The sequence below is a fragment of the Polyodon spathula genome, chromosome 8, assembly GCF_017654505.1.
Source record: "Polyodon spathula isolate WHYD16114869_AA chromosome 8, ASM1765450v1, whole genome shotgun sequence".
NCBI lineage: Eukaryota > Metazoa > Chordata > Actinopteri > Acipenseriformes > Polyodontidae > Polyodon > Polyodon spathula.
The window spans coordinates 31,893,535-32,037,713 of record NC_054541.1 but is presented as its reverse complement, the minus strand read 5'-3'; the positions used below and the strand labels follow the sequence as shown (position 1 = coordinate 32,037,713).

Sequence of the window (144,179 nt, the reverse complement as noted above, 5' to 3'; positions counted from 1 at the left end):
ACAGGGCCTCATGAACTGCCTGGTTACCACAGCAACTTAACACTCCCAGTAGTCACTAATGAGGGCGTTGCCGTGGTAACCATGGCCTGTGAGGCACCAGTGGAACTTTGCAGCGCAGCAGTGTCGTTGGAGTTTATGCTTTTTTTTTCAGCAATGGTTTGTTTTTTAAAGTGATGTTATGCGAGTAGGCTTCACGTAATACGTCACAAAGCACGAAACTAGAACGATAACAAAGCTGGGGTTCCTGCATTGAACTGGGAATTGAAACTAAATTAATGTCCTTACCCGTTATGATTTTTTGTGTTGGCTGCTGAACGTGACTAGTAGCAGTGAATTGCTAAACCAAGAACACACATGAAGAACAGATGATTGGCAGATCTACTGCGGAGGCGGGCGTTGAGGGAGCAGGGGCTGCAATAGCTTGTGCAAGGAGACGAGAGAGTAACAGAATTGTGTGATTAATACCTTTACGAAAATAGCTTTCAGAATCTTGTTGATGTATCAGTCTTTAAAGAAAAGTGGAGGGTGGGTGTCAAAAAGACGGCCGGAGTGGGTGGCGTCAGACCAGAGCCAGGAAATAAACAACAAGAGAGATGGAGTTTGGTGGAGCTGAGCGAATGGTCTCGCTCAGCATTTAATAAGGAAACAGACAGTCAGGAAATAAAAAAGTTGCAACAAACAAAAACACCGGTACATGGCACTTTCGCCAAAATAAATAGACAAACAAAACGGACTACACAGACAAACAAGGTGAGCTTTTATTTTTCTTACAATTATCACAATTACCTCCGTCTCCAATCCCGTTCTCCACTCACCGAGCACACAACCTATAACAGAAAATACACACAGGGGCGGACACTTTGCCCCAGTGGGGTACCTGCTTGTAGTTGTTTGCAGGTGGAGGAAAAGACAAACAAAGCTTTGCAATATGTTAAGGGCAAGGCGATTGCTACAGGCCTGAATGTTGATGCAACTTTGAACGGTTCAGATATTACATGGTTCAGGTAATATATATATATATATATATATATATATATATATATATATATATATATATATATATATATATAGATATATAGATATATAGATATAGATATAGATATATATATATATAATCAGACCCAAGGATCCACTGTTAGTTTTTTTTCAATAAATGGTACTTTCTTGACATTAAGTCGTATGTGAGTTGAAAGATGTGTCACTAAATTACTGCATTTACTTTTTGGCGCAAGATATCCCTTTAAATCAGGGGTAGGTAAACTTGGTTCTTCCAATCCATCCCACTGCAGGACTATCCTGCACTGGGACAGATTGGAAGAGCCATGCTTGCAAATAATGTCTTTCTCGCCGCTGTTAGGCAGTAGCACAAATCTGTTACGAATACCTCCTCTTACTACCCCGGATAACAAAGGGCAAATGAAAAAAAAAAAAACAGCACTCTCACCTGATACTGCTGCATGTCTTGGGAGAAAGGGTCTGCGTGATTTAAAGGCAGACTCATTTGTACTGTATCATGATGAAAATGGGCAGTAATATTTTTACGTTAAAATGTAATGAATAAATAAACAATTAATGAATTACAAGAAGTGTAACGAATCAAATACAGAAAAACTACACTTTCAATGGCATTGAATCATTATAGTGCTGGTAAAACTATCATTTTAACAATTAAAAAAATTAGACCTATTTATTTTTTTTAAATGCAGTGGTGCTATAGCTGCCTATATACAATAGATACTGATTTTCAGTGTATATAAGAATTATAGAGTGCTCTGTCATGATTTCACCTTTTGGGAAAATATCTTTTCTATTTCTCTAGACAGGAAGCAGTCCACACAAATGTATAGTATAGTTTATGTATATACATGTATATGTATAGGATTTTTTCGGTTGAAAGGTACTCTGAACAAAGTGTGACTTGGGTTTCTCCAATCTTTTTTTTTTTTTTTTTTTTTTCACTACATGCCTTTTTGTTTTTCAAAAGGCATGCTTATTTTTTGGACTGCTTATTTTTTACTATACAGTTGTTATCCCTTTTTTGGAACAAGCTGTTCCTACAATAAGAAGACTTTGAGAACTGGGCACTTTGCCATTACCCTGTATAATAATACCACGCTTCCAGTAGATCCAACATACACTTGGTCCCCTCCATGCTTTGATAGCACTATGTAACACAATTTTTGTTCCTGGGTAGTAAGTGTTATTTCCTAATTGCTTATGCCTCAAAAGTATAGAAAATGGTTATTATTCCCCACAAACTTTGCTTTTGTGACCAGGACAGTGATATTTCAAAATATCACTATTTCCAATGGGAAAATGGGCAAATGTGTGTCTTTTCGTTCACATAAAGTCAGAAAAAAACAACATATGAATCCAAATTAACATGTATTTATACGAAAGTAATACAAAAATGACTGCAAAAGATTTAGAAGTGAGTAGTTTTTCGAGATTTACGATTATACTGTAAATATTACTGTCCTGGTCACAAAAGCAAAGTTTGTGGGGAATAATAGCCATTTTCTATACTTTTGAGGCATAAGCAATTAGGAAATAACACTTACTACCCAGGAACAAAAAAAAATTAAAAATTTGTTACACGGTGTAGTTGGTTCTGTGGAGAACTGGAATAAGATATACTTCAGAAGAAGGACAATTCTCTCTTGCTTTATTCAAGAAATCCACTGTTATATTAACATTTGACAGCAATGATCCATTGAATATCAAAAGTTACTCTGACAAACAAACACTGACGTAGAAACAGAATATTAGCTTTGTTGTTTATTAAAGAATTACTCTGACTAGTTTTCATATACACTTATATTTCTAACCCTAACACCAATCCTTGTATTTTAAAATATATATGCCTCTAAGAAATTACTTACTGTACCTAATTAACAAAACATTTAACAATGAGACAGAAACAGAGAAACAGAATACCTGAAAGGCATGTAAAGTGCAAGGTCAGCTGGTACGGTTGGGGCTGCTCACAGAACATTCCAGTCCAGCCCTGGTAGCACAGGCAAATGAACCTCTGTTTACTGGTTGAGATGTCTACATTGCTGAGGTGTCCGATTGTAGAAAGTTTGGGGCCTTTCTTATGTGGTGGGAAAATTACATCTAATGCAATTTATGTATTAACCTTTGAGCTGTCTGTACATGGGTTTGCTTAGCCTGTGTGACTTAAAAAGAGATTATATTAATGTAATAAGGAGTTTGTTTAAAAGGAGTTTAAAGTTTGTTCAAAATAAGTCTAGACATATCTCTCTCTCTCTCACACTTTTTGCCTGCATCCTGTTATTTCTAAGCTAGGACAGGAATATCCAAATTTAGTCATGTTTTTCTTCTCTTTCTGTAACCGCAAGAAGTCTACGTGACAATGGTATCAGAACTGCTTGCTAGAACCATGATAAGTAACAATATAGTAGTTGTATTTGATTATGCTTATGTGATATTTGTATGTGTTTATGCTTTTATTATATTTGTATTTGATTATGCTTTTATTTGATATTTGTATTTGTTTATGCTCCAGTTTGTTTATGCTGTTATGACTTCTTCTCGTCTGCTGAAAAGCAGGTGGCTCATACGCCAGTTGGAAAGATACTGATTATGGGCTGAAACCATTGGCAACCTCAAACCGCATCCGTGACATTTCAAAGAAATGTCACTGTTTTAATAGAATAAGATGCTAGCAGGTGCTTTCCGTGACTCTTCATAAGAAATATCACTAACCCTCTTTTGTTTCAGGGGGGGTTTGTAATTAGAATAAGCTGTTATGATTGGTCTCATCTTAATCTTCCAAATTGTTGCTATCTGCTAATATTAAATTAAGCTTCTGTGATTGGCTTGCAATAACTATAGGTTACAAGGTATATATTATGCATACAAGCTCTGCGGAGCTCAGAACTTTGCTCGGTTTCCTGACACCTGTGTGTGTTGAGATTGTTCTCAGGTTTGCAAACTTTAACTATTAAACTTAATTGCTCAAATTTGTAGTCTTGCTGAATCTCTGCCCTGCAGGAAGCTGAGAAATAAAACTTCCGTCACACTTACCAGAGTGGTTTCTTATTTTAAAATGCCTGGTGTTTTAAGTGTAGGTAGGCACCAGAGTCCAGGCTTTTCTGGATAAATTTGCCAATATTCTTAAAGCGGCCTTGGCTGCCAATGTCACTTTTATAATGTAGAGCCCCAGGGGTCCATCAGTATGCTTCTTTACCACTAGACAGTTACTCTGTAATGGAAAGAAAAGTTTCTTAGTATGTGTTGTTTCAATATCTCTATATAATCCTGTTCAGTCAGAGACAAAATAATATACATCAAGATAATTGCAGTCATGTTAATTGTAGGCATTGCATGCAGGTCTTTCTCAATTGCTGTCTTCACAATAATGGCCAAGTTTGGTAAATTCTCCACTAAATATATATGGGTGTTGTTTTTCTGCAATCACTTATAAACAGGAGACACGTAAACATGAATTTTAAGTAGCTTGACAAATACAGTATATACAAATCTATGCAATATATTCAAATAACAGATGCTATGATCACCAAAATATGAAGATTCACAGCCTTAAAAGTAAAACTATATACTATACCTTAGATCGTCCATATTCTGAAGACACACAAAGCTGCACTCTCGCCAGTAGTATGGACTAAGTCTATCTAAAGTAAAACAGTAAATATCTTTTAGGTTCATGAACTATTAATTAGTATTTAGTATTAAGTATTAAAATACATTTTACATATGATTTAATGAGATGTGATTCAGGATCACTTTATTTATTAATCTGCAGGTCCAGGTCAAGGTAAGGGTATTCTACACTGACCATTCCTGTGACACAAAGTGTTGTCAGAGATATTGCTTAGCCTTAGACTAAATAGGAGAATATGGGAAGGATAAGGGTTGTCTCTTTTAGCAATAGTCTAAGAGGAGTTTACTGAAAATCAACAGCTATTTTGTTAATCAAAACAGACTTTAAATAATTTAAACAATATTTAATTCAGTCAGGTGTTTAATCTTTGTTTATGGTGCCCAATGTATCTTGATGAACTGCCTTATTAATATTGTAAAGCTTGAACCACTTTGATCTGTAATTCCCTTAACTCCAAGACTTCCTTTTGACAATGGTGATAAAATAGGCTAACCTGTGTACTGTAGCTTTCGATTGTATTTGCAAGATGAACATGTACCTTGGATTTCTAAACTAAAATGCCATGAAGCCTATAACTTTTTAGAAAAAAAAACCCAGCATTTTAATTCAGACATGACAGATATAAGATTTTGAAAGTCATACTTACCTCAGATAAAACCTGAAATGTATAGGCATAAAATTGTTTTGAGCAAACGAAGACTGGCAGCATGAAGTAATTCCTTGCAACAGACACAATTCTCATGGCTTCTTTGTTACTTTAATGGACAACTTTACAGTGTTGGAAGTTGATTTCAGTTCATAATCCAGGAATATAGAAGGGTTGAGGGCAGTGCTTCCTTTCCAGTTCCGAAGCAAGTGGTCAATGCGTACATGCTCAATATTTGGACATTCACCTGTATAGTTGTGTGGGTGCTGTTTGTATTCATAGTTGTGACAATCTGGGAAGAGATAGAAACCTCAAAGCCCATTATTCCTCTGACTCTCTGCTAATAAAATCGTTTCATTCGTAAAATTGTGAATTTTCAAACTCTTTAGCTTCTTTCTCAAATTTTCTATTTGGCCAATGTGTTTTTTGTTTTTTTTTTAAATGTAGTCGTCGCCAATTTTTTTTTTTTTACCCCGGTTTTCTCTCCAATTTAGAATTCCCAATTATTATCTGTATCCTCGGCTCACTGTTCGCAACCCCCCACCCCTGCTGACTCGGGAAACGGCGGCTGGAGCACGCGTCCTCCGAAACGTAGTCCTGTCAATCCGTCAGGCTTCACACTGCGGATCCACAGTGATGCCACCAGACCTATTGTGTTGGAGGACAACACAGATCTGGCGGCTCCACTGTAGAATCACAGGTCTCTGATGCACGGTGAGTCGTGGATTCCCCTGCTGACCTAAGCCCTCCCTACCTGGGTAGCGCTCGGCCAGTTGTGCGCCACCCACTAGGAACTCCCGGTCACGGTCAGCTGTGACATAGTCTGGATTCAAACTTGCAATCTCCAAGTTATGGGGCACATCCTGCACTCCGCGCAGAGCACCTTTACTGCATGCACCACTCGGGAGCCTTCCCTGAAGATATCTTTTGATCCCCAATTCCTAAACCACTGAGGTCTCCAGTCGATAACCCCCAAGCCTTTGAAGTCCTTAAATTGTATGAATTTGTCAATGTCAGTCCTGGTCTTGTTCAGGTGCTGAGGGCGAAGTGAGTGTGATAAAATATTGTAACATTGGGTCCACTCAGGGTTTCATTTGAGTTTGCCAAAAACACTAAGGTCCAGATCAACTTTAAAACAGAGTCTGCATGACTTAGTGGGAGTATTGCAGACCACAATGCATTTTGTGTTGTAGCAATGGTGCCCTAGCTTGTTTAAATTGTTGGCAAGAGACATCCCAAATCAAAAACATAAATGCCAGCCAGCCCATCACAATTGTATTTCTAACAGCACTCATGACATATATGTTCACAAGCACCATGTAGTCTTCCTTCAAAACAAAACAAAGAAATCAAATGTTTATTGAAATAATAATAAAAACAGCAATTGCAAGCATCTCATTTTGGAATCTACTGTACATTGCCTTGCTTTTTTTCAAATCCAGCAGCAGAATGACTGGGGGAACGCACTGTCCCACATTATGCTGCATTGCTAAGATGATGTCAAGCTTTTTTTAAGGAAAGTATTTCCCCAAAAATCGGCTGTTTAATTAAGGTTTAAGAATACTTTCTGCTCCATGTTTTGTACTTCTAATATAAACAGATTACTTTATTAAACTACATGGAGTGCTATGCTTACTTCATTCTTGTGGATAGAAAAGAATACACAAGCCCCAGCAGTACTCTGTCAACATTAATAGTGCATCTTCTATATACACAACTGTATCAGTATGATTTAAATGAAAACATAGGCAAAATATGTAACACTATAGAAAGACGTGCTGATAATCCATTCTTCTTTGCATCACTAATCCCATTCATTGTTGGGTAATTGTTGTCTTTTTTCCCCATTTTAACAGAGGCGCATTAATGTTGGTTGGTTCATCTCAGTGAGAGTTCAACCCCCTTGAGGTTAGTTACAAAAAAAGTCATATTCATGCCAAGTGTAATAACTGTTCAATTGTGGTTATGTAGCTGAGACTAGGAAATTTACCATCAGAAAATCCAAACATTTGTGCAACATAAACTTTTGCTTTTACCTACGGATATTGAAACATAAAAATTAGCAATGAAACTGTTCTTTGTTGCTAAGAACCGTTTATAGTACTATGTACAGCAAACAAGATAAAATAAAATTAAAAGATTAGTTAGGGTATAGCCAGTGCCGCCCACAGAAATTTTCGGACCCAGGACAAGTTTTTAAGTCAGCCCCCCACATTCATTTTTCCTCTCCGCTGTAAAAGAAAATTGTCTGGTCCAGGCCCCTCGGAATGCCCGGGCCCAGGATAAAATTCCTTGTTGGTCATAGTTGGGGTTAGGGTTAGGGATAGGGTTAGGGATAGGGTTAGGGTTAGGGATAGGGCAAAAGATGTAAAGATAGCTTATATCCCAAAGTATGTTATTGGTTGCTATACACTGCTCTGCAAAAAGTATATTTATAGTAGCCTTGAAACACTGCTTTTATAGCTCACTCAAAACCCTGACTTCAATATCTTGATATCACAGAATAGACAATCGCCTGCTCTATAAATATGCAAAATATTTCAATCATTACTTAACATTTAACTAAAACAAAAACAGTGGAATGCACTGCACAATAAAACTGGTATGCTTGTTAATAGTTTAGTTTGTCAGAAATAAAACTGTACACCATATTTTACACATCTGTGTTTGATTGAAATAAATGGTTTGGTTGGGAAAAATTAGTAGTACACTTAGATACACTGAAAGACTAGATTTGTATAGGATTAGGAGACTAGATTCTCACAACCTAGACTCGTATCTTGTAAAGCGCTTTGTGATGGTGGTCCACTATGAAAGGCGCTATATAATAAATAGAAAGATTATTATTATTCATATGGATTCAATTAATATAGCCTTTAATGTAATTAGGATAAATGTGGTCTTTGGCAATAGAAAAGCTTACCATTATAAATGCACTATTCCAGCATAATCTGGTAATATATTAAAAAGACAATCAAGACTGTTGGTTTAGATTTAAGAGCACACAAATGCTGTTAGCCACATTAATATCAAAGCTAGAATTTTTCTGGGGGAAAAAAAAACATATTTCTTTACATGACTGAGAAAAGAACCATAATGCAAACAAATTGTTATATTTAAAAAAGGAGGCACCAGTTTAATTTGTCTGAAGTGAGAACCAGAGATTGAAGACAAAGGTATGTTTTCAATCAGTTTTAATTACTTTTTTTCCCACTTATGCTAGAATATATGTGTGCTGTTTTTTAACAGGCACCAGGGAAACATGTTTTATTATTATTATTAGTATTATTATTATTATTATTATTATTATTATTATTATTATTGTTTCTATTTCTTTATTTTCCAAATGTGGATTTTAAATAATGCTTTTGAGATCTGCTCTATTTTGAGCTGTTCATAACATTTTTTTTTTTTTATAAAGGCAACAGTACAATTACCAGTAATTACTGAAAAGATCATGAACAATGTAAAAGTAGCTTTCTGCAAAGCATTGCACATTCAAGAGAAGCTGATCATTTGAACAATTAAATGGTAAAACTATTCAAGCTTGGGGTATTCTGTGTGGTAAGCCACAGACCTTTGACGTTGCATTTTTACAGATTAAATTGGTAAATTGCTTCAAAATGTTAAAATTATGTGGTTTTAAAAGGAAAGAAAATATAAAATATCCCACAAAGCCCCTTCTCTTGGCCTTATTTGAAATGAAAATCTGACATGAGAATCTTTAAAGCAGCAATCATTTCTACACTGCAGTCTATTTTTGGTTGCACCACTTTTTACACAGAAAGGTATTTATTACTAAAAAAGAAAGATTGTGTTTTATCTGTGTATTGTGTAACGTATGAAGCTCACGTATACATAAAAGAATGACATAAAACCAAGACTGGGGCAACAGAGTCCTTTAGTTATACTAGATTTAGTTAGATTTATGAGGACATCACATGACTTTTGTTATCCTACTTCTGCAATGTTTAGCAATTTATGCTAACCCCATTACTTCATTGTTTTTACATCCCAGTCTGTATGCACTGCTTGACTGTCTTTTGTGGCTTCTTTGTACTAAAGCACAATGAATATGAATATGTGTGTTGGTGGGTTTATTATACTAAGAACAAATGCGTACTATTCCCTGAATTGGCAATCTGACAGGAGTCATTGTGGCTCCATGTTTGACGATTTTGTTCAGATTAACGAATGAAAAAACATACTTTTTATATGTTTTGTTTAGTTTGTTCATGTGAAATAATAATTAATAAATTGTATATGAATCCTTAATGCACTATTCTTGGTCCAGATGGCAGCCTTTCAAACCCACAGCATCTGTAATACTGTTTATACACGACCAATTAAGTTTTCAAGTATCACTATATGGTACACAAAATGAAGTCCAGACTACTAACAGATACGGGCTGCATGGGGGAGTAAATTAGTTGTATTTGTAACAAAATAATGCATACATGTTAATAACAGTTGCCTCAATATAAAATATGGTTATCGCTATAGTTAGTTTAAAAAAGGCACATCAAATCTGATGAATTGCCTTCATCTTAAAACATATCCAGGAGCAGTAGCTTTAGATACTAGATTGCCTGCGGGTGCTTCACATTTTTCTATTGATTATTATAGAGTGAGTGATTATGATTGTTACAAAGATATTATTGTAGGAAAGGATACCAGTGGAGGTGGAAATTCTAGGAATCTACAAGACATGTTAAAAGGATAAACTATTAGCAGAACAATCTAACTTTGGAAAATGCTGGTACACAGAATGAACTAGCATACTGTTGGAGACACTCAGTCCTGTTGTTATGCTGTGATACTAAAAATAAAAAATAAACTGAATAAATTTATTTTGAATACCTTTCTGGGTAAACTGTTGAATTGGTATGGGCTAGTGCATGCCGGGTAGTTGCTGCAGTAAGATAAACTAATTTTGTGAATAATTAATGCAATTTAAAAAGTAATTACCAGAACAGAAAGTCTGTCACTAAGTGTAGAAATGGATAAGGTTGTATTTAACACAACTAGATCACAAATCTTGTTAGGATAGCTAATCTTTTTTTATTATTCTCTTCTTTTTTTTTTTTGAGAAACACATTTTTCAGTGAGGTTAAATCCAAATTTTTATCATTAAAAGTGGAATTTACCAGAAGTGGGGCTCGAACCCACGCGGACATACGTCCATTGGATCTTAAGTCCAACGCCTTCACCACTCGGCCATCCTGGTCCTGTTCACTGGAAACGAAACGAATGCTGCTGATCCATGCGGTACAGAATGCAGCTCGGTGCACCGCAAAAAAAAAAAAAAAAATAATAATTTCAGCGGACCTGTCTTGAATGAAGGCACATGATATCCGTTGGGGTTTCCTTGCGCAGGTTCGAATCCTGTCGACTACGAGAACGTTTTACTTGTCTTCACATTAAAGGTCTGGTCAGCTTAAATGCCTCAATTATTACTTGCTGTGAGATAGAGAGAGAGGGGTGTTGTAATGGCATGATATAAACTCTACCAGTCTTTTTTCTCAGAAACATGTTCTATATTGGACTGTAGTTTATCCTCAGTGTATACCTTGAAGGGCACTGAACCAGCAGTCTCGTATCTGATTTGATTGCTTCACTGAATGACCCAGTAAAGCATTTGTTACTTTACTGCCGCGTGTTTTGGGTTTTCTGAACTGTGTCTTCTCTTGCTTGCTGTGGAGCAGATGAGGATATTCAGTGCTTGTGTTTGAGTAAAGGCTTGAGCCAAACGTAGGATATTCTAAAGCACATTGTTATATTCAGTCTGTGTAACTGTAATGATGCCGCTGTGTGTGTGTAAACTGAAACAACAGATGCAGATGGGATGAATTCCCCATTGACATGAATGAGTGGATTCAGACTAGTGGGTTTTTGTAAGGGCTGAGACTTCACTTCTCACACTGTGAGTCTCTGAATTCATTACCCATTCAATACATTTAGTTGTGTAACCTGCTCTGTCACTCCACTGGGTAGTTATTCATATAATAAAAAGCATTTCATTCAAAGAGCTTTAGTTTTCTAACGCCTCTCGGGTTTTTCTACTGGAATGGAACGCATTTTAAAGGCTGAGTTATAGGGGTGCACTGGGTCCGTCTTGCAGGTAAACACTGGCTCCGTTCACGATGCTTTTTAGCCGCCTGCACAGCGGACGGGTCTGCGCCTGACGGCACCGGTCTGATCAAGCCGGTCTGCATGTTTGCTCAGTCGACTGTGCTGGGAAACCCCACAAAGCTGAGCGAGTGCCGTCTGCGCAGACGACCGTTCACGTCAGGCGCAGACCCGTCTGCTATGCAGGCTGCGAAAGGCACCGTGAACGCAGCCGGTATTTCCCACCGTACACATTTAAATCACCCCAGTAATGTTCTGCGCAGGACTTGATATCACAATAGCGGAAAGCAGCGATTGGAGCAGAAACTAAAATCCAAGGTGTTTTGTTTTTGTTTTGCTTTTCCGGAGTGTGAAGTGAAACTGAATCAATTGCATGAAACGCTGCAATTTATTGTAGTGTTTCGCTTGAGCTGAAAGTTCATTTTTGGTGTAAACATTGTACTGCAAATGTGTAAATGTGTGAATACGTATAGTTCAAATGAATAGCAGTGCTTAATATTTGTATATTTATAATAATAATCAATATGCTTTATTGTGGCAGAGCAAGGAAACTGATGTCGCTATCAAATTTTCTGGCACCAATCGCATAGCATGCTCTTACTCTCCCAGTCAAACTGGGTTTGAATCAACTGTGTAGAAATGGATAAGGTTGTATTTAACACAACTAGATCACAAATCTTGTTAGGATAGCTAATCTTTTTTTATTATTCTCTTCTTTTTTTTTTTTTGAGAAACACATTTTTCAGTGAGGTTAAATCCAGTTCTGTAAATATGCATCACTGATTTGCATAAAAATATCTTGGCAAGAACACATAATTAGTACAATTTTCAATGATTTGTATCTCGACAAACAGTCCATTGTTTATAATGAACCCATAATTATACAAAAACTCTGAAGCTACTGGTGGCATAATCCTGCCGTTGCTTTATAAAAATGTGGGCAAGAGCCGAGCTTTAGGGAATTTGCTAACAAATTAAGCTTACAAATTAGTGAAAATTGTGTTTTAATCGCGCAATAACCAGTCTGCCGCTAAACTGTGTTTTTTTTTACATTTGAATACAGCAGTACTTACATGACAAAACATGTTGGTAAAGCCCATTACCATAGAAGCAAGATTGGAGCTCTGCTCCTTTCATTTCTCATTTTAAACTGAATACATATAATACATTTTCATTTGGTGTGAAAATCACCTAATTGTTTGCTAAACAACAAAACATAAACTCTAACTGTAATAGCAGCACAATAAACCCGACAGACTAACACATTAACCCTATCTGCTGCTATGAATTCCCCTTTTCCACCTGCACACCCTGAGCCGTGAGGGCTCAGGGCTAGGGTCGGTTTTCCACTACCAAGATACCCGACCCGTATCGTGAAACTCCAGCCTCGCAATGTATCTGAATCTGGCTCGGGATCGAAGCTGACTGTGGCGGGATCATTGCATTTCGTCAAGACGCTCAAGCATCATTCCAAGAAAAAGTGACAACCCCAGGACCACAACCCTTAAATGTTTTCCTAACTCCAGATGTTTACACTGTGGGACACATAGCAACACACATTTGACTAAAATACAAAATAAAATAACTCTATAATGTACATATAGTGAAGCAAAAATATAACTTTCTGTGAATTAACCATGCATAAAGCACCATGTAATCAACGTTATCTGCCACCGTACAAATTGTCTGCCAAAAAAAAAAAGGTTCTGCGCTGTCGTGGAACTTTTCAGGAAAGCAGCTTGCGAAAAGAGCCAACTGCACCAGGTGTTCAGAGATATAAAGCTTTATTAGGAGCGCAAACGAGAACAGCTCAACACATCAGTGTTAGGAAGCCCGAGCAGTGTTCTGCCATACAGAGTTAGCATACAGTTAAAGTACCTTTACAGAGAGACAGGGTAGTTTGAGGATCAACCAATAAGCTGGAGCCAGCTCAGTTGGGGCAACAACAATAGCAGGGGACAAGTATTTATGAGGTAACACAATAAAGATCAACAGATAAGCTGGAGCCAGCTCAGTCGGGGTAATTAACAGTAAGCTGGAGCCAGCTCAGTTGTCACACCATCACAGTTTGGTTTTCAGTGACATGTACCTGCAGTTCAATATATTTCATAAACTCAAATTGTTTTAAAACATATAACTCGGTGAATAATGGTAGTACAGTGTAGCAGCAAACAGGTACAGGAATGGTTCTATGCAAATATTCCCCTACATTCAGCTCCTTTATTAATATAATTACAACTCAGATAATTGCAATTGCAAAGGGATTCTTCCACATCTTCGTTATTGCATTCACCTTCCCTTAAGCAAGGGCTTATTAAAAGCGAAATCAGTAGCTCTAGTGCACAGTTTCTTTAGGCAGAGTATACAAACATACATAGCTATTAAATAGGGTACACATCCGTTTCGCAGTGTGAAACATCCATAAATACTTTATTTGTCCTGTTTCCCCGACACCAACAAAGGGTGTTTTTGGAGAAAAAGGCAGTTCGTGGGACAGTGTGACTTAATATTTTGTTTCACAGTGGCCCACCAACCAATTTCTTACACCACTGTACAGGTATACTCAGAGTAGCATTCGAATAACAGTCAGCATGGTTGATAGTACAGCCGGAGGTGCTGCGATCAGTTCCTCATAAACATTCATGGCTGCTCTCCCTGTTCATGGATACATCTTGGCTCTTGTTGTGGAGATCCACCATATTGTTTATACAGCTCTGTTGGGTCATTTCCATGCTGGAGACCGTAACTATAGTCATTGCAGGAGCAAGGGTGTTTGTTGACACTTCTACTGGGTACAAGGGGAATGGTTCCCCTGCTGAGTGTGTCATTAGAGAACAAACATAGCAAGGTTCGGTGATATTCAAAGTGTTCCTGGTAGTGTGGCGCAACAGAGACCACCAGGCATTACTGTATGGTCTACATTGTGTTCAGCACTCCACTGGTGCAGTGTGTTCCTTTTTGCTTTAGTACTGGGAGACTCAAGGAGCAGCAGGGTGAGGAGACACACGCTCAAGAGCATGGTGACTGGTCCCAGGAGAAACTTGAGTGGAGACATCTTGGTCTGGATCGTGCGGCACCTTCCTGCAGTGACTGACGTGGAGTCATGTGGACCACTCAGCTACTTTTATTGCGGTGGGAGTTGTTAGCAATACTTGGAATGGTCCAGTCCAGCGCTGTTGGTGCCAGTACTTCCTCCGAAGGTCCTTGATCACCACCCAATCACCGGGGTGGACGTTGTGTCCAGGTCCTTCTGTTTGGCCGGGCAGGGCAACTCTTATCCTAGAAAAGAGATTCTTAAGCACATCGTTAAGAGCGACACAGTATGCCATGAGCTCATCATCACAGCCTTGGAGCGTTAACTGGTGTCTGGTGTGGGGCAACTGATTAGGCATACACATAATGCGACCAGTCAAAACCTCATGGGGACTCAAACCATGTGCAGCATGAGGGCGTCCCCTCATGTACATCAGAGCCAAAGGTAGTACCGTTCTCCAGGCCAGCCCAGTTTCAGCACACAATTTTGTTAATTTGCTTTTCAAATACTTTTTCTCTTGCTATGGGGTTAGTTCAATGAAATCCATCATTATATGGTCAAATGGCTGATTAGGTTTGGGCTGGGCGGACATGGGAACACCTGTACCCCTTCCCATGTTGTTCTGCATACATATAACACACTTGGAGCAATATTGTTCAGCAAAAGCAGTAAAACCAAAACAAAACCAAAACTGATAAACAAATCTACTACCCCTCCTTTGGACACATGGTCAAGACCGTGTGCCCACTTACACATAAAGGGATTGCAAGATTGGGGTAGTATGGGCTTGCTGTTAGGGCCTAACCACAGACCAGAAGAGGATCGGCTGCCAAGTTGTTTCCATTTATGTTTCTCCTTGTCATTGGTGGAGGCCTGTAAATCAAAGAATATCTTGGAGAGAAAAGGGTTGGTCAGTAACAACAGTAGTAAACAATGAGGCAGCAAGGGTAGTCCCCTGTGTAGCTGCAGCTTTTAGCTGCTGCGTCTGCATGTGCATTACCTAGGGAAACAACATCAGTGGAGTTAGTGTGCGCTGCGCATTTAACTACTGTGACCGTGGTCAGGTTGTTCCAGGCAGGGGCTGCTAGAAAGGGCCTGTTTTAGTGCCATAAAAGCATGCAGACTAGCTTTAGTCCATGTAATGGCATCAGTCATTTTAAGTTGGTTGGTAAGTATCAAGTCATTTAAAGGTTGTGCCTTAGAGGCATAGTTTAATATCCAGTTTCTACAGTAACCAGTCATACCAAGAAAGGTCATCATTTGTTTCTTAGTCACCGGTTGTGGTAAGTCTAATATAGCTTGCACTCTTTCAGACCCCAGTGATTTTCCTGCAGCTGATAGTTTGTGACCCAAATAAGTCACTTCCTGTTTGCACAGCTGTAGCTTGTGCTTACTGGCTTTATGCCCATTAAGTGCAAGAAAACACAACAAAGCCTTAGTATCGATTTTGCTCTCCTCAAAGGATTCAGAGCACAGTAATAAATCATCGACATACTGCACCAGCTTACTTCCAGCGGGGTGTATGAATCCTGCTAAATTTGCCTGCATTGCAGCACTGAATACGGCCGGACTTTCAGTGTACCCTTGTGGACAGACTGTCCATGTCCCTTGTTTTCCTTCAAAGGTGAACGCAAACCATTCCTGTGAATCCTTCTCAATGGGTATACTAAAGAATGCGTTCGCCAGATCAATTACAGTGAACCATTTTGCTAATGGGGGAACGGCAGAGAGACAGGTTATTGGATTAGGGACAATTGGGGTCCGCTGCTGTACGGCATTGTTAATTTCACGGAGGTCCTGTACAAATCGCCACTCTCCATTTGCCTTTTGGACTGGGAGAATGGGAGAATTGCACCGAGCTCCTGTGGCCGGAACGATGGCTCCTTTTAGTACCAGTTCTTCTAACAGTGGTTTTATGCCGTCAATAGCATCCCGTCCCAAGGGGTATTGTTTCCGTTTGGGTCAGTGCGTGCTTTTGGGTGTCACCACCAGAGGTTCGCAATTCTTAATGCGACCAAAATCATTTTTATTGGTCACAGTTGCTGGGGTATGTCTTTCAACCAGGCTGGCTCAGGGTCATGTAACAACATGACGTCCTGTAGTCCAGGCGTGTTTGAAAGCTCCACAGCCACTCAATGGCACGCCCAGGCCCCTCTTTGTAACATCCGGTATGCTTGACCGGACGGAGAGTACTCGCCGGAGATCAGGTTTAATGCCATTTCGTCAAACACAACCACCAGAAATCAAAACAACCAACAAATTTGAGTCACTTCAGAATTTTGATGAGCAGAACCAACAACAAGAGAACGAAAGGAACAACATCCAGGACCCCATTGACAGTGGTGATCAGACAGCAAAAAGAAGGGAGGTCATGATTGTTGGGGACTCCATATTGAGAAACACAGCAAGTTCAATTCGCAGTTTGGACCCCCTTACTACAACAGTGTGCTGCCTTCCGGGAGCCTCGGTCAAGCACATCACTGAGAACGTGGACAGGCTCCTAGAACGAACAGGAGACGACCCGGTAGTAGTCGTCCACATCGGTACAAACAACATTGGAAGAGACAGACCAAAATCCCTGCAAAACAAATTCAGAGAGCTAGGAAGGAAATTAAAAGAGAAAACCAAAACTGTGGTATTTTCTGGTATACTACCGGCACCTTACAAAGGACCATATGGATAGCTGGAAATAATTAATCAAAATGCATGGCTGAAGATGTGGTGCACACGGGAAGGCTTCACCTATCTTGATCATTGGACCACATTCTACAACGAGGACTATCTGTATAGACGGGACGGACTGCACTTAAATAACAAGGGAACTAGTCTACTTGGAGAAAAGATCCTCGAGCAGGTTCAGAAGCATTTAAACTAGAAAGGAAGGGGGGAGAAATCAACAAAAAAACAGAAGGAAGACCGCATCAAAACAAGAACAACAACTCAGGTAAGACAACCATTAAATGTATTTATCTAAATGCTAGAAGTATCAGAAACAAAATTCTAGAACTTGAAGCTACTGCACTAACAAGTAACTATGATGTGATAGGTGTTACAGAAACTTGGTTGCCTGAGAGTGATGGGGACGAATATAATATTTGTGGGTATACACTGTATAGGAAAGACAGGCAGGACAGAAGAGGAGGAGGGGTAGCGCTATACATAAGAAACAGTCTTGAAGTCCAGGTGTTAAACCTGGACAAAGAAAATAAAGCCGAATCAATATGGGTCAGAATAACGGACAAAAATTCAAAGGGCATAATAATAGGAGCATGCTATAGACCGCCAGATTCAGACGGTGAGCAAAATAATCTGTTATACAATGACATTAGAAATGCGTGTAGCAAAGGAGAAGCCATACTAATGGGGGATTTCAACTTCCCCCATATAAAATGGGAAAACCCGGTGGGTAGCACGAAGGATGAAATTGAAATGGTGGAAATGACAAATGACTGCTTCCTAATACAATTTGTCAAGGCACCGACTAGAGGGGAGGCATGCCTTGATTTAGTCTTTTCAAATAACGAAGACAGAATAACTAAAACAGAGGTCAGAGAACCACTGGCAAACTCAGACCACAACATGGTCTCATTTGAAGTGTTTTTTAAAACCCCAAAAGTAATGACTAAAGCTAAGGTTTACAATTTTAGAAAAGCAAACTATGAAGGTATGAAACAGAGACTAACAGAAGTAGACTGGAGTAAAATAGAGAAAACACCCACAGAAGAAGGATGGTTGTTCTTCAAAAATGTAGTACTAGAGGCGCAAAACAATTACATCCCTAAAGTAGACAAATCTAAATGTAAAACTAAATTGCCAAAATGGTTTAATAGATCAATTAAAAAAAATATTCAGCGAAAAAAGGCACTTTATAGAGCATTAAAAAAGGACCAAAAAGAAAGTATGCAGAAAGAGTACACGGAACTGCAAACGCAAGTCAAAAAGGAAGTTAGAAAGGCCAAGAGAGAAATAGAAATGAACATTGCTAAGGGAGCTAAAACCAATTCCAAAATGTTTTTCCAATATTACAACAGCAAGCGAACATTCAAAGAGGAGATTAAATGTTTAAGAGATACAAATGGCAAAATCGTAGATGAAGAAAAAAAAATAGCAAATATATTAAATGATTACTTTTCACAAGTTTTTACAAAGGAAGATACTGACAACATGCCCCACATGTCATCCAGTTCCTATCCAGTTTTAAATAACTTTAGCATAACTGAGGCAGAAGTGTTAAAGGGACTAGGAGCTCTTAAAATAAACAAATCCCCTGGGCCGGATGAGATCCTCCCAGTAGTACTCAAAGAAATGAAAGAAGTAATTTACAAACCGCTAACCAAGATCATGCAGCAGTCTCTTGACACAGGGGTGGTACCGACAGACTGGAAAATTGCAAACGTAATACCGATCCACAAAAAAGGAAACAAAACTGAACCAGGTAACTACAGACCAGTAAGCCTGACTTCTATTATATGCAAACTTATGGAAACTATAATAAGATCCAAAATGGAAAATTACCTATATGGTAACAGGGTCCTGGGAGACAGTCAACATGGTTTTAGGAAAGGGAGATCGTGTCTAACTAACTTGCTTGATTTTTTTGAGGATGCAACATCGATAATGGATAATTGCAAAGCATATGACATGGTTTATTTAGATTTCCAGAAAGCTTTTGACAAAGTCCTGCACAAAAGATTAATTCTCAAACTGAACGCAGTTGGGATTCAAGGAAACACATGTACATGGATTAGGGAGTGGTTAACATGTAGAAAACAGAAAGTACTGATTAGAGGAAAAACCTCAGAATGGAGTGTGGTAACCAGTGGTGTACCACAGGGATCAGTATTAGGTCCTCTGCTATTCCTAATCTACATTAATGATTTAGATTCTGGTATAGTAAGCAAACTTGTTAAATTTGCAGATGACACAAAAGTAGGAGGAGTGGCAAACACTGTTGTAGCAGCAAAGGTCATTCAAAATGATCTAGACAAGATTCAGAACTGGGCAGACACATGGCAAATGACATTTAATAGAGAAAAGTGTAAGGTACTGCACGCAGGAAATAAAAATGTACATTATACATATCATATGGGAGATACTGAAATTGGAGAAGGAATCTATGAAAAAGACATAGGAGTTTTTGTTGACTCAGAAATGTCTTCATCTAGACAATGTGGGGAAGCTATAAAAAAGGCTAACAAGATGCTCGGATACATTGTGAAAAGTGTTGAATTTAAATCAAGGGAAGTAATGTTAAAACTGTACAATGCACTAGTAAGACCTCATCTTGAATATTGTGTGCAGTTCTGGTCACCTCGCTATAAAAAAGATATTGCTGCTCTAGAAAGAGTGAAAAGAAGAGCAACCAGAATTATTCCGGGCTTAAAAGGCATGTCATATGCAGACAGGCTAAAAGAATTGAATCTGTTCAGTCTTGAACAAAGAAGATTATGTGGCGACCTAATTCAAGCATTCAAAATTCTAAAAGGTATTGACAGTGTCGACCCAAGGGACTTTTTCAGCCTGAAAAAAGAAACAAGGACCAGGGGTCACAAATGGAGATTAGACAAAGGGGCATTCAGAACAGAAAATAGGAGGCACTTTTTTACACAGAGAATTGTGAAGGTCTGGAATCAACTCCCCAGTAATGTTGTTGAAGCTGACACCCTGGGATCCTTCAAGAAGCTGCTTGATGAGATTCTGGGATCAATAAGCTACTAACAACCAAACGAGCAAGATGGGCCGAATGGCCTCCTCTCGTTTGTAAACTTTCTTATGTTCTTATGTTCTTATGACAGTCTTTAGTACCTCTGAGTACTGGTCCTGGTCATCTCTCATACCACTGTGATCACTGTAGCACTTTAGCAGTCGGGCATAATAGTCATCCCAACTTTCTTCAAGACCATGTTTGCAATTGTGGATTTTATTCCAGTCTGATTGGAGCGGCCACTTGGTAGTGATCCTGTTACATAGGTCCTGGAACTGTCGCTGGAAGTCTCCATCTGTTGCAAAGTTGATGTTGGTGTTAAATCCTTCGCTAACACTGTGCCAGTCCAGTTGCATTTTTCTACGCAACACCTGTCCGATTTCACCGGCGCCAGGATGGTACATCTGTATTAGTCCCTGCACTTGCTCTTTTGCAACGTCCACAAACTGTCCAGAGTTTTTACGGTTGTCCGGCAAGTCGTACTGTACCATCTTTCTTGTTACAGTCTTCTCACTGTTGGGTTTGGATCAGTTGCTTCTCTTGCGCTGTCTTCGCTTGCGGTGGAGTAGTCAGTTTCCACCACTGTTTCGGGGGGGGGGGAGGAGTGGCGGTGCAGTTGGTACAGTTACCGGAGGTGCGGTCACCCCGGAGTATGGACAGGGAGCGAGTCTCTCTCTGAGCTGTTTCGACTTCCTCTGATCCATCAACAACATAACTTTAGCCTCCCTGTCTGTCTTTCTCTTTTCTTGTTTCTCTTTGTCCCAGTCTATTCTACCCTTTCTCTTTATCTTTTCTTTTTCCTAACATAAGAACATAAGAAAGTTTACAAACGAGAGGAGGCCATTCGGCCCATCTTGCTTGTTTGGTTGCTAGTAGCTTATTGATCCCAGAATCTCATCAAGCAGCTTCTTGAAGGATCCCAGGGTGTCAGCTTCAACAGCATTACTGGGGAGTTGATTCCAGAGCCTCACAATTTTCTGTGTAAAAAAGTGCCTCCTATTTTCTGTTCTGAATGCCCCTTTGTCTAATCTCCATTTGTTACCCCTGGTCCTTGTTTCTTTTTTCAGGTCGAAAAAGTCCCTTGGATCGACATTGTCAATACCTTTTAGAATTTTGAATGCTTGAATTAGGTCGCCGCATAGTCTTCTTTGTTCAAGACTGAACAGATTCAATTCTTTTACCCTGTCTGGATATGACATGCCTTTTAAGCCCGGAATAATTCTGGTGGCTCTTCTTTGCACTCTTTCTAGAGCAGCAATATCTTTTTTATAGCGAGGTGACCAGAACTGCACACATTATTCAAGATGAGGTCTTACTAGTGCATTTTACAGTTTTAACATTACTTCTCTTGATTTAAATTCAACACTTTTCACAATGTATCCGAGCATCTTCTTAGCCTTTTTTATAGCTTTATAGATTTCTTCTCCAATTTCAGTATCTCCCATATGATATTTATAATGTACATTTTTATTTCCTGCGTGCAGTACCTTACACTTTTCTCTATTAAATGTCATTTGCCATGTGTCTGCCCAGTTCTGAATCTTGTCTAGATCATTTTGAATGACCTTTGCTGCTGCAACAGTGTTTGCCACTCCTCCTATTTTTGTGTTGTCTGCAAATTTAACAAGTTTGCTTACTATACCAGAATCTAAATCATTAATGGAGATTAGGAATAGCAGAGGACCTAATATTGATCCCTGTGGTACACCACTGGTTACCACACTCCATTCTGAGGTTTTTCCTCTAATCAGTACTTTCTGTTTTCTACATGTTAACCACTCCCTAATCCATGTACATGGGTTTCCTTGAATCCCAACTGCGTTCAGTTTGAGAATTAATCTTTCGTGCAGGACTTTGTCAAAAGCTTTCTGGAAATCTAAATAAACCATGTCATATGCTTTGCAACTAACCTTCTAACTGGCTGCATACACTGGCTAATTTGGTTACACTTAAACTTCCTTCTAGTGAAAACCCGCCCTTGTCAAACCATAAATCTATTTGTTGTAATACAACAGGACCCCATCTGTCACATATTCGTTTCTGTGGTTCTGTAAGATTATATACCTGACATTTGTTTAACTTTTTACTATGTCCCTGCCCCATCCTGTTTTGCTAACGTATTGAAGCAGAGAGAGAGAGAAGAGACAACAAATCAACAGACAATTAAACACAAATGAGCTCTTTTTGAACAAGTCAACCCTAAACAGAAACTGGCTCCCATTCTCAAACTGTAAACAGATTCTGTCTCTATCTCAGAGTCTAATTGCTGCCAAACGCTCTGCTAATTCGTATCATAAACACAGTTTACGCATTCCCGCACACACATAGGCCTACTCAAAAATTCACACACAGTTAAACATACCAAGACAAAAACACAAAAGTACGTACTTCAACGTAAAGGCAGTTCGATGCTGGTAACATAACTCGGTACTTTATAGTACTGAGTTTTTTGTTTCATTATTATTTGTTTTCCATTCAAAATATGTTATCTCCCTGCTCAGCTCAGGCATGAACTAAACAATCATTAATAAACAAATTCTTAAAACTTCTTTTTTTTTTTTTTTTTTTTTTTTTACTATATTTTTTTTTTTCTTTTTCTCGGATGTCCTGTGGTCCCAGACCACAACTAGGTTCCAAACCTTCGGACATCCTGTGGTCCCAGACCACAACTAGGTTCCAAACCTAGTATGGAGCACTCTGTCTTTTTGGTCCCAGACCAAGATTAACCTATTGAGTCCCAGACTCAGTATCGTCTGACTCACCTCTCAGTTGCTCTCTGGATCCTTTATCCACCTCGGTGGAGCCCTCAGCCAGACTCAGAGCGGACCCTGCCCGTTCCCAGAACGCGGTGTCCTGATTGCAGTATTTAAGTTGGAACCCCGTCGACGTTTGACTCTTTGTCCCAGGACTATTTCCACCGGTCGGAGTTTAGGATCCCGCTGACTATGCCAAAATGTCGTGGAACTTTTCAGGTCTGCAACATTAAGGAGCCAACTGCACCAGGTGTTCAGAGATATAAAGCTTTATTAGTTTGCGCAAACGAGAACAGCTCAACACATCAGTGTTAGGAAGCCCGAGCAGTGTTCTGCCATACAGAGTTAGCATACAGTAATTATACCTTTACAGAGAGACAGGGTAGTTTCCCTTTCAACCAATAAGCTGGAGTCAGCTCAGTTGGGGCAACAACAGGGGGGGGACAAGTATTTACGAGGTAACACAATAAAGATCAACAGATAAGCTGGAGCCAGCTCAGTCGGGGTAATTAACAGTAAGCTGGAGCCAGCTCAGTTGTCACACCATCCACAGTTTGGTTTTCAGTGACATGTACCTGCAGTTCAATACATTTCATAAACTCAAATTGTTTTAAAACATATAACTCGGTGAATAATGGTAGTACAGGGTAGCAATAAACAGGTACAGGAATGGTTCTATGCAAATATTCCTCTACAGTTCCTACTTGTGGATCATGTTAATTAGCAGTTTTTAAACTATAAATAGCCTGGCTAAATGGCAGTCAGGAGTTCAGTTCGAAGCAACAAATAACCACACCAAGTGCAAGGAGAGCTGGTCTAGAGAGTCGAAATCGTTATCGGCACTATTAATCGATGCATCAAAAGAAAACAAAACAAAAAAAATACTTTTCAAAAAAAAAAAAAAAAAAAAAACATCCATGATATATAATATATATATATATATATATATAAAATTAATGCTTGGTTCTATTTTTTCAGTCTGTGACATTTAATTGAATCGACTTCATTACGTTCATTAGGTGTGACTTCTCTCAGCTCGGCTCACCTTTCTCTAGTGTAGAAGCAACTCCTGCTGCCAGGCAATGTGAGGGTAGAGAAGGGGTATATAACAGGACTAATCAATATATACCAAGGGATCCTAATGAGTACCAGGAAATGGTCTCTCTTCACTGACCCAATGGGTTGGAATTAAACCCCTGAGTGTGGCTGTGGCTCCTCATTGGTCTAGTTTACTGTAATTGAGAAAAGAAGACTTTGGTACCAAAGTTCCTAAACTATTCTATACACATTTTTCGATTTGATTTGAAATACACTTCAATAATGCTAGGTATAGAAGGTCTTTATTTCTATAACAAAAATGCGATATAGAATACAGTATCACTGAGAAAAAATGGTCAAAAATGGCTTATTTTGCTCCAGTTAAAGTCCATTATTCTAGCATGTACAGTGTCATTAGTGTAATATTTACATTTCGTGCAAATAGATTATAGAAATCCACCATCGAATTACTGTTTAATGATAGACTATGATTAGAATCCTCTCACCTAGACTTTGTAGTAATGGTTTCTTGCAATCACCACTAATGGATTAGATCCTAAAAATGCTGTTTTAATTGATGTTGTACATTTCTGATTGGAGTGAGGCAGGAGGACTTTTTAAGGAAGCTCACAGACAGACAGAATGACAGGTAAGAGATAAAAAAAAATAAAAAAATACAATCTCAAAATTGGAGCAACAGAACCCATAACCTCTTACTGTAGAATGAATAAAACCATAAAAAGTAAAAGGAATGTTAAACAATTCAAATGTAATTTGAAGATATCTCCCCATTAAACTTAAATGACAAACTAGGGCTTTTGAACTTACAATTCTGTGGTTAACATGCACAGCTTAAGAATCCCTCTTTACTGTAAAGATCAGTGGCAGCTCCTCAAAGGAGGTAGACAAGGCACTGCCTACTTTATTTTTTTTTTTTTAATAAATAAGCTTATTTATTTATTGATAATATGCAACAATAAATATATAAATTGTACACGGCAGCCATCCAATCCAAATTCTCCATTCAGTCACTGCTGTATGGTCAGAGGAGGAAGACACGCTCATGTCTCCTCTGTTGTTATGATTAGCACTAGACCGTCCTGCCTTGGAAACCTCACACGATCCTCCTTAACCCTGCAAGTGCCGACCTGGGTATTGGCTGCCTCTTCAGTACCCTCCCACATTGACTTAATTTACATGTGTCTTACGCCAGACGTTTCTGTCTCCTGAAATAAACATAGACTTGGTACCTTTTTGCATTTCAATGTGAAGCCTTTCATTTTCCTGTGAACGCCGACTTTTCCCCTAACATTATGCAAATGAATGATGGGGGGGTTGATATTTAAATTAGCCATGCTTAAGGTCCTGTTCGATTCTAGTGTAGTTTAGCAGGAAAAATATTGTTTCCATGTGTAGAGAAGGTTACACGAGAGACTCTCCTGAGGAAATTCATGTGACATCTTGTCTGAAGTAAATGGTTAATAAAGCTTTTATTTGCAGATGGATCATGCCTGCTTTTTTAACACTTAGTTTTAGTGTGGTTGCCAACACTGCTTTTCATCTGTGGGGGCAATAATGCTGGAACAATTTTTAAAGTGGTGGTGTGGAAAAATATTAAGCAAAACTGTAACTCCTGTATATGATGGAAACAGGTGCATCGCACTTCAATCCAGGGGGTGTTGCCACACCCCCAGCACCCCCAGTTCCAGTGCCCCCGTGTGGGTGGTTATATTTTTATTACTAAAACGTGTTTTGCTTATTTAATTAGTTAAAAACAATCTGTTAGCAGCAATATATAAAGAATTTGGTCAGACCAAATATTTCAGATCACCAATGTTCTAGCTCATGTATGTCTCATCCGGTTTTTGAAAACGATTTGAGATATACAATTTTAGTGATCTGAGCTAGATAGCTGCCTGGATTGCTCCCAAGGCTGTCTGGATTGGAAACAGTGGATGCTATGCTATCAAAAATTGCACAACAGCAATATAAAGAGTGCCCTGCTATTAGAGACGCATCGCTATGTTTATTTTTGTAACCTGATGGTGTACTTTTATTTTGTATCCCATTTTTTCTTTCATTAGCTTATTTCATATCTTTTTATTCCAAATATAGCATCCTCATTTTTGCTGTACTTGTATGACTGCTTCTGCTAAATAAAGTATTGGAATATTGAGCAGTATCTTTGGTTCCCAAGAAATAAGGCATGAAAATTCCACAGCACATTTTCTTGTTATGCATTGCATGGTTTAGCTATCTTAATGGTTAAAAACATACCAATGTAAAACAACTGTTGGAAAGAAAATAAAGCAAAACAATATAATAAAGTATATACATTTATTTATCTATTTTAAATTTACGAGGCATGATATCCTCCTCTGCCATTTTAACAGAAGCTATGACAGTGAGCTATTGGAAATACTAGACTTGCATTTTGCATTTGTGTCCTATCTTTTGCCGTTATATTCTGTGCTAATTTAGATTTGTTTTCGGAGGTCACCGATGGCCTTAGGAAGCTCTCCACGGCTGAACTAAAGGTCGCACTGAAACCCTGCCACACTTCTCACTATACAAATAGTGTGTATGTGCGCTAGTGACATATACAATGACAGTAGGGAGCAAATAGTTGAGTTTGTTTTTTTTGCAAAAAATTGAAAATTCTGCGTGAGAGAGCAAATTCAGTGATATTTTCCCTAATTGTAGAATCCTGGAGGGACTAACAGGCTAAAGCCACTGTGGGTGAATTGAAAAACAACAGGGGCAGAACACACCTTTTTTTTTTTTTTTTTTTTTTGAAGGCCAGACACACCAGGGTGGGTGGGCCGAGGCACCGGTGTGCTCTACTCTACAGCGAGGCAGGTAAACACGCAGCCTCGGTTGAGGAACTACATGGCTGACTGGCTTACAGCAAAGCCTAGCCCCGGTGGAGGAACTGTGTTCTCCCCAAGAGTGTAAGCTTGAAGACACACACATGCACTCCTTTAAATAAATACCTCACAGGCAGTCAGACACATACGACAAACAGTAAAAAAGACAGCCCGCAACGCAAGCAAGACAGGCTGCTGAAGAAAGGAGAAGAGGCTTTATTTTAGAGCCACTGTTCCATGAAAGGGGCAAGCCAGCTTTCAGCACGAATGCAGGGGAACTGTAGTCGACTCGGAAAAGTGCTTTCAGAATACGCTCAGTTATAAACACGGAGGTCTTACCTTACCATCTTGGGAGACAAAAATAGAACATGGCTTCCATGGGCTGACTGTTTAATCCCTCGGTAGGCAGGACTGAAGACATCAGCCCAGGAAGAGACCTATCTGCAGCTCTGATATAAAGAGCTCACTGAATACCTACCAATAGGCATGCATATCCCCATAAGTATGTTTTGGTGGTCATCTTCGAATTGAAAGGGAATTGCAATATATGAGTGTTCCTTTGCTTTCCTATATTAGTGAAATATAATGTCTGGTAAGGAATTAAGTTTAGACTTGGGTTATCTGCAACATCAATCTGATAAGTAAAATACTTTAAACAAAAAATGTACTTACCTGCTGTCATCTTTGGACTGTGGTAACTTATGTATTCCCCCTGTGACTTTTATTGGGCTTTAGATAAGGCACTTGAATGAGTCAATTAACGTTTTCATGAGAAACTTGTGTTGGGCATTCATTTCACAAGTTTGTCCTTGATTCTCACAGGTAAATGAGATTTGCAATTTTTTGGTGCACTTTCATAAGTTTTTCTTGCACGTGCATGGCCACTTCACATGGAAAAAAAAAAAAAACTACACATGTAAATTGGCCCATTGATGACCTTGAATGCTAGTACTGATGAGAATGAAAGGAACAAAGTGCGGATTAGAAGGACATAGCGAATGACAATAGATTGATTATTTTCAATTTTAATAAATACTTTTTAATTATAACAAGAGTACTGTTTCTGTCTGTTTCTTTGAATTGTACTGTTTATTACTCTGGAATTAAAATCTGGTTAAATTGCTTCCTTTTTGTTAAGTAGATATGTTTCACATGTACAGAATGGTGTATAATTACTTTGCTGATCATGTAAGTTTAGCAGATTAAGTTGATAGGATGTGCTTGATTTGTGTCTCTTTCTCCCGCATTAACAACTTTGTTTAGAAAATATTTTATGCAGAGTATGTTCAAGTGACATGATCTTGAAATCTAAATACTATATTAATGTTGTATACAGTACATTTTTAAACATACACAAGCAGCATGTAACTGTTAAGTTTATTAGAATAAACTATAATGGGCTATTGTTTTCTTTTATCTGCTGGCTAGTGGAGAAAATGCGTTTAACAGCTAAATTGTGGTAAAACATTAAGAAGATATGAAAAGTGTTATCAGTCAAAATACAAGGGCTTAAGCCCCAAGCCCTCTGCCCCTTTCCTGCCTCCTCATTTTCTTGGTCACCAGCCACCACTGGTAATGATATTTGGTTTATGTGCACTCAGCCTCTACAGCATGGAGATTGTCAGTTAACTTGAAGTTCTGAAACATATTGATTACAAATTCACCGAATGGCAAAATACACAGTCTTGTATTAGTTGTGGGGTCAGGAATTAACAGTAAAAAAGGTAAAGTATTCAGAAGAGTACCCAGCTTGGGAACAAAGCCAAAGCCTGTCTGAAATAATGGGAACCATAATAGGTTAATTAGCTGTGTCTTATAAACAAAGTGACTTTGCATTTAAAGAAGTGGCATCTGCCTGTTTATTTATTTTTGTATGTGTGCTTACACACTTTGCATGCGAGCCTGCAGATAAGCATGTGCCAGTTTTTTTCAGCACAGATGTAGTCCCTTTGGAATCAAGAGATACATGGAGCCCTCTGTTGGTTGAAAAGGGCACTGCGTGTCAATTTAATTTTTATTCAGTATTGTTGGTTAAACAGGTAAGATCCTGTATCCACACCAGAAGCTATAATAAGAACTATTTCAACATTCACCATGGTGTTAAAAAACTGGAACATGCTATTTTCTCGTGTTATGCACATGAAATATATGATCAATTAATCAATCTTTATTTCATATAGCACCTTTCCATCACAACGCATTTTACAAGATAGTGAGGAACAATGCATAACACATTAAATATAGGGCTAGGATGTGAATTCTAAACACTCTGGATGCGTGTGTCATACAGAATCATACGAATAAGATGTAACGAAAAACCTGAAATAACAATTTAGACAACAGTGAGCATTGAAAGCAAGAGAAAACATGTGGGTCTTGAGGCTTGATTTGAAGCGAGCGACTGCGGGAGCTGCACGCACTAAAACTGAGAAGGAGTTCCAGAGAGTCAGGGCCATGAAGCTAAAGGAGCGCTCTCCGAGTGTGGTGCACTTTTGCTTGGGTATTGATGTCTTGGATGCAAGCTGAGAGCCAGACCATGGCAGAGGGACATCCAGGGTCTAGTTATAGGTAGAGCTGGGTGTCATCTGCATAGGAGTTAAACATGAGGCTATGTTGGCACATAAGATGATCCAAGGGAAGCATGTAGATGTTGAAGAGAAGTGGTCCAAGAACAGACCCTTGAGGGACACTGCAGGTGACCGGGTTTGCGTCAGCACTGCTTTCATCATAGAAAACAGACTGCATGCGTCCAGATAGGTAAGAGGACAGCCAGGAGAGACAGGTTCCAGAGATCCCAGCATACTTCTGAAGGAGGTCAAGAAGAATGCTATGATCATTAAATGCAGCATTTAGGTCAAGGAGGACAAGGACAGAGGGAGCAGCCGTATTAGCATTAAGCAGAAGATCATTTACAATCCGGAGCAGAGCAGTTTCTGTACTGTGATGGGGCCAAAAGCCAGACTGCAGAGATCAGCTGGCTGGCTACAGCAAGAGTTTTGGAGAGAAACGGAAGATTGGATAGGGGATGGAAGAGATAAGACAGCCAGGTCAAGGGAGGGTTTTTTTAGCACTGGTGTTTTGGGCAGTCTTGAGGGCAGCAGGAACCAGACCTGAAACCAGGGACAGGTTGAGAGTGTGCATAATGGAAGGAGCAAGGTCAGAAGCACAGAGATGGATGAGATTTGTTAGCCAGGGGTCCAAGGGGCACGTGGCAGTCGTTGATTTCAACAGTAGGCTGGAGACATCAGTAACGAAGAGAGGAGAGAAGGAAGAGAGGGCAGGAGGGACAATCGGAGGGGAGTCAAGGTGGTCAAGTATTATACTGGGTTTGTGACAGAACAGCATTAAATAATTGCCGTTGATTTTGTTCCAAAAGAAAGAGGATAAATCATGGCAGGTAAGAGAGAAGGATGAATAGGAGATGGATTTATTGATGGATGGATGCAGGATTTGATCAACGGTTTTGAAGAGACTATTTGGTTTACTGTGCCCCATGGACATGATTTCAGAGAAATACTTCACCCTTGCAGAAGCGAGCGTACACCTGTAGCTACTGAGGTGATCGGTCCAAATCTCTCTGTGAACTGGTAGTCCAGACGACCTCCATTTGCACTTTCCTTGCGGCAGGCAGACTTAAGCAGTCGAAGTTCGAGGGTATACCATGGACAGTTGATATGTTTCTTCACTGTTCTGGTTGTAAGCGTGGCAACTGTGTCGATGATCTGAGTAAGGGTGGTGTTGTAGAGCAACACTGCATCATTGACTGAAGACAGAAGAGTATCAGTCAGAGGGGAAGAAGAGACACATTCCGACAGTATTATAGGATTTAGCAGATTTTTGGGACGGAAGGAGATAACAGTATCAGTAGTAGCTGAAGGTGTGGGAAGATTAATATTGGCAGTGATTAAGAAATGGTCAGAGAGATATGAGACTGAGGGATTGGAGATATCAAGACCCCTGGTGATGAGCAGATCCAGGGTGTGTCCACGGGTGCGAGTGGGAACGCTGGCAGATTGAGAGAGACCAAGACAGTCCAGGAGCTTGACAAAGTTGGTCACTAGAGGGAAAGAAGGCAAACCGACATGGGTGTTAAAATCACCTAGGAGTAGAATTTTGTCAGCTGAAGTGCAGACTAGGGAGAAGAATTGAGAGAACTAAGCAATACAAGCAGAGTTATTTGGTGGATGATAGATAACAGCAAGGGTGAGGGACATGGGAGAGGGGAGCTTGATAGCGAGACGCTCAAACGAAAAGAAGGCTGGGAAAGAGAGAGTTGAGGCAGCAAGCACAGAGTTAGCAATAACAGCATTGCCCCCACCTCTACCAGTGTGACGTGGATTGTCAAAGAGCGAGTAGCCATTTGGGTGGATAGATGTAGCGAGTGCTTATCATTTACAGAGTGCCAGCTTTCTGCTAGACAGAGAAGATCAAGATTAGTGTCAGTTATGTTTGTTGAGAAGCAGAGATTTGTTAGTCAGAGAACAGCAATTTAGGAAGGAAAATTTACAGTTTGTAGTAGGCAGTAAAGGGGGAGAGGGAGTTAGTAACGGTATCTGAAGCAGTGTTCATTCTAGGAGAGAAGAAAGAGTGAGCACGCTTTGTCCAGGGGGACGGATGTTTGGTGTCAGGGTAGGAATGAGGCCTCTAGTAGCCATTGGGAGAGATTTGGAAAAGGTCCTCACTCTACCTGTCCTCTCTCTGAATACATAAACTCTATACTGACCAGAGAACACGATATTCAATATACACATGTATTTTCACACATCTTATTCACAACAGAATAAAAACATATACAGAAATGAGAATAACTTGTGTCTTAATTTGTAACATGTAAACATCTGATTACATGTTATGCATACCAGAAACAATTTTGCTTCCATATAGTTCTCTTAAAAACAGCAACGATAAATAATACTGTAGAGAACTTACAAGACCCTACTTCAAATGTCTAATCTGAGGAAGTTTTCATAATTTAAGTGTTCTTACCTGGTGGTGACTTCTATAACTTAAGGCAAATAAACAAACCAAGTGCCTTCATCAGCATCATTAATTGCAACATTCAATATTAAACCGCTTATTGTGTATTTAACAGCAGTGACATATACAATTGTGCTCTACATGACAGATTTGTCCAAGTCCCTACTGGATCTCAGACACCCCTGATCTTCTTTACATAATCTTAGTCCCTAACACTGTGTTGGAGCATTGGGTGAGTTCTGGTCCATATCTGTGAAAAGTTTTATAAACGCCATGTTATTCTGTCGTAAAAAATAAATAAGTTAATACAAATCTGGTAATAATTAATATACATTTTTAATCACCACTGGGTATGTCATTTTCAGTAACTGAGTTCAGCATAAAGTGATTATTAAAAAGACCAGTTGTGTATTTAAAAACATTTCCTCAGTATCCTGAAGATAGTCATGAAACTAAAAATAATATTTTATTTTTAATGGTACAATTACTTGAAATTGTTGGGTTTTTTTGTTCTTTATCAGTGGCGCTGCTATTTGAGAAAGTTTACATTCGTGATAGTGTCTCCACCCAAGATAGGATTCAGTTAGACTAGCTTACAGTACAGGCCTGATTTTTATGGCAAATCTATTTCCAAAGTTATTCTAAATTTGCTTCTAAATTCTGAACAGATCTAGACAACCTGACATAACAATTGATATTTCTCCTTTCGTCTTCGTCTTAAGTATGCTCAACCTAAATTGAATGAATGAGAACTTAATTAAACTCAGCAGTAAGGATTGATGTGAGCTTGGGAATGCAAATGCCCTGTAGCACTTTTACCCAGTAAAACTTCCTCCTATGGCCATTGGGGGAGGACAATGTCAAGCCAAGGCAGTAACTGAAGCCTTTCATTACCATCATGCCCTTTGGGGGTGTAAACAGTAAATGAAGTCAATAGTGTCCCAGTAGCCTAAAAGTTAGCACTGAGGTTTCCAGCTCCCCAACAGCCATTTAATTAATATTCAATAACTAATATTCCCAAATTTAAAAAAACGATTTCAATCAAGATTTGCTTTGTTTCTTGCAATCGCCTTTAGGTGCAGACTATAACTAAGTAATGTACCCTAACTCATGTTGTGTATTATATGTGTGCATGTATTAAAAAACAACATTGTTATTAAAGCCTTTCTATGGGACAAAATAGGGACACTTTCCAAAGAGAGTAATGTATGTGATTTTGAATCAATATTTCTTGCGTGTCAAATAGGATAAAACAATAAAAATCTTGAAACTTGAACTCATAGGCTTAAAATCAAAGCTTTAAAAATACGTCTTACACTTACCTCTCAAAAACACAATGAATCTCATTAGAAACAAAGTGTAAATAACATATTTAAAGCTAATGCCCAACTTAAAATTGACTTGTGAGAAAGCTATTTTTCTACCCGAGGGGAAACTGCATCAACCTTGGATTTAATGTGTACTGTGATTCCCCCTTCTGGGTCATTACATTTCCTTCATGAATTCACTACTGCAAATTGTAAGTTATTTCAGAAACTGTTTTTTTTTTTTTTTTTTTTTTTTGCACAAACGAACTCTACATAACATAATACAATAATAAAAAAAAAAAACACTTTTCTGTTCCATGTATCATATATATGTCAAACGTTTACAGTTACAATATATTTTAAGATGCAACATCTACACGTCCAAAAACCTGTGTTCTTAATAACTACATTGTCATCGCTCCTGGTCATCAGATTAGTCGATTGTTCAAACCTCAAGATTTTGTTAAGGCACGGCTAGGTCAGTATGCAGCTAACAGCATCACAATAAGGCACAAAACCCATAAGCATGACACCTTGAAGCATATGTCATATGGAAGCGATTGTGAATCGAGGTGTGAACAACATAGAAGCTGAAATATTATCCCTCGTCCTTAATGACAGGAAATGGTACTTTTTCATTTACAAATTAACCCATCTGTCAGTATGTTGTACCGGAAAAAGAAATAAAGTAGCTATCTTTATGTTTACACATGCTTTACTGTACACCACAGTATAGAGAAAAGAAAATGGAAGTTTTGTGTACATGCATGGACAAGCTGTGTAATTAAGCTACATGTGATACAGCTGTCACCCTAGTATACTATTAAAAAGATAGTTCGATAAGTTATTCAGTTTGACAGATTGTAAACCCTCATGTTAGATTTTGCAGAGTAAAGCAACACCGAGTGGGAAGTGACATCATGTAGCCAGATTCACAAATCAAGTTATATTAACCATTATGACCCTGTTTATAAGAAGGCTAATGTGCCTGCAAGTTCAACTCCTCTGATACACGGGTCTGTGGTCACTTCTACACAGCTGTGAAGTGTGTTTAAAGTCAGTCATGACAGTGTTCAATTTCATTAGTAACACCTGGCTTGAATTCTTGATACAGTATTTTAACTGAGTATGGCGGCACTAAACACAACTCTTCTTTCTAAATGAATTGTCCTAAAACAAACTAGTCCATGGTTGCAACTTGTACAGCTTGTTGTTTCAGCACAGTATTATATACTTTGTAATGATTCAGTTCAGTTTTTGTGCCTGTGTAAACTTTGGTCTCTATTTTGTGCAGAATTAACTATGTTGCAGAATTAGTATTGCTTTGACAGACTGCAATATAGGTACAAAGTCAAACCCAAGTTTGTACATAATCCTGCCGCTTGCATATAATCAGTACAGTTGTACTCTGGTATCTGTTATAGAATTCGGGCAGTGTAATCTGGTTACGTCACCTACGTTAATATTAAGAAAGAAACCATTCTTGCAGCAGATGGATCTCTGATAGATTCTGCAGAGGTGTTTTGATTCATTTCACTTATCATCCAAATATGAATAGAACCCAGGTCTTCAAAGGTGAATTAATGTGAATTAATGTGTAAGTTGTATTTAGGCACAGGGTTACCACAATCACTTCACGTGCAGATAAAATATGTATTAGTATTTGGGCACAGTGAGTGCACAAAGTAGTTCACGTTCAGACTGTGCCGAGATTCAATTGAATGATTGATTAGCAATCAAATCTTGGTACGGCTTCATAAAAGAGTCAGTGTTTCGTGAATACAGGGTTGTTGTGTTCAGGGAGAAAGAATGGGAGAGAATTGGGAGAGAACGAAACTAAAAATAATAACAATTGCTATTGGTGCTTGAGGACCAGCACAACACTTGTTGAGGGGTTAGTTCAGTGGTTTTTGTGTCTGTTTATTTTGGCCAACGTGTCGTTTTGTTTGTTCTATGTTTTATTTTGTGTTTAAATCTTTTATTTATAATAAACCGGTGCAACAGCTCCCTCACTGACCAGTTATGTCTGTCTATTTCCTGGCCTGACATCACCACGAGCCAACCTGTTCACAAATGTACAAAAAATAATTGATAAGAATATGATTATTATATAGCTATAGTACACTGTCCCAAAGAAAACTAAAAAGATGGTCAATACTATACGATGTTATTCTATTTGAATGGTGAAGGCTCACAAGTTGACCTCGTACTTGTATATGTCTTTCGTTAAATTGCCAGAAAAATGTTCAAAATCTCTGAAAGACTGTTCTACAGAGACACAAGCAAGAATGAGTGTATATGGCCATATAAGATAAATAGCCACAACTGAACATATTAAGCAGCAAATTACTATAGAAAGCCCTCAATAACATATAAATATATGTTTAACAATATTGTTAAATTTCTTCTCAGGCCATACAATGTGACAGCATTAAATAATCTAGTCTAAAGAGCTGGTGTTGGAATCATATTCCTTAAACCTGAATTGCTAGTGTTTCAAAGAATGTTTGAGGTTTTCTTTTTTTTTTTTTTTTTTTTTATTATATAGCAATAATCAAAAAATTCCATAGATATAAAATGACCAAATGGGGCCTTAGACAAACACTGCTGTTGTCTAAAGCAAAAAATAAAAAAAAACATATTGGCAGACATGGAAGTGCTATTTTCAAAATAAAGCTGGAATAGGGTTATTACCTGTGTTTATTATCGGACTCACAAAGGTGTTAGCCCTAATACTGTATCACCAGATGCCCTTAACAGGTTCTTTAATACTCCCATTATACATTAGTTATGTTGAAATAAAAAAGGGATTATTATCCAAGTCACATTTTTGTTCTTTTGGAAATAAAATTGAGCATTATCTGAGTCATTTTTTTGACACCACCTACTTTAGATCATTCAGTGGTTGTCATGGATACACCTTGTTAAGAATTTCCCTAACTTCAGCTTCATGTTTCTCCCTGAGGTCTCCAGGACTGTAAATTTCACAATCAAGCTGGCTTTTCTGGTTCTCCTGCCTGATGTTACGAAATCTACGAGGGAGTGGCATGCAATTTAGGCCTACACATATCGGATAAACTCGTAATTAATCTCTTGTCTAAGGCATTGTGCTGTTACAGGAATGTATTGAGTTGTACTCTGTGATGTTATGTCAGATAATGTTTTTGTTCCCTAACAAAAACAAACTTATTTATCTAAAATTGATTAGTTAATGACAATGTTTATGGCTGTCCAATAGTACAGGGTGCAACACTGACACATCATAAAGCAAGGAGGGCAGGGTCTAAAAACGTATTTAAAAAAATTGTTTACATTTATTTTATTAAGCTAAAACAATTATATTTGTGTCTCCAAAAAAAAAAAATAATATAATATATATATATATATATATATATATATATATATATATATATATATATATATATATATATGTAAGGACCAAATTGCATTTAGAAGCCCTACTTACGTTTTTTTTTTTTTTTTTTTTACTACTGTGTAAACCTGTTCTTTGTTTTGCTGGAAAGCTGACATAAGCTAATTACTTTACAAACATACTATATACAGTACAATAACTCTATTCACAGCATGCAAGTTCCTGCATTGCACTTACATCATCCAAGTGTGGTGATAAACTTTTTTTTTTTTAATCATGATATTTGACTGGCCATGATTGGAAACAATGACAGTGTTCAGATAACTTTGGCTCTGTCCACATTAGCGTTTTATAACCGATTTAAAAGTACTTTGCTCGATTTTAATCCACCGTTCATAACCGAGTTGGAAACCTATTCAGGAGGTAGTCTCGAACTCGGCTGTCGGCATAACTGGGTTAAATAAACTGGTTTAACTGTAATCTGGACATGCACCGTGTTCCTCGCTGGTTAAACAGGATCCTTCGATACCCCCTAGTGCTTTGCGGTAGTACATAATTCCTGGTTATACGAGACGCCGTAGCGTAGAATGGGGACTTTTAAATTAATCGGTGCTCTGCATCGCTGAGTCAGTGTGATATCACTCGGTGCGGGGAATGTAAGTAGAGTCTGATGAATCATCTCAGCTGATAATAACAATAGAAACGTTGCTGCTGCGGCATGCAAGGCTGTGGATGACCTGTGGGAGCTGAAAGCTTATTGGGACGATGGTTTATTTATCTTTAAACGACTAATTAGGAGCTAGCTTGTTGTTACGTTAAAATGTAGAAAGCAGCTGGCCTGCAACTGTAAATGTTTATAAATATATTAATGGGTACACTTTTAAGTACAGTTCGACCACTTTTCGCAACTTGGTAACATTTGTTTGAAATATAAACGGCCAAATAATACAAGATAAAAAAAATAAATAAAAAAATCTGTTCTCCCTGTCGAATTCTTGTACGTCACCAGTTCAGTCGGCTACTCTGGATAAATTTGCAAATGTGATATTGTATATGTTTATTAACGCTATTATATATTTATTAAAAACACACAACTCCATACCGATTTTCAAAAGATGTGGCGCCTTTGAATCGACAATTACACTGATAATAGTATCTCCGTACAAGACGAACTTCCACAATGGGAGCAGCCATTTCGGTTTTGCTGCAGTTCACCGACTCTGAACCCCGGTTCAGCTTCAGCAGTGACGCACCGGTGATATTTAACAAAAGTTAGGTATATACTGTGCGTCCATATACGGACGGGAATAAGAAGACAAGACCGAATTAAAATACAGGATAGGATTTATTCTTGTCATAATAATATCCCATTGGTACAGTCAGATATGCTAATATACTGTAGTACATCCAACTTAAAATGTGTCCAACACACTTTTTTAAATTATCTTAGATCACAACACATATTAGTGAGTTGAATGTTTTTTATTTCGACTTTTATTTAAATGAAAGAACGCCTTATCCGCCCGAGATTTTCCCTTTGTGCAAATACCCATCTCATTTATTTACTATGACGTTGGCATTTTCGCCGATACGAATTATTAATGTGGACAGGATCAAATAGTTGGATGTACCCTTTCTCACAAGATTTTGGGTTTTGCCTAATTTACTAAATTGACGGTTGTTAAGTTACACCCCTGCATCTGAAGTACATAAATATTATATATTAGTTAAAAAAATTAAAAAAAAACATATGAAGTTTTACCATATTTTTTATAGTTAAGCAGGAGTGAAAGACACTGCCAAGCGAATCCTTAATTGAAACTCCTTAAAAATGCAAGTAGTGTATTTTATCATATCTTTATCATACTTTCCCTACGCCCGCGGTCTCCAGTAATATCTTAGTTTGCATTACTGACTTCGCAATATCCCCACCCAGTACTACCCTCTGCAAACTGTATTTGTGTAAAAAAAAAAAAAAAAAAAAATCCACAAGGCAAAACAGGGCCAGACCATTCTGTAATACAAGGAATCATTTTAGATTATATATAGGTTAAACGTTTAGGCTGTTTATCCAATGCATGTTACAAACGTGGCGTATTTATAATACTGACTTATATACATAGTCGACCGGTCTAAGTGGAGTGAGTGTTAAATTTGGCTTGTTATGTTTTTCGGCATACCTCTGATCACTAGTGGTTGATTCTTCCTGCTGCCATGTTGGATTGTGATCCCGATGCTGCTGGGAGTTCCGATTAAAGTTTAGATTTTTCTGTCTTCTTGAGATCTGAGTTCCTGAGACACGCCAGGGTGTAGAGGGGCTACCGATATTTTATTACCGAACTACAAAAACAGCAGATCATAAACTCTCCACCTTCCCCTGGGCTCTAAACAACACCAGCATCAATGAGCAGACCTGGAGCCAAGGCCACGCTGACGAATGACTGAACATATTTGATACAGTTCATTAATGTTATAAATTGTTTATTATTATTTAAAAAAATAAAATAAAAAAATGAACAACCAGCATCCTCCACCGCCGCGGCGGGTTGCCAATAACACTTCGCTGCTCCTAACTCCACAAGAGAACGACTGTCTCCAGAATTACCTCGGCAGGAAATGCATCGTAAGTTTTAATCTGTGTATTACATTTACTGTTATCCAACTTGCTCAAAAATTGTGCAGGGGGATGTCATTTTAAAATATGCTGTTGCGTTTCAATTACTGTGTAGTACTTTTGGCCTAAGCTATGGGATGTATGTCTGTGTACACAGTTTAGCTAGCCAACACAACTGTGACAGCCGGCTATACTCGTAAATGTTGTTAGCCTTAAAGTGCTTGCTTGTGTAGCAGCTTGGGAGGAGAACGAGTGTTCGGTGCTCGCTTCCCGGGACTGGCAATCAATTAAGTCGGTATTAAAACAGAGACGCGAGGCCTGGCTTTACAATCGGCGTCTCACCAGCCAACTTTCTTCCTCTTCCCCACCATTTGCAATGCTGTTTACTTAATTCCCAATGAACTGTGAATCAGGAAAGTCTGATACCTGCCATAACATTAAAACCTGTTTGATTCGTTGTAGATGTATTATTCCAAAGTCAAAGCTGTATACGTGTAATAACATTACATTGATTACACTGGACGATGTGTGTATTTATTATTATTATATTATTATTATTATTTATTATTATTATATATTTATTATTATTAATTAGATTATTTAACACAAAGTATAATTATTGACTACACTAATTGATAGTTATTTACATAACAATTCACTAACTGCATCGACATGAATTTTCTTGGTGCAAGATTTCTAAAGACGTAATTGTTGTTTTCGACTTTCCTCGCAACACCCTTTTTACCTGTGTTGCACTGAGTCTGCGCCATTGAGAATTGACTGACTTCCTGTTCTGGATATAGAAAATGACTGCTCTGCAAAAAAATAAAATAAATACTTCATACTTGACTGTGATCTGACAAACACAAGTTTTTTTTTTTTTTTATATAACTAGCGCTAGAAAGTAAAGTAAATGAATGTGGTAACCTGCCACAAATACTGATACGGTATTACAGAATACATGTTATCAGTAGTACTGTTTTGTTTACTTGAAGATTTAAACCTAAGTAGAGTGATGTGCAAGACTCAATGGGAGCAAAGTCATTTTTGAGGGTACAACAAACTGTCATCAAGTTTAAACTGGGGGATGTAGTAAACGGACAGCTGCAGGAATTTTATTTTGGAAAGGAAATCTGGTAGTAGTACTACTATATTAATGTGCTGTAAAACTGCAGTAAAGTTTGCAGAAGAGCCAAAATATAATTTTCATGGACATCAAAGTTGTTGTATCTGGTCTACAAGTTTAAGCAACGTGAAATAATACATTGCACTACAATAATAAATTAATAACCAGGGCTCAGCCTATGAACACGCAGTTCATTGATCATTTGCAGCTGGATCCTGGGTTGATTTGATTTCACACAGCTGCAAACATCAAACTGTGACAGCTATGAAACATTAACAAGAAATGGACTTGCAAAAGATCTTAGTGAGATGTTCCCTGTTGGAACCACACACAAGGACTGAATGCAATCAAATGAACATACCACACCTCTGGAAAGTTTGTTTCCAAGTGTATTTTTTTATGTACAGTATGGGCCTATATGACTGTTTGTTTTATACAGCACCACTATCATTTTAACATTTTCTTGGTACTAATGGCTCTGATTTTGTGTTTTTATTATTCATAACTTCAAGCCTAAAATTGGAGGTACATCTTAAATCAAAGACAACTATTGAGACAAACAAGGTCCCTTTTATTCATTTATTAAGTGCTGTATGTAGCAAAAATAAAGCAGAACTGGGTTGCTTTGAGGTAGCTAATCAACCCAAACTACTTGCAAAAAAGGAAGTTGAATCTAATAATGTTTCCTCTGCGGTATTTAGTGTTCAATGCGGTTTGCTGAGATCTGTTTTGTCGTTTGAAATCTCAGTAGGTGTTATACATACCCCTTTCACACAAAAACGTTTAAAATAAATAAATAAATAAAAAATCTTAAAAATACCAGTTCACAAAGCACGAAATTGTGCAATCTATGCCGGCATAATACTGTCATAACGCTTTCACACAGCCAAAGGGATCATGGGAGTACAACCTTCATACCTGCCAATCAATAGATCGTTTTCATGGCAATGGAAACCAAACAAAGTCACAAAACAAAATGGCACCATCGTTTGTCGAAGAAGTAAATTTGGCTGCATTTTGTTTGCATTTAGTTTAGTTGTATTATACAATGTAAAGTGTCAGATTGCAGTAGCGTCATTTTATTGCAAAGATATATATATATATATTTAAGAGAGTCCCGCTCTTAAGGCAAAAGTGAGTGGAAAAAATATTCCCACATGGGAAGAGAAACATTTGAGCCCCTCGCTGAACAACTGCATCCGGTATACAATCACGTGGGATGTTGATTTTCAATCCACGCCCACTATAATGATTCAGTACCGGCATAGCGTTTCACACAGGCAGTTAAGATGGGTCATTGCTGTCTCTGAACCACCTCGCGAATATCAATAAGTCAAGCCAGATTCAGCTAAGAGTTTAACATCTTTCTTTTTTTTTTTTTTTTTTTTTTTTTTTTTTTTTTTTTTTTTACAGCTTGTCGTGTAAATGTTTGTTTTGAAGATTTTATTTAAATCAATTACAAAAGATACAGCACTGAAAAACAAATAGGCCTTATAAGCAAAACAATAAGCAAACAGTAAGTGACAGATTATAGTCAAATGCAAGTGATGTACTGTTTTTGAAGTGCTATAGGTATGAACTTGAATGAGTGCATGCACGGTTTAAAATATAATATAAAATCGTATTCTAGCCAAATGCAAACTGAAACATCTATTGGCTGCTAGGCGGGTATAGTACAAGTTTGGTGCAAAATCAAGGTAGCTGTCATGTTCATCCAGTATAGTGTGACAGACAGACGGACAGACACAATAAGCTATAAGGCTCCCCATGCTTTGAACAAGGATGGTAAAAAAAAAAAAAACAGGTGGGGGGAAGCAGAAAGAAGCAGTACCTTCCTCTGTTGTGGTACCTTTTGAAATGTCTATTGGCATATTCCAAAATACACGTAGTGAGCTAAAACATTTTCAACATAAGGTTATCAATGATAATATTGTTAGTGCGAGTAAGAGGTAAGAAAATAGATTTTAAGATCTTGATTAGCCCTTCTTTAACCAAACATTCCACTGGAAACTGGGAACAGAAGAAAAAATGTATGTATATTTTTATATATTACCCCAAATTACTATCTACATTAATGTGCACTGCGTGAACATACCGTCATGGACAGCACTAAGTGTGTTCTGTAAAGCAAATACTTTCTGTTTTCTTATGTCTTTCAATTTAGCAAGACTAACCCTTTGTAATTCATTGCTCAATCAATTATTTTGACTGAATTGTAATGCTCAGTGTTGTAAGATGGGATTCAGTCAGGCTATTTATTCATTTTAACATGTTCTCATTATGATCAAATTTCCTGATGCTGTTATTCAGTTTATTGTACAGTGGTTTAAAAAACCAGAGAAGGCTTCATGTTGTAACTGAGCCAGAAAGGAAGCATTGGTTGTCACTGCTGCTTGCTTTCTTTCTCAGCCGTTTTAGTTCTGGTTAAAGATGGATCCCAGCCAATTCACACAGCACCAGTAGAGTCAACAGTAGAAGTGTACTTGCTTTACCAGTCAGCAGTCTTAGCAGGAAGGGCCTTGGTTTTTTTTTTGGTTTTTTTTTTCTGGGTTCTACATGCAGTAACCCGTAAACAGTTTTGTCATCATTTTAACATGGGACTAGAACAAATAAATATGTACTGCTAAGTGGGTGTACTTGTTTTAAACTCCTTCACTATGGATATAATTTGCCATTTTTCATTGAGCTCTATAATCAATAGCTTCAGTCATTAATAGGTATAAAAGGGTTAACAATAAATAATACAATCTGAAGAAATCTGTCTACAGCCCATTATCTGTTTTTTCAAGGAGTGAGTAATTAGTGGGTATTCACATAGGAGCCATTGCAAATGACGCAGGCAAACATGGAAATGATCGCCCTCTGTTAACCTGTCTAACCAGCCTGGCCATTTTATTATTCTCATTTGCATTTTAAACAATACCATACCATTGAAGTAACAATATAAAATATGCTATGCAAGCTGACACAACCTATTTTTCTGATCTCTGGTATGACCACTTTGAACAAGCCAGGGTCAGTTTGCAGTTATTAATATGGAGCGTCAATCAGTCCAAACTGTTCCTGGGTACAGATAATTTTGTTCTAACCAGGGCTTCTCAAACTCGGTTCTGGGGACCCCCTGTGTCTGCTGGTTTTCATTCCAACTGAGCTCTCAATTGCTTCCCATTAATAAAACTGATTATTAGTTTAATTAGAACTTTTTACTTGTTTTCAGCTCTTAAACGGTTGTAGTTCAAGTTACTTACAAGTTACAACTTGGAATCTGCAACTGTTTAAACAAACAAGTAAATTAAGCAAATTATCAGCTCTATTAAGTGTATAGTTATGTAATTGACAGTTCGGTTGGAATGAAAACCAGCAGCCACAGGGGGTCCCCAGGACTGTTTGAGAAGCCCTGCTCTAGTCACTTCCATGTGAATACTCCCTTAATCTGACATGTTCCCCAAGCTCTCATAGAGAGCAAACTGTTAGTTATGGGGCTGGCGACGGCATGCAGATCATTAATCTGTGTTAAACCACTTAAACTGCAGATGTGAAAAATGAATCTACATGCCAGGTACCAGATTTTTGAAATCATTTAAATTGCTATTTTACTCATGAAATTGCTATAAAATGCAACTTGAAAACAATAACACAAACATAGACTGCGTATGTCCCGAGACTGAAGTGGTTAATCATCAAAACACTTTTTTGTTTGCGAGTGTTGTTTGGATAATTAATAATAAACAGCCAAGGAACTTAAACAAAAACCAGCAGTCGCTAGGAATGGTATTACTGCAGCATTATCTTAGCAGCCAGAGTAGATTTAGTCTGCCGAGCCAAGTTAGCTCACAAATTCGGATTCCAGACTTCTAAAGTATTGTAACTTGAAAAGTATGCTTTTTTTTCTAGTTTTACCAGCTATTTAGCTGACTATATTTAGACCTCTTCCCAGATGTGCTTTCTGAAGAAGCAATGTTGTTCCAGTGTGTACATGGAAAATCTTTGTATTTGGGCATGTAGTTTGCCGTGTTCCCACAAAATGTTGGCCTTTTTTTCCATAACCCCCCCCCCAGTATTTGATGTTTTCTTCAAAAAATGGTACTACAATTGTCTTATTTAAAATCTAAATTAAATGCAAATATACCAAGGGCCAAGGCAATTGTAACTAACCATCTGGTCCTGGCTTTGGTCTGTATTTGCTGACCGCAGTGTTTTTTTGGGGCTTGCAGTTTTAAACACTCAAGGAGTGAGCAAAGTGCTTTCCATCTTTGCATAATTGTCTTCATCTTCCTCATTAAGTCAATGGAAACAACTAGTTTGTCTAAGAATGCAGTCATCAAACCATGTGTAGGAACAGTTTGTCAATGAAAACGTAAGTACACAAAGAAAAGTAACTTTGAAGGATTGAGTTCTTACCTGGAAAAGTTTCATAATATTCCTAAGTCTCATGTGTGCATTATTCCAACTCAGGTCTTGGGAAATAAATCTTGAGACTTTGTACTGTACATAAGGTGAGTAGAGTAACATGTTTCTTATTTTGTCTTTGCTCATGAAGTAATGACATTTATTGTATTACGTGGGATTTGGAATTGTTTCATCTTCACGAAGTACAGAACTTTTACTGTATTTAAGGTTGAGGGGATGATGCATCGTTTGAACATTGTCAGTAGTCAAGCCTGTGCATCGTTTCTGTGTAAAAGCGTAGGGACTTTTTTTTTTTGGGAATCTGAGTCATTTCTTGGATTTCAGCGCAGTGTTTCCCTCGCTCGCCTCAGGTCTGACTCCTTGAATTTGCATTTGATTCAGCACAACTTCACCCGCCCCCCTCCCCGCAGGAGTTTTTAATGATGGGATTGCATCTGTATGGAGTACCAATTTTACCAAAACTATTCATCAATTCGTCCATCTATTCATAAATTAATTTGTCAATTCATCCATTAATTTATAAATTAAATTCAGCAATTGTTCTGAATTGATCAATGCATCCATACGAAAGGCTTGATGGGCTTCTGGGGGAATCGATTGCTCTACGATTGACCTGCAAATTAATGATTTGGAAGGTGAATTGGCAACTGTCAATCTCGCACTGTGCTAAAAAGGCGTAACCATTTCTGTCCAATTGGAGTGGGTACTAAAATTGCAACCAATGAGAGTCCATCTCAAGCAAAACTGCTTCAGCCAGTAAAAGGTGTTTCAATCACCTCAGTCACTAGCAAAAAACCCAAAGCCCTGAATCACAGTGATAACATCTATGGAAAGATCTTAATGCATTTCATTATTATTATTATTATTATTATTATTATTATTATTATTATTATTGTATTTTTTTCTGTAATTTATTCATACATACAGCAGAAGTCTTTATCTAAGGTGACTTACGGTTTTACTATGCAGTAAGTGACAAATACAGTAAATAAAGCAAATGTGGTAGGATTACAATAAATTAGTAAAAAAGCAGTTTTCTAATAAGAAGTTTGCAGAATGCATCAGTCCAGTAGGGTAACAGTATATAGCTAGTGATGCAGTGCTGGGTCCAGGCTGCTGTAAATCAGTATGTAGAGTCAGATCAGAGGGGTAGATCGGTGGGGTCACAGGTATGTTTTTGTGCTCCGTGTATTTACTGTCTGACATACCATTCCGGCCTTTAAATAGCAACCCCGAAAACAACAATACCGATTCTACAAAGCTGTTAATTGCCAAGACTTCAATGTAGCTACCAGTATTCATTGGTCACCAATAAATAAGAGATACAAAGGTCTAAATAAATGTCTTGGGAGAAAACCCTAATAAAACAATTTTAATCAAATATTAAATATTAGTTGCAATAAGCAGATAAAACTACCCCCAATATCATTCGTGAGTCGAGTGTTTTGCACTAGTCTACGAAAGCCCATCAGATGTATTCCCTAATGAATTATAATCAATATTGTGAATATAATACTGTACATTACTGAAAAAAGTATATATTTGTATATCTATTTACCCTAATTTTTTGTCTGTGGTTTAAAGGCAGTAGTTGCAGCTTTTCTGTTTGTGGATTGTGTTTTTTTTTTCTTTTTAATTTTTCATCTGCGGTTCAAGGCTTCAGTATTCACCATTGAAGCAAAACGTTTTTTTTGTTTTTTTTGCTGGTGGTTGAGAGGATTGTAACAGCTTTTTTAGTAAACTGTAAGGTTATTGGCTGAGCAGTTTTCCTTGAGACTAGATTGTCATTGGTTGCAATTTTAGTACATGCTGCAGTTGGCTAGAAATGGTTATGCATTTTGGCACAATGTGAGATTGACACAAATTGATGAATTAATCGATAAATTGCCAAATTAATTAAATTGACAGATTCATTAATTAATAGTTTTTGCACAAATGGCACTCCATACGTTGGCACAGGAGTCTTCAGGACGAGCAACGGAGCAAGTTAACAAATATCAACCGTGATACAACGCCTACAACAACGTTTGTCAATTATTTTCTAAAATAGAAGACGACAAGAACTCATTTGCATGACCATGTAATGAGATGGGACCCTAAACACTCCAAACAAAATCTGGCAGTGATGAAAATTAAACATGTATCGCCAATTGCTGCTTTTTTGAAAAAAAAAAAAAAAAAGATCTGAATAGTGACAGAGCAAGATTGCAGGTATGGTTGTGAATGTAGTGACACAAGATGCATTGTAAGGCTTGTAAATATTGTTGAGGGAGCAGCGTTTTGAAAACTGGTTATAAATCTTGCACCAGGCTACCAAATGCCTTGCTAAAAGACGGTGTCCAAGTAAAATATAAGCCATGGAGAATTTACAGAATTGCTGTGGACAGTGTTTATTTTGTAAATTAGATATGTTGTTCTCTGGATTGGTTGTTAAACCAACTGGTTATAAACCACTTTTTCTTTTTTGAAATTAATGGGTTTTGCTTTGACCCTCAATTGGCACAAATCAACATGGCTAAGGTAAGAAAACTATTACATTTATTTATTTTTGTGTTAGTATATGCACAGAGTGATGCAATTTAATCAGTGTAATAGTTTGTAAACCTTTACTAGCAATGTTGCACATTAATCCACAGCTTCCTCTGCATTATGCATCATCTTTTTTGGAAAAAAGATATATTGATGGTGAAAAATTAGGCATTGCGGCAGCCTTATGTATTTTACAATGGAGAAGCAGAAGACTATGACCTCCCTTTAATTCGAGTCCATGCCTCAAGAGGTAAAAGGCATGAAGTGAAGTTACTTCAGTGGTGCTTCTTAACCCATCTTCAATCGTTAGCAATAAATAAATGCCGTATGTCATGGTTTTTCATGACATATCCCGTATTTATACTATTGGGAGATTTTAAGAGTACTCCAATCACTTTTGATTAAGCTTTTCTTAACTGCAGTTACAGCAGAGTACTTTTTAGTTCCCTTATGAAATGTATGTGGTTTTTTGTTTTTTTTTGTCTGTTTGTTCAGTGTTGTGTCTGATTTTTATTTTTATTTCTTTATAAATCACTGTATCAAGCTGTAAATTGCTTCTGCATCATTATCTTCCGTTGCCATATCTTTTTTGTATTTAACAAAAATCTGAAAACAAGGGAGTTGTTTCCACATTCCTGGTTGCAACACATCATCAGGGATGCAAGGGGGTGGATTTGATGATATCAATCAAAGGGGCTGAACTCAAACTGCTGGTGCAGTACTGTACCACCAGAGAAAATGTGGAGCCCAGTGTTATTTTCTGGCACTGCTTGTATATACAGAATTCACACTACAAAGTTTAAACAAATGTTTTAAATTTGTAACCTAAAACTTTTTTTTTTGGGGGGGGGGGGGGCATCCTACAATAAAATGTACCCTGCCACATATCACTTTCTTCAGGAGAATGTCCTTAATGAATGAATTGACTTGAAGCGGTGATGTGGTTTATTCTTTTAATTTTATTGCCATTGACAGAAAAGCATGTTTTTCCCTTTTTAATTATTATTTTGAATGCACTTAACTGTTATTTTTCAAATGCACAACACTACTTTTGTTAAAGCCATAGTTACAAGTATATGAGAATTGTGCTGTGGGACATTAACAAGATAATTCACCTGACAAAAATTACACGCCCTGCTAAATCCAGGATACTAATCTTAAGTAAACAAACCTACATTTGAATTGTAAAGTGTGATTCATCAATAAATAGCCATAGAACTTCTTATAACATATGCAGTCAAACAATGTTATTAATATATATATATATTTTTTAGTAAAACTAGTATTACTAAATACTATAAGTACAACGCATGCTCCCTGTTTTTTTTGTGCAATTGACTATGGAAAATACTTCGGCTCTACCGACTACTTGGCTCTCTGTGCTGTGATGAAATTGCTAGATATGAATGATTTTTCCTTCTGCTCATTCTGTAGAAATTACTAATTTTGATTTCATCATTGAGGAATGCTGCAGTGGGTTTTTGAGTGTAATAATAAATACAGTAGCTCTCCCTTTACAGCATCTGAAATGCTCCAGGGGTATGGGACGTATTTTGGATACAGATGTTGTCTTCTGGTGTTAGTTCCCAGGCTGCACTGATAGGGAAAATGTGCAGTACCTTGACTGGTGCTGTGGACACTACTGCATTTTCTGTGAATCTCACCTCACATTTTGTTGATTTTTAAAACTCTTTGATTGTTTTGTTTTTCTCTGGCTTTAGATTTGTGGAAAATGGTCTGTGAATTGCTTTGCCGTGCTAATGTATCACACATGTGTTGTATACCTTTCATGGTAATTTTATTGTTACCAAGAGTTGCTTGCTGTAAACATGATTAGTCTTAAGTCCTGCACCAAATGTCAACTGCATCACAGTTTTAAACCGGGCTTTGTGTATGATTGTGAAATAATCATTATCTGATTTAAAGGAAAACAAATTTTTATATATACCTCCCTGTTTTTTTCTTCTTTCTTTCAGACTTTGTCTTCTGCTGTAGTTCAAGTATATACAGCTGACCGTAACTCAGTGTGGTCAAAGAAATGCTGTGGTGTTGCTTGCCTTGTGAAGGACAATCCACAAAGGTCTTATTTTATCAGAGTATATGATATTAAGGTAAGGACACATTCATCAATGCCATTGTACTGCAGTAGTTCCATTCAGGAAATGTTAATGCATTAGAGAGTACTCTGCCAACCCTTTTAATTGTGAAAAACAAATTTCTTGTTTAGATATCCTTGTTATATTTCACATTCCAAAATACTGTTTTCAGTTTGGGTTAGAACAGTCATTTATTAGGACACTTCATCGTCAAAGCATGCTTTGTTACAAGAGGACAAGGTATTTTTTAAGCACTTGTCTGCAGTATAGCAGTGTCTAAAGGCATTGGTGGGATAGTGTGGGGAATCCTGTCTGTATCTGCTCTACTATAAGAGGAAGGTCTTCATTACTCCCAACATTGAAACTACCCAGTTAGTGGGCTAAAACATACCTGGGCAATGTTACTGCTTTTGGGTTGTTCCTGCTGTTGTGTATTTCAGTGTTTTGTTGATTAGTTTGTCTTACAGATTTAACCCCTGTACAGCCAACTATATACTTCCCCATATTTCCTAATCATTTAGCAGACACATTTACATAGTTATTGTAAGACAGATCTATGTATACAGTCAGCACTCGGATCTCTGTTACTCCAATACACATCAGTTGCGTTTTACCGCCCTTGTGTTAAGAATAAAATCAATCCCTATTATGTGTGTGTGTGTGCGTGTAACAAATTAATCCCGTCACACGCGATTTCCGACTCCGCCATCAGTTTTCTGATGCAAAGCCCATCTCTTAAATGTTACAATTTGTCTGAGTGTCCGTCACAGCCCGTATTTGTTTTTTTTTTGTTTTTTTGCTTTTAATTCTCTCTAATCCCAAATCAGTCTGTTTGTTGTGCAGTTACACAGCGCTTCCTCCAGTTTCACCTGACGAAAATGCAGCCAAAACGAAGTGAACAAGACAAGCTAGGGTAATGTAAGAGTTAATCATTAAACAGTTCTAGATACTGTGATGTATTTATTTATTTTTTTTTTAGCTGATCTTTTGTTGCTTTTGTTTATTTTCATTTGCAAGTGAACTGTGACATTAGGGCCTTATCTATGGAGGGAGATCACTATCAAAAATATTCGTATTCGTAAAAAGAATTTGTACTTGTAATTACAGATACAAATCAAAAATACCAGTACAACTAAAAAAAAAATACAAGTATTACTCAAGAAAAGCTACAGGTACAAATCACAAAGTTATGACTACGGCTCAAAATTACGAGTTGGATAGAGCATGAAATCACTGTCAAAAATACAGAGGTCACAGGACAGGCTGTTGGTTTGGGGAACAATCGCTGAGTATTTAACAGCGCATGTGTCCAGCACCTTGCTTTGCTGATAGAAGGGAAGGAGTGGCTGCATGTTGGCAAATATTTCAAAGCGGGAATATGGCACAGTCGCCCAACAGATGGACAGTCTCAGGCTCAGTAAAGATCTTCTATATACACAAGATAGTTAACTCGCTGTTTTTTCCATCCCCGCCGATGAGGTGCATCATGGGAATCCAAAGAGTTCCGGTGACGAGCTCTTTATTGCCGAAGTGAAATTGCTGGCTTTCATGAATATTCATGAGCAGACAAGCCAGGGGCATGGTTTGGCTGTCAAGGGGTTTGGTAGCCAGTGATCGAGATTATATGTCCTTGATATCAGGTAGATTGCAGTAATGTTTGATTTGAATGGGAAGAAATATTATTTAAAAAAAAAAAAAAAAACACACATTTAATTTTATGTTGATATCCATAGATCAAATATAAAGTTTACGAGAATAATAAGTAAAAGTGACGTTTTGTGTGACTTTAACAAAGGGGATTTTCAGCAAGATCAAGGAGAGGTAGGTCCACATGCTGTGTAATTATTTTTACATTATATGTAATAGCAGAAATGTAATTATGAACAATGTATAGGAGCAGTGTGATTATGATAATAGGTGAACTGTATTTATTTTGTTTTATTCGTATATTTTATATACTGTATAAGAGAATCAGCAATTTAAAACCCATGCTTTTTTTTTTTTTTTTTTTATAATTTAGTCATCTCCAGTTTTGTTTACCCCGGTTTTCTCCCTAATTTAGTGTGCCCAATTATTATTTGTATCCTTGGCTTGGGGAAACCCATGCTTTACAATAGCAACTGTAGTTTTGTTGAACTACTTGTTGAATTTAATCTAAACCGACCATGACATACATGGCCTTGGGGCATCCATGGATGCAGATAATGCCTTCTGTCTGTCTGTACCTTTCTGGCGATGCAGTAACGAGCTGGTGATCCACCGTGCTCCATCCCAGACTCTTGACAGTAATAACTACTATTGCTCTATAATTAAGGGAAATAATGTTTTTCTGTGTACTTTTACTGAGTATTCAAAAATGTTCAGTCATGATTAACTATCGTCCAACTGAGAACTGAGCTAAATTCTTCTTAAAGTGAAACGGTTGTTATTAATTTACATAGACGTACAATGTATATATATATATATTTTTAATAAGACACTATTTTAAATAATTCAGGCATAAACAATGGATCATAAATATCAGCCTAATTTAATAGTAGGCCTAAGCCTAATAGTTGTAGTGATTGAAATAATATTAATGATGATAACAATCAATTAAAAATATACCTAATTAACCTAAATAGACTTATATTAACCCACTATCAAAAAAGTTGAATTGAGTTGCCGCGAATCTTGTTCACTGTCGATCGCTGCTTATCCCATCCCTGACAACCAAGCCAAAGATCAAACCACACCCCCGTCTTGTCTGCTCATGAACATTCATGAGAGCCGGCAATTTCTGATAACACTTCGGCAATAAAGAGCTCTTGTCAGGTCAAATGAATACATCGATCGTAGAAATAATAACAAGTATCTGTTAAGGAGGTGAATCTTGCTAAAAAATGCAATCGTTTTCAAAAGAGAAAGCTTTGAATAGGAAGTGAAGCAGACTTTACATTTTAGAGATATCTTTGGTTTTGCTAAATTGTATTACTTTTACATTTTACACAGTTCCGTGCATGTGATATTTTCAGAATCATGTTGTTCTGAATTAAAATACTTCTGTTGGAAATATAGTACTGTACCAACAAAACCAACTTGAGTACATCTAAATGGAAGCGTACTTATTTTAAAGCACAGTCCTTCCAGATATGTATTTTTGATATTGTATCTTTTTTTCCCTGAAAAAATGGACAAGGGTTGGAACGGGCCAAAATGAAATAATCAGACTTATAGGGTCGGATATGTGAGTGCTGACTGTATATAGATGTATAAAACACATTTCATTATTAGGTTGTATGTGCACAATACAGATTTAGAAGTAAAAACATATATAATTAGTCATTCGTAGTGTCTCCTCCTACCTGCATTACATTATATCAATGTTTGATGTGTCCTTTGAAATAGAAAATGCAAATAGGTTTTTGTGGGGTATGTGAGAGTGAGACAGCTGCAACACCAATCAAAACCGCTATCTTCAAAACACAAGTCTTGTCTGGCAGGTTTGCAAAGGTCTTGACTACCTCTCTATGAAGTTTGGTGCATTTTAATGATGGAATGCTGTAGTTACATAGCTACAGTAAAGGATGCATAATGTATAATTAAACCTGGCTGATGGCGGCTACCCAAAAATGACTAGGGAAATTGAACATAGGTGATGTTTACATTATTATATTAATGTGTCATTTGGCTAAAGGTAATACTTTTTTGCAGGATGGGAAGATACTGTGGGAGCAGGAACTCTACAACAACTTCTCATATAATCATTCCAGATCGTACTTTCATACATTTGCTGGTGACGTAAGTCTCAGTTTCCTCTCACCGACATTTCTGTTTTGTGGTTTTTATTTTATTTAATTTTTTTAAAATGTATTTACTGTATTGGCGTAAACCATTTATATATTTTAAATTCTGTTGGTATCTCGAACAATGATAGATATAGTCATCTGGTTTCACAGAATCTGATTGTAACTGGTCTACCTAATCAGATTCTGTGCCAAGAAATTGGTTAATGTCAGAGGTAATGACAAATCTTATTCTGCTAGAATACTAATAAATAATACATTGAGGTCTGGTGATGATCCAGTATGGTTGTTGTTGTTGGTGCTCAGCCTCTGGTAATCCATCGACTGCTTACAGCTGCACACTGGGTTTGTCCGTAGTTTGTGTACACTGTAAGAATAATCTCTGTGACTGCACTCAGGGTTCTTGAATATGATTTACCACCCTATGCATCATTGGAAAATTAATTAATGTATGAGTTCTTAATGAAGAAACTGTGTGCATTTCTAACAGATGTGTGCCCTATTTTTGCAGCTGTTGTTTATTCCTGCTTTTTTGAAAGCAAGACCTTGCTTCTTGCATAAGTTCATAAGGCTTGGAATTCATGGCATGTCATTCTTTAGGAAAGGAATTTAATGTGAGAATCACACATGAGTGTACAGGGACACACAGACATTCCTAACTCATGATGTCATGTTTGCTTGACTGGCATGGAAATATGATATTGTAACAGACACTGTGTATATTTTAAACTCCTTGTAGATGTTTTAATAAACACTTATCTAACATGCCTTTTGCAATCCACAATAGTCATGAATGAGTAAGCCCTGATGTGTAACAAACTGAGAAATGTCTTTTTTCACCATCGCTTTCATTAATGCAATATTCTGTTAGCTACAGGGCTACTCTTTAACTATTTTAGTTATTTAAACATTTTCCCCAAATAATTCTGTAATGTAAAGTGAAAGGTTGCTGTGCATCTATATGCTCAAAACTTGAACTTTTTTGGAACTGATTTTTATTTTTTATTTTCTGTAACTGAATTAAAAGACCACTAAGTATTTCACAGACCAGCTAATCCAAACATGTGCCAATCTAGTGTTGCATATGTTTAATTTTGTTACATTGACTGTAACTGTAGAGGCTCCACATTGTGAGTCTGATGCCAGATTAGTAAAGGAAAAGCTAATGTTTAAATTTCCGTTAACGAAACGCAACACACAGATGAGTGTTTCTTTACAATGTCAAAGAAAGGTCAGTTTGAGCAGTATACAGTACATATTGGTTGTTCTACCATGGTTTTATGTGTGGCTTGTTTTGGGTCTACATAGACGTGTCCGACTGGACTCAATTTTGCTAGTGAAGAAGAAGCAAAACGATTCAGAGCAGCAGTAGGAGAATTACTTGGGAGGCGGCAAAGGAGAACTGGTGAATATCCCTTTTTACAACTTTTATATTAGCTTTGTAGTTCTGTGTGTGATCTTGAACATCATTTAATGTTTTAATATTTAAAAGTTACAATAGTTATTTATTTATTTATTTATTATTATTTTAAATCATGCTTTTTTTGTTTTTTTGCCCCTCACCTCTCCCAAACACTGTTGAGAATGTAAAACAGAATTCAAAGTTTTTATCCTTCAGACAAGACTTAAAACCAAGGTCATATTATAAATGACTCTGCAGCAGCAGTTGTGATGCGTAGTTCACCCCCTAGTCTTGCTTAAGTTGCTTTGAATGAAACTATCTGCTAAGTAACTAATTAATAATGTTAACTATGAAAAATTGTATGTAAACATAGACTTTTCATTATTGGGGGGAAGTAGAAGTCCACTGTCCAATGTTTACTTTTGCCTAGATCAATTCTGAAATATGTTGTTAACCACATTGGTTCTAGAATCATTTACAGATGTGAAACATGCATACTGTTTTACTGTAGAAGCAAGTGCTTGGAAAGGGAAGTTGATTGATTTGGCTTGCACTGCTCCCTCTATTGTGCTCTGTGTGCGTATTCAGCCTACATTTGGGAACCCTTCAATAACCATTCTCTCTGAAATTTAAGAAAAGAGGACAATGTTAAGAATGGCGTGTTAATTAGAAATCCTTATATTCTGGACAGTTGATATGTAGTGCAGGACTCAGTGCTCTGGTTTCTTTTTTTAAATACAAAGCTGTTTTCTTTTTCACACTGGCCTGGATTACATCAAAACGATGGCACTACCGTAACTCTCACTAAGAGATAGATTCAAACAAAAAATACAGCGCCTTTATGTTGCTATTCAAACTTCAGACGTTTGAAAAAGGGGTAAACGATGTTTAAGTGAATTTTGCCACATGGAACAGGAAAGTTACACATTTTTACAGAACGCCCCTTTAAGTAAGTGGCATAAACTCTTTTTTTTTTTAAGTGTAATTTAGACCCCTGTTTTGTTTTTAAACCAGTTAACATTGCAACTACTGTCCTGTTTCCTTTTAGAACAGTTTTAGAATTGTATATTGTGGAATTTTGAAGTTCCTTCTAAGTTAAATTTGTTTCACTAGTTTGTACTACTGACATGCAGTTCTAAATTTTAATTATTTTAACTTTTTTGTTTTTACAGAAAAAAGACGTGACCCTCCAAATGGTAGGTTATTGATTTGCATTAAATCTACGTAAAAGTGAAATAGAAAAAAAATAAATGAAAAATCAAGGAATGGTTTAGTATCTGTATTGCTGGCTAAAGCAGACTTTAGGGACTTTTTTGAGGGTAAGATACAAAACACTATTTAGCAGTCTTAGAAATAATGTTTTACTGTAGAACTTTTTGGTTGATTTGCTCTTACAGACTCTGACTTTTACAGTAGCACTTTACATTAGAGCTTTGTGCCACATGTTAATACAGTGTTTGTCTTGGAGGGTTAGCTACAGAGGTGGTTGCTTTAAATAGTGGGTCAGAACATTTTGACTTGCACATTGAACAATTGCATAGTACACCCAGTGCTGTGTACTTATTATATGCAAGTGCAGGTGCAGAAATACTATCCCTTTATGGTCCTGTGAACTTCTCAAAACTTTTGTTAGAAAATAATTTCAGTGTGTGTCCCTCCCAGATTTTGTTTTCTGTTATGTAGTCATGACTATTCTGATGCTAGTTTGAAATTGCAATCTTACATTAAAACAGCTTCTAAGTTGGCAGGGGAATCCACGGTTCACCGCGCACCAGCGACCCCTCTGGCTGATAGGGTGCCCGCGTGTCTGCAGTAGAGCCATTCAGATCTGTGTTGTCCTCTGGCACTATAGGTCTGGTGGCTTCGCTGTGGATCTGCAGTGTGAAAAATGACGGGATTGGAAGGAACTCGTTTTGGAGGATGCATGTTTCAGCCTCCGTTTCCCGAGTCACTGGGGAGGTTGCGGGATAAAAACAATAATTAGGCATTCCAAATTGGGGAGAAAATCGGGGTAAAACCATTGGTGAGGACAATTTAAAAAAGAAAAGCTTCTAGTTCATAAGTTTTACATTCTCACTTTCAAACCAGTCTTTATTCAGGCTGACACTGATAAACTACTGCAGACCTTTACATCTCATTTCACCTTGTCCCTTCATGAATTCAAGAGAATATTAACGACAGAACTACTGTAACAGCTGTTTGGCAACCTTGAACCTTTTACATCCATCCTATGGATGTGTTTCTTGATTCTGATGATTTAAACTTTGCCTGCTTTACTAAATTGTTATTGCCTGGCCCTGGAGAAGGGGATGCGTGCAACTGGGATATTCAGGATCTGGCCACTGCATTACTTCAGTATTCCAAATATGTGGGATAACTGGATAATCCTGTTTATCTGCCAATGTAATTTAATATTTCAGAAAAATCCAGAATTCTGCACTACTTGGGTATGTGCAGTGACAGAATTACAGGTGTTTTCACAAAGCAAGACGTGTTTAGCAGGAGTAAAGTGCCCTTTAATTCATTTTAATTTCTAAACAATACAATCTCATAGTGATTTTCACCTTTTATTCCTTCCTTCTAATAAACTGGCAACTGCTTCCCACAACCATAATAATACCTGTACTAGATCCAAATACAAAACAAGGCAAACTTTAATCCAACACTATTATTATTATTCATACCAGTCTTTGTTTGTTTGTTTATTTATTTATTTATCTCTTTATTTTTTAAACTGAGCTATAACCTAACAGTGAACAAAATTACTTAATAGCTGCTATAAAATACATTTCAATTTCTGGAGTTACAATACTCATTGTTAAACTATAAACTTCATATCTGTGTTGAGTGTTGACAAATTTGACAAATTGAAACAAAGCGAGAACTATCTATCCTCCTTTTATTTTAGTTTATTCATGGTTATCTGTGTAAACATGCTATTTAAAAATATTTATTTGCATTGCATATTTTATGTAAATTATTTAATTAAAGAATATGCGCAGCATGCACAGTTACTGCCTGAGAGACTTGGCCTTACCAGAGTGAGACGAGAATAACTTCCAATAAAACTCATATATATATGTATATATGTATATATATATATGTATATTTTGTATGTTATTGATAGATAGATGTTATTTATTTATTTATAGATAGATAGATAGATAGATAGATAGATATATGCGGGAAGGCAGTGTTTTAAGATAAGAATGTATGCAATAGTTAGTGTGCCGGCAACAGCCAAGTAAGATCAGTTTATACCCGTGGCCAAATTACTTTGAGGACCACTGATGTAGATGTGTGTTGTTTTTTTAATTCATGTTGTAATCTCTGCGTGAGCGAGACACTGATAGTAGGGAGGTCAATCGTAATTTTAGATTTTAATAAAATAAACAATGAACTGGCTTTTGTAAACCGTTTTCATTTAACTTATACATATCTAAAATGAAAAGTCTCCATAAAATGTTTTTAAATGTTTTTAAAAAGGCTTTTTAATGCACCAGAATTAGGTTCTTGTTTGGCAGGCCATCATCTTGGTTTTTTTTTAGCACCTGTCAGCCCAAAGCTTTCATAATAGATTTATTATTTATGTTTATTAAATCAGTTACACATTAAAAAAAAAAAAAACTTTACTCCTAAGTGATTGGCAGTTTAAAATGGGAGGATCTAAGTTTCATGCAAAGAAGCAGTCCTCCTAAAAACCGGTTCCCTCCCTGTGAATAAAAACCGCCAGGCGCCAGTGAAAACATCTGCGCGTCACTTAATCCAACCCCTCTATCTCCAACGCCACAAAAGGTTGGTTAATAATTCAAAAACGTATGTTTACATGACACCTAGACCTACCAATCATGTAATTTTTGTGTTGTTTGTAGGCGGTTATGGTGTTTAAAAAGCGCCCCAGATATTTAAATTGAGTTTTTTTTAATGTTCTGATTGGGGGATTTCTTCCGGACAAAGGTGATTAAAAGGTCAAAGGATACTGTGTACTTTTAAAAAAGTTTTCAGTACTATAGTGTTCCTTTTGTGGCCAGTCCAAAATAGAGCGTACCCCCGGTGCCGCAGAATATGACACAATCTAAATGGCTCAATACGCTCGTCTTAAAAAAATCACCTGTTATATAATTAAATCGTTTTAAAAATGTGTCTTTTCGGTCACATAAAGTCAGAAAAAAACAACATATGAATCCAAATTAACATGTATTTATACGAAAGTAATACAAAAATGACTACAAAATATTTAGAAGTGAGTAGTTTTCGAGATTTACGATTATACTGTAGGTTCATATGTTGTTTTCTTCTGACTTTATGTGAACGAAAAGACACACATTTGCCCGTTTTCCCATTGGAAATAGTGATATTTTGAAATATCACTGTCCTGGTCACAAAAGCAAAGTTTGTGGGGAATAATAGCCATTTTCTATACTTTTGAGGCATAAGCAATTAGGAAATAACACTTACTACCCAGGAACAAAAAAAATATATATATTTATTTGTTACACGGTGTAATCTTACAACAATTTCAAAATGGCTGTTTTCGTGACGCACACTCCTATAGGAGCCAGTCGCCCACTCTGTGTTAGTCGGCCCTACTGACAGTCTGACAACCACTACCTTTGACCTTATTTCTGATTGGTCCATTGCAACACTAACAGCGCACAGCAAAATACAAATAAAATAAATGTATTTCTATATTTGCAACGCTTCATTCGCGCCGCTCACTTCGCTTGCGATGTGCATTACTCCGTTTACATGAATAGTTTTAATTATTTTTGATTCGCAGTCACGTCCGGCATGCATAGCTCTTTAACATGCAAGCCCATGTCCATTGACTACTTTGATTTGGCATTGTATGTTGCAGAGCTGCGCTTACACGCCAACGTTTAAGAATGTGTTTGTTAACATTTATGTATTTAGCTAAATCTGGACTTTTTTTTGTTAAATCTAGGAAAAAATATGCGACTTTGTTAAATCCGGGGGAAAATGCCTGTTAAAACATCTGTGTTTTTTTATTTTTACACTTGTCGCCACTGTTCACTGCAGTTGCACTGACACACTCGCCACTTCAAACATAATTTCGCCGGTTCTACAAGTACTAAAGTAATCGTCTACAGCTCATTTGAAAGGTAAGAGCTTGGCCTAATTAACTGTCATTTATGTATTTATTTAAAATGACCTATCCTTTAATCCTTTCACTGCTAGGGCTTTTGGAACACTCAGTGCTAGAGGTTTTTCCTGAATTTGGGACTGAATCATTTCAAAGTCAAATTTCTCACATGTTTTTAAAGGAAACACAGGACAACTGTATATTGTTTTTTTTCAGCACAAACTGCACATTTGTGGGCACATCTGGTTAACTGATTGAGATACCACAGGTTAAATATAAAATGAAATGAAAAAATGTCTATGTAACTTTAAACCCCTGGAAGTTATTTCTTAACATGGTAATAAGACAAATTGTAAATGTCTCACATTGCCAATATGTTCACTATATATGAAGAAAACATTTTCTAACAGTTACGTTTCTGTCACGGCTCCTTAAACATTATTATTAAAAATAAATATAAAATAATAGAGCACTGCTAGGTCAAACGATCTTTGCGTTTTTCATAGTCTGAACTTTGGGGCATCTAAAAACTACATTTTCTAAAACTAGATAAATATAAAATTCAAACTATATGGCATTATTTTGCTTGGAATAAAATTACAGCATGTGACTGCCTTACTTATAAACTGTATCAAAGGAAGCTGGAACACTATATATTTTGAAACTATAGGTTGTGAGGGTTACAATGGTACTAGACTCCTAAACCTGAGGTGAACTTTAACCCCTCTTGCAATGCATAGTGGATTACCACCTCACATTATAAGGCTTATTCTATTTGAAAATTGGCAAGATAACTGTCAAATTTTGTGCTTGCTTTAAAAAGTGTTACAAAAACTAGAACATGTTATACTTGTTCAAAGCTTTTCTTGCTCTAAAAAGACAAATATTGATGTTAACCATACAAAACACAATATGCAAAAATCACAAAACTTCTTATTTACTCCCATTGCTGTGCAACAAAAGCTAGATACATGAACTGCAAATGTATATTCCCACATTCTGCAGGTTGTAAGGTTTGCAGGGATACCAAACATTTACTTTTACATGAGGTTTCTGGCTGCAGTAAACCTCAAACAAGACATATAATTCCGCCGATGTTGGCATGTGGCACGTCCCCACATTTAGCGTGGCAAAACTCCCTGTGGGCAGCAAGGTAACCAGGGACAACCGTATATTTTCTTAATCCCCACAAATTATAGAATTCAGGGATGGGTAAAACTACTTAAAAAGTGGTAAAAATGTGGTTTATATTTAATTCCAAAATTGCGCCCCAAAGGATGCATACATGAACTGCAATGTAGATTTCCACGTTCTGCAGGTTCTAAGGTTTTACCAAAACCCATTGACACCCCCAGGATGGCAATATAAGCCGCTTGTGGTGTAAGTGATGGGGAGATTAACTGTGGGACAAGCCAGCTGGAAATCCGGAAAGTGAGTCTGAGGAACAGCGGCTTGAATAACATCCGGTACTGCATGGAAATATCCTTCCAGGGGTGTCAGTAGGTTTTGGGGGAGTGTGACAGACAAGAACCCGGTATACTAAATATACTTGTTTGGTATCCCTGCAAACCTTAGAACCTGCACAATTGTGGAACTAAATATAAACTTGTGTCGTTTTTAACACTTTAAGTAGTTTTGCCTTCCAATACTCAACCTTTGAATGATGCAGTTCAAAGCACTCATGGCAAAGACCTGGGTGTGAGGGGCACTTCAGGTAAAAGTAGCGGCTGTCTTTACGAATGCCTTTCTTTGTGTGCATCCTGCATCTTTTTTGGGCCTGTTCTTTTCTGGCATTTTCAGTTCTGGGACACTTGTTTCTTTCCATTTGTGGGCACGGGCATGTGGTCGCAGACTCTCGTTGCTGCTGTAGGAACTGAGCAGCATACCTGTTGGTCATGATGACCATATGCTCCAACAGGTCATCTGTGAGGAAAAGCAGGAAATACTGCAGAGGGGTGAAGCTAGCAGTAGCCACCTTTGGACCTGGAGTACCAATAAAGCCTGGTATGTCCAGCTGTACATTATTGGGGCTCTTCAATGGAAGAGGGGGAATCCTCTTCCTCAGTGACATCACTGGGGGTGTCACTGAGGTAAAAGTCACTGCCAGAGTCACTGTCACTTTCACCATTTTGTGTGAAATTTAATTTACAGTAGTTACTGCAATATATAGCAATCAATGAAATAAACTTCACAACATAGCAACAAATATATAATAATAATAATAATATAATAATAATAATAATAATAATAGATGAAAAATTAGCTAGTTCCCAGACAGCAAATGAATTCTAGACAAAACAAAAAAGAGAAATCTGATAGGCCAGTTATTATTGAAGGAATGTTTGAAACACCATTCACATACTTGAAAGCCATAAATATTTGCAAACCTTTTATTGTGCTTTTTTTACATATGAAAAAAAAACTGCAAACATTTTTTGCACGAATACCAATTTCCACTAACAGTACATGCTTTGTATATTGCAACAGGTCGCCAGCATTTCTGGACTGAAATAGGTTTTATAGGAGTAAGTCACCAAGTATTTATGGACTTAAAGTATTTTGAAAGACACTAAACCCTGCCACACAACCTGCAGGGCAAAGCCTTTGATAAGCATCGCGTTTGGTCCAATATATGGCACCCTGCAGCAATCACTAGTGATCGATTTAGTCCTGAAAATAACATACAGTTTGCCAAAAGTCAGCTTTTCGGGTCTGCTAAATGTTGTAGCCATCACGATTTCCTCAGATCAAAGTACAGTCCTATATAGATACAGGCTTTGGATGCTGACTTGACTTCCTGGATTCCAGACTGAATAACAAAGATAACTCCTATAGGCTAATTTAGACATCAGTCATCCACTGTTTAAATGACGTAACTGATCAACCATTCACATATTTGTAGAGGTTAAACCCTCTCACTCACTTGATCGGTTACTCGCAGCCTAGCACTGGAGGGGGTTTAATTATTTACTTGTCCTTGTTGTGAGATAGATGTGTCGGCCGGGAAGAGTGCAGTCAGGGTTGCCAACTGGCTCTAGAATTTACGGACACTTTAAGCCTGATCAGGTCTTTTGACTCGCCTCTAACTACAAATGAATTGACTTTACTCAGCATGTAATGTGAGTGTAAATTGTGCTAAATGAATGTAACTGTTTTGCTAACTTTTACTAAAAGCACACACCTGTCTGGGGGCGGGAATTACTTCCTGTGAGGATCGTTTCCCGCAGTCAGACCTATACAGCTTGCTGATTTGCTGTATTTGTCTGACTGGGTTTGGACTGTGCGAAGCAGAAATAAGTATTACATTAATAGAAACTTAACCCCAAGGTTAAACGAGAAAGTGCGGGTGAGTACATAAATCTCTAGTGATGTAATTGCACTATTTTGATACATATTGTTTACCATGTAACATTTCAAGCAATAAGAGTTTAATACATGTTGTGATGCTCTCAGGATAGAATTCCCACCGCAATTAAACAACTGAACACATTTATTGAAGCCGCTTACACAATTCACACCCACTTCACTTGTTGATTTAACATCAATTCATTTGTGGTTTAGTGGCGAGTTAAAAAACCTGACCTGACTTAGTGTCTGTAAATTCTGGAGCCAGTTGGCAACCTTGAGTGCAGTGTTGCCCGTCACGGTAGAGAATTAAACCTGTTTGAAGTATTTGGGTTGGTTAGCATTGGCTTTTAATGGTTATGTAAAATACAGTAGAGCTTGTAATTATTTGTTAGGATGAATGCTCCATATCGACTGGAACTGGCTACCTCCCCTGTCTGACCATTGGATGATTTGAGAAGTTGTGATTGCACTGACCTCAGAATAAATTTCTGAATGAAAGGGGACTGGTTGATTGGATATACATTTAACTTGACTTGTGATCAGTGGCTTTGCACTGCAGCCAGTCATCAGGCTTTTGGTGTCTCACTGAAATAGACTAGTCTTTAGCCAGTTTTCTTACAATCGACTCCCAAGGAGAGAATATTCTGCACTACATGTTATGGATCACCATTCGAGGAGCTGTTGGACTATAACACCAGTGGGTGATTAGGACCCCTTCATTGCCTTGTGCGTCCAAAAGATGAACTCTGCATGCCTCTCCCATCCATTTCTAAACTGCAAATAACTGGTAAATAAAGCGCCTGTGTTATGATGGGCAGAAAATTCTGTTCAGTGTAAACAGGGCTGTTCTTGGAGATAATATGAACTGCATTAGTCCTGCAGGTAGGTGTGAAGTCTTTTTGTGACAAATAGTTGACCTGGAGGCTGCGCAAAAAAATAGTTCAAGCCTCTAAAACGATTGAGTCATGCTTCATGTAACATGTTATCATGTCTTTGTAGCATGTTGCAGTAAAATTACTTTGTAAAGACGTCAAACAATTTGAAGTTTTGATTGATCTCATTCAGGTTGATTTTGGTGCTAGGGAAATGGATTCTAATACAGTAGATCATATACATTCATAAAACTAGTATTTGTTTTTAGGCACACAAATATTATCTCTGTTGTGCTGTTGCCATATCCTCACTCTGTCCTTTTTTAATTTAAATGACCACATTTGTAAGAATTTCTATTGCTGATGTTTTTATGTTTTCTATGTTTTTAGGACCTGTTCTGTTAATGGCAACAGTTGACATCAAAAATCCAGAAATCAACAATATGCGATTTAATAATTCTCAAGTTAATAACATCGTGCCTGTCCACATTAAGGACAAGAAAAAGGTCAAAGGTAAAAGAAAGAAATTGACAAAGGCGGATATTGGCACTCCCAGTAATTTCCAGTAAGACTACTTTTTTTTTTTCTTCTAACAAATGAATGTGTTAAATTATCAAATTTCATAGATTAAGTTTTTGTTTTAATCTTGAATAAATGTTGTTTTTCAGACACATTGGTCACGTTGGCTGGGATCCAAATACAGGCTTTGATGTAAGTTTACCTTTAGTGTTAGATTATCTAAAGCTTTACATCTTTAGTAAACTCATCACTTAGTGTTGCTCATGTTGTTTGTGTTTATTACCTGGAAGATATTTGTAGTGAATTGATAGTAAACCAAGCAACACAAAGCATTCTGATTACATAATAAAGAATGGACATTACACCAAATCAGTGCTTACATTATAGTATAAAAAAAAGCTGTTTGATTTTTATACAACAAAAAAACAGAATAACATGACTGTCATTAAATCTCTTTAATTTGCCACAACAATGAGTTTGTCATAAACATCAGATTTTTATATCAGTTCTCTACAGATATGTTTTGTAGCAGCTATATTTTTTTTAAATGTAGTCCAATTGCCCCATTCCAGGGTTCCAGTGCAGTTCAGCATTTCCAAATAGCATCAAAGAGTAGCAATACCATAAATTCAATTTAGTATTGGGGTTAAAACAAAAAAAAAAATTGATATACAAGCTTTTTTTTTTTTTTTTTTTGTCAGTATTTTAAATGTTTGTGACTATTATTCTAAGATGGCTATTCTATAATGTGCACAATGCTTTATCTCCCCCCAAGTAAAGTGGGTGTTTTTGGCCATTGTCTAGTTAACGAAACTGCCAGTTGTTGTTGTTGTTGTTGTTGTTATTATTATTATTATTATTATTATTATTATTATTATTATTATTATTATTATTATCATCATCCTAAGCTTTCATATTTTTTGTGGTAACAGACAGTTGACCTTACCTTTTGAATATCAGTTACCCTAGCTTGCATACGAAGGCTGTTGAAATAGTTAAGCTGTTGGGGTAGTGAAGCAATGATGCTTGCTGATTCATGAGCTCTTCCTAATTAATTGCAGCTGAACAATTTAGACCCAGAATTGAAAAACCTATTTGATATGTGTGGAATATCAGAGGCACAGCTGAAAGACAAAGAAACTTCAAAAGTTATTTATGAATTCATTGAGAAGAAGGGAGGCGTGGAAGCTGTGAAGAATGAGCTGCGCAGACAAGGTGATTTTTATATATTCATCTTTCTGTTTTTGTGTTTTACTTCTGCCATCCATACCCATTTAAAACTCAGTTGTGCTGAATGTAGAAATACTAAAATAAACTCAATGTACAATGAGAAAAGTTTCAGAAAGAAGGCATTGGAAGACTTTGTCATTGAATTTCTTAAGTATCATTTAGGAAGCTATTTCTTATTTTTCTATTGGCTCCCCAAGAGAAAGTAAACGAACACTTGAATAAATCTGAGTTGACTTGAGATACTGTGAATGTGTATTTCACTATGATGTTTTATGCAGTACATAAGTGACTCATTGTCACATTCACTGGGGAACAACACCCACGAGCCGCCCATAAATGCTGAGCCAGCATGACTGTCTCATAAGCGGCTTCGGACAACCCTAGACCAGCTTTTGGGATGGTAGGCAGCAGTGTTGTATTGTCTGTCTTAAATGCCAGTTATATGATAAAAGGGTCGTAAACAGCCAAATACAGCACACAAAAAAAAAGCTTCCTGGATAGAGCCACTAGTGCCTAGCTAAATTGAAGTTAGGAACAAAACAAGAAATGCTTTAAAAAATGATAACATCACCATTGACAATGCAATAAGCACCTAAGAATATAACATACAAATGTCTGCAAATCAACAACAACAAAAAAAAAAATTATTAACCTAAGTTATTTGAAGAACTGGACTTGTGTGTACAAGTGTAGTGCTTGGGTGCTGTATTGTACATGTTTTGCATGACGTATGTTTCAAATATTCATTGGGTAAGATGTAATGATCTATTAATCTGTTCTGTAGGTCCACCACGGTGGTGTGGTAGGTATTAATACAACCATTCAGCATGAATTTAACTTTTGAATTTATAAACATGCATGACAACCTTTATTTTTTCTATGCAACAAAACATCAGAACAGTACAGTGTACCCACAGAATTACCAGGATTGTAGTTACGTTGTAGAAAAGTAAAATGTTCCCTGGAAAGTACAAATTGTAGTCCTGCAATGCAACTAAGGATATAGCTGTTTGAGTTTTAACATACGAGCTAGGCAGGTATGAACTCTAACTGACCATCAGAGCCACTTTAGTTAGTCTTAGAGGTATGAAAAGAAGGTTAATAATATCCTGACCTGTGTGGCAAGACATTTGTGTGTTCATTATAAAACAATTGTTTTCACATGCATGAACTTCATGGTCTTTATTGCTGTGAATTACTGCCTGCAGTGTTTTGCTTTATATTAGTTTGACAGCGAAGTAGGAGTGGGGTGGATAATGTAGCTTTGAGATCAAATGTCTGTATTTTGTAGAGTACGTGTGGTTTCTGAGCCATAGGAAGGAAGATTTTAAACATATTTTATGTTCGTTGGCAAAGTCAGCTGCAGGTCACTGATATACATACAGTGTCCTAGGTAAATAACTAACTTCTGTATCTTTGTTTGACTTTTTTACCCCCCCCCCCCCCCCCCATATCCCCCCCACCTCCCCCTTCTAGAGGAAGCCATCCCCCTCCTCGGTAGGAGGGGGCCCACCAGGTGTGTCAAGTCAGCCAGGGGTGGGGAGCACCCCGGTCCCCCACCCCCCTCCAGAGCACCCACAGCAGCTCCCCCACCCCCACCTCCTTCCAGGGGTGTGTAGGGGCACCACCACCTCCTCCACATCCCCCAAACAGAGGTGGAGGAGGTCCACCCCCCCCCCCCGGTGCATTCTTCTTTGGCTCCTTCAGGACCCCACCCCCCCCACCTCCACCTCCTTCTGCCCCTGGAGGTGGGAAGACGGGACGTCCCGACCCGAGTCCTCCCGGCGGCCCCCCCCCCACCCCCTCCGCCACCTCCTGGACCTCCTCCACCCGGACCTCCTCCACCCTCTGGACCTACCTTGGATGGTGACCAGTCTCCAGTAGGAACCAAGTCGGCCTTCCTGGACCAGATCAGGGAAGGGGCCCAGTTGAAAAAGGTGGAACAGAGCAACAGGCCAGTGTCCAGCAGCACAGGAAGAGACGCACTGTTAGACCAAATACGGCAGGGTAAACAGCTAAAGACTGTAAGTATGTCAGTACTACTTGCTAGTTTCCCTTTCTGTTATGATGTATTACGCTTACGCTCCATTAATTTGTCAACATTCAGACTGAACCCACCCCTGGCATCTGTAGTAAACAGCTGTTGGTTAGAAAGCTGAGTAGTAAACTTCAGGTCTTCCATTTGTTCTAACTGCAGTGCTATAATAGTGCAGGTGACTTTGAGACTGGGTAAAGTAGGTGAGTCAGACAAAAAATGAAAATGCTACTCAACAGGTTTGAAATTGCACACTTGAATTTGCCAAAATACATGTTAATCGCAGTGCTGAAAAAACAGTACGTGACTGGAGACGAAACAAAGATAAACTTAAAAAGGCCAAAGAAAAACAAGCTGATGTAGAGGAGGAAGGTGTTTATGGCCTGATGTAGAAAATATTTTGTTTCAGTGGAGTACTTTGAATGAGTTTAATTAACATAATAACATACTGTAACTTGTTCTACATGGCAGTGCAACGCAGTAGTATACTTGTAAAGTGTGTGGTGGTTATGGTTCTGATTAACAAAACAAAATTAATGTATTTGTACAGCTGGAAATTTAATGCAATTGTACTGCACTGTGTGCAACACTAAAATGTTTTGTTTACTGGTTGTTAAGTGATGCACTGTTTAGTTGCATTTTTATGCAAGTTAAAATTTGAGTGCGTATTTCGGATTTAAGGTAAGCAGCTCATCTGGACCACTGATTTCTATCATTAGGAATGCCATTTAGAGTATCACAGATTCAATAATTGCCTCATGATTTTGCTTCATTAAAGTCAGTTTATCCTGCTGAACCTGGAATACGTACTGAATGGTAGTGTCTCTGCCTCTCCCTCTCCCTGCAAGTTCCTTTTGAGGAATACTGTACTGGGAAGGATGATTAAGAACTGAAATGTACTTTTGCTCATACTAGAGTGTTAAGTGGTATTGGTTTATAACATTAACACAGTCTTTTATGGAACTGTCTTTTAAAGATTGGCCTTTTGTGTCTTTTAAGGTACCCGATGGCCCAGAGTCGGCTCCATCAGCACCAGGTCCTACTGCAGGAATCGTAGGGGCCCTAATGGAGGTAATGCAGAAGAGGAGTAAAGCCATTCATTCTTCAGGTAGGTGTTTTGCATAACTATGTATAACATTACTCAGTGGCATTCACTTTGCACGAGAGCCAGAAAAGGAATAGACTCAAAGTAGAATATAATGCGAGAACTGAAATTGTTTCCAGTGTGTGGAGCAACTTGATATGAATCGCCAGTTATCATATGGGGAAAAAATACAAATATCCGACCTGGAAAATATACACATAACTATTCCAAATAATATAACTATTCTTAAACAAGGGCAACGTCATATTGAGCATATGTCTGTCATTACACTGGTTTGGATTTGTAGCCTTGTGACCTACAGAGGATAGTGCTAATTTCTAAGTCATCCATAATTTAAACTAAAGTATTGGATTCATCCCTCAAGTTGGGCAAATAGTCAAAGTGTTTATGTTTTGATTTTTTAGATGAAGATGAAGACGAAGATGATGAAGAGGATTTTGAAGATGATGATGAATGGGATGACTAGTTTATTTCCTAGCTAAACAAAATGAAGACACTCAATTGTTCCTGTCTTTCTAAACCCTGTTAACATGGTAATGTAAATGTTCTGTCAGTTTGCTGTATATCACTTTTTTATTCCTCTATGCAATATCTCATTTAGCCTGTAAAAGTTTGTCATATGTAAAGTTACTCCCTATTAACGTGTGCAATTTTAAATCAGGACAAATAGACTTGACTTGCAGATTTAATTTTTTTTTTGTTTTTGATCAGTGAAGTAAGGCAGTTCAAAGGCTTTCAGAAAAACTGTAAAATTTCACGTTAATAGGGAGTAACTTTACATACGATATATGATTAAATGAGATTGCACAGATGAATAATAAAAAAATAATGTTGTAATTGTTAGTTAACGCAAGATAATGACACTATTTTCATACCCTACTTTTCTGTACCCTTAAATCATTTTCTTATTAAAATCTAGTATAGCACTACATAAAAATAAATAAAAAAATGCAGCTCTTAGAATATTTTGCCCCTTCATTTGCAATGCAGCGCTACATGAATGCTGATGCTGTTATATTTTTGCACGACTTTAAAATAGTTCAATACAGGAATACAGTTACACACAATGCTGTGTTCAGCAATATGCTTTAATGGTCTGTTTAATTCAGTACAGGAATGCACAGCATCCTATAAACGTCTATAGTACCGGTTTGTCTCTTATACCGTGGCAAATACTTTTCTGTTGGAGTGAGGTCGTTTTTGTTTCCAACAATCACCCTGTATATCTGATTATGTTTGTTTTTTTTATGTTTTTTTTTTGTACTGTACCAGTCATCAGAATAAAATTATGTGAGAAGCAGGTCAATATTCATTTTTAAAATTAATCCTATCTTTTTGTTGTTTAAAAACATACAAATTTACTACTGCATAATGGTTCATTTTTAAAAGATGCAGTAAAAACAGTGTTAATCGTTTTACACTTGTTTGAGTTAGATCTGCAGAACTGTGTATTGAACCATTATGTTGTAATGAGTGCAGTTTTAAACAGTATTGTTGTACATTGATGAATTTTACAATCTTTATTTTTCTTGGGTTTGTGATGCATTAGGATACCATAATATCAAACCTTCCAAATAGGTTGGAAAAGGAATGGACTAATACTAAATTGTACACTTAAATAAATGTGAATATTTACGGAAATTTGTTGTCTCCTTTGTGCTTTACAGAACATAGTGTACCATTTTTGTGTGTATGATCAGTGTAAATTAAAAGGTAAGTAAAACCAGTAAGCTAACATTTGTTAGTTCCATCCCATGCTCCACCAAAAAAGATTTTTAGGTACAATGTCATCACGTAGTAGATAAATATGACCTTCATCCATCAGAGACATGTTTCTCCATGTACAGCATCCCCAGATTCTTGATACCCACAATAACATGGTGAAGAATCTTTTAATCAGTTTTGTTCGATTTGACAAGTGTTCTCTAGATATAAATTCAAATTTGAAGTGAAATTCGGAGGGGGGAATTGGGCCAGCCCGTCTCTGCCTAAGTGCTATTGGATCTTGATTAAACATCTCATTTAAGTATTATTTTCTGCCCAGTCACCAGTGATTAATGATGTAAATAAGAGCCAAGGAAGCCAAATTTAGAACAGGTTTTATTTATAGCACATAATCTTTCTGACTGTTGTGGTTTCATCTGGTTTGTAAAATGTTTGACATGATATATTGGAGTCCGCTTATATGTCTATTAAAGTTTTTCTTTTCCTAGAAATTAAAAGGGAGATTTGTTACACGCTAATGTGCTCATGAAATTTGGAAATATAATGGTTCAGTTGTTCTGAAAAAGTTTTCACTAAGCCCTAAAAACAATGTCCACCAGGCAGTACCTAACGTGTGCGTCAGTCTCCATAAATGCATAGGTACACGCCATATAACAGATCTCCACTCCGAGGGGGGAAAAAGCGTATCGGTGCTAAATTCAATGAAAAACAACAGGCTGTATTTATTAATGACAGGCTAGAACACAGTGTGCATAGTCAGAAAAAAACAACATATGAATCCAAATTAACATGCATTTATACTAAAGTAATACAAAAATGACTACAAAAGATTTAGAAGTGAGTAGTTTTTTGAGATTTACGATTATACTGTAAATACAGTATACTTTATGTGAACGAAAAGACACACATTTGCCCGTTTTCCCATTGGAAATAGTGATATTTTGAAATATCACTGTCCTGGTCACAAAAGCAAAGTTTGTGGGGAATAATAGCCATTTTCTATACTTTTGAGGCATAAGCAATTAGGAAATAACACTTACTACCCAGGAACAAAAATTGTGTTACATAGTGTTATTTTAAAAATATATAACCTGACCAATAAGTTGCCACCAGTTCCATCAAAGCATTACACACAAAAGACAATTTTCCTCCGTCCAGGAGAGCAACCATCAAGAAAAGGTGTTAAAACCAAGCCTCACTAAGGACAACTGGAAGCTGCTAAACTGGAAGATGCTGACAGATGTTGGTCAACTGCTTATTTTTCCACCTGAGATTGCCACCGCTAACCGTTGACCAGGCATTGTCTTGTGGTCTGGATCAGCACACCTTATTCATCTGGTAGAGTTAACAGTGCCATGGGAAGATGCTGTGGATGAGGTGTATGAGAGGAAGAAACTTCTGTATGTTCAACTAGCTGCTGCAGCGTAACAGTGAGGATGGAGAGTCCGAGTTTACCCAGTGGAGGTGGGTTGTCGAGGATTTGTGGCACACTCTACAACTCGGTTTCTCAGAGACGTCAGGTTTAGTGGCCAAGAGTTGCGTCGCACAGTGAAGAACTTATCTGAAGCAGTAGAAAGGAGCAGCAACTGGCTGTGGTTGAGATGGAAAGATTCTGGATCTTAAGCACAATAGAAAGAAAGCAACGCTGATGTACAGGTAAGTAAGCTGGGCTGAGCCGAGGTGGGGGGATGCTGGGACACCAGAATCACTGTTGAGCCCTCTTGAGGTGTCATGGGCTAGTCAACGAAACGCCAAGGATGGAAGGTGCCCACTTGAAGACCCCAGAGATTTACCCTACTTTGCTCAATTCAGACGGTTGTCATGCTGAAGCGCTGGAGAGAACTCACTGGGTTGATCCCCGGAGCCAGCATTGCAGCCGTTGTGTGTGCTGATGGGCTGGGGAGACAAAATGAGCTGATCCCTGGAGCCAGCATTACACTTTAGCAATCAACACCAGACAGAAGGATATCTACATCATCAGATGGAAAACAACGCAAATGGATGGAGATGCAGATGGATCACCTTAGTTTAATGCAAAACTACGTCTTAGTTGGTGTTTATCTTGGCGAGAGCCGAGCTGAAATCAGCATGAAGTTCAACATCTACTCTCATGTAATGGAAATCATTTTTATATATATATATATATATATATATATATATATATATATATATATATATATATATGTGTGTGTGTGTGTGTGTGTGTGTAGATATATATGTTAAAGTGTTAATTGCATTCTTGAAAATGTAGAGCTGATAGCTAGGTGTGCTGTTGCTGAATAATTTCAAGAAAGGAATACTGTGCATTCCAGTAACAATATGGGAGAAGTAAACCTAGGAAGGGGCATATTGTACATGACAAAGGAAATCTGTTTAATTCCAGTTTAATCTACATATTTTGCCTTGAATATATTTACTACAGAAAAAGTTTTATTTACAGATAAGTCAAATCAATTAAAAAAAAAAAATAATCATTTATCAAGCAAGCATCAACACAGAAGCTACAAATGGCTTGGTATTATATTACATTGCATATTTAGTAAACTATGTATAACCATTTTGTTACCTTTTAATCTGAGTTGAATGTGAATTTTAATCAAAGAACATAAATATGCTACACTGATCCTGCGTAAAAAAAAAAAAAAAAAAAAAAAAAAAATGCAACGTACAAATCAGACATCATCTGTTTTCGTTTGGTTCTCTTCCACAGTTACCGAAGACATTCTGGAACTTCAACCTGTAAAGAAATGAGTCATCATTCAAGTGACACAAGTACACTGAGTATTGCATCTGTGTTCTAATTTCAACAGAGGTCAAAACAAACTACTAAATATCACAGTACTAAGTGGAAAGCATTCCCTAGGAAGGGGGCAATGTCAACATGGGCTGATAAAGCACATAAAACAATATAGCTGTACAGAAAAAAAAAAAAAAAAAAAAAATGCCATTCTTCAATATTCTAATCATGTTTTGTTAAAGAAGCCCAGAGCATTAGATTTGCAGTGTTATTTGTTGATAACCTTTTATTAAAATGAGTAAGCCTTTGAACTCTTTGTTGACCCTCAATTCAACATTTCAACAGAACACCTCTAGCAGAATGGTGTCCATTAACACTACTTGGCCAATGTTTGAGTTCTGGATCAGCATTATAGGTGAAAATATTTACCTGTTTCAGCTGTTTCATACTACTGTTACAGATTGCTGCCATCAGATTATCATGAAGAGATATCTGGGGTGTGGATGGTCTGGATCTGTCATCTGCTTTCTTCTCAGAAATTGGTTTTAGAGCATACTTCAATTCCTTCAGGATATTGTTTTTCCACTCTGTTTTTTTGCTCTTCCTGACTTTAGATTTCTGCTGGCCAGTCTGTTGTTTTGCCTTGAACTGCTCCTGAAGTTTAATAACCTCTGCTATTTTCCGGGTTGGCATCTTCTTCAACACACTGGTTCTTGGATTGACTGGTCCCTCAGATCCTTCTCTCCTTTCCACTTCTTGCTGCTTCTGCTCCTGGAGGCGTTTCTGCCTCTGTCTTGATTCAGTGTCAAAATGCTTGTCATGCTCATTCTTGGTCCTGGAAGGTCAAAATGATATCCCAGTTTCAATAGGGTGGTGTTATCTTTTAAAAGCTTAGCTATTTCCATTTCAGTCTGGCCTCCACAAATGTGTCTTTGGTTGTGGAACCGTAGCTCTTTCAATGCAGTATTATCCCGGAGAACCCTCATTATGGCGAGGATGCCCTTCCCTGTAACAAAATTGGATTCAATATTAAGACTGGCAATGCTTTTGTTCTCTGTAAGCATTTTTGCAATTGCAAATGCAACACAGTCATCAGCATGAGTGTTGGCCAAGCTAAAAAGCTTAACAATGGTGTTAGTCTTGAGGGCCTCGGCAAAACGAATGAGCATCTCCTTGGTTATGTTTTCAATGTTATTAAGATTTATTTCATGTGTATTGAGATCGTTGTTTATTATCTTTTCAAGGGTGTCATCAAGTACAGTCAGATTACCACTCGGCCTGCTGGCAGTTACTTTAAGACTAGGATCTTCGTTTGTTTCTTGTGTACAGTTTTTACCGCCACCAAGTTTTCCATTACATTGGTTTTGTCTGTTTTGATCATGGCTGCTTTTTGATGTGCTGTGCAACATTCTGTCAATGACATCCCCTTGTTTGTGTTCATCATCTTTGTTTTCAGTAACATGACTCTCTTCATCATCCTCTTCAGTAACTTTGTCTTCTTCTTCCTCATCTTCTGTATAGGCTTCTTCCTCTGAAGCATCACTTATTTTCTGTTACACATTCATCTTCACTATCAGCAAGGACTTCCTCTTCTTCTTCCTCCTGTTATTGAATTAGAATATTGATATTTGTCAGTAGCTTACTAAAAAAATCTTAGCTTCCTATTCACAAAGTCTTAACTCATGAATTATTTAAAAAAAAAAGTTTGTTTCAAACTGTTTATTTTTTTTTAATTGACTTTCATTTAAAATGTTGTTTAAAAACCTTTGACTTTCATTTGACATGTTGTTAAAGAAGAAGTTCAATAGATAGACTTCCACCCAGACCTAATGTCACATACAGCCATTTATTTATGCATCAGTGAACAATGGTGTTTCCATAGCAGAGTTTATATAGAAACAGAGATGCACACAATACATAAACAGCATGTTTCTGCCGAGAGAAACAATTACAGAATTAGATCCATTACTTTATCTTTTTTTACGATCATTAAAAGAATGAAATTTATTGCTTTCTAGCTAAATATCTATTTGCAAGGTGGTTAATTAGATCCGCCTTTAACCTACTGGGATAAGCCATTCCTGGAATTCGCTTTCAGTTTACAAAAACAATTTACAGCACTGGGGAATCACCCTGGTCCACCACCTGTCCGTGGTTATCCCAGTGTTACCCCTTTGAAAGTGGTTAATGCAATCCTGGTTGATTCCACAGACCTGTAACATGCATTATACAATCAGCAGAGTTTTCTTGAGCCCCTCTAATTTGGTGAGAAAAAGCCTTGCCCATCTTGTTTCTTTAGAAGAGACTGTGCACTGATGCAGTTGTACTGTATTACAAAATCTTCTGCCATCAATAAGTCGAAGCATATTGACTTTTTCTATTGACTATAAAAACATAAAATCATGAAATGACTTAGATTACTAACTGTTTGTACTTTTGACAGTTATTCATTATATTAAAATGATTTAAATTTTTAATTATTCGTTAACCCTGATATATGTTTGCTTTGTAAGTGTAAAATTCCAAAATAATATCAGAACTAAGAAAACAAACTTTCCACAGGTTTATGTGACCTACCTGGCTTTTTCCTGGCACTGTTCTTTCATTTTCTAAAAGTTTTTTGGTCTTGCTTTCCCAATATTTTAACAAACCTTCTCTGCTGAAGGTTCCAGTTGGAGTTTTCTCAGTCTGGTCTTTCTGTCTTAGTCCAATGGGAACATTGCCGTCCGGATCAATATCCTCAAGTTCCCTTTCCAGCTCCTTCAATTCTTCGGATGTCAATGAAGCCAACAGTTCATCTAACTGTTAATAAATATTAGACGCCTGTGTCCTTCTCTCTTCTTTATGTCCAACTCATTTCTTAGGGAGCTGAGGGTGCTTATGAAGGGGAATCATAAGAGGCTTAAAACAATGCGTCTGGTCATGATGCACTTACTTTTTTAGGAACCAGGCATCAACCACATGCATTTACCAAGTGAAGTGGTTTTGCTTGACAGGAGATCATTGACACATTGCTCATGACCAATTAAAGCACAGGCTACAATGTTGTAGTAAGCATGGGCACATTGTTCATAAACCAGGAAAGTGTATAAAGTTTCACTCCCCCTGAACATCTCTTAAGATCTTTGCGGTGTAACATAACATTTGTAATTTTACACTTGGAATTAGTTAGAAAAAAAACAATGTGACTTATTGTATTGCAAATAACCCATTCATATTACTAGCCTTAGTTCCATCAGCATTGTTCTGCTTATTCTTAGTCAACAGCTGGTTATTTGAAAGTACTACAAAGAAATTAGTAGAATTAGAATGAAACAACTAACATTATTGGCAAACATTTAGAATTAGTATGAGTTACAGCACTTTTATCAAAACAATTTCAGATACTAGTAACTTGTTGACAAATGTTTCTGGTCACTAACATTTGCTTAAAGTATAGAAAGCTTTTAAAGCTTAACAACTGCTAAAACTCATGGATATGACCTGCTACAAACCCCCTAACCCTAACTCATGGATAACACCTGCTACAAAAACAAAGCACAAAACAAATGTGTCTCCAGTATAGACTTTTACCCTGGAACAGGGTACCCAGGAATGCCAAGTAGGAAAACCTTTAGATTGACGTGCAGGTGTTGCTTTGTTTTGTTACTAATTAGGTTATTAAAAACATTGTTAATAAATCTCAGCTGCTGTCAATTTCTTTGTGTTTAGAAAGTGCCCATTTTATGAAGAAAGAAACAAGTGCAGTTCAGGTGTCTTCATTTTATTCTATTCTGATAAAGACAAAGATCCAAACTGAATTTAATATTGTTCTATATTTACTAAATAATGTTGTCCTTGAAAGCTGCAACTCACCCACAGCAAGTGGCAAACCAAGCCAGTGAGAGAACTCTGTGATACTCGAGTCAAAATTTGAGACGCAGAGAAGCTGGGCTGCCAATTACCAAACAATATACTGCACAAGTTATTTTAAGTCTAAATACATTTAAAACAAAATATATTTTGAAATTATATTGATTCTTTATACACTGTAACGTAATTCAGTATGAAAACTGTGGTGTTATATAACTGTCTCTACTTCTGTACAAGAAATACATAATACTTATTACCAACAATTGATGGCATATCGTCTGTGGATAGTGCTGGCCTGTGAATGCACACCTTTGCAGATAAAATTAAACTTGTGGAAAATGCAGGCCAATACAATTTTTAAAAAAGCAATGCAATATAGTATATGCACACACTGTGTATCTGCAGCACATCTATAACTTGACTTCTATAACTTTCTGTTATATTTCATCAGTATTTTTTTTTGTAATACTGTAAACACTATATATAAACCTTAACATGTGTGCAAGCTTAAAACATGGTTTTATTATTTTTGAAATTATTATTGAGCAATGTTCAAAATTAATGTGTATGGAAGGTCATAAAAAAGGGTCAATACTCATTTCATGCTAATGCCTCTTCCATATAAATCATACTCCCTGTACAAGATATAATGTTTAAGAATGAGTGGAAGGGGCAGCAAGTCCATGAAGTCCTGGTTCTGCAGGCGATACAGCTTCATTTGTCTGCGTATTACCAGCCTGCACAGGTGCTTCAGTGGACGTGGGTTTTCTTCGTATCCAAAAAGAAAAACAACACAATTAGCTTTGTCATCACAGTGGATTTGAACATTTAGGTAAGTAAAAAACGAGGTAAAATTAAGGCAATCAAAGTAGAAGTTTGGTACCAACACTACCATTATCCTCTGGAAAGCTGTAACTAGTACTAGGTCTTCTCTCTACATTCTCTTCCTGAGTCACAGTTAAATAGAGATGCAAATTGAGGCACCTTTAATATGGTACATATATTTACTGCATTTTTCACTTTCTCAAAGTGAAAATAAAGTCTATAGAAACACGAATATCATCATGAAAACAGAGGTAACATTATTTTAAAGGCTTGGTTATAACACCATTAAGGTGTAATTGCTTACTTTGAAACATCTAGGGTTCTTAATCAAATTGTAAAGAAACATAACTGCACAAGGGGATTTGGGTCCAATAGTATTGTACACAGTTATTAGTTGTATAGTGTGTAGTGGAAAACTATTGTCTCCAATATTTTACAGGGCTTAAACATTTTTTTTTTAATATTCCTTTACTATATTATATCTCTTTGGGCTTTACAACACCTACCCATGATTTACCAGGCTTTCACTATTCTTTATTATACTTTTGTATGCTTTTACCACAGTAAACTTTTATAAAGGTAAGAACAAATTTGATCAACTTACAGAATATATTGTTTTAATGTAGTCATTTCATTATGTGATTGTGTGAAAGTGCAAATGTGCAATAGAGTGTGCAATAGAGTACTGCATGCCCTGGGACTGACCTGAAAAGCTTCAATGTTTTTCTTACTAGAGAAAAATAAATAAATGGTGTGGTAAATAGACTATACTGGTGTTAGAATAACCTACCGAGTATCTCACAGATCTCTAGCCATTGTTTTTGGTTCTCCAGGCAAGGCTTCAATTTAGAACATATTGGAACAAAGTCCACATAATCCAGAAGAATCCGGACTACTTTTCCAGCCACGTCAGCCAACCAGCTCACAGTGATAAAGTCACAGAACTAAAAACAAAGGACGAACAGAGATACGGTATGACTTATAAAAATTATCATGTCAAGTGAATCATTTCATGAGTTTCATACACAGATACATTACACTACTGTACAACTGTCATGAGAACTCACTTAAAACTTACTTCTTTTTTACTTTTAGAAAGGGTATACATAAACAAATAAAGTTATTCTTGTGATGACTGGAAAATGTTGACTAAAAAAAAAAACTCACACACAATGTATTCCTCAATTACAAATGTCTATACTGTAGGTTGTGTACAAGGGATTAGAAATCAGCACAGCTAATTTGGGCATTCCAACTCAGTCACTATGGGGGCAGGTCAGTTCTGTCCTTAGCACCTCCAACAAGTTAAGGGGTAGACAAGGGTTTGGGTTAAGAATGATCCTTTCCCTGTCCTAACAACAACTATAGGGTACAGTAAATGAAGCACACCTTTGTTACTCAAAACTGGTACTAAATTTGATTCAAATTTAATTTGAAAAAAAAATAGTCTGCTGGGCACATGATGACATTGGGATCAACTTTTTGGAGTGAAGCAGATTCTGTTGACAGGAAAGGAATATCGTTGTGCTGATAACAAATAACAATAGCAACAGTAACAGGAAGAAAGACACCTAGGAACAAGCCATTGCAAGGGCTGTAAATGTAACGGGGAACAAGCCGTTGCAAGGGCTGTAAATGTAACGGGGAACAAGCCATTGCAAGGGCTGTAAATGTAACGGGGAACAAGCCATTGCAAGGGCTGTAAATGTAACAGGGTCTAGAACACAATAAGTTACCCAAAGCTCTTAAGCTTTGCTAGTACTGTAAAAACATTAATGTCCTTGGAAATCTTCAGAAGACATTTTCACAAAGTTCTTTTTTTAAATAATTTTAAAAAAATCAAGATCTTTTTAAATCATCCTAATGAACTGTAAATATTTCCCAGGTGAAGGAATAGCATTGTGCGTACTTCAGTACATGTTGGCAAGAGCCTCTAGTGTGCTGTGCCTTTTGAGATGTTTAAAGTTAAACATTAATATCTCGGTAGGAAAGAGAGATCTCGTTCTGGCACTTTTAAAATGGGAGCATCTCCGAGTTTTCAAGTACCCGTGCCGACCTCTATCTATACTGTAGGTTTACTGCCAGTACTTAATGGTACTAATATAAAGTTCTGTACTTACTGGCGTATCCTTGTTCACACAGGTGGTCCACCCTGTCTCCAGATGTCTCCATGCAAAGGAAGCTCCTGAGCTGTCACCGTGCATACAGTCAAAGCACAACTTGGCATCATAGCCATTATTCAGCAAAAGTCGCATCATCATCTCATCTTTCAAACAGTACTGGATGGCAGTAGGGAAGTGTGTGTCATTCACTACCATAAACCAACAATTGACATCAGCACCATGAGCCAGGAGCAGTTTCACAATTTCATAGCTCCTTGCGCGGACTGCCACAAGGAAGCAGTTTAAGGGATCGTTGTTTGGGTCAGCACCATATTTAAGCAGCAACTCAGTGCATGTAACATCTGCATTAGACACGGCAAAATACAATGGGGTTTTCCGATCATCTTCATAGATCTCAGCTACGTATTGGGCGAGCAGCACGTTCACATCAAAGCCATTTTCTATGAGTAGACGAAGGCACTGTACACTGCCTCCATCTGCTGCTGAATGCATAGGGCTTATGCCACTTTTTTTAATGGCACTTTTAGAAGTTATCGGAATCAGAGTTTTCAGTACCCTGCACAAAGAATAAAACAAGGTTAATTAAACTAATAAGTGCAGGAGTTGTAGACACACTTTTAAACACCTCCTATAAAACAATGTTAGTTCGACCATCTTATGTTGCCAGGCCAAATGAAAACAATAACCTTCTAGTCACAAATGAGGCACTGTTTATGATACAATTCTGGTTATGTTTCTCTTGGACAACTAACCATGATTATTCATATCCTCATCACAGTTTTTCATGCATACTCACAGGTAATGACCTAGATATGCTGCTCTATGAATTGGTAGGTGACCAGACATGTTGGGCATATTGGCACTTGCACCATATTCTAAGAGCACACTGACACAATCAGGATTCCCCCCTCCAGCGGCATCAAACAACACAGTTGCTCCATCATCAGCTGTGGCATGAATATTTCCCCCTGGTGGAGAAAAAAAATACTACAATATTCTTAAATATAATTACTTTTAGGGGAATAGGCACTGAATATGTTCTGAACTCGTTGTTTACTATACCTTTAAGAATTAGAAGCTCCAGCACGTCTGTCCGGCCATATTCAGCTGCTGTTGCTAATGGTGTTACTCCATAAGCATCTTTTTCATTAACATTCCCACCGCTTCTTATTAAGAGCCTCACAATGTTGCTCAGACCCAGCTTGGCTGCCTCATGCATTGCTGTCCATCGTTTAATACAAAACTGATTCACTGGGGCCTCGTTTTTGATAAGGTTCAACACCATGTCATAGGATCCATGCCTTACAGCTTTGAAAGACAAACCAAGCTGATCAATCAAAATAAAATCTAAATGTATTCATATTCAAAATAATGAATGCAAAAGTATCAATTTTAAAGATAGTACCACCCTGAGATAATTCTAATATCAAAATTCAAATATCAAAGCAAGTAGCTACACGATCATGGTGGTAACATCCACAACCATTATTTATATATATATCATATATAATTACATATCATATATATATTATATATATATATATATATATATATATATACGCGGAGAATGTACGTCTGAGTACTGCAAAACTGAAACTGACTTTATAAAGTTATACTCTATAGAATTATTTGTGAAATAATGCTCTTCCTCTGTAAATTGCTCTGAACTAGATGGTAACTGTCAGGGCACTTGTCCTTGTACAGGTATTTTTTTAATAATTAAATAAAGTCTGTTGTTGGCCTCTTCAACAACAGCTCCCGATGAATAGCTCTGTAGCCGGGGTGCCGGAGGTGCCGGTATAAACTCTCAATGTTTAGTTGTGGTTATACTTTTACTGTGTGAGATGTTTGTTCTAAATAAAAGGGCATTCTCAAAATAATATTTTCATTTATTCTTAAAAACTGTTGTTGGAAAGCAAAGTTTTTTTTTTTGACAGAATTTGAAACCAGCATTACCGAGAAGAAGAGGAGATTCTTGCTTGCTGTTCGTGGTGTAAGGTGAAGCCCCCTTCTCGAGGAGTGCCTTTACATTTCCGGCATATCCCATCTGAGCAGCAAGAGTAAGAGCAGTCTCTCCATCTAATGTTGCCTGTTCCAAATTAATCAGACTGGAAGCTGCTAAACATAAGGGATAAGAAAAAAATGGAAGCAAGAGAAACCTATCTTAACTATAGAAACAAGGCAACTATAATAGAAATCACAAATCTTATTGTATTTTTTAACCTGACCCCATCATAACCTACTTACAAAGAGGACAGAAATAGATAATTGATTTCTTCAAAATCCATAAATAGCCGAATACAGAGCATAACCAGCATTTGGGAATCATTCTCAGTAACTTTGCACAACTATGTATGAGTATGTTGCAAAAACCTGTAAATTGTACTTTAATTATTTTCAATGGATGTGGTATAGTTCATGGGTATTAATTAAATGTGTGCAATTGTGATATTTTTAAACACTAATAAGCTGTCACAGGTTGTTTAATTAGGAGGTTTACCCCCTGCTGCTGTATTACAATTATTTGAATGGTACCTACAGTACATTCATCAAAAGGATGCATTCAGCAACAAGAAACTGAAACTTTCTTCTTTTCTACACCAAAATTGAACTGACAAAAATGCATAGCTGGTTACTTTAGAGATAGTCTTACAATTAAAATATTGCATGTGATATGTTCAGTTGCTGGATTTTTGCTATCTCTTAACCTGGTGGTCACACATTATTCAGTTTGTTATGTTGTATTAAATCCAATGCTGACTCACCATCAAGAACGATCTCCAGCACTTGATCTATTGGCTGGACTGCAGCCTTGTGAAGAGGAAGCCACCCCCTTTCATCTGCTTCTCCAAAGGCAAGCGTGCATTTAGACAGCTGCTGGAGGACAAATACTTCACCTAAAGAACACCAGATTAGCAGATTCACAATTCCTGAATTGCGTTATTTAAAAATGATTTATTAATTTTGCATTATTACATTAAATACGTACCTTGCTCTATAGCTGATACAATCCTTTGGTTTTCCTCACTAAGTGATACCAAACTGTTGAAAGAGTGCCATTAAATAAGCAGTTAGTGTGCTTGTTATCTATAACTTTACTCACTGATCAATGTGCTGCAACAACCAGAGCACCGCTATGGGGATGGAAAACTTCTGGATTACAACTAAGAGATTGGATGGATTCAATTAAACAGGTTGGTTCAAAAGAACACTTGAAGCTGATGAGAAATGGGAAGAGAGGCAGAACCTGCGCAAAAAGACTTTGAGAAGCTGTACCCAAATGAGGGTGACTGAGTATCTGAAAATACAGGCTGTCAATCCCTATGGGCACCACTGTGTATTATCTTCCAAAATGCATCATTACTGTGCCTGTAAATAACTTTCACTGCCATAGCTTTCAGTCATGGAAGGAACCAGAGGCATAGACTATAACTTTATACATCTGCAGAGGTGCAATGTGATGCAATGACCATACAAACCAACATAAAATACCTGCAATTCTACACACATTGCTATCTAGTACATATCAGTAAAATGTCCAGTCTGTTTACAATTCCAATAGCATTTTTTAGCAGTGAGTTGAAACACATGTGAGTCAATTATACTGATTAGAAAACTGATGAAAACATACAAATGTGTGTGTGGGGGGGCTAGGAAACAAATCAAATATACAACTTATCACACTATAGAAATGAGTCCCAAGATAGCAGATTAACATTTTATAACATGTGTTTTTTGTACCTGTTTCTATATGCAGAAGATGGGTTTTTGCTAGCTTGAATTGACTCTTGAATGCTCAGCTGAATTGCATATTCTGTAAATTGATCTTCATCCATTTCACCAACTGTATCCATAGCTTAAATAATCAGCCATTAAAAGAGAAAAAAGGATTTAAAGATATCTCTTCAAACAGAAAATATTTTACTTTAACACAAGATAAATGTACAGCCCCGATGTTTCTAAGCAATAGAGGTAGCGGATGTTATTTCAAAATTTTAATTAAAATGGAATTTCCTGTTATGTGGTGCCGGTGACAGTAGAGTACATGTTATTTCAGTGAAATAACTGGCATGCAGTCTAGGAGATTTGCAGATTGTATTTAAGTATATCGTGCTTTATTGGCTGGATATTAAAAATGACACAACTGAAACATAATTTTAACATAAACAGCAGCATGCTTTAAAATGTAATTTTTATATATATATATATATATATATATATTATATATATATATATATATATATATCGGATTCATTATTATCTATGTTTAGTTTTAAAAATAAATATAAAGGAAATTAAAACATTTTAAATGTATAAAACATACAATTAAGTTTCATCTCTTACCTTTCAAATACGTAATCAATTACATTAACAACATATGCAACGCTGTACTAAGAGAATTGTGACTTGCTCAATGTGTTTTGGTGTAAATGAATCCACTACTATATTTAGATTTGACCTCATTCACAGTTGCAACACAGCCGAGGTCTAAGAGCGCACAACATGAAAGCTAGTAAATCAACAACAGTGTCTGCATTCTAACATGAAAACTCACTTGTAGGTGACACACAGTGTAGTACCTGCATTCAAAAATGTCCACCTCACCCTGTTTTGTTTCAAAATCTGAGCAAAACCTCAATTTCAATTTATATAAAGTTAAAATATCATCCATGTCCAGTTTAAAATGTAAGTAGTTTCGAATTCCATTTTTCAGGTGTAATATTTAGTCGCTCACGCAATAAATTGTCGTGTCTTGTTTGCTGCGTTCTTCCATCGTTTACTGTTTGTAAACGATGGAAGAGAGAGAGAGAGACTTCGTTTTAGAAGTAATTAAAAGGTTCCAATATAATTTGAAATTAAGGGTCAATTTACTACACATTACTGAGGCGCTTTTGGAGGTTTACAATACTGTAACATTAACAGCACTCCTCGGTTAACGGAACTCGAACTGTCAAGTCTGACGCAAAGTTAATCGGTAATCCATTATTGTTACTGGCATCCCAGAATACATTGCGAGGGATCATGGCTGGTGTGTTGAAGAAGGTAAGAATGGAGGTCACTGAAGTGATATATATTAAATTAACGACGTAGCAAAAATGGTGTATGTTTTTATTATTATTAAGTACATCACAAAATAGGTTGAATTATGGCATACTGCAATTCGTATTGCGATGGTCGTTGGTTTTATGATAACGGTAGTATCACTGCAAAAAATGACCCTGCTGAATTAAACTTGTGTTTATTTACAGTCAGAGGTTAGAGATTAATATTTTAAAAATAGCTTGAAATCATATTACTAGCTAGGTAGTGATGGTTAAACATATATACATCCTGTATAACTAAACTTTGAACTTCGGGGTTAACTAATTGTTTTTAGTCATTCTAGGCTATAAAATCTCCAAAATATGTTGAACTAATGGATATGCATTGGAGCAGTGTATTGTGGTTGAGTCTGATAGAGTACAACACTGTTAAATAACAGCTGTTTTCAATATTGATGGAAGTAACTGCAGGGCCTGACTTTTTTTTTTTCCAGACCACTGGTTTAGTGGGGCTTGCTGTGTCTCAAAACCCTCATGAGGTAAATTATGCGAAATGTATTTTTCTGTGCCCTTAATATCGCATTCAGTTGCATGTTCGTATATATTATCATAAGTTGTAGATGGTGCTTAATAACAGATTAAATTTACTCAACCAATGATACCACTTTGTTCTTGCAGTTTCATTGGGTGGTATATCATACAGCAGGGTATGTGCATGGGTGCAAATAGACTCCCATTGCACCGCATTTTGAGCCATTCCAGGTGAATCACTGTTGTTGTGAATTTTGTTAGCCACAACACATTACTATTAAGCGCCAGTAAGTGGATGAAACTGCTATTCAGTTGGAGTCTGATTCCCAACCCTACAAGTGCTTGCTGTGCCTCGCTTAAACAATTTTCCATTAGTCTGGCTAAATCCAATATTCAGTAATAGGAACAACAAACAAAATACCCAAGATGGTTTTCCTTTCAGTTTTCGTTATTCTAACTAGCAGTTTGATTGTGGTTAAGAGAATAAACATCACTCTTTTTCTCCTAAAGCGCCTGAGGATACTTTATTCCAAAATCCTTGCATCTCTGCAGACTATTCCAAAAGATGCAGCCTACAGAAAGTACACAGAACAGCTCATCAACGACAGGTTTGACTTGGTAAAATCGGTAAGGCTTCTTAATGCTTCTGATCTTTGTGCATAGGAGCCCCAGAAATGTATGCTATTAAATTGTGCTAACTGAAAACTCAAAATATCGGTGTTATTGTGTTTAAGGAACCAGATATAGAGAAGCTGGAAAGAAAAATCAACTGTGGACAGATTGAGGAAGTTATTGTCCAGGTACCTCCTTCAACAATCAAAGTACTTTGCTTAAAGTATAATTGTATGATTATTCAAGTACATTTCTGATATTTTTTTTGTTTTGTTTTGGAATACACAAAATATTTGTATACTATTCCACACCAGTGTTTACATAAAGGAGAATAGGGTTTTTGGACAATTCTAATATGTGTTTTACTGTAAACACTAGATGAACATAAAAATATTAAACAATATGTGTATCCTTTTGTTTCATTGCTATATACTATAGAATGTAGCATATTTTACAAATTCATTACAAATGGATGATAATAAGACTCCAATTGTATTGCAGTTTGACAAAGAAACCTGAATTTGTTATCTATACACTGGGACAAATCAAGCTTGTATCAAAACCTAGAATGGGTGAAACTGCTATAAAATATGAGTCTTAGTTCCACCCCTGATATAGCAGAGACTAGTTTAAATGCAGAACTTTCTTTAATCTCAAATATGAGCTTTTTAGTTCAATACCAGTATAATTAGTTGATCTCAAAATTGTTACACATGTTGCTATACAACTGTATTTATTAAAGAGTGTTGGCTTATAATTATTTGTTTACATCTGTAGGCTGAGAATGAGCTCTCATTATCCAGGAAGATGGTTGAATGGAAGCCATGGGAACCTTTAAATGAAGAACCCCCGGCCAAACAGTGGAAATGGCCAATTTGAAATAAGAATGCTTGAACTAAATGTAAAATTTCTCCTTCTGTTGTCCCAAATTGTTTGATCTAATGTCATACAGTTGTAAATCATATACATGCAGTTTTGCATTATTTGTAAAAAAACTTATATTGAATAAAAATATCAATAAAACACTTAAATGTATGTGTGTGTTGTCATTAAATTCATTGTTAATGTTAAAAGGCTTATAAACCAGAGCTCATTAAGATCAAGAATAATTGAGAAATGTACTATTTACATCTGTTTAATGTGGACCACTGTAAACTACAAACTGAAATGAGACAACTGAAACTTACTGTGATTTAATTATAACAAGTTTTAGAAAATAGGGACTTTGGAGCACCTGACAAATACACCATTATCAATGCTACTGGTTACACTATGCACTGGGCTTTATTAGGTCCTGATGTAATACCAGTGTAACTATTGGTGTGTGTATTTGTCAGGTGCTCCAAAGTCCCTATTTTCTAAAACTTGTTATAATTATCCAATTTCAACTAATGTTCAATGTTCTATATGGTTTTTATTGTATTTTGATCCACTGTACGTACAGATGTAGAATGTAAAAAGATATACTACCTCTAGGGTCATGTATTCACCCCTATTTGGCATTACAGAATGTAGTTTAGTTTTTTCAGGACACAACCAGCTGACATTTAAAACCTCTGTGAAGTTTAGAGCAATACTTGTTTATGTTGCATATCTATTTTAGAATTTTGGAAATAAATACAAGTTAACTACATGTGCATGATTACAAGAAAATACAAAAAGAAGTGTCTTGTAAATTCAAATGTGGTTTATGAAAATATCTACACAAAATAGAAGATACAATAATTACAGAATAACTTCGTTGGAGATGAACTTGGACTATTAATCTTTTTTTTTTTATACAATATTTTTTACTATATACTTTTTTTTTATTTACTATATTTTGTATAGACGTTGGAAAACCATACTATGAGCAAACAGATCCTTCCCTTGGCAACAACGAAAGCGATTACCAACAAATCAAGTTCTTCACACACACACACACACACACACACACACACACACACGTTTTCTCTCACGTGATCTATCAGGCTGATTGCGGTTACCATGACACCGTGGACAACAAGCAGATTCAGCAATTGTACTTGCTGAGAACATACGGCTTTGTTCTTATATAGAATATAACGTTATATAGGTATATTATTTTCTAAAAAAAAAAAAAAAAAAAAAAAAAGCGAGATAGTTTAAGGTAATACTTTTGTGAATTCAACCGTTTTACTTTTTAGTTTGAATTGTCTGACAAAGGAAAAAAGTGTAGGCCTTTTTATTGGATAAATCCACCAAAATGCTTCTACGTTTAACAAAAAAGTTAACAAAAAAATGTGTGTAATTATTACATGTTTTTCTTAAATTGTTTATATAAATGTATTTATTTGCATTTTTTAAAACGTATATCGTATTTTAATGAAAATGTCAGATCAACAGTTTAAAACTTTCAACGACAAAGACGCACACGCTAACCCAGAAACAAATGACATTTCTGAAAATGCTCCTGCTTCATTTCCTGTGAATGAATCGACTGAAGACGATTCCACATTGGCAGAAGAAAAAGCAGCGCCACAGGTGGGAATGATAGACCATGGTCCCAATACATCTGTCTCTGGAGAAGCAGACAGTAAAAACATTGGACAAGCCGACCCTAATGACGTACATCCAAGTACTACAGAGGAAACAACAGAAGTTGCAAATATACATGCACAATCAGAGACCGACGCACAGGATTCAGGTGTTCCTGAGAAAGTTTATTCAGCTCGGGATACAACATATGTAGTGACACCGTTCAAACCAGCGTCTCCAGATGAGAAAAATGCCACTGCGACAGGTAAAGAAAACCTATTCTAAAACATCAGGGGGGGAAACTCGAGAAAACAGAAACTTTAAATCCTATCAAACCACAACACCTTTGAACAGTTGGCTCTCTAAATTGCACTGTACAATTTAACGAACTGGATATTGTCAGTGGTGAAATAATCGAATAACGTGAGAAGTTGACCCCCAATACCATAGTCTTACATTATTTTAGTTAACCAAAACAGTGACGTACCAATTGTTGTTGCAGTGTGTATTTCTCAAATCAGATTTGATTGAGATTTTTAGATAATGGCCATGCAGTTGCACTGGGACAAACATGATACTTTTAAATGTATTAATGGTATGTTGTTGTTTTTGTTTTTGTTTTTGTTTTGTTTTTGTTTTTTAGTTAAGGTCATGCTTCTTCCTGATGGCTATGTAATGACTGTGGCCTTTGCAATAGGCCTTACAACAGACAATCTGAAGGAACATTTTACAACTGAATTGAAAATACCACCTAATGTATTACAAATCATATTTAATGGTAAGAGCACCAACTCTTGAAAATATGTTGGTAACTTCTTAACCTTATTCAGTATTCCGATTTAAGACTCAGGATAGGTTCTGACTGTATAAACAGATGTATCACTGTGTATTTCTACTGTATGATTTAGGAGATGTTGTTGAAGATTCAAAGACTCTACTGGATCTTGGCGTAAGGCCACATGGCACCATCCAGCTTGAAATGTCTTCTACTGACCCCCAAAACTACCCAATCAAACCAGTTAAACCCCAGCAGGAATACAACATGCCTGATGTCATAACTGTCAGAGTTCAAAAAGGTACACTGAAATGTTCTTATACAAATGATGTATCTTTAACAGTCTGTGTGGCATATTTAATCAGCTATGTACATAAATTAAAATAAAAACACTTTTGTATAAACAATTACAGTTTGTTTTTATAGATGCTGATACATATCAGGATGTAGTGGTTGAAATTGAAAGGACCACACGCCGCAACGCATTTCTGGGTGGATACCGACATAAAATAACAGGGATAGAATTCCATCATGCAGGAGTACAGACTATTTCCAAAAAGAGACCAGACAATGGAATTGAAAAATTTTGTAGAAACACACAGGTAACCAGCTTTGACAGCATTCTGTACTATGCATCATTTAGTGAGTATTTGCTTATTTAACCTTGTGTATGGCACACTGTATACAATCTCTCTCTCTCTCTCTCTCTCTCTCTCTCTCTCTCTCTCTCTCTCTCTCTCTCTCTCTCTCTGTATACAAATTATATACATGGCATCACATTATAAATCACATCTTTAGCTAAATATGTTTAGATCAATTTTATTCTGAATTCAATACTACGTTAAAGGAAAATGTATACAAAGTACCTGCTACTTTTGTAGATGGGGCACAAATCTAGTAACACCCACCCAATACATTTCCTCTTTAGTTATTAAGCATCACAGCATCACAGAATAAAATAGTTGTATTAACTGTTTGCAAGTCTCTTATCTGGAAGTCATAGAAGAAGAATGAAGCCATATATTTTGAAGCATTTGTTTGCTTGTATTCAGTAAATGCAGGTACTTAAATCTTCTGTGTGTATTACTGTTTAATTAAGAAATCATATTAGATTTGCATTCTTATACAGGATACAGTACATGATATATATATATATATAATATATATATATATATAGATATATATATATATTAATATATATATATTACCTTATATAATTAATAGTAATGTCTTTCTTTTTTTCTATCTAGACTGTTAGAGAGAAGAGTCAACACCAGCAGGTCACCTACACAACATCTACACAGATGACGAAGATAGGGTGTTACGTGTCTAATACTACTGACAAACTGATATCACCAGGAAAGTATTTCACAGCTGATGAATACCACTACAGGAGGCTAAAAGCAGTAAGTTAGAGAGGGGGAGGTAGTTTTCTGTTAAAATTCAATAAAATACTTCCTGCTTTGGTATGTTTTACATGCTTTTGTTAAGGGAAAGTGTGTTTGAAAAGAAACAGTGGAGGTACTTACATGGTTTTCATGACATGGCAACATAATAAATATACCTTTTATTTTTATGAAATATGTTTTGAGAAGACTGAAACTGGTGTTAAAATAATTACAGCCATAGAAGCATAGTTTGCCTCCCCAATTCAAGTAGGACAGTAAAAATAAGATGTTAGAAACCATTAATCCTTGTGTTATTTTTGAAGGTGATAGTCATACAGACTTATGCCAGGCGCTGGCATGCCATAAGACTGGTAAAACAGCTGTTGCATGACAAAATGGTTAGGTTGGATTGGGAGAAGAAGGAGGAACAAAGAAAGAAGAAGGAGAAGGAAGACAGGCTGAAAAGGGAATATGAGAGGAGGATGCACCCCAAAACAAAGGAAGACTTTGACCTACTGTACCATGCTTTGGAAAGTAAGGTTTAAGACCCCTTGATGTACACCATAACTAAGATAGCTAACAGTTCTCAAAAAGTATGAAATCTCTAAATGTAATAATAGTAAGAGGTTTAAGTGGTTTGTTTTTATGGTGAAACACTGCATCAGTTCATAGGCATAATTCCTATTTACTGTTGCTTATTTATAATTTTACATTTATTGGAATATAGGTTATTCTTTGATGTTGAGTCATTGATCGAAACTGTGGGGGAGTTTAATACCCTAGGTTTGCCATTTATTGAATATATAGAGACAGATATTTTAAAATGTGCCAGCTGTCAAAGAGACTCAAGTTGGAACATAATATGCTAAATATATAAATGAACAGGAAGGGAAAACATGGTAATAGTATGAAACTGTCTGTTGGAATTTTATTTATTTTACATTATTTCTTTAATAAAAATACACAGAGAACAACAGCATAGTTCGTTATGTAATGTTGTACAGTAATACACAGGCTATAATAAATACACTTGTATACAATACAAATCACAGTACAATGCAACATTTCTAGACATCTTGAAAATGTGTGTTCCATGGTAATGATTAGAGAAAGCAGATTTCAAAGAGCTATTTTAAGAAAAAAATAACATTTAAAAATGGTGTCTTAAGAATGGAGGCAAGAAGAACTTGAGCATATCAACGCGACTCTCACTGGAGCAGAAAGGAAAGCAGCATTGTGTGCACTGCTGGAGCAAGAGACGCAGCTCATTGCTTCAATTGGGAGGCATAAGCTGGATGCTAATGAAGAGAATATCAAAAACTCAGTACAAGCCTTTTTGGAAAAGGTCAGTAAAGAAAGGATGCTGCTAACAACATCTTTGCTTACAGAGACGGGACATGTCATATTTCAGTTAGTTTTTATTGAAAAAATATCATATAAATGTAACACTGATGACACAGAAGCTTAAAATGAATAATAAAAATGAACGCAGACAGCAATGTATGTACAGTGCTTAAGCACCTCCTCGCTCTGTTCCTAAGGTTGATCAACTTTAGGAAGTGCTGGGATATTTAAGGGAAGTTAAGATTGTGATTGTCTTGGTGGTAAATACTTGGGATTAGTATGAAATCATTTGAGTTATGTTAAGTAAAGTATTCTTCCTTCTTGTTTAGCTACATTTTGTATAATTTATATGTTGCTCATTAAGGGTTGTACAGCTTTGGCCAAACGTTTTGCATCACCTAGAATTTTAGGATTGCAACATCTTTAAAAAAATTAAAAAACACCTATGTGAACATAATTTGGATATTTTATTTAACATCATGTAATCAAAGAAATTATAAAATGATATCTCCAAAGTCTACCGGAAGCCATAATGGTAGTACAGTGTTTCTTGATAGATTTTGAAGTGTCACATTTTTCTATTTTATGTCGGTTTTTTATTAAGTATACAGAAAACTATAAAGCAGTATGTAATTCAATATGTTAGTGTAACATTATCCAGCAGGTTTCACTCAGCTTTATGAAGCAAAATTTGTCAGTTCTATAGGGTGATACAAAATTTTTGTGCATAGCTGTATATGAATGCCCCAGCAGTCTTTTACTGCTGTAAGTTACTTTCAATTAATGGAGCTTCTGATTGGTGGATAAAGTTCTTGTTTAGTATTATGGTGCAAATTATGTTAAAAAAAAAAAAAAAAAAGTTTTATGGAATTCTTTAATTTTTTTCAGTGTTCTGAGCCAAAAAAATGGAAAGCATTTGACAACAAAATCACTGAAATGGATACACAGTACACGATCCGCGCTAGAGAGCTCAAAGATATTTATGCAACTATAAACATGAAGCATCTCACCCAAGATGAAAGATTGGATTGCCTTTTGACCCTAAAACATACTGTAAAGGTACATGATTAACATCAGTGCTTTAGAAATAAACTTAATTTAAAATTATGCACTGAACACTTATTGATTTCCATCTAAACTGTATTTGATGTTTTTTTTGATAGGAGGATAAATGTAAATTGACTGAAGATATAGTAGAGCTGATCGACAGAGAAGCAGATCTTTTAATGAGAGGGGTCAAGGAGTCCAATCTAGAGGGACTCAGAAAAAGAATATCTACACTGTTTCTTCAATACATTAAAACACCAACATTCAACCCTGAAGTTGCCAGATTACTCAAGGTACTGTAAAGGCATGATTTTTAAATACATGTTAAATTGTATGTTGCCATTTTAGGCCTAAATGATTTTAATGTAACCTTAACTGAAACATTTATAGAAACAATATATTCATTGATGTAAAGATTTTAGACAATTCTCTATTTATTATAGATTTGAGTGCCTTCTGTTTTACCTATCTGAAGAAAGTAGTGCATATGATGGGCAGATTTTCCAAAAACAGAAACCCTCTTTATTGAAATATTCTCATGATCAATTTAAACATTTTACATAAAGACTTTGTAAATAGACATTTCTGTAAAAAAAAAAAAAAAAAAAAAAAAAAGGAATTTGAAGAAGCTTTCTTTAAAATGTGAAGAATTAAACTTTGACAGAAATAAATAATATGTGCTTTTGTTTAATTTCTTTTTCTTCTTTTTAATATCTAGGTTCCACAGGATCCATCACAGTTACATAAGAATATCTACTTCTGCCCTGGATGTAGACGTTACCTGCGCTCCACTGAATTTTCTCTGACAGCAAAATCACACACAACTGGCAGGTGTCGTCAGTGTAACAAGCTGGATAATGTAGCCCGTCAACGAGAAGATTTAAACAAATACAAGAACATGCTCACACAGCTTAGACAAGCAGAGGCAGAGTACGACAAAAAAGCAAAGATTGCTTTCTTACTGCAGGTGTGCAAAAAACATATTGTTGCTTGGTATGAACATTTGGTGTGCTGTTTGATCAAGGTCACATAGGAACATGACAAACCACTTCCCCTGATAGGCTAGGTTCTTAAATTGAATGCTTTCAGCAGCTAAGCAGTGACTTAAACTGCTGAGTCTGGTCATTGTTATTGATTTAATTACGACATGTATAAATCATAATACCAAATTAACAGAGAATCAGAGTGAGAATATTACTGAGCACCACAATCCAGTAAAAGTTTACAAAGGATTTTTATTTTTTTAATTAGTTATACATTTAATCATGTGTTCACCTACTAATTTCAAAATAACTATAATAATATTTATTGTATGGCTTTGACATCTTGTATAGCTAAATCAATTTGGAAAACCTATGTGTACTGTAAGCATATAATTAGCAAATAGTTGATATTTTTGTTTACTAACTTTAACCTTAGAACAGTTTTAAAAACAATGTGGTATTTTCATTGCAGGAACAGGATCTGCAGTATCTGCTTAGGGTTATCTGGGCTACTCAGTCAGCTCTGAGTGCCTGGGATGACCTGTATGACCTTGTCATGGTAAGGTGGAATAAATACTTTGAATGGTCTCCATGGAACTGTATTCTGTTAACAAAAGAAGAGGCAGCTGCACATTTAAAACTGGACAATGTTGAGCAGGTAAAAAAGGGTTAATTATGATTGCATCTGTTTTATGTATTTATTTGTTACAGTTTACAGTTTGTTTGTATTGTGCAATAATAATGGAAACAAATACTAGCACTTGCTATAAATCAGCATCTTCACTAAGTCTATCTATAGTGTTTCTATGTCAAATTTAAAAAGGCATGTGTTAGAATACAGTACACCCTCGGTATAACGAACCTCGGGGTCCAAGCCTTGTGTTCGTTATAGCGAAAGGACAGTCAAAATATAAAGGATAAACTACTGGAGTAAGTTAATGAGATGAGATTGTGAATAAATGTAGACTTGCACGTACCATTTCGTTTCATGTATGCAGTATTCTGCTTTTGCTTTATCCAATTCGTTAAATAATTAAAACGCAGTACCAAAAAAAGCACAAATCCTGAATTAAAGTTTAATGTTTATTCAGTCAATCTGACATAGGTTCAAAGTGCACCAAATCTTAATCCAACATGCAAGAATCCCAAAATAAGTTTTTATTCAAATTCAACCTATATGAAAAGTTAATCAGATCATCAATATTATTTTTCGTTATTTATTTGTTTTTTTGTTATTCAGTTTTGCTTTGCCGCATGGTTGTTGAACAAGCCAATATATTCACGACAGAGATATGCCTGCGTTACTGCTTTTTTTTTTTAAACAGTCAATATATTTCCAGCTTTGTTGCAACATAAACCTTTTTTCGTTTCGGAGGCAGTAACACAATTAGCGTTTCTAAAAGACGAAAGAGTTGAGTTCACTGCAGAGGTGGCATGATCCCATGCATACACACCGGGATGTTGACAGCATGTGCATTGTACGCTATAAGAACGAGCCTTCGGTTGATTCAGGGCCAAACTCGATCTTATTACGCTAATAAATTATCAAAGACAATCTGCCAATTGTTAACTAACAGTTAACACGTCGTTGTGGGACACGACCTACACCGTTAAAACTTTGTTTTTTTTTTTTGTTTTTTTAATGGACTCTCAGGGCCGACCTATTCTGTCTCTGCTTGTTCGCTCAGTGTGGCCAAGTCTCACGAGAAAAAAAAAGCGGCAATGCCTTTCAAAACAAGCCCAATCCATTCCAGAGGGAGAGGGAGTGAGGTGTTCATACAAATTCCTTCTTTTTTTCTAATGTGCATTGATACCAGCCAATCACCAAAACCACTCCAAGTCACGTCACCTATTACAAAAAAAAAAATAAATCGACTGTCAACTCTAAAAACAAGCCCAATTCCGCTTATTATACGTACTTGGTAACTTTACTCCCAAAGACAAACACTCACTGTCTCTAGTCTTTAGCCCCAGCGGCAGCGGCCAGGTTCCTCATAGCGAGGCTGTACTGTATAATTTATGTAAACAGCGGAACATTGTGTGTGGTATCTCACAATAAATATCACTCAGTTGAGTTCAGCTCAGTTCTTATCTCTACCAGCAGGTGGCATTATAAACCAAAGGCCTGTTAGTTTGTCAGTAACTGGAGTTTAGCAAGGTTATGCCAAGGTTATAGTCTTTATACTGAATGCTTTTGTAATTATGTAAAGTATATTAAATGACAAAGCCTGTGCTTGAACCTGTATAATATATTGCTAGGTAAATCACTCATAAATTAAGAGAATGTTGTTGCCTTCTAGGTGAAATACAGGTTAGGACAAAGCAGTATTTTGTTTTATGTGCTATTGACTGGATTTTTATTTTTGGCAGGCATATGGAGTTGTGTTCATTCGTAAGGTGAAGCACAAGCACACTTTGGCAAAGAAATATTTCTCACAGATTCCAGCCATGGCTCAGTTCTTGCGCTGTCGTGATTCTCAGCCTGCAGCTCCTGTCAGTGACCTTTTAGTAACAAAGCCTGCTGTGACCCAGGCCTAATTCCATTCTCTATTGATAGGTTCATGTGTTTTGTTTTGTTTTTTAATTTAAAAGAAAGGTATGAATACAATTGGAATAAATTTAAACAAAATAGTTTTAATTTCCCAAGCTGTTTTTGTTTAAACTTTTTACTATCTTTTGTATTTATTTTTAGTTTATTGCTGAATGCCCTGGTTTCCATAAAGCTGATTTGGACAAAATTGGGGAGAGGGGTGATGACAAGAATGTGGGTTAATATCAATGTAATAAATACTTCAGAAATTTGGTGTCAGAGTATCCTGAAATGTCTTTTAAGATTCTATTAAAATGATTTAATACCAATTCCTGATTTTTTTCATCTTAACCATTATCCTGAAGACATACTGTAGAAAGCATTGTTGCTAGCTTGGGAATATTCAGTATCGCCTAACCAAATGTAATGTAAATGATGACTGGTATTCAAAAATATGTTATACATATCTGTCAGCAGTTATCTAGCTGTTTGTCACTGTAAGACTATAGGCCTACATATAAATAGCCATTTCAGATTGAAAAGAAATGAGTTGGAGAACAATAGAAAGGTGAGCTACCTCCATAGCTGGTCTCTGCAGCCTGAAAGTGTAATTAAAAAAGCAAACAAACATATTCTTAAATGTATGTTTCCTGATGTTTCAATCATCATCTTTTCTGTCTGTAATGCTAGTTGTTTTAATGTAGGTAGATATCTTGCTTCTAAATACCACTGTAAATGTAGTTCCTGTATCGATGCTAATAATGCTAAAGGAGGAACCAAGCCTGTTCCTGTTTGAACAATGCCCTGTGTTTTTTTTTTTCAATGTACTCTCTACATTATTATGCTTGTCCCATTCTCAGCTGAAATGGTGCTTGAGCTTTGGTGATTTCTTGCTGTATATTTCCAAAAAAAAAAAAAAAAAAAAACAACGTAAAAAGGTAAAAAGTGACAAGGTAAAAAAAAACAAAAAACATTTACTTCAATTGAATAGAACAATAACAATACATGTCCGTTATCTGTCTTTCCCTTAAAAGAGCAAGTGTGCCACGGATGAAATGTCCAGCCTGGAAACATCTATAAGCATGCTGTACATATTACAGCTAGAGAGGCTCTATGAGACACATACAGAATCAAAAGTAGTATTTTATTTGATTTACTGATTTAATATTCATTCTTTCTTTTTGGATTAATATAGTGTGTAGTTACTATGCTACCTACATGCTATTCTTGTTACTGTCATGTACTGTAATTATCTTTCAGGGTTGTGATTTGTATGTGTGTTAAATGTATGTATATACTGTCTTTGCATTACAATATTACTTGTATGTAATATATTAAAAACAGAATCAGTTGAAATAGGTCTAGAACTGCATTGCTGTGTTTACATAAACACTGATAAGTTCCACCCGGATAAAACTGGATGCCCCTTTTAGTATGCTGTTACCAGGATGTTCTTTTTTACACTTCTTTAGTTTTGTGGTAAAGTAGAGAGAGCATGGCTGGAGTACTGCGGGTGATTTTTATCTCTATTTTAGTAAAAAGTGTTCTGCAAGTCTCAACTGCAGTGGATCATGTTCCTGTTCTCATTTGGTCAACTCAGAGGTAAGCAATGCCATAATTCCACTGAAGAAATCTTAAAATAATCCTAGATTTTTTACTTATTTATGTTTTTGTTTATTGGTCTTTTTGTTGTTGTTTTTTTTTTTTTAAGATGTTAACATTTCAACTTGTGCATTACACATGTGGAGAGCTTACATAAAACTCAACTGACATATTTTTTAGTCTGCTGTATATTTTGTTATATTTCATTTATTAGGACTATTACCCCCAAAGTGTCATTGTCGTATAACTACTAATATCATAGTGCTATAGCATTGTAAAATATACAAACCACGAGTAACCCATTGGGTAAATTGTGTATATATATATATATATATATATATATATATATATATATATATATATATATATATATATATATATATATATATATATATAGTGCCTTGCAAAAGTATTCAGACCCCTGACCAATTCTCTCATATTACTGAATTACAAATGGTACAATGAAATTTCGTTCTGTTCGATATTTTTTTTTTTTAAAGATAACATTGGTTTTATGTTGGGAAATATTTTTAAGAAAAATAAAAAACTGAAATATCTTGCTTGCATAAATATTCAACCCTCACACATTAATATTTGGTAGAGCCACCTTTCGTTGCAATAACAGCTTTAAGTCTTTTGGGGTAAGTATGTACCAGCTTTGCACACAGTGTCGGAGTGATTTTGGCCCATTCTTCTTGGCAGATTTGTTCCAGGTTGTTCAGGTTGGTTGGACGACGCTTGTGGACAGCAATTTTCAAATAGTGCCACAGATTCTCAATGGGATTGAGATCAGGACTTTGACTGGGCCACTGTAGGACATTCACCTTTTTGTTCTTAGCCACTCCAATGTTGCTTTGGCCTTGTGCTTGGGATCATTGTCCTGCTGAAAGGTGAATTTCCTCCCAAGCTTCAGTTTTTTAGCGGACTGAAGCAGATTCTCTTGCAGTATTTTCCTGTATTTTGCTCCATCCATTCTTCCTTCAATTGTAACAAGATGCCCAGTCCCTGCTGATGAGAAGCATCCCCACAGCATGATGCTGCCACCACCATACTTCACTGTAGGGATGGTGTGTCTTGAGGCATGGGCAGTGTTAGGTTTGTGCCACACATAGCGCTTTGAGTTTTGGCCAAAAAGCTCTATCTTGGTCTCATCTGACCACAAAACCTTTTCCCACATCGCAGCTGGGTCACTCTCGTGCTTTCTGGCAAACTCCAGACGTGCTTTCAGATGGTACTTTTTGAGTAACAGCTTCTTTCTTGCTACCCTCCCATACAGGCCAGTGTTATGCAGAGCTCTTGATATGGTTGACTGGTGTACCATTACTCTACTCCCAGCCACTGAACCCTGTAGCTCCTTCAAAGTGATTGTTAGCCTCTCTGTGGCTTCTCTCACAAGTCTCCTTGTTTGAGTGCTGAGTTTTGAGGGATGGCATTTTCTTGGCAGTGCCTGGGTGGTGTGATGCAGCTTCCACTTCCTGATTATTGATCCAACTGTGCTCACTGGGATATCCAAACACTTGGATATTATTTTGTACCCTTTCCCTAATATATGCATTTGTATTACTTTATCTCTAACTTCTGTAGAATGCTCTTTGGTCTTCATTTTTCTTCAGATTCACAGACTTACCAATGATCCTTCAACAGTGTGGTATTTATCCAGAAAATGTGACAGCAACTTTAATGGTTCACAGGTGGAGGCCAATGGTAAGGTAATTGTGTCCTCGTTAGGGCAATTTCTTTCATCGGTGCAAACTGGGAGCTTCCACAGCACGGGTTGAATACTTATGCAAGCACGATATTTCAGTTTTTTTATTTTTCTTAAAAATATTTCCCAACATAAAACCAATGTCACCTTACAATAATTGATTCTGAGTTTCAGTGTTTTAAAAATAAAAATAAAATATCGAACAGAACGAAATTTCAATGTACCATTTGTAATTCGGCAATATGAGAGAATTGGTCAGGGGTCTGAATACTTTTGCAAGGCACTGTGTGTGTGTGTGTGTGTGTGTGTGTGTGTGTGTGTGTGTGTGTGTATATATTACACTTATCTAATGTAAAATATCACCAAGAATGGTTTGACCTTTAAGAAGTGTCATGTTCTTGTAGGGTAAATCTCCACAATCCTTCAAGGAAGAAGCTAGGTTTAATAAAAATAAAAAAGTATGGTAACAAGCAACAAGTCATTGTAATAATAATATAAAGATAATATATCAATAAGAAAGTCATTCACCAGGACTCCATAAAAGTTAACTTACATTTACAATGGAGCTATTTTTACAATATATGTAGCTTTGTATTAATGCTACCATCAATAGAAAAAATGCATACAAAATGTGTGACATAGGCTACAGTAAATGACTTATTTAGATACAATAGACTAATTGTATACCTTTGTATGTTTTCACAATACACAGTCCATAAAATGTGTTTTAAATACAAACCTATTTCTGTTATGGCAATAGTGGCGCTGAGGTATTGGACTATCCTGTTGAACGTGGAATACCAGCCTGTTCCAGGCAGCAGTGGCACACTCAATCTGAATGGTCTAGTTCAACAGGATCTCCTGGTGTGTGCTCACTGTTGTCATAGAAACCATTGGGAACTTTATGGAACACAACTGCCTTACATTACATAGATTCCCATTCAGTTTAAATATATTTAAACATCTGTCACTTTAAGTTTTCATATACTAGTTTATAGTACAATGAGGGAGTATATCCAATGCAAGAATATCAGTTTAGAGGTAGTTTTATATAATTTATGTCATTCTCCCTTCTTTACAACCAAATTAATGGTTCCTGCATGACAGTATATACTTAAAGTCACTAAGCATGGTATATTTAACGTATAAAGGATCCTTTGAATGCTATGTTTTCTAAGTGTGTTTCTCTGCAGAGATGGGTATTTTCAGTTTAACCATTTATAATTTGCTTTTCTTGTCACAAAAACGAAGGCTGGCATATACTTCATACTGACATTTATATTTGTACAGTCTATGCATTTTATTTATTAATCTTTCTTTTTTTTTTATTAAAGTATTTTTATTCCATTTTTGTTGTTGTTTTTAGTTCCCTCTGGAAAGGTCAGCCTTCTGAATATGAAGGACACATTATTTCGGAACAGGAGCTGCATGATTTGCTGCAGCCACTCTTCAACCAGAGTTCAAGGAACATAGTGCTGTTTCTTCAGGATAAAGTAATCTTTTAATGATGTTTTCTCTAGTTATTAATATGTGCCTAATTAGAGGCGATCTCACTCTCTAACTGGTGGCCTCTTTTTAATTTTCAGCTCAGCATGGATGACTTCACATACTATAGAAGAGACCATGAAAATGAGAAGCCATTTCAAAGTCTACAGGCAAGGCATTACAATTTCAATCCTTGTGGTGTCCTTTGAGCCTGGAGTAAAGTGGCTAATTTTGTGAATTGGGTGGCAGGGGAGGGGGTGCACTGTTGTCTCTTAGATGTGCTTTAAGCATCTTGTGATTGGAAAGCAAGCTGGTTAAAATCCAAGTGGGAAATCAAGTGTGTACATCTAGTGACTGGGTGCAATGTTATTTAACCATTTCAGAAATTTTTTTGAAACATATCCTACTGAAGCATTGCCATCAAGACTTTACATTGAAATATTGCAATATATTAAGATCCTCGAGTATAGAAATACCTCCTGAGCAAGATCCAAGAGCTCACTTTGTTTTTCAGATATTGCAGTTGTTTTATGATTTTCACAAATGTGAGTGTGTAAATGTGTCTGTATGGGGTATAAAAAGGAAAACTAAAAGGAAAATGTCATACCGGAGATAAATATTTCTTCATATGTCAGCTAACATGTGAATTAGGGCTACCTGTATTGTTTCTGATTAGTTGTGGCAGCCCAGGATTTGGTTGCATCTTTAGATACAGAAAATAAATAAATAAATACATTGTGTGTGTGTGTGTGTGTGTGTGTGTGTATATATATATATATATATATATATATATATATATATATATATATATATATATATATATATATATATATATATATATATATAAATAAAAACACATATGGCATTTCCTGTGAATCTTCAGAATATTATATGTTAAAGTAAGTCTCATAAATTCTGACAATTTTACAATGTGGGCTGTATTTCTGTAAGGGTTAACTGGTTCTAGAAAGGTTTCATTTCAATTCTAGAATAATTTGGGTATATAAAAGGGTTGCAACCATTCTAGAATAGGTCAGATGTACAATATGCATGTACAGCAGTTGAAATATGATTAAAAACCAGTTTTAACCAACTTAATGAAAATAAAAATAAAAAATGCTTTAAAAAAAAAATTGTATATTGATTGACATCAAAACCCAGCCTGACTGCTTAATCCCTTGGGTGGCTTTCTATTATAGATATCAATTGAGACTTCAGCTTCATCCTTGGTTTTACCAGCAGTGACAAAGCAAGGCTCAAGCCACTTGTCTGAGTATCTGCAGAAGCAAACAGAATGGAACATCTTCACTGCAGATCATCATTTCCCAATAGAATACTTGGATATGGATCCATCCAAACCTAATTTGTTCCTGGTTAACTTACCAGTACTAAGCAGGTATAGTACTGAAGGCTTTTGCATGTCTGAAAAAAAAATATAAATATCTTAATTGGGAATCATGTAGGCCAAGTTAGAACAAAGTTATTGAGGAAGTCTCAGAAGTTACACTTGTAGGAATTGTTATTGATTCACATTTTACATTTAAGACCCATTAAAAAGGTTAGTAGGACAGTTAAAATGAACTTAGCAAATATTAGACATATTAGGGGTAGTTTAACCATCAAAGCTGCTAAACTATTCATGCACACTATGATCTTTACACATACATCATATTGTATTACTCCTACATTATACTGACTGCAGTGTTAACAATTAAGCAGTATCTGTACACTGAAATCAAACAAAATGGCTAGATTCATTTTGTTTTGTCTTAGTTACTGGCCACTGGATGATTCTTTTTGATAATTCATTTTGATAGTAATTCATATTGAACTATTAAAACTGTCTGCCTTTGCTGAAACAATTGTTATAACAGTTAAAAAAGTTATAAATACAGGTAGTTATCTTCAGTTGCTTTGATGTTACTGGAATGATTATATTTGCATACAGAAGTAACACAAATGGTTTGTCACCATGCAGATTCTTTAAATAAACCTTTTATTGTTTCCTGTTTCAAGATGCAATATAAATTAAGGCACATGCTGGGAAAGGCTGCATGTTGGTTTCCTGGTGATTCACAAAGCTGCCAGGAGGAAAAAACAATCTAAATCATATATAACTCATTTCCATAAGTCCTTAAACCATGGACATTTTATATTGTGTTATTTTAAACTGATCACCCTTTTACATAAATTTGTATACACTAACCTTGACACCACATGTAAGTTCACGTAGGTATCGTGTTATCACTAGAAATCTAGAGCCAGTTTCACAAAGCACTGCTAAAATAGAATGGTAGTAGTTTAGTAGAAATCCACTCAGCAAGTCTGCATGATTAAAGGATACATGTTTTATTTTCTTTCTTTCTTTGCCTGTTAACCTTTATGATTTCCCTCCTGTGAGAACTTGATACGATAGTACAATGACAATTTTTTTTTCTTTCTGTTTTTCTTATAGTACCAGTGATGAGTCAAGAGCACGTGTCCTGGCTAACAATGGTAAGACATACATTTAATGCTGTTTAGTGCTGTTTAAACACTTTGAATACTGCAGCATTATTGTAATTCACTAGCCTTTCAGAATTAAAAACAAGAGTAACAATTCTAAAACTAATACAATAAGAAGCATTTTAGAGAACAACTTTGTATGGGAATAAAATGTCATAGTATTCTTGTTGTTTTTTAGATTCATTTAAATCAGTTTCTGTTTAAACCCTTGGCCTCAATACAGATCTTATAATGGAAAAGTTCACAACAAATCTGAAAAATCATGGGATTCCGTTTACAGCCATTTATACTGCATTTAGTCCTTCCAAGGTGAGTACAAAATTATTTTGGTTGGCCAGGGTGTCCTCGGCTCACCGCGCACCAGCGACCCCTGTAGTCTGGCCGGGCGTCTGTGGGCTTGCCTGTTAGCTGCCCGGGAGCTGCGTTGTCCTCCTACGTTGTAGCTCCTGGGCGGCTGCATGGTGAATCCGCAGTGTGTAAAGAAGCGGTCGGCTGACGGCACACACTTCGGAGGACAGCGTATGTTCGTGTTCGCCGCTCCCGAGTCAGCACAGGGGTGGTAGCGGTGAGCCGAGCATAAATAAATAATAATTGGCCATTTCAAATTGGGAGAAAATAAAAAAATTATTGGCAACGACTAAATAAAAAAAAAAAAAAAAAAAAAAAACATCAAGTTGTTGGATGCACTGAAGATTCACATACTTTTAGATGTACATATTAAAATCATAACACTAAGTTAACACTTTATATTAATAGTCTCTAAGAACACTGTAATTACACTGTAAATACACCACATCATGTTTAAGTATAGTATACACAACCATGTGTGCAATTACTGTTATATTACAATATAATTACAATGTACTTAATGTAAAGTGTTACCCAAGAAAAAATAAATGAATAAGTGATTGTACTAAGGTGCACTAAATCAAACAGACACACACTGTACATGCTTAAAGCGACTGTCAACAAATACACACACTACTGCTGAGAAAGCAGCAATTTCAAGATTTTGATCTTCCAGAACATTTCAATGGCAGTCTAATTTTGTGTTTCAGTTGCAAAATAACCCTCACCTGAACATTGTAAACCCCAGCTTTCATTCCAGGCTTTTGATTTTCCAAACTATTTCAAAGGTCTAAAAGGTCATTTTTTTAATGTGTCAAGCAAGTGTTTTTAAGACCTTACTTTCGTTTTATAACACAAAAATGTACTGTTCTGTTTTATATGCCATAGAGAAGCCTCATTTGAGCAGTTGATGGCTTTGCTAATAATAGTAATGTGTGTTTGCTATAGGCGATTGTTGAGTTCTGCTCCACTGGTAATATTCTGTTTACATAAAGTGTTCTTCATTTTGGTGACTATATCTCACTAAATGGAAAAAAAGTCAATTTTTGCAATCCTCCATGTTTAGGGTTTATTGGACACTGTTCATTAAGCTCAGTTTATCTTTTGCTTTTATGTTCTTGATGCTCGTGTGCCTCTGGAAACTAAAAACAGTTTGGATCAAATGTATTTCAAATATGGACTAAAAGCATGAAGACCTATGACCTGGTATAACACAACCTCTGCAGAGCCTTGATAATTTGCTGTTTTGTGACTTTTTAACTTAAGAGTTTTAGGAAAAAAGTGTCTTAATAAAGTATAAAAATAGGCAGGTGTCTTCACTGAGTAGTTTGGTTAGGATCCCAACATATTCCCTTTAAATATGGGCCATTTTCTAAATTAAATTAAAAAAAAAAAGATTTGTAACATCAGTAGTGCTAAGGCAGTACTAGAATAAAGACTCATTACTCTGTAAGATGGATCATATACTTGTTTCTAGCCTGGGTAAGAACGACAGCAGTAATGGTTAGCTTGATACATTAAGAAAGTTACACTGTAACATGTAGAAGTTTTATGAATCAATTACAGAGTCCAGCATAATTGCAAATCTTGTTTAGTTACTTTATCCCTGTCCCATGAACAAAGGTTTTAGTCAAAGGTTGTAGGTAATTTTAAGAGTAATGTCATCTTTAGCCAATTTATTAACATTTTTCCAATCATTTTAAACAACTGTCTGGTTCAAATGCACAGGTCATTGATAGGTTGGGGTGACTAACCACAGTAGGATGGTAGATAAGCAATGCAAGTCTTAATAGTTTAAGGTGTGACATCTGTGGAGGTTTTAGGTGGTAATGATAAGTGTGCATTAGTGAACATAGCAAGGCTATATTATTCCCTTTTGGTGAACTTTTTTCTTTCTGTTTTGGCTCTGAACATCACCCATCGTGAAGATGTGATGGACCTGCCAATCAATTACTGTTTCTCTCTTTACAGGGACTCAAAAGTACTGACGTGACTTTTCACACTGGACGTCAGTTATTGGGTGTGGACATCCCTGCTCCTGCCCGATATTCTCCTCTAACAGTGATTAATGGCACTTATACTTGCGTCATCATGCATGCTACGAAACTAGCATTAACATTCAAAAATACCCTTCTTGTTGACCTGACAAACGAAACGTTTGTTTCCCACACAGTGAATTCTACTTCTTCTGAGTGCTCCGACACCAACACTTTGTAAGTTATTTTTCAGTTATCACAAGTTGCCAAATTTAATTTTAAAAGGTATTTCTACATGTTGATGTGCCTTATTTACAACAATATCCTGTCAATGGTAGTAAACAGACAAACATATAGAAAAGTCATAATATGTCATTGATGGAAATGTAAATAAGGGTAAAATTATGTTAAGGGGTTATAGCTAATTATTCCATTACATGCAATGCACCTCCCTACTCTGTGTAGGTCTCGTGTAAGCGTAAATAATCAATCTTTAAATATTTAATATTATGACTCCTATTTGTGATGGAGATAAAGCAGGGACCATAAGTTTAACAAAAGAACATTGTGGCTGAAGAATATTGTAATGTTCTTTTTACATGCAATCTTTGTATATATTTCACAAATAATTTTTAAATATTTTATATTTCTGTGTTTTAGAGTATCTCTAAAATATTCCAACCCTGTTGAAGGAATCAATACACTGGAACTCAGGTAGGAATCTTATGACCATCCATTATCTCTAAACATTGAAAACATCTACTGTATCTACACACAATTACACCATGAGACTGTTTCTTTAAACAAGGATAGTTCATTTAAAATACAAAAACAGTATTTCAGTATAGTTAATGTATTCAGTTAGCTACTTGTTGTTCATTAAGTTAGTTACTAAGTGTAACACGTCTGTGCTTTATTACAGATTTCTAATGACCAACAACTTCTATAAGGGCTCAGCACGCAAGTGGTTTACCTTTGATTCACTGGAAATTATTCAAGATCATTTACATACTGCAAGGTTTAATGCATCCATCTCTGCACCTGCAGAGTATTCTTATCACTGTCAGCTAGTGGGAACAAACACGAATTATGCTTCAAGATTCATTCCAGCTAATGAGGAGGCACAAGCCTGGGAAATCCACATTTCTGACTTTCAGGTATTTACAGACACATGTAATTGTATTTGTTTGCGTACAAAGTGTTAGAGGAGAGTCATTTGTAGCAAGATGAGAAATCCTGTATTCATGGACAGCTATAGACCAGCAGCTGTTACAAGTTACATGGATGCCATGCATGGCTTTGGTAGTTAGAGATTTGTGTCAATTATTTTCTACAGAACCATCTCATATATTATGTTGTGTTCTCTTCCAGATTCAAGGTTTCAACATAAAGAACAACATGTTTTCTTATGCCAGTGACTGTGCGTCATTCTTCACTCCTGGGATCTGGATGGGCCTGATATCAACCTTTCTGATGTTAAGCATTGTGTACTATGGACTCTTAATGATTATGCAGCTAACCACTAATGACAGATTTGATGATCCAAAAGGTGCAGCTATCTTTGTTTCTCAGACTAATTAACACTTCTCTATCATATTTAATAATCAGTGCTTGTGCAGTTCTTAGTTACAATGCATTTTTGTCCAATAAAAAGACACCTGTCTGCCCAGAAAGGAAATTGCTTAAGGGCAGCAATTCTATTGTGATTGCAATCTAATCTGATCTCTGTAAACTGCTCTCTTATTCTTGTAAAGTGTTTTCAATAGTGTATAAATAGTAAAAGCATAAATTAACTTATTGGGATTATCTATAGGTATTTAAGAATAATCATTGTTTTTAGGATAAATTATGAAAATTTGATTGAGTAGTAAAATAGTATAGAAAATAGTATACTGTATCACATGGCAAGACATTTGAACCAATTACCAATTTCATTTAAATTCATTGTAGGAACATTATACAGTGTATGAGTTTACAATACATTAGAATATACAATATGAATTAACAATGCCGTTTTTAATCACAATTTAAGAAATGTTTCTCCAAATATATTCAAGTATGACATACAGATGGATGGATGAACAAACAGTTCTGACACTACCATCTAGCCCAGAATCTGAAACTCTGGAGGAGGAACAATTCATTGTTACTGGGGTACATTTCCCATGTTTTCCCCCATGCTTATAGTATGTATCACGTTACTTTCCCTATATTTCAAGTTGTTAAAAGCTTAGGTTTTGTACTGAACCAGCTTAACTTAATCTGTTTTTATTAATGTATTGCCTTTGGACACATCCTACCCTGATTTAAAAATAAAATAAAAAAATGTACTGCCTTTACCAGGAAGTTTTTTTTGTTTGTTTGTTTTTTTTGACATAACTTTTCTTCACAGGCTTTTAATTGACATGTTCTACACATGTTCTTTTTGTGTGGACACATTTATCATTATTAATACAGCCTTATTCTTGCCATAGCTCCCTAAATAAACATGTTTAATTGTTTTTATTCAATTATTCGACTTCTGTGAAATCCAGACAATACAAATCCTAACATAAGTACTCCCACCATCTTTCAACTATATCCTATATCTGGGCCCAGAAAGTTTTATATTCAGCAAATTTATTAAATACATATGCTTCACGGGTGCTAAAAACCTCTCGGAGACTGTAGTATCTGGCCTTTTTAAGCAACATGTTGCTGCTTTAGCAAATGTTTAAAACTGTTGCTGGAATCGATCTGAGAAAGGCATGAACACTTTTCTCAGAATCAGATACAGTGGGACAGATTAATGAAGGTCCTGTTTAGATCTGCAGTATTGTGAGGTTGCATTTTTTAAGTTTTACACATGTAATAATGTTTGTACAATATGTGTTAAAATCTTAATAGAGATGCATGCAATGCAAAAACATTTAGCACTGAAAAAAACACTAAAGTGACTTGCTAATTCACAACAAAAAATGTGTACACAATGTAGTAATAAATAATTTACAAACGTTTATTTGTTTGGTTTTCTAGTGTTACAGGATTGCGCATGTTATATGATTAACCAACGCTAAGTTATGTACATAACAGAGACTTAAATGTTCAGGTTACAGAATACTGATGTCATTGTTTCTATGCACTTTCAGCATCACAGCAGTTCATTATCTTGTTTAGCAGTTTCTTCAATAAAGAAAACCAATGTGAACTGTATATAAAGGGATCAGCTTACTTTTATTCCCAAGTAGATTCAGATGCTTCTTGTATAGTTAAGGTCTGCCGGCCCTGCTCTGCCAGTGAGATGTCCAGTCTGCTCCAAACCAGTCTTCTTAAAAACTCTTCTTCTTTTGTTTCAGAAATATTGCGAAGAACATAACATGCTCTGAACACAGTTGGCACGTTTTCTGTTGTGTGGTTTCTGCGTTTAAGCGGGCACCTCCATCTCCCTTTCAAACACCCAAACGCACACTCCACAACCATTCTAGCTCTTAAACAGTACTTGAACTGCCATTTCCTAGGGTCAGTATAATCAGAAAATGATTTCATTACCCAGGGTGGTAAGTAAGTAAGATGGATTGCAAGAACAACCACTTGAACAGCAGTGTTATTGATAATCCTGGGTAGTGCTCAGAATAATTCTGCCCCTTTCTGTACATGATTTGAACACACTGGCATCATGGACTTTTCTCAGCCATCTGACATTAATATACATAAAGGATTACTAGGACCTGGACTATCACCAGGGCTTGCATAACCACCCTTTCGGTTGTAATATTCAATAAAATTTCCAGCTGGACAAATTCTGGTTAACTGGTTTCTGTCCACTGCACCACCACTCCCAGTCGGTCTCAGATTCAGATATTATTGCCTCAGCATCACTTATCCATATAACCTTAGGTATGAGAACAGACATAATGGCGCAGCATACCTGAATGACCATTTCACCCACCATGGATCAACCAACACCAAAGAGGTGTGACGGGGCCCTATATTTTATTTTAGTGGTTAACTGCCAGTGATGAACACTTTTTTCTTGACAGACATTGCAACACTCAGCTGGTAGATGGCTGGGATATGAATGATGAAAGCTGCTCCCCTCCACTCCCACCCCACCCCCCCACCCCCCAAAAAAATCAACAAAAAAGTTTGCTTTGACATCAGGAAGTTCGATACCCAGTCCTATTCATTCCTGGTTTACAAAAACTATGAGATCCCACCAGCAGGAGCTTCTCTCATAACTTTTAATTGATCTTTCTACTTTCTAACACAACAGCAAGATGCTGCTTACAATATCTGTGTTTGAATCAGATACAGCACAAAGCCCTTGTGCTGCCAGCACAGACACTTCATTCTCCTTTCTCTATGCAGCTGCACTTGGCTTCGGAATTTAAACTCATAACCGACACGAACAAAACAGCATCCTTGACGGAGACAAATTGTTTTTTCCCTCCTGATTAAAAAGGGCTGTTGGGATACCGTACTCCACTAACAAACAGTCTTAATTAACCCAGTTTCATTACTGCAATATGGATGCTCTTAACCTGTTGGGCTGGGTTTCAGACAACCCGGTTTTGATCTTGGTTCTCAAACATGGTTTTGGTAATATGGACAGGAAGGCTCTGAACCTGTATGCACAGTTATAGTCCCTGAACTACAGTTGTGACCTCAGACTTCATATCTCCACAAAGTACTAAAAATTAACAGATGTGCCTTGCATTTCCCAGAGTTTACTAATGATTGAAATTCTTTTCATTTTATGGTTAACACAGGCCTTTATTTGACAACTAACAAACATACACTGTATTACATAAGTGCTTACTTTGTGACTAGCTACAACCTGGGGACCTAGACAAAGCATGGTCCATGAAGCACCGGTGACAAAGTCCAACCCTACAGGTGTCCTCTCTGAACTCACAGGGCTGTATCATGATGAGGAGAAGCAGTCCCTGGAGGTTTTGCCTCATTAACACACATGGTCCCTTTGGAATCTCCAGTGAAGAACAACAACTCCACATAGCCAGGACGCAAACCTGCGCTATATGACTCACCCTGTACACCACACGGCTGTGTTTTTACCAGGAGTATGAATTTCTATTTGTATAAATAAGCTACCAGTATATATTACAACCCTTAAGTGCAGATATGGATATCCAAAAACAAAGTTTATTTATTTAATATTATTTTACTTTCAATATAAATGTAATATTAATAGTACTTTAACAGTATTATATGCATGTATAACAAAACGTGTTACTAACATTTGCAATATTCACCTAAAATAAACATTATACCCAGCATGTAGTTATTTATTGCAGCTAGTTAAAATATAGTGAAGAAAATAAAAACTGAATTACAAAAAGGAAAAGTTACAGAAATACAAACTATAACGTTATCTTACCTTTACAATATTAGATTTCAATGTTCTACGTTTTGTTTAACACAATCCTTATATTTTACTTATTATTGAAAACGCACATGATTCCCATATGTCTATGCATTAAAGTAAGCTATTAAACCTTACTTTTGTATTAAGTAACGACAACATTAAACGAAAAACGAAAACATTGTTTGTTTGGAACAATAGCGACTGTGTTGTAATAAAGGATCACACACAGCAAGCATACTGTAACGACTTGAAAACAAAAAGTATTTATTGTTAACTAGGACTTCATTTGAGTCTGTTAAGGGTAAAGGTGACCATTTAGAGAAAAATTAATCAGGCTTGAGTATTTAACATCTGTGAAGGACTGGAAGGATCAGATGCAGGCTCAAGACAGAAGATGGGCTTTTATACCACACTCCGGACTTACTGCAGGATCCTCATTATTGTGCTCACTCCACTGCTGCTGCTACCACTTCCATTACTCATTGATACAAAAGTAAGAGCATGCTAGTGTATTATTTTGTTACATACTGCGGTAAAGAAAGTTAGCAGGAATTAAAATAAGTGCAGTACAATATGTGCTGTCATAAGGTTAATCTACCAATTTTACAGAGGTTAAGAAACTTTCGCTTGCATTTCCTAGGATTTATATTTTATTGTTGATATGTTATTAGGCCTCCAAGCTGGCTTGGGAAGCCTATTGTCATTGTAAAGATTTTTTATTTTATTTATTTTTCTTAAATTGTTGTTTTTCCTCCCAAAACTTTAAACTGCTCCTGTTTGCAGTGTAACCAATCAACATGAAATCTGGGAGGTATCATCCCGTGTAGTTTACAGTGCAGATGCAAAAACAGATTGTGCTCCTGCATCAACCAGCTGTATCAATACAATTGACTTTTTCAAAAATGGTGTTTGTGCATAAAGCAAGATGGCCGTCTGATGCATTTCCTTAAAAACCATAAATCAAAAAAACAAAATATCAAAATGGCTGCCAGCAAATTCACTGAAACACACCCCAAACATCAAAATGCTTCTGTTTGAAAACCATTTTACTAACTAACTCTGAATTTGGTAGGCATCATACTGAGGACAAGGGAATTCAAATAGGGAAAAATGGTGTTCTTTTGTAAAACAAGATGGCTGCCAGACCTACATTTTCTTCTTAAATTTAAAACCGCTTCAGTTGAAACATTGTTTATTTGATTAACTCCAGTTGACAACCATCATCCCTGTATCAATACAATACAATTGACTTTTTCAAAAATGGTGTTTGTGCGTAAACCAATATTGCCATCTGACACATTTCTTTAAAAACCTTTCAAAATCTTCGGTCAAATGTAAAACTACCTTATAACGCCATACAGAGTGCAGATAGGTTAATGGTTACTATGGAAATGTAAAATGAGCTTATAACTCCTTACAGTGTGTAGATAGGGTCATGGTTACTATGGTATTTAAAGATATAAAGCATCATGAGATAATGAACTAATGCAGTATTTTGAATTGAAACTGCTCTATAAAACTGATCTGTGGCTGACACTTTCTGCAATGCTATAGCTTGCCAAAATTTCCAACTGGTACTGTGCTTGGAAGCCGTAAAACTGCCTGGCAGTTCTAGTTATTATTATTATTATTATTATTATTATTATTATTAGTAGTAGTAGTAGTAGTAGTAGTAGTAGTACTCCTCCTTGTACTTTTAAATAAAGTACCATAGCTGAGAATTTTGAATTTAATTTGATTTGAAGAGAGCTTGTAACATAATTTATCAGTTAATATAAATAGCAGTACAAATGACACTTAAGCATTATTTTCTTTCCGAATCATTCAGATTATTAATTAATTAATTCATTCATTCATTCATTCATTCATTCATTCATTCATTTCTTTATTTCTTAGCAGATGCCCTTATCCAGGGCGACTTACAATTGTTACAAAATATCACAGTAAAAAAATCACATTGTAAAGTATCACATTTCAGAATATCACACTACAGATGATCACATTACAGATAAGAGCAGTTGTAAAGTACATTAATATAAGTACCAAAAGATCAAATTCAAACAAGAGCAAAACATAGACACAGTAAATAATTACACGCAAGAGCGGGCTTGACTAGGAGCAGTTAACTTATATTAACAATATTAGGTTATATCAGTAAAGTCCAGTATGAGCATGTAGTGAGAACGATGAATGGATGGGAATTACTTACAAAAACCGTGAATACAGATACCGATAAGAGTATAGTCAAATACAAGATACAGGAAGTAGTTATTTTAGCTTATGCTTTTGCTGGTGGCTTTTAAATGTACATAGGGTAATATATCTATCTGATTAAATAAAAAAATATACATCAGAACATAACAGTTATGACAGGTTCCCTCATCTGAGGAGCTTGATAGATGATTCCAGATCTTGCAGCTGCACAGCCCATTGATTTTATTGTTATAATTATTCCAAATCACTCTGCATTATAGGCATTACACTATTTATGTAAATAATACAAGAGGAGAAAGCATGTGGCTGTAGACAACCCATGGCTCAGGTCATGTTGTGAATCATGGCACAACAGGGTTTCAAGGGATGAAGAGAAAATATCCCCACTTAAGAAAGGAAACTGTTGGCAGAAAATAACCTCTCTTCATACCAATAAGTGCACAGCTGTATCTGTATCACTAATGACGAACCGTACGATTTTTAGCATTATTTTCAAGGTTTGCTCTCATTTTCAGAATATATCGTAACACAACTGTTTTACATATTTGAAGAGAATTTCTGCAGCTTGTGTATGGGCTGCCAGTCTGTACAAAGTGTGCAGCGATGTTTTGGCGAGGGTAGTATGAAAGAGGAACGTGTTATGGAAGGGATGTGTGCCATACTTAGGGTGTGCATTATAGTCCTCAAATTGCAATATTTCCATCTTGAATTAACCTCTACAAAACCTAGAAATGAAAAACTCACTTAAGAGACCTATAATTCCTGTCAGCTATAGCACAGTGTTACCTTGGAGAAGCACTGAAAAACTATACTCATGGTGGCACCGATGTGAATTTGTACACAATATGTGTTTTTTTTTTTAACATACTCTAGCAGATATTTATGCCTCCATTTAATAAACTATGATAAAAGAACCAATGTTCATTTAAATTTGCATGATGTTTTTAACTATTATGTGCTCTTATTGAAATTATGTGAGCTTATTATTGCAATGTCTGTTCTAGCTACCTTTTTTGCAAGTAGTTCTAGCTGCCTGCAATAGAAATATGTAACATAGGCCAGACTAGCCAAAATGACTTTAATAATAATAATATTATGTGTACAAGAAAATCAAAAGGAAACCTCACAAGTGGCCAGTCACTAGATGGGGCTGTCTGTTACTTCAATAAAGACACTTTGGCTCATCTATCCCATGTTAAAAAAGTCTACTGAAGAGCAGCTTAAGAACACATGGATATGTGATATTCAGCCCTTGTTAAACTTCTGTTATCTGTACTTTCCTAGGAAGCAAAATGTGCTTACACATTGTTTGTAGTTGCTGTTTACTGGCTAACAGAAGCAATGCCACTTGCAGTGACTGCTCTCATCCCAGCCCTGATGTTTCCTTTATTTGGCATTATGAAATCCAAAACGGTAAAAAAAAAAAAAAACTAAACACCTAACCATGTACTTTATTTGTGTGTGTGTGTGTGTGTGTGTGTGTATATATATAGATAGATATTTTTTTTTTAAGTTTATGTTTTTAATTTATCTATCATCTGATTCAAACTGCTTGGCATGATCATTGCAGGTGGCCTCAGCATATTTCAAAGACTTTCATCTCTTGCTAATCGGGGTTGTTTGTTTGGCCACGTCGATTGAAAAGTGGAATCTGCACAAACGCATTGCTCTGAGGATGGTTATGCTGGTAGGAGTCAACCCGGGATGGTAAGGACAAGTTTATCCAAATTCTAGCAAACCTAGACTGTGCACCTGCGATAAAATGTTACTTGCGCTACTAAAAATGAGCATAAAGATTAGATTCATAGCTTAACCTTACTTATAAACTTCTTCATAGAGTATTGAGACATTTACATTGTACCTTTTTTAACTTATCATCTCATGTTTAAACCTAACAAAAATACATAAATGAGGTATTCTATTTCAAGGCATTGTTAGTGTTTTTTTTCAGGTATCATAGTAAATTAATATTAGGGGATGTGTGGAAAGCACTGCTGTGAGCTTATTGGTCAGTCAGTTGGTCTTTTGAGAAATGAGTGTTCTTTATCATGGGACACCGATAAAAGGTCCCCACAATGTACAGTATAGACTTGATAGATAATCAGGGAGTAAGCTGCTAGACCTCTTATAAGCACCTTTCAAGAGGTAGACTTTCATGTTGTAGAGCTGTCTAGAGTGTACCAATAAAAGCTGGTCAGTGAGCTAAGTCAAGGCTGTACAAATCATTGCATTCCCACACAATTAAAATGCTAACAATTCTTATTTGTTTTTCAGGCTTATGCTGGGGTTCATGGTCAGTTCTGCCTTCCTGTCTATGTGGCTTAGTAACACCTCCACTGCTGCCATGGTGATGCCAATAGTTGAGGCTGTTATTCAGCAGATTCTAAATGCTGAAGCTGAGGTTAATGTTATGCAGATGAAAAATATGGATGGAACATCTAATTTAGGACTACAACTTGATGGTACATGTCTTTGTTAATATACATTGTAAACATTTTACACATGTATTAAAGAAAGTGAAATAATTTTTAAAAAATCATATTTTCACAGAGGATGAAGTAAAACATGAAAAAAACACAGAAGCAGTAAGGTAATGTCGCTTTATTATATTTTATTAGTATTGATAGTTTACAGACAATAATGGTTATTTTATTTCAGCATTTATATATTTTATTTGTTTTAATATTTAGTAATGGAGTTGAACATAATACTGTGTGCAAAATACAACTGGAGGATAAGTCTCCACAAAAATTGGTAAGTGTCATTTAAAATGATTGAATATTAAGTCTAAAATATTGTTTTCAAGACTTTCATAACACAATTCTACCAAAGATAATAAAAAAAGAACTGACCCCCCCCACCCAAAAAAAAGATTTTGTCTACAAAGTGGGTTTTTTTTTTTTTTTTTTTTTTTGGTCAAAGTGGAAAGAGGAGAACCACATTTAACTCCTGGGTAACAATATTAAAACACTGTGCTGAACAGTTCAGATGATTAACAAAAAAACAACAAAAAGAGAGATATTATTATTATTAGTGGCATATTTTAATCAGTTAGTCTATGTAGGATGCATTATTTTACTGAAATAAGTCGTGGATTTGTATTGACCAGCCAACTCTGCCCCAGAATAAGTGCTACGAGTGTTTCTATTGATATTTTTCTTTTAATAGTTTATGATTATAATGTATGTAAATATAATTAGTTTTGAATTAAACTATGCCTAAGGTTGCCTCTTAATTATAAACAAAACAAAAGCGTGGATTATTATTTTTTTTTTAATATGTGGCACTGTGGCAGGCCGGCGAGTGGAAAGAGACCCAGAAACAGACTGCAGTTCAAAAAATCATAATTTTATTAAAAAAAAAAAAAAAAAAACACAAAAAAAACCCCCACAAAAATAAAGTGCACAAGGGCAAAACAAAGATCTTTAGACACAAATAAAGCAACAACAAAACTTACAAAAAAAAAAAAGGTTTCCAATGTCTTCACTGGATTCAAAACTACCAACACCAACACCAACACCAACACCAACACCAACACCAACACCAACACCAACACCAACACCAACACCAACACCAACACCAACACCAACACCAACACCAACACCAACACCAACACCAACACCAACACCAACACCAACACCAACACCAACCTACTTCCTCAACTCCCTCCTCCTAAATGAGAAGCAGAGGCCTCCTTTTATGTCAGGTGGCTGGGCGCTGATTGATCGTTAATTAACCTAATCAACTAATCAACCCCAGCCACCTGAACATAATAAACCCAGCAGGGTAGGGGAAATTAACCCCATCCCTGCCAATTTAAAAAGGGCAGAGCTTTGCTCTTCCACAGGCCCATTATATATTGCACATCCTTCCTGCATGGTATCTAAGGCTTATATAAAGGTCAGTGCTGTTTCAACCTTTCAACATTACTAATAAGTAAAGGAAATAGTTTATCTTGACAACTACATTTTTTCTAGGCGCCTAAACAAGCAATGGAAGGAAACTACATAAGCAAGAAAGATCAGATGATGTGCAAAGGAATGTCACTGTGCATTGCATATTCTTGCACCATTGGAGGATTGAGCACCATAACAGGAACATCCACCAACCTTATTTTTGCTGAACACTTCAATAAGTATGTGTTTAAAATATCGTCCTCCTTCCATTGATATTATTATAATTTAATGAAGTTGAATTTATTGTGTCAGATGCAACTTGAGTTGACTAATTCAATAATACTGGTGCATTTATTTTCTGCTTATAAGACTTTAAATGCCAGTAAATGTGATCATTTTGTTATTTCCGTTCAATCAGCTTTTTTATTGTAATTAAAATAAAGCCACACTTTAATCTTCAGGCAATACCCATACAATCGAATAATTTGCCTTCATCAGTTTTCTTTCTCTCCTAGCCGTTACCCAGATTGTCAGTGCATTAACTTTGGAACTTGGTTTGTTCTCACCTTCCCGATAACTATTATCATTCTGATTCTATCCTGGGTCTGGCTGCATTGGCTTTATCTTGGCTTCGAGTAAGTATTTCCTTCTGCTTGTTGAAGCATGCAAACAATTATTGACAGCTTCTCAGATGAAACACAATATTGTGGTGAGCTGTCACTCATTCAGTTCTCACCGAGCCAGCAGATTCTGTTTTCACAAAATATAATTATTATGTCAAACCGTATAAATATTTTTATTATATTGGTACAAGCCTTTTTTCAACTTTCATTACTAACTGATGTGTCTCATAATTAAAAGCTGCCAAACACAAGCATTATTTTCATATTATTAAAACACTAAGGCCCAGATTTATAAAAGGATTGCGCATGTTTTATGACAGTAAAACGGGCACTGAGGGTTCTGAATTCTTGGATGGGATTTATAAAACACACGCAATGGCATAAACACGCAATTAAGATTAAGATTTGTGGGGACAATGTCTCTGTGCATTTGAGCACTTGATGCATATGTAATTTTGGGGCGTTTCTCAACGAAACCATTAAAAGTGGGAGGGGATTTTGCAAATGAGATCTATTAAATATTTTGTTTAATTTATTAAAGCTGCTGGTAATTGCAGGCCTCATATTTGCTTGATTATTTTAAGAACTCTGAAAAGCAGGTGTTAATTTGCAGCAGTCAGACAGTAGGCTATATAAAAGGCAAGGTGATGTAGGACAGTTGTTTGCAGCAAGAAGTAGACATTGTTTTCAAGGACTAAGAAACATTTAATAACATTTTGCAAAGAGCACATTTTTTAACCACACATTCCAGATTTTATTCCTTTATTCCTGGTGATGTATTTTGAGCTTGTAACACATCTTCATGTGTCACAAGCACTGCTTGTACCAAAATCTCCAATTCCATATTGGTAAATTTCAGTTTTCCCTTCCAATCATCCTCATCACCATGGCCAGTACCAGGCTAAGGTCTTTGTGTGCCATTAATTTTCTTTTGGGTTGACCCAAACCCGCTATTTATTGTGAGCGGTGTGTAATTCTCCACCGCTAATTGCGGTGAGAGGTATTTAAATTGGTTGATTGCGGAATCGCCTGCTTTATCTAATTAGTCTTATCTAATTAGTCCTATAAAATAGGTTGTTATTTTGACTCTGAACATGCACATTATGTGGCTTTTTGAGGTTGGTTTTTCCCCTTTATAAATTTGGGCCTGAGACTAAGATCAGTGCAATTATATCCCTTTTATGCTAATACAAAGCACAAGATGGACTGGAGCCATGTGGTTTAAACATTCGCCTTATATGATGTTCCTGTATTACAATGTATTGTTTTATGTGTAAAGGGAAAAATAATCATTTAGTTTAAAACTTTCAATATACCGATTATTATTTTCTGTTGTTAACCTACAGCTTTTCCGGAATGTTCAGATGTGCTAAGGACAAATCAGAAAAAGAGAAAGCCTCTTCAAAAATCATAAAAGATGAATATAAACAACTTGGTCCAATAAGGTAACAGTTCCCACACTTCCTGACAAGAACTGGAAATAATAATAATAATAAAACGAAAAAGCATGTCATAAAGTAAACAAAACAATAAATGCATGCTTTTGTTTTTCCAGCAATCAGGAACTTGTTACACTTGTTATATTTATCTTAATGGCGCTGCTTTGGTTTACAAGAGATCCTGGATTTGTTCCTGGATGGTCATCACTCTTTCCTCAGTAAGTAAAAACAATATTTTTTAAATGTATTTTGGTTATGAGTCAATTTGTCAAGTTTTCACATACAAATTAAACTAGACAAAATAGTGACTTTAGAAGGCTGCATAGTATCAAATTGTTTCTAAGAACAGGACCTTTTTGCATACGTTTTTGTTGTGTGTACTGGAAAGCTAAACTGAAATATGTAGGATGCCTGTAACAGGACGAGGAGCCCTGTACAGTATTGTGTATTTATTTTTAGAATGGATTTCCCTCTCAGCCCCTGTGTTGTATTTGTATTTGTTTATTATGATTTATTTATGTATTTATATATGACGGCGAAGCGCCGTGTGTTTTATTTGTTTGTTATTTTATTTTGAAACGTGTCCTGGCAGAGGCAAGGTTAGTAAACTCTGCCAGGAATGATTAAAAACCTTGTGTGGAAGGTGGCCATCTCCTGAATTAATTAATTGATTCATTTTGTTGCTAATCGGGAGATGGTCACCTGTATATAAACCTGCAGCTCTCTGCACTCGGGGTGGGGTGTTCAGAGGCGGTAGCAAGGTAGCGAAACTAAAAGAATCAAAAAGGAGCCCAAAGGATCAGTGAAGGCGATTGCCCAATCTGACCTGGGTTTTCTTATTATTGTGTTAGTTATTTGTTTTGTTTTATTATTTATTTTTGTTGAAACATTTTATTTATTTTTGTTCTTTAATAAATGTCTCCGCAAGCGTCTTTTGAACTGCAGAACTGCCTCTGTGTGTTTGGGGTTCCTGCTTCTGGCCTGACATCACAATGCCATTCATGAAATTCGACACATGTAACACGTTAGAAAAAAAGAAATAGATACATATATGTTGATCCTGAAGTGCAAAACACATACAAACTGGAAAACCCCCACATACAAATTAAATCAAATTGCGTGTTGATTTGTGAAGCTACACCAAGTCAGGTTATAAGTTTAAAGTTTCATTGTCGGAACTAATAACAGAGACAGAAAGTTTTTCCAACCCAGAAGATAATACTGAATGATTATATGGTTTCATTTTAAGTGGAGCAGTGTCTCATACTCAGTACAGCACTGCCATTGTTAAGCTAAAACATTGAACTAAGTGGCTGTCTAGACGGCAGCTGTGGCTCATTAACACATCTGTGTTTGTTAGGAAGGATAGAGGATGAACTAAGGTGCCCCTGGCTTCCTGAGATGTCTATTTGAGAGGTCAGACTCAGCTGACGCTCCAAGGCCTCATGGAGAGCCTAGCGATCTATGCAGGGAAAACAAAAACACTGGAAAAGAGAATAAAGAAATACATAAAGAGGGCCAGGGGTCTCCCCCCCACACCCCTGTAGAGCCACCTTCGATAAGTTGAATCAATGACTGGCTCGAAAGTTGGGCGCAAGCTTAGCTCTCCGAAGGGGGAGACTGGCACGGGTGCAAATGAATAGATTTAAGCAGGAGAATGGAAAACTAAATGTAGTTAAAGTTTTCTGGCCAGGCATCCCCTCTGACCAGCTGGAAATTTTCTCTTGGAGGGCTAGACGACGTTGTCGGCCTCTAAGGTCGGGAAGTGAGCTTCACTTGCCCCCAAAGATGAGATAAAATTGCTAGGTGGAAATGATAGTTAGCGATTAATTACAATTTTTTTTTAATTAAAACTAATCTAACCACTCGGCAGCGAGGGGGAAAAAAAAAACCTTTATTGTGTGCTGGCTCCCACTCCAGGCATGCTAGCAATACTTTGTAGAGTGGAAATAATATCAAGGAGAGAAAAGTGAATCTAAGATTCCACTGCAGTGGATTTTAACTTTGGCTGCTGATGTTGCTGCACTTATATGGAATTAATGGGGAAATACAATTGGGGAGGAAGATCAGCTTTAGAAAAGAGTGAGGAAAGATGAGTAGAAGAAGGCAATCAGCAAGGATAGATGGGAGGAGGAGAGGAAATGCACGATAGGTGATAATGATATTTAATTCCAGCTAGATAAGATTTGATAGTTCCCATGGATAGAGGCTTGTCTTTTGCATGAATGAGAAAAGTAAGAATTAAATCCTGGTTGAAGGGAGAAGGGGAGATGTGAAGTTGCTTGCAGAAGGTTGTGAAAGTGGACCTGATGAATAAGAGGAGCTGCTAGAAGGAGTGAGGACATCACCCTACATTCTTGAGCTGAAGACAGAAGATTGCAAATGTATGATTTTAATTGTAAATCTGAGAACCTCCATGAATCCCATTGAGATCTCGGAACTGATGAGAGAATCAACAACTTCTGATTCCTTTATAGCAGATTGGAGGTTTTTACAAGTAATAGAGGAAGAAGGGATGGATTTTAAAGCAGTATAAAAACCATTATTATGGCCAGAAATGTGATAATTAACAAAAAAATGATCAAGTGATATTGAAGAGCATCTGATAGAGCTGAATTGTTGACGGGGGTAGAGGTGATTAGTAATGATGAATAACATTTACATGGAAGAGCACAGATGGAACATGAATCAGCATCGGCACAGAAGCCCATATTTAAAAAATGGCATCCTTTGGAAATTCAGAATGAGGAATTGAAATTATTACACAGCTGTCTGCCACCAAAATATTTGATGGGTCTTACATGAGAATCTTTGCTTGTTGAAAAAGCAGGCGGAGCTGAAGAATGAATAAGAGAAACTGCAGACACACGATTCCTAAAAAAAGGAGTGTTGTCGAGAGCAGGGGAAGGCTAATTTGAGGCTGAAGAGGACGCTGCTTTTGGACACAGAGGTAGAATGGGCAGTGGAAGCACAAACTCTGCAAGCATTAGCACGGAGACCACTGAAGAATCTATTAAAGAGATCAGGATCAGGCTGAGACCAGTCAATCAGTGTATTGTTCAATGCTAACTGAGAAGCTGCTTTGGCTGAAAAGCTTTATGATAGTCATAAAAATGGCACCACCATATATGACCGAGAGATCAACGATGTTAAATAAATGTGAGTTCAGTTCTTGTCGTCAGTGAGCATAAACTTCACAAAGGAGATCGCGAAATACAGAAAATGCAAGCATGAATTCTCTTAGAGCGAGTTTTTTAGACAGCCAAGGATCCTGAGATTTTAGAGTAACAGACAGATCTCCTCAGCCAACTACACTGTGATCCAGAAATTCTGAGTTTGCAATAAGTATTGAAACTAAATGAACGTCTTTACCTTCAATAATATTGCGTCTCAGTTGAGGAGAGAGAGAGTGGCACTGAATAACTGAAGCAGAGGAGGTTCCTGAACTCGCTAGAGTAAATACTGGCAACTTGAGAGTAGGTGTGGGCATGGCTGAAGCAGCGGGAGAGACGAGAGCTGTTGCTGTTGCCACTGATGAGGAAGTAATGGCTGCCGGTTCCAAGCAAGTGATCCTGCTATCTAGCACATCCAGGTGATCAGATACTGTAGAAATTGAGGTGGAAAGAGGATTAATGAGTTGCTTGATATCATAAAAAATCTGATAACGCAAATCAGAGGAAGGATCAGATGACATTGAAAACTGATGTGTTGTAGTTGCTGGATCAGAGACGAGTGACTCTTTCACAGCAATAGGGGCGGAGCATGAACTGACAAGTTTGGACCTTGGCTGTGACTTTTGAGGGGGAAAAACAGGCTTGGCCAATATGGAATTGCAATATGAAACAAATAAAGCAGCTGGAGCGCTCCCTGCTTCAATTTGCAACCCGTTTGATGCTTTTAGAGTGGTGAAGAGGAATGGCAGCAGGCACAGCTGGATAAGCGGAATTTGCTAAACAACACAACAGCGTTTAGATTTCACTGATAAGGTTATACAGTGTTCTGTGTGATGACATCTTATGCACATTTAAAGTCCAGCATAGCCTGTTCCTTAACACTGTAACACTTTTTCTGTAATTTTGCATCATCAGAGTAACTAATGTTATGACAACACATTTGACAAAAAATTGTATGAATTTTATGTTGGTTTGATTATGTGATAATGAAGGATTATGCACACAATTATACAGTTTCATATAGCCTTTTATGAATGTGTTATGAATGCTACACAGTATTCAATTCAAATAAAGTATAAAATCCATTTTTATTTCACTTCACCACAAAAGGGATGCAGTACTGTGTCTAGCCTAGAATCTGGAGAGAGATAAAATGTCAAATTAATGAAGGGTCTGAAAAATTGTGATAATCTACAAAATTGCCTCAGCAGTAGTAAATGTAGGTTGGACAGTTATTGAATATTTAAGGTACTGAAGATATGAAGAACTGAAAGCTAAGCATTGGGCATTCATATTTATGAACAGTATGAGTGACTTATACTCCTTATAATGAAGGCAAAATAGCATATCAGTTGTGTGTTTATTTTTGCATTTTCTTTTAAAGCATAACAAAGAACCATATGGCTTTTCTAATGGAATAAGCTCATTAAATGACTTTACGACATGTAAAAAATGTCGGTATCATTTTGCAATATTTATTACATTATTATACAACATGTTATACGTTTATTTGTATTGTGCATCAGCAGGTTCAGGAAATAGTCATCCATCCATAACTGTACATTTATTTCCATCCCCTTATTTGAACTAGTCCCTTATCAGGTATTAATATGTGTCAGGCTAAGGCAAGTTTGGTTTCGGTAAAATTATCTTAGGTCTGTTTCAATAAAAGATTAAAGGCTAAAAGATTCAACATTCATATATAACCAATTCTTAATACTTAGCTTATGAACATGTTAACAAATATATGTAATGGTTTACAGTTATTAGTTGATATATACAGTAGTAAACTATTTATACATTATTAAAGACTTCACAACATTTTAGTAAGCCAGTTGTTGGCAGTTAATACAAATGCGCCCATTTAAATAAGCATGAGCCTACCTACATCTTTATTTTTTTTAAGACTAGGAATAGTATAGTGTTGCAAATAAACTGCTATTACTACTCTGCTAATTAAATGGGTTTGTTTCATAGATACAAGGGTTATGCAACAGATTCTACTGCAGCGTTAATTCTCGGCCTTCTATTTTTCATCTTTCCTGCAAATATGCCCACCAGCTCTTCATCTGTCAAAAAGAGTAGGTTTTTTTTATCTTTAAGAGGAGACCTCAATGAACTTGCATGTAATCACCCTACTAATATTTCCAGGTAACAACTAACTTGTATAATTAACCCACAAAATATAATTTGTTACTCATTTGTGGCTTTTTGTTCTTAAGCAGTTCTCTTTCTAAGTGCATATCAATTATTGTTAATTAAAGGTACTAACTACTGTATACTGTATTTTAAAGATTACAATGTAAAGTGCTCCTTCCAAAGCTAAAGTAATTTGACAAAATATCTCTAACAAAAAAACTTCATATTTAATTTCTTCACTACAAAGCCTTAAAAACAAAAATGTAAATAATATATCACAGGAATCACCTGCCAGTTATTTATTTGCACAATAAAATATGGCCTGTGGAAACCCTTTGTCCAATCATGAGAATTTCTTCTGTCAACTTAAATGCGGCCTTCCTTACAGTGGTTTTGTCTTGCAGGTGATTTACCATACTCTACGCTGATTACATGGAAGGAATTCCAGTCCTGCATGCCCTGGGAAATTGCTCTCCTTGTGGGCGGTGGGTTTGCACTGGCACAGGGCACTGAGGTAATGCACAGCCCCAGCTAGTTACACTCTATGGAACAGACAAGAAACAATTCTAAGAATAGGAAGGATAAATATTGAGAGAGCTTAAATACCAGGGTTCCAAAAAATATAAAATTACACATCCCAAAGTGTAGCTAAAACTGTTTAAATAACGTACCTTATCATTGTTAACATCCTGACAACTTTTTACACTTATAACTTTAAAGTCTGTTTCAAAGCTTTTTTCCAAATGTCTGCTCTAAGGCACTAATAGTGTAAGGATTATCGCCCACATTGTCAAACAGGTGACACAGCAATGTGGTATGGAACAGAAAAACCATAGCTCTTGTTGTTATGCTTTTTGCAATGATTTAGAGGACAGATCTCAAACTCCAGTGCACTAGAGCAGACATTTTGAAAAGAGCTTTGAAACAGACTTTAAAATTATAAGTGTAAAAATTTGTCAGGATGTTAACAATGAAAATAAAAATTACAGTTGTAGCAACACGTAGGGATGTATGACACTAGATTATTTGGAACCAGCTAATTACTCTTTAAAGCCTGCCACAATGTATGATTCAGTTTGGTCAACAGATTATTAACGGGTGTTCTAATAACAAGCTCTGAACATGCTGGTAAATTAACGTTTTTAGCTTTTTTTATTCTTGTCACATGTGTGACACCCTGGGATCCTTCAAGAAGCTGCTTGATGAGATTTTGGGATCAATAAGCTACTAACAACCAAACGAGCAAGATGGGCCGAATGGCCTCCTCTCGTTTGTAAACTTTCTTATGTTCGTATGTTCTTATGTTCTTTCCTCTTGTAGTCGTGTATTCATTGACAACAATCAAAACTGCTGAACTATGCAGACTTGAATGCTTTTTTGGTATATATCACTTCACTCCAAGATATATTACATTTGCAGGATTCTGGACTTTCTGCGTGGGTTGGAAGTAAGCTAACTCCTTTAGGATCCCTTCCTATTTGGGTAACCATTGTAGTGTCTAGCTTAATTGTAACCAGCGTGACTGAAGTTGCAAGCAATCCAGCAACTATCACAATATTCCTGCCTATACTGTCTCCTTTGGTAAGTATTTGTTGTAATAAGGTACCAGAAAAACATCTGTATACATGTTCTTTGTGGATAGTTGTGGCAAAGTGGTTAACTGTGTGCAGGTGCAGGAATGCAGTAGTGATCAATGAACAAACAGACAATGATAATCCAGGTGCAATGATATTTTATTTTGTAATCCAATTGGTATGTTGACCCAAAGACAATAAATAATAACAATGTTAACAGGCAATACAGCGGAATAAATTGCTCTGGTTTAATCCACAGGTTGGTCCCGAAATAATAGTCCCGATCTTTTTACACCCACACGTAACTCAAACACAAGTCACTGCATGCTCTAGTGCTTGTGGTACAAATACAGTATATTGTGCAAACAAGGTGCAGTGTTGTCTGGTTTAGTGTGGCCTTTGGCGACAGCTCCGGATCGTGTTAGCCATCTAAATAACAACAAACAGTATATTTGTTCAATTATTTAGTAATTATCCCCTGCACCTGGTTATCATTGTAAATTAGAGCCAGGCTCAGGGTCTTTAAAAAAAGCAGCCAGTCTCTTCAGGGCTGCTGTGTGAAGAAGCCCACTTGATTGTGTGCTCAAGCGTATGAAATAAAAGATCCTTTTTTATTGTGTTTGTTTAAAAACTGTGTTTTTTTGTTTGATTTTCTTTCAACAGGTAAACAGCTTAGCTGTTCTGTTTTGTAGTCAGGGCATTCCAGTTTGTGTTTAGGTAGTGCTCAAAAAGAGCTAGGTGTTTATTTTGGTTTTGGTTTTGTAAATTAGCAACCATGCTAAACTGCAAGTTCCTGTGTCCTGGGTTTGCTTTTAAAGGGGCAACGAACCGCGGAGAGGAAACTCCGGTTTATTTATTAACGACAAAACAAAACACTCATGATAACAACACAGGTTTCTCTTTCCGGTTCAGCTTAACCATAAGAAAGAATGTTAGGCCCCCTTTTGTACTGCCAATGATGACCCCTTAGTTAACTAGTGCAACCTCTCCTCGAATCCGCCACGTCGTTTCCCTTGTATCGTAGCTCCACCCCCTTTCTAGAGGACCAACTTCCTTCTAACCTTGGGAACGAATTGCCTGGACATCCAGTCCAGGGCACTCTGTTCCCTTTACATAGTGTCCTTGCAGGTCGGGAGAGAGATTTATCACTAAGAATCATTCTGTCTCTGTCACAATAGTGTATTTTATTTCTTCATGGCTATCTCAAATGAAAAGTATGATTAAGTCATCTTTGGCTATTTAAGGAGGTTCATTTATTTGTACATGTCTTTGCTTCCCTGGCAGGCTGAAGCCATCGGTGTCAATCCTCTCTATATTTTGATACCAACTACATTATGTACATCATTTGCATTCTTGCTCCCAGTGGCAAATCCACCTAATGCCATTGTCTTTACCTATGGTCACCTACAAGTAATTGATATGGTAAGTCCTATATGTTCATTGTATTTGTATTTAATATAAAATAACCTAAGACAGATAATTATTGTGTTTTTTTCTACTTCAGGTAAAGGCTGGACTGGGAGTTAACATCATTGGAGTTCTTGCTGTCATGCTGGGTGTAAGAGCGTGGGGAGTCCCTCTTTTTGATCTGGAGACATATCCATCCTGGGCTCCACCACATTTCTCTGCCAACATGACTGGCCCATAAATACTGAGTGATATGTAATGGAGAGCAAGGCAATGACACTCACAAGCCAGCAGCAGGGGTGTAGTGGCAAACAAAAAAAGTACCAGAGCTGTCCTAAAAATCAATTATGTTGGCTACATTACAAACAGCCTACATTTTACGTTTAATTAAATTACAAATCAACTGTGTCAAAATACATATGCTAATGCTTACTAGCACTCACTCAAAGTATATATATATATATATATATATATATATATATATATATATATATATATATATATATATATATATAAACATGTATTATTTATTTTAAACATAATATATAGAACATAGAGAACACTGTTTGGAAAAAAAAAAAAGTGTTCTCTGTCTCCTGCTCACGCCTTCTCCTTTACCACTTGGCGTCTGCTAATTTCTCTTATCTGGTTAGTTTGAAATACAGTTGCCCTCCAGTCTTTAGTTAACTTCTATTTTTTTAAAAATATATCTTAATGTTACAAAGTGAAAAACAAACACCATGAGAGTGCTCAAGGGAACGTGGATTACATTATTTAGTTGTTTGGTTCTAATTTTGTCAAATTCCCAAAAATAGCAGTCAATTAAAGACTGGAGTAAACACTTTGAAAATATGGTCCAGATAGTCTTGCAATGGGGAAACACCAAATAGTGGTAGCAATACAAAAGATGGTCGTTTCATTGTATTGAAGCTATTCAGAATGAATGATATGCCACTCAAAAACTATTGCAAAGCCAATAAAGTTTACACAAATGTAAATAAATCGTGTAATGATGAAAAAGGGTCTGGACAGAAAATTAATTTCCCTTTAAAAAAATGGGGGTTTTAACTTTTCTGTTTTCAGTATTTATAAAGCAGGTCACGTGCTCCAACTTACAATATATTTAATCTTTAACAGACTTTTGACTTTTGTTGTTGTACGTGTGAAATGTGCTGGTCTGACATCACAGTCTTTTTTATATATACATTTGTAAAAAAAAAAAGATTAAAAAAATGAAATACTTTTTTTGCGGCTATTTTGTAAGCTTGTTTAGTGTTTAATAAAAATTTTTTTAAAATAAACAAACAAAAAACCTTGATTGGATTTTCACTGCACAACACATTCATTACTAAAGGATTTGGAAAGCTTTTATTTACAATTAGTGAAATACATTTTTAAAATACTGCAGCACTTCACTGTTTTTACATTAAACTATAATTCCATCACTTAGCACTTTATCAGGAAGCAGGCCCTGTTGACTGTCCAAGTTGTTTATGTTTCCCAAAGGTAGTTTGAGCTCTGAAGACACAAGCTTCTTCCTTGAACCTCACCCTGACAGCCTAACAGCCATGCACAATTACTACTTCATCAACTGGAGGTTACACATTACATCTTTAACCTTTTAGGATTTAGAAAAACAACATTAAATGCTATAGAGCTTATGTCCGAAATGTCCTAAATGCTTTTGTATTTATGTTGTACTTATGAACCTTCACTGTTACTTTAAATGTGTTTTTGTTTGTATATATAGTATCAATACATATTTGAAAAAAACTATCTATAATTTTTATTTTTTTTATTGAAAAAGACAGACAAAAATAATTATTTATTATAAATAATAATTCACACAGCATTACTGAATCATTATTATATGTCTTTTTTTTTCTTGGTGATTTCCTACTCTCAGCACATCTCTATCCTGGCATGCTCCTGTCACTTTTCTCCTCAGCGTAGAATTCACCCCTTCCGCATTGATTACTCCACACAGCTCCCAGTTCAGGCACTGGTACTGTACTGTCTTCACTACTGGAACTCCCTCCTGGCCGTCCTCCCTGCTTCTGCTACCCATCCGCTCCAGCTCATCCAAAACTCTGCTGCTCGCCTTGTCTTTTCTCTTCCTCGTTTCTCCCACCCTACTCTGCTGCTCCGCTCCCTCCACTGGCTCCCTATCGCTGCTCACATTGAATTCAAAACTCTTGTACTCACTTGTCTAAACCTTTCTGCACACTCCTACCTCCAGGCTAATATTTCTCCCTATACCCCCTCTCGCCCCCTCCACTCATCCACCACTGGCAGATTAGCTGTACCCCCTTCCCCCCTCCCCTCCTCTCCCCTGCTTCCAGAGCCCGCTCCTTCTCCACCCTTGCCCCTCAGTGGTGGAACGACCTACCCACGAATATCAGGACTGCTCAGTCCCTGACCACCGGTGCCTCCTTAAGACACACCTGTTCAGGCAGCATCTGTATCAGTACTGGCATCATTTTGTACTTACACTTAACTGCTTCACACTTTGTTGTATTCTACTGCTGCTCTCTATCATAATTATACTTTCTGTATCTTGAACTTGATTTTACACAATATTTGTAATTGTTCTTATTTAAAATCATTCTTATCCATGTACTGTACTTATTATTTGGTCTTAATGGAATCTACTCTTATAACCAAATATTTTTTTTAGTTTAACTGCTCTTCGTTGTAATCACTCTCAAACGTCATTATTTACTGTATTTTTTATTTTCTCTCATTTAAATTTGCTCTTACTGACTTTATTGTATTTTATAACTACTCTGATCTGTAATGTGATATGTTGCATTGTGATATTTTGTAACAACTGTACGTTGCCCTGGATAAGGGCAGCTGCTAATAAATAAATAAATAAATAAATAAATAATAACACTGCCAAGATTGTCAAGGAAATCTCCTGAGGTGCATGCTGCATTGCTGTACTCTTGTATTGCTTCTTACTGCTGTCAATTTGTCAAACTGCTTTTAACTTTATTAATAAAATATTCAGAAGATCGGTCTCTGGGCTTTAATGTTTTATCATATTAATTAAATTGCTCATGATTTGAGCCCCAAGCCTATACTGCCAAAATACATATATAGAGAGAACATGAACCACCACAAATAGTTTTGTCGGCTTGGCTTCCTATTCTTTTTCAATCAAGTCCTTTGATATTTTCTTCAAAACAACTGACTTTTCAGTAATAGCCAGCAATATATTGCTAATATGGGGAAAATTAAATCTGACACATATGGATCTAAAATTAAAGCAAAACAAGAGAAATTAGACTGCCACTGATTTCATAGGCTCCTGAACATGTCTGTCTTTCTGTCCTGCTTCTGAACCAATATACGTTTCATTACTTTGATTTGTAATGAAATTTCACTGACAGATATATTGTCAATAATGTAATAACATCCCTTGACGTGCACAATGGATTATGTTGTAGACAAATGGCAACATAATCCACTGGCAAATGTAGACAAAGGGCACAATAAGAGACAAGTGCACATTTTCTGACATATGAAAATATTTCACCCTCATATTTTGTTCTCTAGCAGTTATGGTTTATGGTCATCATGTGTTGAATGCACTTTTAATAAACCCCAGTAGGGATTAGCAGTTTTGATGAGCGGGTTTGTGAAGGGTGGATATTTAACTGTGGCTAAAATGAACACCAACAGACTTTCAAAACAAATACATTCTAAAGTATATTTTTATAAATAACAGCAGGAGCAAAAATAAAAAGAATAGACCTAATGCCCCTAAAAGCACAAAACAAGTGAAGCTGTGTATGCGTGATACTGCAATATATATATATATGATATAATTTTTTTTAGCTGTTTGGCGTTGCACTTGTTTTCATGAACGGCCCATACCATACTACATTAAGCAATGTGTTCCTTAGTGCACAATGTGAAACAAGTTTGAATAAAGGTCAGTTTAACAGGTAAAGATCTACAAGCGGGTATGGGCGCTGATATGTTATAATTTAATTTTAATGCAGTAAATAAATGAACCGCAGCTGAGAACAAATATGCGCTCGGTTATGATTACCACAGCCTGTGTCCCATGTTACAAGGAAGTACCTTCTTGAGGATGGTTTGTACAGCCTGTGTCTGAGCTCAAATGCGGATGATCGAGTAGATAATAGCACTGCTTCCATCTAAATTGTATCAATTACGGGGGCTGTTCTATATTCCAGGAAACGGGGGGTTAAAATAACATGCCCCACTAAAAATCAGTAACTGCGTCTTTGATATATTTCATTGTAATTAAAAGACATGCTGGGAATAATCATGCACATTCTCGTTTTATAAAGTACCTTAAGAAGAGTGAAACGAAAAACTTATTAGTACAATTTACCCTTAAGGAAGCAAATTGCGTCCCACGTGTTGCGTGTTGTTGAGTGTTACAGGTTGCCTACCTGTGCTCACTGCATCCCTTGCGTTTTCTCCTAGCCGTGATCTGCTTACATCAACCTTGACAGAAACATTTTTGAGAGAACCTCCTATAGAAACCGGCTCGCCTCTTTCCAAACTCCGCCCTTTCGATCATTAGGAAGCATTCCGCTTTAACACGACGTGTACGCAAAAGCATATAGCCAAAAACTGGTGCGCTTGTTTATTTCTTTGTATCAGTGGTTCACATCAGTGGTTAAAATGCTGGACCCATCTTCAAGCGAAGAGGAGTCTGGTGATGAGGTCCTGGAAGAAGACCGACGAGACCACCTACTGGCCGGCACCCAGAGGTCCCTGCCTGCACAGGGGCGAGATTCTAGGAATGAAAGGCGATCAGGTACCGCTAGACCTGCAAGCCCAAGTCCCTCTCTCATCAGCGAGAAAGAGAAGGAAGACCAAGACCGGTTACAGAGAGAAGAGGATGAAAGGAGGACACGGCTACAGATATATGTGTTTGTGCTAAGGTGCATAGCATATCCTTTTAATGCCAAGCAACCTACAGATATGTCCAGAAGGCAGCAAAAGGTATGTAGACACATGTATAATAACTAATTATTGTATAGATCAATTTACTGACGCTTGTTATCTATGTTTATTGTGAGATGAAGTCGCTGACACGTTATCTTATTTTTGCGCACATCAGAGTAGCTTGCACGCAACAACAGGTGCGGCAGATCTGCAGCTAGACCACATAACTTAGTCGACTGAAAGTTATTTTGCTGCCATTTAAACTAATGCATCATTTTAAACCTTCAATTGCATATACTTGGTAAAACCCACGTGCAAAACCATTCCCCTAATATTTGAGTTACAATATAAAAATATCCTGTCCGGCAAGGAAAACATACATCAGCAGATATGCTTGCATCAGCATTAGAGAATACAAAGTTTAACTTTTCAAATGAGCATATTCATATATATCTTATGCTTCATTAAAAAAAAAAAAGAGAGAGAGAGAGAGAGAGAGAGAGAGAGAGAGAGAGAGAGAGAAGAAAGAAACTAACTTCCATGAAGAGCCAAATGTAATGTTCAAAAAAGCTCTGAGAAAGAATTTAAATAAAGCTGAAGCCCTGGAGTTAATATGCAAAGTGTTGGAAGTTTATTTTGCTGAACAACATGTTTACATATTGTTTAGGGGTGTGCATAATTCCTCAGTGGAAACCCTGTATATGAAACAGACCTTGTTTGTACTGTATTTACTTTGCTACAACAATTTAAAAGACTGGGACCCCTTTTCACTGAGACTGCTAGTAAGCTCTCAGTACAGTATGCGTGAAATCAGTTGATTATTCACAAATTATGGACAAGTTTAAAATACTTTTGCATGAAACAAACATTATTATATTGGACTTTATGCAGGGCAGTGATCATTTCCTAGTTATTATTACATATTTGGTACTTAAATATGTACAATTCATGCATCACCCATGCTGTTTATTCTGCACAATCAACCTGTCATAGCGTATCGGCTACACAGTGCTCAATTGTTGTTGACCTATAAGGATAAAACAGACAAGTGCTTTTATTACATTTAAAATGATATCATCTACTTTAATGGATTGCATTCTGTTGATCACTAAAGTTTACTGTACCAATGTTTTCATAAGGCTTCTGTCTGAAGCGGAACCTGTGTTTGTCTGGTTTCTCATTTGGTGACCTGCAGCACGTGTCATGTGGAGTCACAGATCAAAATATTATGTTTTTTTTTTCAAGGTTGGTTTCTAGCCAGTCAGTTAATCTTTGCTGAAAGATAAGGTAGCTCCTTAAATATCAGAGTATTTAAATTAAAAGTACTCTAAAAAGCACTGAATAAATATCATCTTTGTTTATATATAGATAGATAGATAAAAATGATTAATGTTTACATGATTAAAAAAATAATTCATTTCAGTCATTTATTTTAATTGTTTGCAAACCTTTGTACATATATAGACATACATACAGTAATCCCTCACTAATACAGACACTGTCATGCTGTACAACGTTTGTCACCCAATAATACAATAATAACCAATTTAGTGTGATGCTGTGAATTGCATGAGGCAGTCTTTCACAGTCCACGCTATGAGTGTACTGATTTGATTTAAGACGTCAGTGTTTTTTTTTTTTTTAATTGGACACCTCATTATTTTGGACAACCTGTTGTCTCCTGACATCTGGTTTAATGAGGTGTGTGTGTGTGTGTGTGTATATATATATATATATATATATATATATATATATATATATATATATATATATACACACAGTGCCTATGAAAGTCTACACCCCCTTTCAAAATTGTCACCTTTTGCTGCCTTATAGCCTGGAATTAAAATGCATTAAAATATATATATATATATATATATATATATATATATATATATATATATATATATATATATATATATATTTTTTTTTTTTTATCTACACATTCTACCCCACAACTTCCATGTGAAAAAAATATTCTAGAAATTTGTAGAAAATTTAATTTAAAATAAAAACTGAAATACCTTGGTTGGATAAGTGTCCACACCTCTTGTAATAGCAATCCTAAATTAGCTCAGGTGTAACCAATCGCCTTCAAAATCACACACCAAGTGGTCTCCACCTGTATTAAATTGTAATGATTCACATGATTTCAGGATAAATTCAGCAGTTCCTGTAGGTTCCCTCTGCTGGGTAGTGCATTTTAAAGTAAAGACTGAACCATGAGCATCAAGGCGCTTTCAAAAGAATTCCGGGACAAAGTTGTTGAAATGCACAGATCAGGGGATGGGTATAAAAAAATATCCAAAACTTTGAATATCTCTTGGACCACGGCCAAGACGATTATTAAGAAGTGGAAGGTGTATGGCACCACCACGACCCTGCCTAGATGAGACTGTCCCTCTAAACTGGATGACCGAGCAAGAAGGAGACTGATCAGAGAGGCTATCAAGAGCCCAGTGGCAACTTTGCAAGAGCTGCAGGCTTTTATGAGCAAGACTGGTCAAAGTGTGCAGGTGACAACCATATCCCAAGCACTCCACAAATCTGGCTTATATAGTAGCGTGGCAAGACGGAAGCGCCATTACTCAAGAAAGCCCACCTTGAATCCCATTTGAAGAATGCAAAAAAACACTCAGGAGAGCCATGTAGCCATGTGGCAAAAAGTTTTGTGGTCTGACGAAACTAAAATTGAACCTTGTGGCCTAAATGCAAAGTGTTGTGTTTGGTGCAAAACCCAACACAGTGCATCACCCAAAGAACACCATACCTATCCCAACAGACTCACAGCTGTAGTTGCTGCCAAAGGTGCTTCCACCAAGTATTAACTCAGGGGAGGTGGAGACTTATCCAATTATGATCTTTAATGTTTGTATTTAACTTTATATATATATATATATATATATATATATATATATATATATATATATATATATAGTATAGATATATATATTGTCACACCTCACACCACACATGTAGATACGTTTTTTTTCGCAGTAAATTAATTCCCGTGTTGTGTGAAAAACAAAATGTGAAAAAAGTTCAAGGGGGTGTAGACTTTCTATAGGCACTATATATATATATATATATATATATATATATATATATATATATATATATATATATATATATATATATATATATATATATATTAGTGCTGAGAATCAATCAAAACCAGTCTTTTCTTAATTATCCAATAGGGTTTATGTTAACCAACTCCATGTCTTTTGAAACAATATGATGTATGCATTGGACAAACAATGAGTAATTAAGATTCAGGGTATGTAAAAAAGTAAGTGAACCCCTGGTTTTATCAGCTCAATTAAGGGGAAAATTTGAATCAGGTGTTTAAATAATTAGGTAGATCTTCAGGGGTGAGTTTTTGAGGCCCCACCCTATGTAAAGATCGGAAACTTTGTGAGTTTGGTCTTCACCATACAGGTGTGTGGAAACACGTCATGCCACGATTAAAAGAAATCTCTGAGGACGTCAGAAAAACAGTTATCGATGCTCATCAGTCTAGAAAGGGTTACAAAACCATTTCTAAGGATTTGGGGCTCCACTAATCCACTGTCAGACATGGAGAAAGTTCAAGACCACAGTCACTCTACCCTAGAGCGGTCATCCTACCAAAATCTCTCCAAGAACAAACCGGAAAATCATCAAGGAAGTCATAAAGATCGTGGTGGGAGTGTGATGGTTTGGGCTGCTTTGCTGCCTCAGGAACTGGACAGCTTGCCGTCATTGACACAACCATGAATTCTGCATTGTATCAGAAGATTCTAGAGGAGAGTGTCAGGACATGAGTTCGTGAGCTGAAGCTGAACTGAAAGTGAGTCATGCAGCAAGACAAGAAATTCTGCATTTTAGAATAACCTAGTTAAAGTCCGATTCTAAACACCATCGAAATGTTGTGTCAGTACCTAGAGAGAGCTGTCCATGCAAGAAAGCCCTCAAATATCACTGAGTTGCAGCAGTTCTGTAAGGAGGAATGGGCCAAAATTCCTCAAAACCGATGTGAGAGACTGACCAACGGTTACAGGAAACGCTTAGTTGAAGTCATTGCTGCTTAAGGGGGTGCCACCAGTTACTGAATCTAAAGGTTCACATACTTTTACACACATGGATATTGAATGTTGAATCATTTGTAGAAAATAAATGTTGAAAAAGTATCATGTTTTTGTGTCACTTGTTTAATCTTCATAGAAATAATATCCCCTGAATCCTAATGTTTACGTTCAAGGACCAGCCCAGTCACCAAAAATTTCCCCGTTGGTTGTGTTCTCGACGTCGAGCCTCGGTTTACTATATATATATAATATATATATTATATATAGATTATATATATAAAGCAATAAAGGCAGTTTTTGTTGTTTTAGCCTCTCAACTTATTACAATCAGGAGCCACTACTGTCTGTATTAGTTTCATTATTTTTTGTAAGTTGTTAACAGTTGTTCCGATGTGCTTTCTAAAATAGAATGGTTGATTTACATGGTATCAACAACAGTCTCTTCTCCTGACTTCTGCTCTTAACAAGAAAATGTAAATGCTCCTCCAGAGTGCTTGTTTTATTATTGAAGTTAAGAGTTGCAGTAGGGCATTGGAAAGATGTGCCAGTGTGGCTTATAATTTAACAGAAGTCAAATAAAATTCCTTAGGAAGTAGCAGTTCATTCAAGAAGCATCCCTAGATAGAACTTGCCTCAGAAGTATATCAATGTAAGTGGAAAAGAAGAGAAAACACAAATAGTGCCGTACTGCAGAAACATGGCCATTAAGTATTTTCAAGCACAGATGTTGCAACAACTTAGTCACCTCACACTGTTCAGAAGTACCTGTAAATGTCAAGCCAGGATATGAATAACAAAATATGAATTTAGATCTGGCTGCCAGGAAAGTGACAAGGATTTACTAGTTAAGTAAACACTTGTAGAGAACAATGCCTCAACCAGAGAAGTCACTGACTACCATTGGCCATTGCTGGGTAAACATCAAGCTGCTCCAATCATGTCTGTCACAGCAGGTCTAGATAATAAACTGTTTTAATCCCAGAAACACATCAAGCAGACTGGATTGACATAGAGGTGGCTGCTACTGTGATTAGGTTTACCTAGATATAAAAATAATATTGTAAATAAATGCTTTTTTACTGTTTGATAGACTTGGCAGAATACTAATTGTGTTAGGAATGGTGTTTTAGTTTTTATTAAGCGTGCTCTGGAAGTAAAATATTGCTACAGTACAAATGGAAGGCATGGTATAGAGTCTAAAAATAGTACATTCCTCAGACAAATACTTAATGACTTTAGTAAGTTAAATTGGTTGCCTGAAATAATGAATTCAAGTCCTGTATGTGTTGGCTCTTTGTTCTTGTGAAAGAGAAATGTAATAAGTGAACTTAATAAGTTATGAGAAAGAATGCTCTGGAACTACTCTGCCTACTGTAAGGGCATAATGAAAGGCATATCTTTGATTGCCTAGTGATTTCTTAGCTAAAATGATTATTTGCCAGGAATCCTACTGGAATTTGTCTGAATCATTATCATTATGGTATTGTTTTTAATTTTACACTCACCACAAGGCAGTCTACAGAATGGCATAGAATATAAAGCTGCAGATAGCATTTCTCACCAGCTAATGGAACCTGACAGCAGTGTATATTGGACCTGTCAGGCAGACTTCAAGCTAAACAATTAAAGAAAATGACCAGATAATACCGTATTTCCAGCTTTGTAGGGAAATGCTCAAAGCTGTATGTTTCTGCCAAATATTTGTGATCAAAACTAAAGCTGTCCCTATACAAACCATTCAGTTAGGTCTCCAACAATGCAGTTATTTTCCAACACTGGTTTACAAAGCAGGCAAATAGTGTCGATGTAAAAGTAGCTTTAAAAGTTACCACATCATCAACAAAGATAATACTTATAATATAATAATAATAATAATAATAATAATAATAATAATAATAGTCAAATAAAAGTGTACTGTGTTAAAAGCACTGTTTTGTACACTAGTTTTATAGAGAACCTCATAGGCAATGTTGTTATAACAGAGGACTATATTTTCTAGAACGAGTACTAAATTCTGTTAAAATAAATAAAAATGATAATTAATTGCGCTGTAAAATTGAAGTATAAAAGCAAAAAGACTATCCACATCAGGCATTAACAGGTATTAGGGACCATGTGAATGTAATAACCGCATTACCCAAATGGTCCTTAATGCCTGGTTATGCCCTCTGGGTCGTCTTATTGCTTACTTATATTTTTAGAAAATTGTAAAAAAAAAAAAAAAAAAATGCTTTAACACGTATCAATTTCTAACTTAAATTATGCAACTTAATTTCACAATTCTTTATTGATATTGATTTAGAGACACCTGCAAGATTCAAGTTCCATGACCCTACTCTCAGGAGAAAGAGAACTGCAGCATGATGTTTTATGGAAGTACCCCCAGACACAGAATGCAACCTTGTGGTGTGGCAAAGTGGCTGGTAAGGGGAACAGGTGTAGCGGTGATTCAGTGCAGGAGTGACAGGCAGACAACGGTAATCCAGTGAAAAGTGCTTTATTTCTTTTCCAGGTCTGGTGACCGTAAAATAAATAAATCCCAGGCGATACACAGCAACGTGTAACGCACGGAGATAACAAAAACAGGGCACAGTCCCGAACAAAACAAACAGACGGTCACCAGTCCTGGGTGAGTGCAGTCGTGATGGTGGTCAGTGCAAACACAGATAGTGTGGTGTGCAGTGGTGCTCCGGACAGTGCTGACCCTTGGCGACAGCTCCGGAGTAGCGCTTTAACTGTGTAGTGGTGAAAAAACACAGACAATTATACAGAGAAACACGACAAAAGACAACACGTAATTTCTCTTTACAACGAGAGCTCCTCTCTCGATCCTTCTCTCTCCAAACGTTAACCCAAACGAAGGAAAAGATCAGCGTTACCCTGGCCCCTATATTTACTCCCGTATGACATCTAGGTAAACGGTTGCAGCTGCCTTATTACTTGCAGTTGCCCCTTGATTACCTTTCAGTTCAATACAGTCTTACAACAGAGTCTCACTTCTTTCCAGGCTGACCCACTTCCCAGTCCCTGAAACGAACTGTCAGGCCAGCCCTTCCAGATACTTCTGCTTCCGTTCTTTAGCGCCCTCACAGGTTGGGAGGGAGATTTATCACCAGAACTCATTATATATCTGTCACAGGGAGCCATTACAATAAAAAAAAATCACATTAATACACAAATGTGAATAGTAATAATGATAACAATAATATGCACTTAATCTTACTCAGACAACTGCGCCACTATAACAGGAATATGCCCCAATGAGGCCAATGTATGTTTCATCTGGTCGAAAAACTACGTCCAAGATATTTGTTGCATAGAGAATGGCAATATAGGGCCATCTGCGGATATTTAACTCCATAGAAAGGTGGTCATTGAAGGGTTTCAGTTGGATACCAATGTGGAATTTTCTGCTGAAGAAAGTGGATGGGTTCATTGCCTTCAACCTCTTCAGGAAGCTCCACCAGTCTGACGTTACAGTGACGATTTCTGTCCTCAAGGACTGCCATCTTATCCTGCATAGCATCAGCATAAGCATTGCATTGATTAATTTTGTCTCTTTGTTTGGCGAAGATCAGCTGTGGTGATATCCTGCCTGGCAGTTAGCTATAGAGAGGAAGCAATATCAGCAACCTCCTGTTTAAGAGTGCTGACAATAGTAGCTGTTACGGTTATGTTTTGAATCACAGGCTGTAAAGCCACATCATTTGCTCCCTGAACTGATCCATGAAAAGCGTGTGCAAGCACTGCCAACCAGATGTCCCAGTCAAGGGGGCCCAGTGACCTTTTCATATGTTTTCCCTCCAGTGTGACTTGAGGGGAAGCAATGGTTCCCTTGTGTGAAGTAGCCATTTAAGAATGATAAGTAGATCATTTTACAGTATATTGAAAATAATCAAAAAATAATACAAGAAGGATACATTTTTTGATTATAAATGAAAATCGTGAAGTGGTAGCAGGAGCTCAAACAGCAAGCAGCCACCCCAGTGATAGGGTCATGTGATCAGATCATGTTCCCATTTTTTTGTTTATTAAACAGGGTTCTTCTTCTTCTTCTTCTTCTTCTTCTTCTTCTTCTTCGCAGACACCCTTATCCAGGGCGACTTATAGTGGTTACAAGGTATCACATTACAGTTAATAGCAGTTATAGAATACAATTAAATCAGTAGTAAGAGCGAGCAAATTCAAACGAGAGAAAGTAAAGAGTACAGTTAATTATTACGTTTGAGAGCGATTAAGACCAAGAGTGGTTAAACATAAAAATATTTGGTTATAAGAAAGTATAATTATGATTGACAGCAGTAGTTGAATACAGAAAAGTGTGGAGCAGTTAAGTGTAAGTACAAGATGATGCCAGTACTGATACAGTTGGATGCCATATAGCCCATTATAGTGGAGAGTTGTGAGGTTTACAATGCTGTCGGTATACAGTGTACCATTATTATGATAACTGAACAGCAGTATTACCTAGTCTATAGTGTATTATATTTGAATCTTGTCATAATGGTTTTGTTGTTTTGATGGCAGTATCTTAAATATTTGAAGAAGGTTTGGAGGCATTGTTTTACAACAGTAGCCCCAGGTTCTTGAAGCTGTAGTTTTTTGAAACAGGAACGTTTCATATACAAACTCAATGCATCTGCATAACTGATTTTGTTTTCTGGAGAGAGCAGAATACAAACAGGCATTGTTTTTATGGAAACACATTTTTACCAAAGAATATAGTTACATTCAGTGGGCTCTATGTACTATTGTTACTTACGTGTTCGAATTCGTAGCCTCTGTCCCTCGTAGAATTTTTGTGTGTGGTGTAATAACAGCTCTTTTTCATGAATAATTACCATAATATCAAATTTATGAACTGATCATTATACAGGAGAGATCAGAATTTTCATCTCATTATAAACAGATTCGCAACTCAGAAAGTCAAGATTTAGAAATTCCTTCTGGCAAAGATAAATGAGTGGTTTAGAGTACAGAGAGAAGTAGTAGGCAAATATAATATGATCGAGCTATGGCTTCTGCAGACTCCGACGTTGATGCAACTGGCACTGGCCAAAAAGAAAAGGAAAACAAATTTCGACAAAGACAACATTGACCTTTTAGTTAGTGAAATGGAAAAAAAATCTGGAAATATTATTTAACTCTTCGCAGGGCCAAAAAACATTCAGAAACAAAACATGGAAAGAAATAACTAACAAAATAAATTAACTGGGACCAGTGCCAGTGTTACAGGCTAATTCTCACCCTGGGTGAGTTCTGTCCTAGGCTAGTTCTCACCCTGTCAGGCCAATTCTTCCCCCACTACTCTTCTGGGAGGGTGTTCTGACCCCAGCACTCTGTACATAGCATAATCCTTTTCAGTGTATGATCACTAATTGAAGTTAATCGGCACTAGAACGTACAGTATATTTGTGAATGTACTGTAAAAGATACAGGAAAAAAGACTGTGATGTAGACAAAATAAGCAACATGTATTGATCAATATTAGTGAGAACAGTAATAGAACAAAAATGTTTCCTACACTACAAATCTCTCTCTCTCTCTCTCTCTCTCTCTCTCTCTCTCTCTCTCTCTCTCTCTCTCTCTCTCTCTCTCTCTCTATATCTATATATATATATATATATATATATATATATATATATATATATATATATATATATATATATATATAATAAATAACGGGAAAGCACTCTGCATATTCCATGCAAAGACAGACACATCCAAAAAGACTGCAAGTTCATTGATACAGAGGATATAAAAGGGATATCATGTTACAATGAAAAGACGCAATAAAAAGATTAATACTGTCCTGGTTTGCAGAAGTATCCCCCCCCCCCCCCCCCCCCCCCCTACCAATAGTGTCACATTTTGTTGAATTACAAATAATGTATGCACAGTTTTTCAAACAAACTTTTTTTATTCAAAGCTGTACTGGTTAAACTGAACACTTTTATATGAGAAGGAGGTTAAATGTCAACAAAATTTGCAAAGAAAATGTACAAAATGAGATTTACTGGTTGCATAAGTATTCAGCCCCTTAAGTTAGTACTTGGTAGAAGCACCTTTTGCAACAATTACTGCTATGAGTATTTTTGTATAGGTCTCTACTAGCTTTGCACAGTACGATGGTGACATTTTTGCCCATTCTTCATGGGAAAATTACTGCAGTTCTGATAAGTTTGTTGGGGATCGTCAATGGACTGTAATCTTCAATCTCGCCATACATTTTTACTTGGATTCAAGTCAAGACTTTGACTGGGCCACTCAAAAGCATTAATTCTCTTCTTGTTCAATCACTCCAGTTTGGCTTTGGCTTTGTGCTTCGGGTCATTCTCCTGCTTAAATGTGAATTTCCTCCCCAGTTTCAGTCTTGGCTGACTCAAACAGATTTTCCTCAAGGATTCGCCTGTACTTTGCACCGTCCATTCTCCCCTCTATCCTTACAAGCTTCCCAGTCCTTGCTGAAGAGAAGCATCCCCATGAGGTGATGCTGCCACCACCATGCTTGACAGTTGGGATGGTGTTGACTGGGTGATGTGCAGTGTTGGGCTTGCGCCAGACGTAACACTTGGAATTTACACCGAAAAGTTCAATTTTTGTCTTGTTTGACGACAAAACCTTTTTTCCACATGTCTGCAGTATCATCTACGTCCTTTTTCGCAAACTCCACACATGCTTTAAGATGATGCTTTTTGAGTAATGGCTTCTTTCTTGCCACCTGTCCATACATGCCAGCTTTATGTAGGGATCAGCTTATTGTTGATGTGTGAATACTTACTCCTATCTCAGACACAGAACTTTGCAGATCTTTCAAGGTCATTTTTGGCTTCAGAGTGACATCCTGAACCAGTTTCCGGCTTAAATGTACTACTTGTTAAAAATAAAACAATTTAAACGTAACTATGAATAAAACAAATGAAACACATACACACATACAAACGTGAACCTCACTCTGTGACTAAAATTAAGGATACTAAGTCAATTAAAATGATAAATCTTAATTTAATTAACATAACAAAAAGGTTAAATCACACTAAGGACACATATCCTCTTGTCTTTTTG

General features: G+C 36.6%; 8 protein-coding genes and 1 non-coding gene across 11 annotated transcripts; 5 read left to right on the top strand and 4 right to left on the bottom strand.

Annotated features, from left to right (window-relative positions):
* Positions 1-4,084: 4,084 nt before the first annotated feature.
* Positions 4,085-20,652, bottom strand: hyal6 (hyaluronoglucosaminidase 6). Its single transcript, XM_041256305.1, is given in 12 exon segments — positions 4,085-4,228; positions 4,592-4,619; positions 4,621-4,658; positions 5,295-5,416; positions 5,419-5,660; positions 5,662-5,737; positions 6,195-6,338; positions 6,341-6,399; positions 6,401-6,475; positions 6,477-6,622; positions 14,576-14,803; positions 20,263-20,652. Coding segments are annotated over 12 exon segments (1,692 nt in total).
* trnal-uaa lies at positions 10,439-10,521 on the bottom strand. The gene has a single exon. It is a non-coding gene; the product is annotated as a tRNA-Leu (tRNA).
* A 17,032-nt stretch (positions 20,653-37,684) lies between the features above and the next one.
* On the top strand, positions 37,685-70,286 carry wasla (WASP like actin nucleation promoting factor a). Its single transcript, XM_041257604.1, is given in 14 exon segments — positions 37,685-39,099; positions 49,132-49,266; positions 52,945-53,031; positions 54,345-54,441; positions 55,611-55,634; positions 64,153-64,327; positions 64,431-64,473; positions 65,343-65,499; positions 66,945-67,008; positions 67,046-67,116; positions 67,119-67,251; positions 67,253-67,535; positions 68,546-68,654; positions 69,056-70,286. Coding segments are annotated over 14 exon segments (1,551 nt in total). The 5' UTR covers positions 37,685-38,988; the 3' UTR covers positions 69,118-70,286.
* A 2,285-nt stretch (positions 70,287-72,571) lies between these two features.
* Positions 72,572-76,132, bottom strand: lmod2a (leiomodin 2 (cardiac) a). The gene is given in 5 exon segments (XM_041256304.1): positions 72,572-73,113; positions 73,543-73,904; positions 73,907-74,663; positions 75,691-75,915; positions 76,085-76,132. Coding segments are annotated over 5 exon segments (1,419 nt in total). The 3' UTR covers positions 72,572-73,086.
* Positions 76,133-77,106: 974 nt separating this feature from the next.
* On the bottom strand, positions 77,107-84,866 carry asb15a (ankyrin repeat and SOCS box containing 15a). Of its 3 annotated transcripts, none has more exons than XM_041257601.1 (10): positions 84,469-84,866; positions 83,655-83,769; positions 82,903-82,955; positions 82,679-82,810; positions 81,870-82,028; positions 80,976-81,221; positions 80,710-80,881; positions 79,911-80,469; positions 78,581-78,734; positions 77,107-77,733 (listed from the first exon to the last, which is right to left on the bottom strand). In XM_041257601.1, exons 1-10 carry the CDS (start codon positions 84,497-84,499, stop codon positions 77,561-77,563), a joined length of 1,794 nt encoding a protein of 597 aa, XP_041113535.1. In that variant the 5' UTR covers positions 84,500-84,866; the 3' UTR covers positions 77,107-77,560. The 3 variants fall into 3 exon arrangements, with proteins under 3 accessions (XP_041113535.1, XP_041113534.1, XP_041113536.1); XM_041257600.1 differs by having other exon boundaries at positions 81,870-82,031; positions 84,469-84,865; XM_041257602.1 differs by lacking the exon at positions 84,469-84,866 and adding an exon at positions 84,258-84,364 and having other exon boundaries at positions 81,870-82,031.
* On the top strand, positions 84,859-87,123 carry LOC121319781 (NADH dehydrogenase [ubiquinone] 1 alpha subcomplex subunit 5-like). The gene is made up of 5 exons (XM_041257603.1): positions 84,859-84,956; positions 85,450-85,494; positions 85,997-86,113; positions 86,221-86,286; positions 86,876-87,123. The coding sequence occupies exons 1-5, from the start codon at positions 84,936-84,938 to the stop codon at positions 86,975-86,977; spliced, it is 351 nt and encodes a 116-aa protein (XP_041113537.1). The 5' UTR covers positions 84,859-84,935; the 3' UTR covers positions 86,978-87,123.
* A 1,075-nt stretch (positions 87,124-88,198) lies between these two features.
* On the top strand, positions 88,199-96,765 carry iqub (IQ motif and ubiquitin domain containing). The gene is made up of 12 exons (XM_041257598.1): positions 88,199-88,859; positions 89,238-89,372; positions 89,503-89,670; positions 89,796-89,971; positions 90,620-90,775; positions 91,081-91,291; positions 91,927-92,102; positions 92,990-93,160; positions 93,265-93,441; positions 93,867-94,115; positions 94,604-94,789; positions 96,502-96,765. The coding sequence occupies exons 1-12, from the start codon at positions 88,442-88,444 to the stop codon at positions 96,667-96,669; spliced, it is 2,391 nt and encodes a 796-aa protein (XP_041113532.1). The 5' UTR covers positions 88,199-88,441; the 3' UTR covers positions 96,670-96,765.
* Positions 96,766-98,075: 1,310 nt separating this feature from the next.
* LOC121319779 (V-type proton ATPase subunit S1-like) lies at positions 98,076-108,616 on the top strand. Its single transcript, XM_041257599.1, has 10 exons — positions 98,076-98,263; positions 101,335-101,461; positions 101,555-101,623; positions 102,653-102,849; positions 103,909-103,949; positions 104,182-104,267; positions 106,278-106,519; positions 106,943-106,996; positions 107,205-107,439; positions 107,654-108,616. The coding sequence occupies exons 1-10, from the start codon at positions 98,157-98,159 to the stop codon at positions 107,861-107,863; spliced, it is 1,368 nt and encodes a 455-aa protein (XP_041113533.1). The 5' UTR covers positions 98,076-98,156; the 3' UTR covers positions 107,864-108,616.
* A 3,425-nt stretch (positions 108,617-112,041) lies between these two features.
* slc13a1 (solute carrier family 13 member 1) lies at positions 112,042-128,397 on the top strand. Its single transcript, XM_041256303.1, has 14 exons — positions 112,042-112,140; positions 115,146-115,274; positions 115,432-115,568; positions 116,136-116,323; positions 116,412-116,446; positions 117,839-117,996; positions 118,273-118,392; positions 119,727-119,825; positions 119,936-120,037; positions 124,970-125,073; positions 125,536-125,645; positions 126,551-126,712; positions 127,990-128,127; positions 128,210-128,397. Exons 1-14 carry the CDS (start codon positions 112,042-112,044, stop codon positions 128,351-128,353), a joined length of 1,725 nt encoding a protein of 574 aa, XP_041112237.1. The 3' UTR covers positions 128,354-128,397.
* Positions 128,398-144,179: the final 15,782 nt, after the last annotated feature.

Bases quoted from the DNA above. Each gene is read 5' to 3' on its own strand.
- asb15a (XM_041257600.1), bottom strand. From the start codon at position 84,499: ATGCAGGTACTACACTGTGTGTCACCTACAA. The intron at 83,770-84,468 runs GTGAGTTTTCAT...TGATTATTTAAG, and splicing joins ACACTGTGTGTCACCTACAA to CTATGGATACAGTTGGTGAA. The intron at 81,222-81,869 runs GTAATGCTGGTT...TGTCTTTCAAAG, and splicing joins AGAATCTCCTCTTCTTCTCG to CTGTAAGGCATGGATCCTAT.
- LOC121319781 (XM_041257603.1), top strand. From the start codon at position 84,936: ATGGCTGGTGTGTTGAAGAAG. The intron at 84,957-85,449 runs GTAAGAATGGAG...TTTTTTTTCCAG, and splicing joins TGGCTGGTGTGTTGAAGAAG to ACCACTGGTTTAGTGGGGCT. The intron at 86,114-86,220 runs GTAAGGCTTCTT...ATTGTGTTTAAG, and splicing joins GGTTTGACTTGGTAAAATCG to GAACCAGATATAGAGAAGCT.
- iqub (XM_041257598.1), top strand. From the start codon at position 88,442: ATGAAAATGTCAGATCAACAGTTTAAAACTTTCAACGACAAAGACGCA. The intron at 91,292-91,926 runs GTAAGGTTTAAG...TGGTGTCTTAAG, and splicing joins ACTGTACCATGCTTTGGAAA to AATGGAGGCAAGAAGAACTT. The intron at 92,103-92,989 runs GTCAGTAAAGAA...AATTTTTTTCAG, and splicing joins TACAAGCCTTTTTGGAAAAG to TGTTCTGAGCCAAAAAAATG.
- LOC121319779 (XM_041257599.1), top strand. From the start codon at position 98,157: ATGGCTGGAGTACTGCGGGTGATTTTTATCTCTATTTTAGTAAAAAGT. The intron at 98,264-101,334 runs GTAAGCAATGCC...TGTTGTTTTTAG, and splicing joins CTCATTTGGTCAACTCAGAG to TTCCCTCTGGAAAGGTCAGC. The intron at 103,950-104,181 runs GTAAGACATACA...GCCTCAATACAG, and splicing joins ACGTGTCCTGGCTAACAATG to ATCTTATAATGGAAAAGTTC.
- slc13a1 (XM_041256303.1), top strand. From the start codon at position 112,042: ATGGGCTTTTATACCACACTCCGGACTTACTGCAGGATCCTCATTATT. The intron at 117,997-118,272 runs GTATGTGTTTAA...TTTCTCTCCTAG, and splicing joins TTTGCTGAACACTTCAATAA to CCGTTACCCAGATTGTCAGT. The intron at 119,826-119,935 runs GTAACAGTTCCC...TTGTTTTTCCAG, and splicing joins AAACAACTTGGTCCAATAAG to CAATCAGGAACTTGTTACAC.